Genomic DNA, 121,576 nt, shown 5'->3' on the forward strand with positions numbered 1-121,576 from the left:
CAGCATGTCCATTAGTGTGTATGATGGCATAGTAGGAGCAGCTCGGGGGCCAGAGTGAATTGAAGCAGCAGATGCCAAGGAGCCAGGGTCACAGCTTTCAGTCACTTATCTGGAGAAGAGCCCTCAGCTGCTCCACTGGGCTTTGTCTGCTGTGACAGCAAAGCACCAGGGGCTCTTTTGGAACATCTCTTGCCATCAAGTCTCATGCCAAGTGGCTCCAGCTCCAACGTCCTAAGATTATCAGTGTGATCCAAGTGGAGTAGTGGGGGTGGCAGTGAGATCTGCTTCAAACCAAACTGAAGCCTGAGCCAAACTAACATAAGCCACGTACTGGCATTTCCAGGTGCAATATCTGAATTTCTCTCTTATGAAAAGAGTTCTTCCTCTCCCCTAGAGCAGCTCTCCAGGAGCAGATGAAACTGTCTGCCTAGCCCACAGATCACATGGAAACCACAAGGAAGAGTCAGGAAGGAAATCCAGTCTTCCAGGGCACCACTCAACTGGGAGAAATATCTCCTGCTTGCAAGACGAAACTCTTCATTAAATCATCTGCTGCCATAGAGTAGCAGATGAGAGTGTTCACTGTGCAGACCTGGTTTCTCCAAAGGACACAGTCCATGCTGGATGTCCAAGAGGGGAGGCTCTTGCACTATACAAAGCTGCTAATTAAATGACATCTCTCAGTATATCCAAAGTGGAAGATGTACTACAGTAATCTGACTGCTGGTCTGGAGGAGCTTGTCTTTGCCACTTCATTGCCTTCCTATCGTCTGGGAAGTTCCATTAAAACCTTCTGCAGAATTAGACAAGTAAACTTGGTAACAAAAAATTCCATCACATGGAGTAGCATTAAACCCAGACAGAGCTGCAGGGACTAAATCCCATCTCTCACATCTACCATTTGAACTCAGGACACAGGGGACAGTAAGACTAGTCCAAGCAACAGGAGTGACGTGTGACAACATAAGCACTGTCCTCCATGATCAGACCAAAGGTCAAGCCAATTTATCATGTCTGACGATGAGGAGGATACTCAAGAAAGAGTAAAAGTCACATTATCCCCTTGTACTAACTAAGCTGCTGACAATTTGTCTCCCTGATCCAGGAGGCAGCTGGCTATTCATCTTTCTGCTTAAAAACCCTTGAAGGATTTCCCCTGGGTGAATTTGCCCAGCTCGTTTTCAAACTCACATGAACTGTAGCATCTGCAAATTGGCATTGGAAAATAGTTATGCAGCTTATGTAGGTGTTGTGTGAAGTCCTTTTTTTTTGTCTTGCTTTGAGCTCATGACCTCCAAGTTTCATTAGAAGTCTCCTGAAATTGCTGTCCTGAAGGAGACAGTGAATTTTTGCTGTACCTATCTGTTTCCCAGTTATTTTCCTTTTCATTCATGCACTACATTATTCTTTTTTAGTATGTCATACCTCAGTGTGATTTTCTTCACTCAACACCTGTAGAATAACAAAGATTAGGGTAATGGATGCTAAGCCCTGAAGAGGATGTGCTTTTTGTGACGCCAGATCATTCTGCATGAAGACTTAGAGCCCAGCACCTTTATCTCCTGTGCATCTGCAGCTTAACCTTCTCTTCAACTTTCCCCTCACTTTCCTCATTTTTCCTCACACTTTTCCCTCATGGTCCTCTGCCAATACCACCTGCAAAAAGTTCTCAGATGCTTCCAGGAGGCCCAGAAGTTGCTTCTACAGCTGCAAATAAAGACCTGCTTGGATGCAGCAGTCTCAGCCTGAAGTACATGTGATACAGGTAGACCCCAGCTATTTGACCCACCATTTGACTGGCCTCTTGCAGTCACTCCAAAAGCAAATATCTGGCTCAGGGGTACTACCTTATTTAAATTTTAGTTCCAGTTCCATAACATCAATGATCCTCTTCTGAAGAATTGGAAGCTTTGGCACTGGGTCAAAACATTTTAATGTGTCTCAGAAACAGCAGACTCACCTGCATCAAAACTTTAAACGAGTACTTACAGACAAACAGAGGCAAACTCTTAATGGAGAGAATTTTAGCCTTGTGCTTATCGTGTTGTAAATTGTAAACAAGCTCTTAAAATGGAAGGTGTTAGACAATCTTGGGCAGGTTTTCTGGTGGTCACAGGAATCTCATCAGCCTCTAACATAACCCAGGTATCTCTGCAATGAGTGTGGCAACAAGCATGACATGAGGTGGCAGAGACACATAGAGCAATTTGACTTAGGGATTCAGTGTGCTGACTAAACCCACAAGAATTTGAGCAGAGAAACATCCATAAGTAATGCAAAATTACCTAAGTCCATGAATGCTGGCACACGAATTATTGCTGGAAGCAAGATAAGATAGAATGCCCACAGCAAATCAACCTTTGGTTCCAGCCCATCCAAAATATAGTCTGACTGCTAGGCATTCAATCCCAGGCATTCAATGCCTATGACATGTTTTTGCCTCAAGAAGAATTTTGTGCAAATTCAATTAAAAGTTAATTATGTCCATAGCACTGTTGGGTCCCATAGAAGACAGAACATCTTCACTTCAGGTGCTTCTGCTCTCAGGGTGAAAAAAAGGCTTCCTGAAATGTTCCGAATGCTCATTTGTCAGACCAGATGGAGAAAGTGGCTTTTAGCTGACAGATGTCAAAGAAGGAATTAATTTTAGATTCTTCTAGCCCAGAGTATCCCCAAAGCAGATAGTCCATGGAAAGCTGGGGAGGAGGAAGGCTGAGTGAAGAGTGGTAGCTCCAACACTGCAGTGGACCATGAGTCCACTGCAACAGCCATACTCAACTGCTTGTCAAACAATGTTAAGACCTACTTGGGGCCAACAGCAGCTCCCACAATTATTTTCCCCAAATTGTATCCACTGTCAGTCACAAAACACATGACAACTGCCAAAGGGGCACTTTCTCGGATCTGGCTGGCTGATAGCAGGGTGGGAAGAATACACCCTTTTCACTCCCAGCAGCTGTTGAGCAGGGGACAAGTGAGAGGTGCTTTATTCGTCAGAGAAAACTGGCTGCAGAGACCCAGAAATAGCCATGGCACTGTGCCACAGGGTCTTTGCCATGGTGTTGCATCAATAGGCAGTTCTGCTGAGGCACTGTGCTCTGCAGTGGCTGAGTGTCACACCACGGACGCAGCCACCATGGGTGTGAGCTGACACCGTTTGTGGCTGGCTGGGTTCCCCCTCTCTGATAATGGGGTGTCTCTACAGGATTTCAGGATGAGTTGCTCTGTGTGTGTATGTGTGTGCACAGAGCTGCGTGCACGTTATTTACCTTTAAGCAGAAATTTTATTCATTGCAAAAGTAAGTGATCATAAAGGGAAAGAAAGAGAGGGACAGGCATAGGTAAACCAGGGTAGGAATATTAGGGACTATCAAGAAAACAATCATAGTTGTTAGCAGGGCATCCAAATGGAGAAAACTCTCTGCTTTCCATTCAGTGAACGTGTTGGTGCTCTAGCAATTTACAGGCTTGGCATTTTGTTTCAGATCTGGTTTAACTGAAAAGATCCAAGTCTACAAATGTTTAAAGGAAAAATGGCAGAAAATATTTCTTAAAATAACCATTAAACTCAAGGACAAAGATATGGACCCTGAGGCACAGAGCCAATGACAAAGTCTCTTTAAATAGATGTTAAAGAGGGAGAGGTTTGCTTACAAGAGGACACAGTGCCCTACAGAAGGAATTCTTGGCAGATCTCTTGTCATCCCCAGGCAAGCATGGAAATGTTTCAGGGGTAGTGGCCTTTGATGTCAGGGGAAAAGGAAACAATTTCCATATAGCCACAAACACAGAGAGCATGCACTATTCCAGCCAGGCCCTCTACAAGGAAAGAGGTACTGTACCCTTTTCATTGAAGGGGGTGTGCCAGGCCAGGAGGTGGTTGTCTGGCTTTAGCTCCCTGCAGCCCTCGATGGTGGCGGGGTCCGGCCGCCGGCCCGAGAGCTTCTCCACAGCATCCACGTAGCGCTTCACCAGCTCGCGGTACAGGTCCTCCAAACACCAGTAATCTGCCCAGAGCAGGGAAGAGAAGGTTGTTGTGTGAAGGCAGAGGAGCAAACAAACATGCAAGCAAGCTCACTGTGCGTTTGAGAAATATTCCTGTTTCCACTCCCAATATACTGAGTCATGCTTCTGGTGCCCCTGTCACATTTTTACACAACATGACAGCAGGCTGGAGGGACAATGGTCTTGACTCTCAGGTCTCATCTTTCTCTTCTTTTCTTTCCATGTTTAATTCCTTCACAGGCATGATGAAGCACTCTTTTAATCAACAGTAGCTGCTGAGGGCCTTTATTTAAGCTCTGTGGTGTGAAATCATTACAGAGGTGATCAACTGTCAGGTGACAGAGTGGCTGCCATGGGCTTTGGGTAAAGCCAGATGTGGCTGGCTCAGCCCCTGCCTTTACAGACATGAATCCAATTTAAAAATGAAAGTCTTTTTTTTTTTTGAAATTACCACATTACGGAATCACTTTAAGAGATATGTATGACTAGATAAAAACACAAATTGCAACTTCCTTTTTAAAATCTGTATGTTATATGTATTTTGTCTAAAATTTGTAGGTCTTTCATGCAGGGTTCCAAATATCTTATAATATCATGAACGGTGAGGTTTTTTAAAAAAAATACTGTAAAAATCAGTAAGAGTAGTAAATCTCAACTGCCTGAGGTGGTATCCAGCACATAAATTTCTCTCGGTAATAAGCTCACTAATAACATCTGTTTACAGATTGTTTTTACAAAGTCCTACAGTCTTGCCTAAGAAGGAACCTTCCCTCTGTTAAACATAGACTCTTCAGTATTGCTGCTTCTCTCGGCTGATGTTGTCTGTTGTTGGTCTTGAAGAATCCTGAAAACCTTCCACTGGCATCTATTACAGCTGTGCAATCAGTGGGAACAGAGGCCAAAGGGATTTATCCACTTATATATTTTCTGCATACTTAGAGAAACCCTATTTAATACTTGGTTACTTGCACAGGTTGAATGGCACAGCAGGGGAAGTTCTTCTAAAAATATCTTCATTTTGTCAGAGGTGGTGAATTCCGGAAATCCACAATTTAACTTAGGGGAAAGTTTGGAGTCCCAGAAGCAAGAGACATTCTGAAGTACCAGTTATGGAGGCAAGCAGAAAAGAAGATGAAGAGCAGAACAAAGATTCCTCTTGTTTCACGTGAAATAATACCCTACCAGTTACGCTAGCAATCCCACATAACATCCCTGAAGAAACAAGACACTTTCAAGCTGCCAGCTCTTTTCAGATTTAGGAGTCAGGTGTCACAGTTTATCCAGGTGGGAGCCAGGAGCAGGGTTTATTGCCTGGCAGCTCCTGCAGAAACCTTGTCCCCAGAGCACAGAGTGAGTCCCTGTGCTCCAGCACCTCTAGGCTGTTCAAGCCCACCATGGCTCCCCATGCCTGGAGCCAGATTGCTGTCTTAGACATCAATAGGACAGGTTCTTTCTTTAGAAATCAACTCATTTTTTTTTAACCCATGTGTGAGTAAGAGAGGAAAAGGACAACGCTTTTGTTGTTACAGAGGTAGTTTTCCTGCATTTGAGGATGCTGTCCTTGTTCCTCCTTATAGGACAGACTCCTCCTGGGAGCAGATGTTGTGTCTGTCCTTCATTGTCAGATCAGCCTTTCGGTCACGGCACAGGGTGGATTTGGGGAGCAGCAGCTCAGTGTGCAGCAGTGCCCACAGCCCAGGCTGCTTGTGGCCATGCCCCTCCTGGGCTGTTCTCCTGGGATGTTCTCCGTGCAGCTGCCAAAGCACTGGCCAAAATCCCTTCCCCAGGTGGGAACAGCCTTTGCCTCTCACACAAGCCTGCCCCTTGGCTGCTGCCTCAGCTCAGGCTGGGAGCTGTCCGAGGAGTGCCCCGACAATGACTGCAGGACTTCATGGCTTTGAGGGCAAGTTTCAAGTTTGTCCCAGCCTACAAATATCCTGCAACTGCAGGTGAGTGTCTGGGGAATGCTGTGGCCAGCAGGCAGCCAGCCAGGCAAACAGGGTGTGCAGGGAGCAGGGCAGGGAACGACAGATATTTGTATTGCTTATTTCCCTGCCCTTTTTTTTTTTAAATCTGTTTCCACAGCAGTAGGGGTAGGTCCCCAGGGCTGGTGGCAGATGCCTTCACCCTCACAGATGTTCACCTTCTTCAGCTTCACTCTGTTGATGAGGGTGATTTGGCCCCTAGGCTGGGCCATGAGCAAGCCATGGGGCTTTTTTGCATTCCCCATGTCAGGAGACCCTGCTGTGGGCAGGAGAGGTTCTTGTTTCCCTTGTGGGAAGCAGGAGAAGGACTTGTTTTATCCCACTCACCAATGCTGCTGTGAAATTAGGATTATTTTTTCTAAATTTCCCTACTCCATCTTGCTCTTTCCTCTCCAGCCCATGAAAGCACCTTTTTAAAATGCTTGTCTGACCAGGTGAAAGAAATGAGAGTGTAGGATAAACACAGTCAATGGAAAAAGTAGTTTAAACTTTTTTCTTTAGAGCAATTTACAGGCTGCTATACTTAAGAGAAGAATTATTGTTTTACTGTTGTTCTAACTGACTTGATTACCCAGAAGTTATGATTTTAGAGGGTTCAATAAGCAAGAAACATATGATACATATTTAATCATAGCCTATATTCAGAAATATGCTAGTCATCTTTTTTCTTGATAGGCTGACATCTTACTCTTATCTTTAGTGTATTAGCTACCCCTTAAACCATTGGTTAGCTTATAGCCAAGTATGAAGTGTCCTACACACTCTTCAACTGATCTCTACCTACTAAATTTAGAGCAGATTGGAAGCAGGCAGATAAAGGAGTGAAACACTAGCACAAAGGAAACCTCATTGATGTGAAGGATACTCTGCTACACTGGGAGCTTCTGCTACTCATAGTTACCCAGTGTTAAAAGTTTTCAGAAAAAACAGGAATGCTTTTTCAGAGATTTAAGAAAAATTGAATCATTCTGAAGAGGCAAAATATTTTTGAGAGGTCACTGTCTTCTGGTGCACTTTCTGTGCCAGATCTTGCCAGTCTCAGAAAGCTCCAGTTTGATGGGTAAGGTGTCAACACAAGCACTTCTCATCTTAAAAACACTACCCCCATCTCAAGAAAAAACAAATGTTCTTTCTCAAACCATTGTGATTTTAGAAGACATCTTAATAACTTCCACTCTTCTGGCAGATTTCATTATAAATACAGTGTGTTAGGATACTTTTTGGACTAAAGACATAGAGCTCTCCTTACTCCTTATAAAATAAATAGGTTTTTACAGATGCAACCCTTTGTTTGAGGGGCAGCAAAGAGGAGACAGCACTAGTGCTTTTAGCGTGAGAGAGGTACTAAGGTAACTCTACTCCAGCCTGGACACGAACATGTGAAAAATGCACTCAGAAGAATTCTTATCGGTTACAGAAGACTCTCTAGTGGCTATATTATTCCCTGATGTACTCCAGCATACAGATAATCTACTTGGCAATTAGTTTGTTATGCTGGACATGTGATATTTGTCTTTAACCAACTGTATATCTCTGGGGAAAATATAGGAAGAGCCTGTCCATGCTCTAGAAATCAAGATCCCCCAATCTGTGAGAGGGTCACAGGATTGTGCTTATGGAGCAGCCAAGCTAATGCACATTCTTATCCACAAAAGCAGCATTTCTGACACGCTTTCTCATGATCTCCCCAGCAATCAAGCTTATTCTAAGAAATGCAGCAGCTCCACAGCTCCTCTGCAGCCCGTGGCCGCTGTTCCCGCCGTACCTACCTGTGATGACAGCCTCAGCTGTAGCCATGTGCATGAGCGTGTTGTCACTTACTGGCCACTTGTCAGGAGACAGCACCAGGTTCTCGAGCCCTCCGATTTCCTTCAGCTCCTGCTGGATTTTTGCTCCTAAGGCATTGTTTTCGCGGGAGAAATTGCGATAACCGAGAGCATCCCCTACCCCAGCCAGAACAAGTGCAGCCTTAAATTTATCCATGCCCAAGGCACTTCCCACTTTCCTTTTGCCCGAGACAGCCACCGAATCTCAATCTTCCTTTGTTCCTTTGCCTTCTACTCAGCTCCCCCGACACTTTATATCAGCCATTGTGTCACACCAAGAGCTCTCTCTATAAGGCAAGGACTTCCTTTTCTGGCTCTGCAGATGCCATCTCTTGTCTGGGACCCGACAGAGAGGAAATATTTCATAACCCAGGGATTTTGCAGGGGCTTTGTTCAATGAAACTGTAAGAGCAGACCTGCAAAAGCCTCGTTTCTGCAACCCAGCTTAAAGCAAGCCTGGAGATCCTTAGCCCTACCCAGCCACAGTAACTCTACACCCAGAAAAACAGATGCCTCCACAGGGGTGCTCATTTATTCAACAACTTGTAAATTAATATTTCTCCTTCTGCCCATTTCTGATATGCTGAAGTCAGCCTCCTCTCAGGGACCAGTCAGAACTAAAGGCTATTATAAAAGCAGTCTTCCAGGCTCTGCACAATCTAGAAGGAGGGATTAAGCAGTAAGAAATCAGGTGAAATGCAGATAACCTCTCCCATTTCTAATTACACCCTATGGCGATATTTTGTTAACAGCTTTCTTGTTCTGTTCACCTAGTACAGGAATGTTCTGCTAATTCACTGCACCCCTGGATAAACACTGAGCAAAACAACAACTTCAATTCCATGCCTCTTACTCCCTGGCAAAGAGTGACTTTTTCCTAAAGCTGAGGTCAGTCCACACTTCGACTCTGGAAGGAAACTATTTTCAAAGATGTATTGAAGTGGCATCCTGTGAGTCTAATAAAATCCTAAAGACTCACAAATTACTACTGCATTACAGACAGAAATAGAAATGTAAGTATAAACATAGAGAGGTAAACAGAAAGCATTGATTGACTTGACTGTGATTTTGATAACTGATACCAGGGGAAAGGTCTTTGTTTTATTTGATCTTTCCCAGAGGGCAGTACTGGTTGCTATTCAGATGGAAAAGGCCAGCAATGTAAGGGATGCATCATCCTAGCACCCAAAACAACAAGTTAATAAGCAATAAGTTAATCACGGTCTGAGGTATTGACCTGTGTTGAAATACCTCTCTACTTAATGGATTTTCAGGACACACAGAAGCATTGCCATGCCTGCTCTACATTAGAAGAAATAAAGGGCCCAAATGGTGAAATAGCTTCTGTTAGTGCACTCCTGTTCTAAAGATGGGGATTGCTTAACAGAAGCGCTGAAAAGGACATTGAGAGTTTTCATTGCTAGAAAGTAACACTGCCGTGCTGAAAAAGCAAAAAAAAAATTTAGAAAAGGAAAAAAAGAGGACAATTATGCCTTAGGGACCAGAGGATACGCAGGGACAAGTATCAGTGGGGCATGGCCAGCCTGCTCTAGGGCTGGCTTGCCCCAGGTGGTGGATGCCAGCCCTGTGTGGGGCAGGGGGAACAGCCTCAAGTCCCACAACCAGGGCATTTACACAACACAGAGGTAATCTTAGAGCCACCCCTGCTCTGCAGGTTGCCTCATGCTCCACATGTCGGAAAACAAACACTAAAAATGGAAAACCAAGGCCAGGGCAGCTTACAGAACACACCAGGCAGAAGCACTGAGGTTGACATCTCTGTTACAGGTGCCTCCACCCCTCTGTGGCACACACCTGCTCTCTATCCCTGCATAGCATCACGGTTTGGAGGCACGTGGGCATTTGAACTTGCAAAGCAAGGACAGGAGGAATCACCTGCTGAGGCACTGTGGTGAGCTAGGAAGGGCCTCATCAGATGGAAGGTTCCTCCCTGAAATGGGCAAAGCTATTCTTAGTTTTCCATTTATCTTTTTCTTCCGAATGTGGCTGGCAGTTGCACTGCCCTTTTGCCTCCCATAGACTTTATTCTGTTGCAACACAACACACTCAGCTGCTCAGAACACAGCCCAAATTAGGTATAAGGCTGTAATAAAAACCCAGAGAAAATTTCAGAGGAGTTCTATTTTTCAACTCTGTAAAACAGAACATGCAGTGAAGACATTTTTATATAATATTTTAATTACACATGATCTCCTTTGGAAAATTTGGTGGTACTTCCAGCTACTGTGAGCTTTCTGAGCAGAAGTAGGCTAAACACACTAAACTACCCCTACTCCCCACAAAGGAGACAATTGTAAAATACACCTGTAAGTCTTAAACAGAAATAAAATACAGTAATTCCATGAAGATGGGTAACTACTCACAATAGGAAAAAAAGAGAAGACCTGAGCAGAGCTGGCAAAACTATTTGGTAAATCATATTAAAATGCATCTTTGGTGTGTTTTCATTAGTGTACATATGACACCTTTTAGATGGGGAGAATCCATAAAAAAAGGAATGGGAAGGCAGGACAGAGAAAAGGCTTGTCCGTGTTGGTACACACTGTTGTTTCAGCTCAACTGCCTTTGGAACCTGAGGAGAGAACATGAAAGCAGCCTGTGGCAAACGTGGCTCCTGTGCCTTCTCCAGCAGAGGGAAGTGCATGGGTGGGCTCCAGGCCCAGGACAGAGCCTGTGCAGGCTGCAGCTGCTAAGCTCTGCTCCGAACCAAGGACCTGGCAAATGGAGCTGGACTGACGCTGTGGCCACACAAACCCTTTTCAGGTTAAAAGAGGACTGCACCCCAAATGCTTCCACCATGACTGAGTGTGTGATCCTTTGCCATTCAAAGACACTTGGCAGAGAAATGCTCTTGATTCCAAGTTCACCCATCCAAAGGATGCAGAGCCATATCCAGGAAAAGTAAGGTTGATACCAGGTGGGTGCCAGACTTCTGTCAGAGCTGCATTTTTACAGCTCTTGGAGTGAAGGATTTTCCTTGAGCATCAGGATCATTCCTTTAAAACACATTCATTGAGATCCAGGAAAAAAAATAAACTGGTTTTACTCAATTCTTTAACAATGGAGATGAATTATTTCCATACAGCTTTACACCACTGCCTTGAAGGAAAAAAATCCTTTAACACCACTGGATGGAGTTCTTTACTGTCTTGACAGAAAGCTGAGGTCATGACATGAAACCTATAGGGTTTGCCAAAATAGAGTACTTAACTGCTGGGAAAAGGAGGCACAAAAACCCCCCATGGGAATTGGTCAAATATGTGCACAAACAAGAGGAAGTATCCCAATGCTCAATCAAAATGTGAATGCCCCTGAATTTCCCCAGCACTTCTCATGAAGAGGTGAACATTGCACCCACTCATCTAAAATAGAGTAGGTTCTGCATGTGGTTGTAGAGGCAGCTGCAGTTCAGGTCCCTCTGCTTTTAGTTTAGAACTAAAAAGTTAATTTTAGATGTGTCACCTAGTTCTACCTAGCACACTGCAGATAGCAAAAAAATTCAGAAAACATGTTTTGCTGAACAGGTTTATGGCTGTAAATACATGCACTTATTCTCTTTCAGAAGGGCTGTGCCTTTTGGTGAGTGAGATGCTGGCTGGCATCAGCTGAAGGAAGTCAGTGGTGCTGATACTGAAAAGAAGACAGGCTTGCCATGGTTCAGCTATCATTTGCAGCTTCACTGCAGACAAAACTTGTGCAACACCAAAGCAGCCCGTGGTTGGTGAAAGCACTGGAGAAGGATGGCAGATAAAGGACAACTTATTTATTTTGACTTGAACTTTCAGAAGATAATTAATGATAGGTGAATGCATAACTCTGAAGGTCTTTGCACAGATTTCTGAGTATCCTGCTTCTCCAACAGAGCTCAGATCCAGGACTGAGCACTTTCCTGCAATTACAGCTCCCACTGCCAGCACAAAGGAATGACACAAACTGGGGAGAGTCTGGTGACCAGCAGATACATGCAGTGAATACAGCACTGCAGCTAAACATGTCAAGCCTCTCAAAAGCTTAACGGCGAGGTGACACAGATGACCAAACCAAATATTTATTAAGGCCATGTAAAAATTAAGGAGTTACATCCTTACCCCATTCTGGCTGGTGGAGTAGTAACACAAGAACCAAATAAATGAACCAGAAAACAACAACAAGAAACTCCTACTAGACCAAGACTTCCAAAGCAGAAAACTGACAAGAACCATACAGACATCTCACATACTGACTTCAATCCTTTAACAGTCCATTTATTCCTTTTTCCAGTGCCAAAAAATATACACACATGTACAGCTTATTCAGCAGCAAATCTCCCAGGTGCATTGAATGAGCAGATGCCTGCAGGTTTGCTCTCCTTGGCATGACACACATGATAAATTACGTTTAAATTTAGAATTGGCAAGTACAAATCCTATGGCTCAGTTTCAAACCAAACAACTTGGCACCAAGTTTAAAAATACATACAGCATATCTGTGAAGTAATACTGTATGCACTGAACAACTTGAAGACATCTGTACCATTTAGGATTATAAATTGAGCAGCCTAGGTGTTACCACTGTATCAGCTTACTTAAAATGGAAGTCAGAGTACCCTGTAAAGTGAAACTGCAGACAACAGCAAATGATTAAAATATGTAAGAAACTTGTAAGGTGAAAGCAGTTTATTTGCATTTTTTATGACTGTTCAAGTGTGAAGGTGTTACTTCATACAGGAATGGAAAAATCACATGTGGTTTAAAACGGGTAGAGGAGCAGGAAGAAAAAAAGAAAAAGGAAAAGCATAGCAAACCTCAAAACCTGGCTCACAAAGATCAGCAACTATCTCTGGAGTATTTTGCCCAGTCTTCCACTGTCACCGATGAAGGATTCCCCCAGGAATGAGATTTAAGAGTGTGTGTGTGTATATATGTACACACACACACTGAATCCTTCCTTCTTGCTCTGATTAACAAGGAAAAAACCCTCAACCCACATGCATTTTTTATGCTCTATTTATTCTAAAAGGTAGAAGGTTCATCAGAATGATTTGATGGAGCTCTCATCATGAGCAAATGTTTCACAAGCTCTAGTGCTATGAAACTTCGTTTACATCACATAGCAACAAATTAAGCTACTTCTGATCAGTTATATTTTATCTATATATTTTAAATGGCAGCTGTGTGAGTAACAAGCATTCCATTGCTTCTGGCTAGGTAAATGCACTTGATGCTGTAAGATGTTACACATTCTGCAAAGCCTGTGGGACAGATACAGAAATGGCTTCTTTTGGGGAGGAGGCGTAGATAAATCAAAAGCAGTAAAAAGAGTATAACTGCTTCTAGCTCTCTGCTAACTTCTGTAGAATACTTGGAGTTACACAAATGCCATTCTAAAAGGATGCAGTCAGAAAGCAGCAGTTTGGCAGAGCCTCAGTGGGTAACTCTGCACAGGAGCTCCAGGCAGCAGCGGGCTCAGACGCTGACACCTGGTGGCTGCTTGGCCAGGGCTGACACTCACAAAAAGAGACAAATACTCATACCAAATCACTCAGGGCATTTGTAACTCCCTTACTAGGCTCTTACTAAGAGAAAAATCGTTAATTTGTTCCTCTTTTCCCTCATCTTGCTTTTTAAATGCCATGCACAACTGAAATTCTAGCAAGTGGAAGAACAAAGGCAGTCTGTATGCAGCATGTACACTTGTCCTTGCACATTGTGTTGACATAATGCTTATATGAAACTCTAAATATTAGAGTTTAAGAGATTATTGTAAGCTTTTATACCCTGGCAACTATAAAATAAAAGTCTGCTGTCATGCAACACTTCAACGATCCAAACAGATATAATTTATATAACTTAATGCACTATTTTCTCCAAAATTCTTGCATCTATTCAGCCTTAAATACAGAAAATATATTGATCATAACTGTACATACTCTCTAGCAACTCTTCATTTTAACAGATTTGTACAGTGGCTATGACAAACTCATTTTGATGAGGTAGCATTTGCAAGAGCCCTGTGTGAAGACACGCTGAATAGTTTCTGGTAAAACCTTTTTGTGCTCAGACATCAGCAGACACTGATGAGAAACAGAAGACTGACACCACTGTGCACATCATTATCAATGGCTGTCAAAAGGGGAGAAACAAGTGACTGAACAAATTCAGATTTGGTGAAAACTGATCCAACTTCACCAGCCTTGAGATCACTGAAACTGCATTAATTTGCTTTTTAATCCCCTTAAATATAATTGAATGCACAACACATTCATAGGCATGAACACTTGTGATCATTAATTTGAAGTCTCCTTATCCCTAACTATTTCTCCACCATGGAAGACAAGTAGTTAAGTCTTCAGGCTTACTCACATCTCTTTTCTGTGAGAAGTGCCAGGAAATGAATTTACAACTATGTTGCATTTAGCTAGAATTTATGATATGTTTCAAGCTACAAATAAAATCCATATTCCACCAGTTCATTATTAAAAATAAATAAAACACATAATTGGAGACTAACTGAATTATGATAACTAAACATGAATTATAAAAGCATCTTTGGTTGTTTAATGTCTGCTTTAAAATGGTTACTAAAAAAAGCTGGAGTTGCAACACAGCATAGAGCAGCAGCCTGTCTTCAGCAATGCTATTGTTACATGTCCAAGCACTTCAAGAAGAAAGATTAGGAAGTGAAATTCACTGGGAGAGAGCGAAAGGCTGGATGTAATCACTGTATACATCTAGGGTGTGAATATACAAATTTAACATTTTGGCAATAAGTTAAAAACAAAACAAAAACCATATGTTCATTTGTTTGGAGATTTTTTACATGTCTGTATTAAGACAGATCCACAGAACTAACTTTTATAAAAATACAACATACTGCATAAGTTTTATTTATGGATTTAATTTATATACCACAAATACTGCTTTTAATATAAGTACAATATAATACATTTTTATTTATGTAACTGCTGGTGTTCACTTTGGATTATGAACTGAATGGCATGCTGTGCTGTCAAAACTTTAATAAAATGGCCTCTAGTTAAACTTCTCCAAAGTATAAAATCATGCAAAATCTACATCCTATATGATACAACCAGTACAATAATTGAAGCCAATAGCCTACAAACAGCTTGGATCTTCTGAGTTTGTTCTTGAGGTGTCCACACACCCACCATCATTTTCTTTAGGCAGAAAGGAGGAATTGCAGTTTTGTCTGCAGAAAGTCATCATGACCACTGAAACCAGCACCAATGTGCAGTTATCAGCTCACAAATCTTCATTACCCACTGCAGTTCATTTAGTCCAGATGAACAAATCTGGGGTTAGGAAGTTTTATGTTTTCCTCCTGTGACTACTGGTCGTGCATATTCCACAAAATCATCTATTAGAACGGGCCAGGCTCCTATAGAGAAATCAAGCAATTGAGAAATTAGCCAACCATTACCAGCAGCAAACTGCTGTAGCCTACAAATACAAAATATTAGAAGCTCATCTTGACATTCCTGGCCTTGTCTTTAGCTTTAACAAGCACAGCATGATAAAATACTTGCAAAAAACCCCTAACTAATAAATTCCACATTTGAATCTCTTCTTTCAGCAATAGTTCTTAAGACAACCAAAACATATTTAAAACACAGAACTCCACACTACAGCTATAAACATTAGCTGAAAGCAAAACCACGGCATTCTTATTATAGCCATTCATATCTTAGGACTTATTTCTGCACACATTCCAAAACAGAATTAGTAACAGAGTAAACTGCATTTAGGGTAACAAAAATTTTGTGCAAAATGTTTCATTCAGAGGTCTATAGCAAAACACTTTCAAATAATGTGCTCTATCATGGTGTGACTGTATCTTTACCCCTGTTTTCAAATTACAGCAAACCAGTTAACCTTCTTATCACTACTATTTTGGCAATGACACTGTATTGGCAGCTGAAACTTTAAGGGTAAACAAATTAGGACACGAGGTAACAACATGTTCTCTTGTTCATTTATAGCAGTATTTCAATTCTGCTGTACCAATTTTTGAAGATATTCAGGTACTGCTTACCTTCTTCATCATAGTTGGACATATCATCTGCAATCATATTTCCAAAATCTAACAAAAGATTCCAAGTATCTTTTGGAATTGATCTTTTATGATGTTCCTGTACAGAGGAATAACAGTACTGTTCAGTCCAAACTACTTTCAAATTCCATAGCAGTATTTTATATTGACACATACAGAAATACCCCTTTTTCAAACATTTCTTCACCTTCTTTATCTTAAAAAAACAATAACAGAAAGAAATCCATCTGAAAGACTTCCTGCTTGCTTCTTTCTCAGGTTGAAATCTTTTAAAGTATTTCTTCTCAACTAAACGTTCAGGTCAAATATTTGTTCTAAAGTAACACACTTTAATACCAGGTCATAACTTGTAGATTTTTCTTCAGTTGCATCGATAGACCTGAATTTGGATGTCTGAAAATGTACTGAGGCAGTTAAAACATGAAATGGTTTCAGAAGCCCTCTTGATGAAACTGGTACATTATTCAATGATTCAAATAAATACACTGCCAAGAAATTTAGAAAAAAACTACAGAAAAATATTTCAAAAAGTGTACACCTTCCCTATTAAGCACTGGGGGACGAAAATACAGAAAGACTTTTGATTTCTCCTAAATTACAGATCAAAATATAAAATGAAGAAAATCAAGATAAATTATATATTATGCAACTTCATTTTTTGTAATTATATAGACATGGCAAATGTGGAAACACAGATGAGTGAATAGGGTCTTTTACAAGAATATTTTTGAATTTCTAAGGTTTAATTTATGCATCTTTACTTCACTGCCCACAGAATTGCACTGGTAATAAGGAAACTGTCAAGATCAGTTCACTACTATTAGCTAAAAAATTAATCAACCTAATTACTCGGGCAAGAAATTTTGTGGAAAACGGAAAGTCTCTTAGCATTAAATTCTGGTATGACTGATTTAAAAAGACTGAGTTTATGCATTAGTACTACAAAAGGCAGTGCATGGTAAACTACATGGTTGGTGATAATCACAGCTGTGATATTTTATCACTGAGAATCACAGCGGCACCAGATCCATCTACAATCATGGCTTCCTTTCATGCAGGAACTTTCCTAAGTAGGAGGGTACAGGAATAAGCAAGCAGAACACTTCATCACTTTGCTGCATCTTTTTGCATTCTTCTAAATTAGAAAGCCATAAAGAGAAGATTTGATTTGGCTTGATTTGAGACTATTTTATATCAGTTTTCAAAAAGGAAAAATCTCTTTTATCCCATCTTTTTGTTATTGGAAGCACACAGCCAACAAAAGCCAGACTACTGTGGAATAATATAGGCAATAAGGAATAAAGCACATACTTACCAACAAAAATTTATTCCAAAGATCTAAAAATTTAAACCTTCCTGACAAGACTAAATTCCAGTATGCAATTGCCATTTCAAGATCTGCAAGAGATAAAATAACACATAAATATTGCAGTACATTATAAGCAATAACCTCCTTCTGGTTAAACTATTAATGCTGCATCTAGGATATTATAATACAAATAAATAACATTCTTTCAAAAATCACCAAATTATAAGGAATTGTTTTCTACTCTCCCTGACCCAAAAGGTACAAGACAAGCAGTAACAGTACAGATTTTGTATTGAACCAAGTCAATAAAACTAAAATATTTGTCACCATCCACCACTGCCAGATTAAAGCTACTTTCAATATACAGAAACAGAACAATTAATGCTAAATCTCTCCGCAAATCAAAAAAAGAAAAATATACACACATGCACAAACATAGCGAATATTGACAGAAACAAACATTTAAATCCACAGATGTCAACGCCTCTTAATTTATCACATTTTGTACTCACTTGACTTTGAAGGGAATTTAAGGACATGAGGGGACGAAAAGAGTCATTTATCTGTGGTATTATCCCTTTCAGCAATAATTCTGGCATCATTCAGTGGACAAACACCTACACCCAGTACTGAAAATACAAGTCCAAGAAATCAGCCTTATTCTGCATCGTGACCAGTGATCTGAGAGCAGGGTTCAAGGAAGATGCAGCACTGCCACATGTTCCAGCAGAAAGGCAGAAGCAAGATTAGATGCAGCTTAAGGGTAGAAAGGATGTTTCCTTGAAGGCCTGTTTTCATCCTCAGCAGCTCACAATGCCTAATGGCTTTGGTGCCTGCACTAAGTACATGATCACTCCTGGGAAACCATAACATAAGGCACAGCCTTTCTGAAACCACAGAAACATTCCAGCTTGTGCTTTCAGTGTAAACAAAGTGTAAACAGAACATGAAGCTTAAGAGAAAGTACTGTGATAGCACACAAAATAGAAGCTCAGCCTGCACCTACTAGAAGAATGGTTTTTGAAATTGTACATATCACACTACAAACCAAAGGACACTGCCACCTGAAATCAAGCTTCACAACTGAAAGATATGTTCCAGATTTTAACACAGCCATGCCCCTAGAGTCCCTGTTTCAGATAGGGCTGGGCCCTGGATGAAGTGCAGCAGTTAAGATGCAGAGAAATGCAATATGCCTCTACCTATGGACACGGGGACTGTGCTGCCACTGTTTGTCCTACTATGATCAGTGCTCTTCAGTACAGAGCTTGGATTATACTCTAATAAACTTCCTTCAGCTCTTCCTGTCTATGCCACCACACTCATTTTTCACAAAAAATATGAGGAAGAGAGTAATTAATAGCATTACTTGCTGCTTAGATATGCAGATTATTATTCTTATCTGTTATCCCAAATTAAAAGCAAAAATAATGAAAAAGAAGAAAACTAATAGTTGCTGAACTCCACTGTGAAGTAACTGGCTTTGATCCCACTCACTCAGGCTTCTTTATGAAGACTCAATCTCTCCATGCAAACCTTGCAAATCTTTCATGTGACAACTTTAAGCAAAATGCACTTTGAAGAAATAACACCTTAATAGTTGAAAAGTTTATACTTCTGATGGAAATATTCCTTGGAAAAAGGAAGAAAGTACAGGCAGGGAAACAAAGATGATTAAAGGTACCACAAAAGAAGAGGTAAAAGGGAAAGAAGAGAGAACACTTCCTTGTTTTTTGTAAAAGTCAGTACTATGTTAAGATGATTATTGCAAAATTGTGTTTAGCACAATGCATGTGAAATACTGCCTTAAGATGACACTCGAGGGACACTGTGTACACATGTCTGCCAATGAATTCTCCTGCACAAAGACACAGAAGTTATTTGCTATCACATATGAAAAATGCAGATCCCACTGAGGATGCTGCTCTGTAGTGCATCACACAGGTCCACACTGGAGCTGCTCTTCCCAGTAGGCACATAGAGGAAAGGTCTCATTTCAGTAAGATTTGCTAAAGGTGGGGGGAAAAGTCCATCTTTCTCATCTGGCTCAGGTAATCCCACAAAGCCATTAACTAATACAAATGTTATTTGAACACAAGGACTAGATGGGACTATCACTTCTGGTAGTGAAAGTGCTAGTTTATGCAGCCTAAAAGTACATGAGCAAACTAGGCTTCAGGTTTGCCACAATCTCAGGGGATATGCCTACACTTCTGTTTGAAGACAATTCCCTGCCTAGGTTGAAAAATCTGGCATTGGAAAACAGAAAAAAAGGATTTTTCTGCTTTAAAGGGAAGACCTAGTTAGATAGTTCAGGTCTACATTAGCATGCTGACAGTAGTATCAATAAACAGTGCTGCTGTGGATCTGCTACAATTAGTGCTGCACTGATAGATACTGAAAAAAGAGAAAAGCCCTTATGCATTAGGGTTCTGCATTCCCACAGGAAGATGCTTTTACAAGGCAAGAATTCCTCAGGCAGTCTTAGGAATACCTTTTTCAATGCTATATAGATACAAAGGCATCATTACAATAAGAATCAAACTACAACTACAAAATATGCTGGGTTTTTTATACCAAAGTATATGCTACTCAATTATAGACCAATAACATAACCTTAATAAACAGAAGAAGACAGATGCATGGATCAATTTAAAAGAGACTTCATTGCTAACATCCATTTTCATATCCAAAGCATGAAATTGCTAAAAGGTTGAAGAACATCATAAAAATCCCATCATATACTGTACTACACATTATGTAGTTTGAGCTTTCCTTTCAACCCAAAAATATTTTTAGTATCAATATCTAGTGAGAGTTGTACATCATGCAGACCCTAAAACAATCAGCTTTTCTCAACCAGAAATATTATTTTGCATGCAACATGATCTATTCTCAAACATTAAAACCTCATTCTAAACTGGCTTTTAAAAAAAACCTTAGCCTCTTCTATCATGATTGAACAGAATAGTGGTACAAACAGCACAATTAATGCAGAAGGAGAAATACAGCCTGTGTCTACTTTTAAGATTTGAGTAAATCTTGTTAAGAAAGGAAAAAATGTATTAGATTGCTGCATGAAAAAAATTAGAATCAAATTAAGTTCTTCATGCTATGATTTTGGACCAGGCCAATGAAGTCACTGCACACTACAAATTAAGGAAGTGTGAAAACAAAAAGAGAAATAAGAGATAGCAAGGAATTGGCTGGAGAGCAGGATTTCTGAGGAACATGAAACGCAGCTGATTTACACTTGCTGTGCCAAACCCGCCCTCTGGGACTGCAGCACTCACTCGCCATCCTCTGCCAAACAGAGCTTTCCAGCTCTCAGCCTGCCCCACCAAGACCTGCTCATACACTTGTGCTTGAAATAGAGACAGTAGAATATTATCCCTAATTCATCTGAATTACTAATACAACTTTTCAACACTGTGTTGGAACTGATGCACAGGTAAGAACAATGGAAGCTGGTGTCAATCTGTCTCAACAACAGGACTACTATACCTGCCTGACCAACAAGCATCAAGTGAATACTTGCAAGATTCAGTGATATAATAAATTCCTTGTTTCTTCATTTCTGAATGATTTTTAAGTCTTCTTTGGCCTCGAAATTGCTAAGAACACAGACATAAGTATTAGTTTCTTCTTTCCTAATCAGCAAAATAACAAGAATATACCATGAGGATTAAATCTAAAACCACTTAACTGAATTGCCAAAAACTTAGAGCAAAATAGGCTGTAGTTGCAACTGGAAGCTCCCCCACAGAAGATAGACAGAAGGGGAAAGAACAAGTTGTGGGGGGGTGATACAAATACAGATCATGGCTAAAATCAGGATCTAGCTGAGCTGGATCAACTCACCCCTGCAAAGGCATCAGCAAGGAGCCTCCCAGTGCCCTGTGTTAGGGACAGACAATGCAGTGCCAGGCTCAAGCGCATGTGGTGGACAGGAGGAGTGGTAAAGCTCAGCACAGGCATTTCAGAGGAGCCCTGCAGGGTCTGGCTGTGTCTCAGCATCTGCCACACTGAAGCAGCCTGGTTCCATGCAGAACATTTCATGTTTATTGTTTATCACTTTAAGCAAAAAACAGATGAACTGCTTTGGAATGCAAGTTAGATTTAGGAGATGACTGTCAGAACATCAGTTTGAGTGCAACCTAATGAACCTGACTGTAGCCCATTCAAAAATCCTTTTGCCTCTCTGCAAATCTCTCCATGTACCATTCAGATAAACAACAGAAGACTTAAAGTTGACTGGATATTCATTTCCCAAACAAGGCCCAAACATGAGTAAAAGAATCAATGGGGCATTAGATGAAATGGCAGTTATGCCACACTTTTACTGATCAAAACACCTCTTCTATAAGTTTCCCTTAAACTGCTGGCATTTTCAACATGGAAAATGTGAACAAAAATAAGGCAAGAACCATACACATAAACCAAGGTCACTGGAACATCTAAAATACAGCATTTGCAGACCTCTTACAAAATAAATATAAAATTCATTTATAGACCTCACTAACTTCTTCCATGCACTCACTCCTACAAATTGCCTATCAATCTAATTCTTCATTGAAAGGGGAGGACATCTTGATAACTAGCTTGGGGGGAAGGCAGGAGTAAAATAAGAAAACAAAACAGAAAAAAAAATATCCTTCCCTAATGTCTAAAGATCTCTTCAAAGAATCTTGAGATACTGCTATGATAAAAGCCCAGCTGATGTTGCTTCAATTAAAAAGAGTACATTATACTCATCTGCTTATAGGAGAGGAAACCTCCTTGAAGTCCACATACCGGATGCAAAGATAGTCATTCTTCTGGTCTTGAGGTAATATCTGATTCAAGTCTGAATGCCCTCCTCATCTTTCATCTCTTGCTTGATCCCAGGAAACTGGCAGAGAGAAGGAAGCACAACCTTTTGAGCCAGCAAGCAGATGAAGGGATCACAAAGAAGTGATGAAGGACCCAATCGGCTTTTTGTTTCCATGTTGGAAGGTGAAGACCATGAAAGAATGCATTAAGCTCCTCCCTGGGGCTGAAACAAACTCTAACAAACTCCTGAGCATGCCTTTTTGGGGCTCAAAGGGAGATCCAGTAAGAGAATCAAAGCAAGCATCAGGTTCAAAAAACAAACAACCAAAAAAAAAGAGCTAAGGCCTTGTTTAGAAAGTGCCCTCAGAAATCTGAACTGCTCTGTAGACATGACAAAAGACCTATAATTCTATTCTTTAATACACTTACCAACAAGATCTAGGATACAAAATTTCACTCAGATTGCAGTAGAAAAGCTGAATCTTGGGAGTAGAATGCAAGATAAACCCCTCCGAATCTGCACTATGCAAAAATTTAAGATTTATTGCACTATATACAGTAGTAAGAACATGAGAAAGCAGATTAAAGACAGAATCCCAATTATCCATAATAATAACTTTTAAAGTCTCCTGGCAAACCAGATAACTTGATAAACTGCACCTTCAGAATAAAAGACAAAATGCAAATCAAGTTTAATATATCTAAATATTATGTACTCCAGGTCCAACACGCAGCCATTGAGATGGCACTGCTGTGCTGAAACTTGGCAGGTTTTTTTTTCCTTAATTCTGTCCACCACTTACAGAGTCACAGTTTTAACAGTTATAAGCATCCACCGTGTTCTTGGATAATGATCAAATCTATTCAGATGTATCTGAAAGACACTCGACAGTTGAGTGCTTAGTAACATTCATCAGAACATCATTTTCTGCTTCAAGATCATCATGGCAGATCCTTTGCACTGAGCTTTTGCCTCCTGCATCTCAAGATATCACCCTGGGGCACTGCTACTACTGTCACTTCTTTAAACAGCACGAGCCCAGGCTGGAGCATTCCACCTGGAAATACTGAGCTAACAAAAGTAAATGCAAATATTCAAGTTGGATGAGACCACAGCAACAACAGAAGCCCTGCAGATACAAGGAGAAGTAAAAATTCCCTACTGTCACCACATGATCTGTGGAAAAGAGACTCCTATAAAAGGCAGTCCTATTTCTAGGAATGAGTATCGGTGTACTGAATTCTGTGTCTATTTTAGGGCATGACAGAACAGATGTAACTTAGTTTATTGGAGAGGATTTCTTCCCATCTAATTAGATAATGGCAGAATTTCTTGCATTGGTTTTGAGGGGAAGTGGAGAAGAAGAAATTAAAAAGCAAGGAAAGACAAGCTAGTTCAAAAATAGATAAAACAGAACTACACACACACTCCTACTCTCCCAGACCACCTTCCTGGAGCAGAAACCCCTCTGAGTTATGAAGACAGCTGTGTCAGGTATCATCTAAATTCTTCTATCACCACAAACACTTCTAAGAAGGGCTTCTGTGCCTTTCCCTCCCCATCTTACAAATGGCAGCTGGTGTGATACAAGATACTGTGTCCTGCTGATAATAACTCCAGAAAGTCTGGGACACTCACAGATTTTTTCCAAGCTATGCTCCAAGCAAAAAAGATCCAATGAAAACTGACAGTTATTTCAGAAAAAACAAAAAAACTTTTAGAAATTCCACCTTCAAGCACTGCTGCCCAAAGTGAAGCCAGATACAGTGAAATTCACCTCAGTATGCTGAAGCAATCTCAAACTGCTTCCTACCATGTTTGAACCTTCACAGTGGTCAAAGAAGTTCTGGAAGAACCTCAGGCATTCCCTGCCAAACGGGGACAAAGTGACTCATCCCAGCGGGTCAGTCTTGCATCTAACACTGCCCAATACTTAAGTAACTCAGATGGTAACAAAGAAAACTTCTGTTAAATTTGCAACTTAGACAAAACCTGAAAAAAGTCTAACATGACAGAAGACAGGATTAGGATTCAAAATTATTCGGACAAATTGGAAAATCATGTGGAAGTAAGTAAGAAAGATTTCATTAAAGAGAAGTGCAAAGTCATATGCTAATGAGAGTAATCAACTGCAGAAATATCAGATCAGAAGGACCAGACACAACTGGGTACATTGCTGTGCTGCAGAAACCCAACAGTAAAACAGACTGCAAACTGCAGACAGCATCAAACTTCAGCAAACTCAAAAGGATGCAAAACAAGAAGTAAAATATCAAAGACATATGGAAGGTTATATGGCTTGTTTGGGTACTACATGACAAGAGAAAATTAGGTCAATTTGATTGCAAAGGAAATGAGTGTTGGAAGACAAAATTGCAGTATCAGAGAGCTAGGAGATAAAATTTACCAGGGTAGTTGGTTTTACTCAGTCCAGAGACTAAATGAAGACACATACACGATCACTAACTATGTAAGAAATTGTTACTCACTCTAACAAAATGTATGCTGCATATTTACTTTGGCTGGGTAAAGTATTAAACTGGAAAATTCAGAAGCAGAGATTTAACTTACATGCTAGAAAAAGAAAAAAAATTATTTCACAACAGGTTTAAGTAAACATGGACAAAGATGTATGAAACCTGCCATCAAAAATTTAAGATTGTATTTTGTGAAGGCAATGGCTCTCAGACTTGTTCAGCCACAGGACCAGTACAAATCTTAATACCTATTGAAACTGAAAAGGCAATTTAGTATATGCTGTAGCATACCACAGAGCATTTGGTTAGAAAAGAGTGTGCAAGAATTGGTTTTGTCTAACATAAGGAAATACACTATATAAGTATTTCTCTACCTTTTATATTTAAAAACCACCTGGCATATTAAAAAGGAACCCATAAATCACTACTTCCTGGTGTTTTTCAGAGGAGAGGGGACAATAAATAAAGTAATAATGCTTCATATCACTTCTTAAAACATCAGATACAGATTTTTAAAAAAAGTAATCTCAAACGATGGAGCAGAGAGCATGACTCATAACCAAAGCATTGCTGCTTGAACATTTTAAAGGTATTTCACTCATTTCTTAGGGTTTCAATATGCTAAGATAACAAACAAGAAAAAAACATTAAAAATAATAGTCAGTCTGCCTATCACAGACAAATTTCTGGTAAGCTCTAGTCTCAAGAGTTATTTCTTTGGAAAAAAAGATGCCCTAGTACTTAGCCTGAAGGACCCAACAGAAGGAGTTTAATTGCTAATAGAAACCCTTTATAAAAGAAAATGTAATCTGCTAAGAATATGAATTTCTTATTTGTCCTTGGCACTATGTCAAACTTGGTTAGTTCTTAAATAGGCACATTTATAGGTTATGTGCATTTCCAAGAATCAAACAATATTCTTTTAGCCTACAGATCATTCCCCTAACCAATGAGCACAATTACCAGACTTGGTGATTTAAGCTCCCAGCCAACTAAGAAAAAGCACTGAATACTTCAGACCCTAGAAAATCACATTAAAATATTCTGCAACTGAAATTTAGGAAAGAATTCCTGGATTATTTCCACTTCATTAGTTCAAACCATTCACATTTATCCTTTACTTGACATAAACTTACAGACCTCTCAGTCTCCTCCAAGTTACAATTCACCAGAAAGACTTTAAGGCAGCAGCTTGGGCAGGAGCTAGGCAGCATCCTGTACTGACTGAATGCCATCTGATGTGCACGTGGGGAAGAAGGAGAGGTGATCACTGGAAGATGACCTAGACAGAGCTAGGCACAGATTTCCACCAGCTCAGATGGTAACAAATCTAATTATTCATTGGTTTAACTATCTGGACTTAATCAAAGTGAAGGCTCCAAACTGAGTAGGACAGAACCAGACTTTGTACATGGCTGACATTAATTTCCACATCTCCTTGACAACAGGGCACAAAGTCATTGGGCACAAATACCAAACAACCCTGGAGACAGGGAGCAGAGATGGACAGTTTCTCATTCCAGGAGAATATATGAAGTATATCGAGAAGAGGATGCAAAATAAAAAAAACCCAAACAAACAAAAACAACCTAAACCTGTATTAAATGTAGCTGAAGCAGCTACAACTCTCAGCTCATACAAGCACCCCAGTAAAATAACTGGCGGGATTTTCTTCCTTGGTTACAACATACTGCTTCCTTCTGTGGCTATTACAAACACCTACCTGTAAATTTACTTTTTTCCTTCACCTCTTTGCTCCACTATGATGGATTATCCCTATAAAGATTCCAACTCCAAATCTATACAGTGCTAAATTTTATTTGGGTAAGGTATCACTGGCCTCTATCACTCAAAAATGTTACATTAGTCCATATGTTTGCTCAATAGTCTCTCTCTACTCAACCTGTGGATCCAAGAAATGGGGTGTATCTCCACTGAAGTAAGAAAAGCAGCATCTGCTTATATTACTTTACTATCTAGAATCATCTTAGCAAAATCAGAAAAAGTCTGATGAAAGGTGCCACCAACATACTGCCATGTAAGAACTAAGTAGTAGAAATTAAGAGACTCTACATATTATTGAAATTACTAAAATTCCTGAAAACTGAAATCAGCTACAGTACCCACCAACTCATTCCACAGTTTAAGTTTTACTTCAGTTTTTGCATTTCTTACTTTCTCCTGCTAATAGAGCAACTCTTAATGCAAGAAGGAACTTTGGAACTTTCTGGCAATAAAATATCTTTTTTACACAACAGAGAAGACAGACTTATAAATGAAAGGACCCCCAATACTGAATAAAAAGTAGTACTGGAAAACAAGTCAGTCTCCTCCTCATGTCAAATGAACACTACATTCAGTTCCAAATCTGGATTGTGCTGCCTCCCCTGATCCACTATTCATACAGACTTAGGTGAAAAGCTTTTGAAATATAAGTTCATGAGTGTCATGTTGGAATGACCCAATTAAAACAGGAAGCTATCTGTAATATTTCTTTAGGTATCCCATAGAGTCCAACTTCAGCTGTAACTGATTTACCTTTCCTGCAATTTGGAAGTACTAAGCTTTGTTAATAAAAACTAGCTAAGGGATAGAATCCTAACCAACCTCACAGAGGCACTACAAGGCTTCTTCATTTTTGTGTCAGTGAAAGTGACATGTGAGCCATGAGAAAGTGACAGATGAAATGAAAAATGGAAGTGCCGGAAAAAAAAAGAAGAAAAATACAAACTGGCTAAAAGTTGCCCATAGTTTATATATAAAGAAAAAAGATTACACCAGGAAAGACAATAGAGATTATTCAAAGTCAAGAATGTGGAACAGACACACCTGGTTGAGGAGTAAATTGATATTTTGCTCTCCTACCAGTTCTGGAGAAACACATTCATAAACTTTCCAAGTAACTTAGACACAGATTTAAAGTGGCTATGCTAAAAAAAGAAAAAACCCCAAACCCTAAAAAAATCCAACAAACCACTTCCTCTCACACAGAGCACAAACAACAGGGATGATGGTACAGTGCTATTCTATATACAAAACATCAATTCCTTCCTACACAGGATCTTCTGAAAGTGGACATAAATTTGAAGAGAGTGGACTTCATCTTACTGGGTTTTTTTCATCTATTCATAAACTAGATATTTTTGATTTGAAGACACAAATGGAATTTAAATGGTGTATCAGTTTTACTCCAGCAATACAAGGCATGGATTGGGATAAGGCTCCAACTTAATGAAGAATAACACTTTAATGCTATATAAACTATGTCTGTTTTTACTCACTAGTTTTAAACCAAGTTCATAACATTCTTTTTCTAAACTTTACATAAAAACTGAGCTAAAACTAAAGATTTTAAGGAGAACAGTAACTTTTGCCCAATTTTCTCCCTCTTCCTGGGCTGATACGGACATCTTGTTTCAGTAGTTCTTAACATACAGAACTCAATAGCTCAGTATTTAAAATAAATAAAGTTTGACAGGTCTCGAAGAACTGCAGGAACTTCATTGGACAAGAGGTGAGAAAACATCAATACTGGCAGAGAACCCCATTAAATTATCTGTACCAAGGGGATGTGAATAAGAGATTAAATGAAAGAAGATGGGAAAGAGAAGTCAGTGAAAGAAATCAATAAAGAGCTTACTATACAATTGCCAATGAGAATATTGTAGTACTGGAAACATTTGGAAGACTTGACTGACTGCAGACATCTTCTCTTTTTTTTCTACTTACCTAGACCTTTTTGTCCAGGATTTTTAGCAAAGTTAAAAGTAAACTGATAAAAATCTTTGAACTTTGCTGGATCCTTTAGCTCTTGTTCCAGCCTTGGCAATAGAGCTTTTAGCTTTTCTGTGGTATCACACCTGTTCAAAAGAGATTACATTATTTGCATATATTTAAAATTTCTTCCTACTTTCCCCCACCTTTTTATGGTTTAGTTTAAAAGAAAAACAAAACAGTGGTTAAGACAAAGATATTATCTTTGTGGATAGCATTCTGAAAAATATAAATGCTCATGTGCCTTTACTGAAGAATTTTAAGTGGAACACTGTATACAGGCTTCCATTAGGTACACAATGCAAACAGGATTCAGTGGTTTAACTTCTCTTCTATCTCTTGATGAATTTCTGAACAGATGCTGTTCTGTTCTTAAAGAACACCCAACCCTCACTGAACTCAGTTACTCCTTCCCCTGAGACAGATGCTGTAACACAAGTGTGAGGTTTTGCTTTAATCTAGCTAGACAATGCTTATTCCCTACTCTCCTGAATAAAGAGCTTCACACCACATTTTTTACAGTTCATCTTAACGTTTGAGGACTTTTCAACTAAATGAAGTAATATTTGCAGTCATTCTCTCCCCATCATAGAACAATTGAGAATAAAACTGAGGAATAAAATAAGTCCTGAATGATAGCCTGAAGGCTGGCAAACTATTGAACAGCCTGGCACAGGTAAGCTAAGACAGAATCAAGTTACTGAAATTCTAAGAGAAACACATCCCTGAATAACACCACCAAAGCATTTTCAGTGAAAACACCTGAGCTCAGAAGTCACACTTTTAAAAGGGAAAGTGTTTCTGCCACAACAAGGCATCAAATGAATATGCAAGGTTAACAAGGACAATACCAATATCTTGAATTGTACCTAGAAACTCAAAGTGAAGCAAAAGGGTTTTAAAAGAAGCAGTATCACAACTAACACTGTGTATTTGAAAGTTCCCCAGTTAAATGTTTGTATTTATTCTAAAGATTCAAGAAAAATTCCGTTAAAGGATGGGTAACTATAACAACATCCATAAAACACGAATGCAGTTTTAACTGTCTTGCATGGTACAGATAAAAATAAGTACCTTTCTGGTCTCCAGCAGTACCTGGCAGAGAAAAGAAAGAATTCTGCCAACAGTCTTCAACTGAGAAGCTCAGTTTGGGAGCTTCTTCTAGGGACTTGATCTAGACAATAAATATACTTTCTCATATGTATCCTACAGATGCTATGTGATCTAAGCCTCAGGGAATGTCTTTCCCTTTGACTGCTCACTTGTGTTCATTGCTAAAAACCACAGACACTGTGCCTCCAAGTATGTAACAAAATCATTCCAAATTCTCAGTAAGTGCTGTGGCAAGCAGGCACAGCCATATTATGCTCCTAAGAACAGCTGTTGCTCCAAGAACAGGTGGTTTAGCAAAAGCTTTTTAATCACTTCTATGAAAAAAAAAAATTACAAAAGCTGGCAACCTTTAATATAATAGCATGAGCACTTAATTTCTGACCGTGGTTAGAAAATCATAATTATTCTTGTAATTTCTACCCAAAGCTACCCAGTGGAAAAAATAAAGCAGTGAACATCCGATAGTATCAGAAGTTACTTCATCACAATTTCCTAAAAAGGAAAGCTTAAAAAGAAATCAATAACTGATGAAGTCAGTAACATCAGACTGCTACAATCTCTGCTCAAGAAACAACCACCACATTTCCTGTAAGTTTGTCTTAGAAATGCATTGATTAAGGTGCCATTCTAAGAATGAAATTGTTTATCTACAAAAAAAGAGGAATAAGAAATAAACTGTACTTATCCACCCATTTAATGCAATCTGTTGAAAAGAGGCATTTGATACCTCTAAATATTAGAAATGCTGCTCCTTTTGCAAGGAAAAGTTATACACAAAATATTTTATGATGATATATGCTTGGCTTTATTGGTAAGCAGAGACAACATTCAAAGTCTATTATCCAGAACAGCTCCATAACTCAGGAATTTTTTATCAGATACAGCACAGTTGGACCAATGGTTTCTTCTACCAGTATCCTCATTTTTATTTCAATTCCTCACAGATATTTTATGCAAACGAAGTATCTAGTATGAAAGAGAGGAAAGCAGAGGTGGTAAAATGGACAAAAAGAAAGATGGATCCATTTGTTGGTGGCAAGGGAAAGAATTAAAGGCTCTTTTCTGTTTTCCTATTTCCTTTCTGCTTCAACACTGACATTTTTTACCTTTCATACACCTCCAGTGAATTTCAGTTTTTAACAGCAGGAGGTCCAACTCAAATCCTTAACACAAATATGCATATGCTTACTATGAACTACATAAAAAGATACATGAATCATCTGCCTCCCTTGCTGTACAAGTAGAAATTGTTTTGCTTCCCCCCTGCTGTGGTCATTATGGCTTTGCAGTAAAGCATCAATTCAAGGAAGACAAGACACTACAGGCATTTTGCACCTGTTAAGCTTGGCACTAGCCCCAACAGCTTTTTAAAGCTTCACAAAATTTAAGTGAAAACGTTTTGAACAGAAACATGGTTTGGGCTCTACATTACAAACTATGCAGAAATGGATACTTACCCCAACTCTGTCATGCCATCAATAAATTCCTTTTTACTGAATTCACACTGTGTGGCTGCCCTGAATTTCCATGCCACAACCAGAACACTGATACTGGCTGGGTCCAGGCTTAAATCATCACAGAACTGCTGAATCCCATCAATGCCAATTTTATTTTCATCTTGTGGGTCTGCAGTTCAAAATACAAATAAGAGAATAATTATTTATGAAACATATTAACAAATTATCATCTGACAGCTCTAATGTGCTGCATAATACAGGTATTCATTTTTTCATAACCTTCACATGAAGTCTAGATATTTTTAAAAGAGAATTAATAAATAGATTAAGTATTCTGAAAACTTACAGAGAAATTGGTTTGCAATTTCTCCTGAACTTCCCTGCTGACATCAACTAAATAATTTTGTTTTCCCTCCACAATCCACTTTAAAAGATTTGAGTCAGAAGATGCTGCCTACATTTAGAAACAGTAAGGGTGATAAACACATCAAAATGTACAACATCTTTATATTGGTCAGTGTGCATTAAGCTTAAAAAAACCCCCCCAAACCAATCCAAAATCAAGTCCAACAAAAACACACCTACCACATTAGACCCTTGATTTTTTTCCCCTGATAGTGACATATGGGTATCCACTATAGCTACTTAAAGACCACATTCAAACATTTTGGGGGTTTAATTAAAAGTCAGGGAAATCACCAAAACATTGTTCAAGCAACGGCTTAGCATAACAGAGTCTTAAGCTAACTAATACAATTTAGTACAAGTGAAACAAAGTATTTCCCCAGTAGTACCTTTCTGAATGTTGATAGATGCCTTATAATAATTCTGTAACAAAATTCTCTCTCAAAAAGGCCTCCAAACAAACAACCCCCTGCACATAAACTTAGATAATTGGAGAAGAAAAAAACCAATTGAAAACAAAAGAAAATAAACTCAAACCTCTAGTTTGCAAAGCTTGAGACTTTACAAACCACAAAACAGTCTTTCCCAGCTTTTGAGAGGAAGACATTTCAATATCATAAGTCAGGCTATGTAAAAGAAGCATCTCTTGAGAAGATTTAATACTAACTTCTTAAATTGCTACCATTTTCAACCACGCCATTTTTAAGTCCTGATCCAAGAAGTTGATCAAAAAAAAAAGAAATCAAGCCCAGATGAATCCTTTAGAATTTTATTTTAATTCTTAAGCTAAGATCTCTTTTACTTTTCCAGCCACTACTACAGTGAAAGAAATTGCAAATTCCAGAAAGGAAGTTAATTTGGCAAACAGACTCACATTGATAAAACCAAGAATTACACCCATGGTATAATTCAGGGACCTTTGATCCCAAATAACAAGTAAATATATCTATTCAACTACTTCTAAGACATGTAAAACATTTATTGTGTATTTGGGGAGTAATTGAAGAACTGAAGGCAAGATGTGCATTCTCTTGAAATCAGTGGAAAAATTCTGGTGGATTTCAACAAGGACTTTTCATCCCTATCATATTTCACATCATCCAGGCAACTAGTAACAAAAATGCAATGGTTGTTTTGACAGTTGCTCAATAAACAGGTAGGAAAACAAAGAAAAAAAAGCACAGAAAAAGACATTTCAGATTTCAAGTATAGTGCACTATTCTATAGGCTTTGTAGAACAAAGGAATCCCTTACTGTTCAGGGGCCAGTGACTCAGTTTTAAGATTGATATGAATCAAGGTAAGGTGCTTAACTAAAACTTTTATAGACTTCTGTCAAATCTTGTGAAAGTTTTTAATGTTTACACCTTCAGTTTTTATATGCCAGAACTGTACAGGTGTGCTGCTAACTAAAACACTGACATAACCTGGCTAGACTTGCTTTCACCCAAGTCAAATGGTGCAGTTTGCCACTGCTAGAACTTTGTAAATAAGAAATACCATTTGTGACAATCTTCTTCATTTCAGATAGTCTTAACAGCATTTATGAATTTGAGTATTTTTGACTCAGCAACCTCCAAGACTGACATTCAAGGAGCAAACAAAAGATTCAGATGTATGCATATTGCTACATAGATAAAAAACATTCACATAGGCATATAAAAACCAAAACACGGTTCTCTGAGTTTTGTCTCTGGGTTTTTGTTTTCACAAAGAAATGCTATAGCATTTTAGCCTCTTTGTCCTTACATAATTCATTACCACACAATAATAAGTATTAAAGAATCCCTACACTTAGAACAGATTATGCAAAGAAAAAAAATGGTGGAAACGGTAACATAAAAAATGATGAAGTGTACACAAAGCATACCATATAGTTCAATTAGAAAAATTCATAAAATCATAGCTGGGTAGTGGTTAAGAGTTCATGTTTTCAAACATGAGATGTATGGATTTCAACAGGAGCTAGCAAAGATTCCAGCCTGCACTGCTCCAACACGAACAATGCACACTCATGTCAGATGGCCCCAGCTCAGCAAGCTGGATCACATACTTTATTATATTTAAATGCCTATTTTTTTTTTGTTGTTCTTTTTAACAATGGCATAAAATGAAACTTGGAAAAGAAACCACACTGCCTTTAATCCACTTTCCTGTGGTTTTCCCTCCAAACCTCTCTGAAAAGACATCACTCTTGCTGTAATATGCCAGTATGAAGGAATTAATCAAGGCTGTAGTACCTAGTTTTTGAGTTCTTATTTGACTGTTTTGTCACACTCCTAGCTGTAACATTATCTGAAACATTTTTGCTTTTCATGCATAGAAATATTACTGTCTCTGAACAGAACTAATTCCCCCAAATATTAGTGCAAGAACAATATGTGTTCTTTTGCCATGGAAAGACCATCATACACATTTAAGAGTGGCTACTGGCAAAAAATCATGTAAATTGCGCAATAAACTTTGCTACAGTGTTGACAGCTGGCACTTTTTCCCCACTGGAAGTTTAATTTCCTACTTTTAAAGTCTACAGATATCTCCATAGAATTTGTGTACTAATCATTAAAAACATTTGAAACCTTTCTTCACTCTTATCTTATTACTATAAACACAGTGAGAAGCAAAAGCTAGCAAGCTTTACTGAAAACTCCCCAAGAATGGTAGTGGGCAAAGCAGAAAAGGTTCTCACACAACATAATTTAGAAAAAAAAAACAAAACAAAATCCACAACAACAAAAACCCCAAGCTGACCAACCAAAAACTCACCAGAAAACGAAATCTTACCTTTGTATCGATTATATAATTGTTCTAATTTCTTCTTGTCTACTGAATTTTTCATGGATTCTTTGTAGTACAAGTCTGGATTCTGGAAGTAGTTGTCTGTTGCCACTTCTAGTTTCCATTCATTCTGTGTTAAGCAGTATATAGCAGTCCTTTCCCCAGCCTGGGTAAATGCCATAAACTGGCGCACCTTGTCCTTCTGGGACGATTTAAGTTTATGCTTTGGGATGCAAAAGAAGCAGGAAAGCCAATGAAGCTAATCCAGAAGTTTGTTTCAGCATTCTACTACTAATGCCTAGCTTTTAAAGGTTTTAGTTTTCTTGTTGATGACAACTTTCACTTCAGAATTACAGGAAGACAAAGCCTTGTTCTTCTGCAGTTAAATAGACAGGACTTTCTTCTGAAAATTGAAATGACAGCATCTATATATACATTTTTAGCAGCACATATTCTGTCAGTAACAAACTTGTATTTCTGCTTTATTGCTCACATATGCTGACGTTTTTTCTGTTCTGTAACAGCAGTAAACACAAGTTTCGTCATATTACAATATGGTTATCTTCTGAAAGATATGCCTAGTGGTTATAAAAAAGAGAAATTAAAAGGTGCAACTTACAGATTCTTAAATTCTGTGTAAGTCCACACATGGAGAAAAAAATACCCAAGAGTTTTCCTAATATTTTCTTAGCAACAATTAACAATGCAAAGCTTAATTAGTCATCAGCTGAAAAAGGCAGAATCATTTGTCACATAATTATGTTATAAAACACTGTCAACAGAAGACATAAGGCAAAAATAAAATAGATGAAATGGACACATTGGAGACTGCTGAATGTTACAATGAAACTATAAGATTGCTGTAAATGTGATCTAAAACTTTAGTGTGTTAGTAGTATAAATGTATTTTTTAAAGTTTAATTGAACAACAAAAAAGCCTATTGCAGTGGTCTACAGGAATTAATATGATGCTTCGCTCAATTAAAGCAACCACATGGAGACAATATCCCCAAACTTCTGGAACACCCAAGAGGTAGGAATGGGCATTTGATAGGGAGAAAATTTGCTAGTAACATATTTCAACATTATTCTTTACATGAAGTTGGAAGCAGAAGGAGATAGCTTAAGTCAAACTGTGTTTTTTATTATATTCTGTACTTTCCAATTTTGTTAAACCTTAACACATGTTCTGGGCCAACAGTTAAGCTGAGAAGTTTGTATGAATTCCCCACTACAGCTTAAATAGTCAGATACAATGGAAATTTTACATGTCTCTTTTAAGAGAACCGGATTCTGACCCAGTGAGGAGTAAACATGGGACCATCTTTCAGCTTACTTTTTATCTCTTGTCCCCACATGGACGTCTTGACTATAGATGGTCCTGAGACAAGAAACACATCATGTAAACAAGATAAGGATTTTGGTCTTTCCTACAGGAATTTTCAATCTAATATAAGAAGAAACATGCCAGGTGTCTTTTTACACAAGAAATGTGTACAATGGGAGGAAAACCGAGCAAAATATAACTACTATATACTTTGGTAAGTAAATAACTAATAATCCTTTGGCGGCAAGCTCCAGCCTGCCTCCAAATTTTCATGAAGGTCTAGCTAAGGGAGTCCCAGCACCTAGACCTTCCTCAGTTACATAAACTTCTTCTGGGCAACAAACTTAGCGATAATCACTTCAAAACAGAGGGCTCTGCCAACAACGCCAAAGCAAACCCCGCGTCCCCTTTCAAGCCCAGCTAACGGCAGGCATTTACGGATATTTTCCAGCGGAACGAAGCACTGAATTATTTGAAGCGATAAGAAGCACACAGGGCTCTCCAGCCCCCTGCCCTGCCACGTAGCACGGTTCGCACCGCTCACCCGCGGCCGGTGCCTGCGGCGGGAGCGGCCCCGCGCACCTTCCCGGCCCGGGGCGGCTCCGCAGCTCCGTGCCCGGCGTGACCCCGCGCTGAGGGCACCCGAACGCCGATGCGCACCCCGCACCCAGGCACAGCCCAGCCGCGCTTCTGGAGCCCTCTGCCAGCGCTAATGACACCGTACCGCACACCCCAGGGGAGCGCTGGAGCTGCTGCAGCGGCACCGGGAGAGCCCTTCCATCCCAAAACAGCCCCGGCCGGCCCCGCCACCGCGACCCAGCAAGGGACTTGTACCGCACCTCTCCCACCGCCTCCGGCCGCACCTGCCGCGTCCCGCGGCGGGGAAGGGGCCGGTGGGAGCGAGGGACTCGCAGCCCCGGTGACCTGCCCCGCCAGCCCAATCCCAAAAAAGGGAAAGGTACGCGCTGCGCCGGCTGCCTGCGCTCGAAATACCCGCGGCGGGGCCCGGCCCCCTCCCTTCCCCCGCCGCCCCCGGTGACCTTCCCCGCTCCCGGCCCGGCGGAGGAGGCGGCGGGAGAGCGACTCCGCTCGGGGGGTGCGCGCCCCCGTATCCCCGCGCCGCTCGTCCTCCCGCCTGGCGCCTCCCCGGGCAGGGCAACGGGACTCGGCGCGGCGGGAGGCGCGGGGGCGCTCGGCTCGCCGGCCCGGGGGGTGCCTGGAGATTGTTCGAGGCTCCCCCTCCGCGGTTTCGCCGCCTCCCCTCCCCCCCAGGCTCGCACAACCTACCATTTTATCACCGGCGCTCCCACCAACTTCACCGCCCGGCGCCGCCTCCCGCGCAGGCGCGCACCGGCCCGCCCGCGCCGCCTCCCGCCGGGGAGCGCTCCGGGCCCGGGCCGCAGAGGCGGAGCGCGGGGTCGCGGTGCGGAGCCCGCAGCGCTGCCGGGGGAGCGGCGGCGGCCGCGGCGCTGGGGCAGCTGCGGGGCCGCGGCTCCGACTACAACTCCCGGCGTGCGGCGAGAAGCCGCCGTGACGTTTCCCGCCGCGAGGCGGCGCTCGGAGCGCGGGTCCCGCCCAGCTGCGCTCCCAGGCGCCGCCCCGGCGCTCGAGCACCGGCGCGGGGCGAGGGGCGGCCGCAAGGACGGGGCTCCTCGGTGCCCTCCGCCCGCGGCCGCCGCCCACTGACACCCGTGCCCGCCGCCCCGCGATCCCGCCCTCCCCGCCCCGCCGCTGCGGGCCTTCCTCCGTCCCTCAGGTGAGCGTCGCTGCCGAAGCGCCGGGCGGGGCAGCCGCCTCTTTTCCCCCGTCCCTCCGCCGCCATGAGGGAGAGGGAGCCGGGCCGGTCGCCCCGCGCTCCGCTTATCTCCTTCTGTTCTCCCCTTGTGTCCCGGCCTGCCGCGGGGAGCGGCCCCGGAGCTGCCGCGGCGCTCAGGTGCGAGCGCACCGGGGCGGAGGTGCCCGGTGGGCACGGCCCCGGCCCCGGCCGGCCTGCGGCTCCCGGGAGGAGCTGGCACTGGGAAAGGGGCGAGGGGAGGCGAACCCACAGACGTTCCCGCAAGAGGGGTCTGGAGGCAGGGTCCGGCATTCCCAGCTTGATGAAATCTGGTGCTACAGTGTCGTGTTCAGGAAGGAAAGAGGGGGAAGATGAGCTGCAATCCAGCAGGAAGCAAACGCTGCTTAAATAAGGACTCTCCCTCTGATTTGATACTGACTGGCGGTGAATGGAGAGAGGAGTGTTAGTTTTTTTGCCTTAGTTTGGTTTTTTTGGGGATTTTTTGTGCTCAGCATCACATCGTTTATTTTGGTACGTGAGATCTTTATTCCCTTACGAGCTTTTGAGCTCTGCCCCAGGTGTCGCTCCCCGAAACAGTTTTAGCTAGCCAAGTAAAAAGCACGGAAACAAAATTGTCCCCATGTGTGAACCACAGTGCTAAGTTTGCACAGCGCAACAGAGAGTGAACTTTGCTGGTGTAAATCTCTGCTCAAAATTTAGTTATGTGGTTTGACATACCACATAAGACATGCAGTCTTTTACTCACCTTGGATATACACTGGGTGTTTTATTTGCCTTCTTTCTTGCAGAAATAGTTTGTAATATATATTTAGTAAAATCTCTGTCCCAAGCCTACTAAAGTGGAAGAGCATTAGTTTGTAGATATGAAGAAATATTTCCTTAAATTTCACTCTAGAACTTTGCCAGACTGTGAGGATTGTTATTTTCCTGATTCCTTAAAAGTAGTAAGCCCCAGCTTTATCGAAGTTCTAAAATGTTTGTACTTTATTATTTTATTGACATTATAGTGATGTAATATGCTTTTGCGACTTTGATTGCACTTTCTGTTCTTAATTTTAAATGTTTTAGCTCTTTGTGTTATTAAACCCTAGCCCACAGTCAGTGAATAGTAACTTAATACTTTGGCTTGCATTTCATGCACTGGAAAAAGAAATAAACCAACCCACAGACAAATTTTCTCATTTCTCTCTGAAACGGAGATGGGAGGGCTTTTAACAATTAAAGGCAGTCCATGACTGTGTTTGCCATGTTCCCTTGCCATGGAATCACAGAATGGCCTGGCTTGGAAGGGACTGTAAGGACCAATGGCTCCAAGCCCTCTGCCGTGGGCAGGGACATCTTCTACCAGGCCAGGCTGCTCCGAGCTCATTCCATGTGTTGGTGATGGCTGGCTTGGACTGCTACTGCCTTGTAGGAAAACAAGATTCTCTCTTAGGCAGCCTGCTTCCAGATGCCTGTGTCCATGTGCTGGTTGCTGATTAAGGCTGCTGGCCCAATGATCAAGACTAAATAATTTTTTAGGGAAATACCTGCTGTATTGATGATCTGTTAACATGTTGTGTGTGATGTGAGCCTTTAGAATACCAAGTACAAAATTTTATATATTATGTGTAACTTTGTGGCGTGAGGGGGTTTTTTGAGGGTTTTTATGTTTGTTTGGATTTTTAAAAGAAAATATAACTGTTATTTTGTGCAATAATGTCAGTAGTGTTCCTTCTAGGTTCTGATGGAAGGAAATTAATTTTTAAATTCTGTCCTGCTTGGTGTTAAAATTAAATGCAGCAGTTTAGGTATAGATCTTCAAGTAGTTCCTGGGAAATGAACTTATGAATGAATTGATTTAGTGTTTTTGTAATTTACTTTAAAATCTTGAAGATCCCTAATAGGTTTTGGAGTAAAGTACCTCAGGGCCCTCCAGCCTTTCAGGTGAAGGAGATTTTTGATCCAAACCAGTAGCACTCAGAAGTCCACGAAGTTTTGCTATTCTTTCTTCCACAATTATGATTTATAATGTAATCTGATTCAGTTAGGTTTTGTATTTTTATGTTTGTTGAATGTGTGTAGTTGAATTTGTTAATGCTTCTGAGACTTTATAAATAACAAATGATTATGATACAGTGTTTTAGGATAGGTTTTAGAAGAGACAGGAGATTTACTGACAGCTAAGAATAATGGGTTCTAGTGCTGGGTTGAAATGCAGCCTATCACATCATGGCCTGATATTTGTAAAGGCTTTTCTTTCATGTAAGAAGTGCAGATGAGTACCATGTGAAGTGACTAAGCTTTCCAGTCACTGCTTTTAAAACAAGATGCTATCTAGGAAATAGTCAAGGGAAAAACAAAAATCTGTTAGTAGCCTTGGACTGTTTCTTGGTTTTCATAAACGTTGAGTGAAGAAGACTATGTGTGTTCTGTTAAAGCTTGTGGTGCAGGCAGCAGTCTTGGATTTATTTTCTACATTTCTGTGATCTAACAGCCCAACATTACCATGTTTGATAACTGATTGGTACTGTCTTGCAGCCTGCTGTGCATCCTGGAGATGCAGAAACCATGTAGCAGAAAGCTTTGAGCAGCTGTGGATGATTACTTTCTCCCAAGAGGAATAAAAAGTGAAGGATGAAGGCTACTGGATTTATTTCCCTGTGGACGTTGGTTTCGCTGCCTTGTGGCCCGTTAGCCAGCCCTGCAGACCGTGAGGATGTGGTGAAACATGCCATCAAGCTGCACCGTGGGAAGGGGGCTGGCATCACTCAGAGGAAGCAGTGGGTGTTGGAGAGCTGCAGAAAACTCTCCGGTCTTCTTCGCCAAAAGAACGTTGTTCTCAACAAACTAAAAAATGCCATCAGAGCAGTTGAGAAGGATGCAGGACTGTCTGACGAAGAGAAACTTTTTCAGGTGCACACATTTGAAATCTTCCAAAAGGAGCTAAATGAAAGTGAAAACTCAGTCTTTCAGGCAATTCATGGCCTCCAGAGAGCTCTACAGGGTGACTACAAAGATGTTGTAAATATGAAAGAAAGCAGTAGACAGAGACTGGAGGCCTTGAGAGAAGCTGCAATTAAGGTTGGTTCCCATGTTTGTTACTAGAGGGTTCGTATTCTACTTGTGATTTTAACTTTATTATTGCACAGTTTCAGTCTATTTTAATAAAAAAGGGTATCTACATAAAATTTGCAATGTTTACTGTTTAATGAAGTATTTGTTTTCATTAGTAAATTTACAAGTAATTCTGGTATTGAGCTTAAAACTTACTGGCAGTCAATAGTTCATGTCTCAAAGCTAAGTGTAATCGTAAGACCTATGGCAAATATAATGTTAAAGGGAGAAGAATAAGAAGAGTGAATGAGTGCTCATAGCAGAGTTGCACTAGACAAGGCAGTCCCACTAGCTGAGTGGAAATAATGCCATCAAATGGTGAAATACTAACTGGTTTTTTCCATTTTAAATGAGAATTGCTCAATCAAAGTCCACAGTTAAAACAAAATGACTTGCTGCCTTTCATTTCCATATTTGTGTAGATATGAGTAAAATGGACGTGCAAAACAGTAGGTGATTAGATTTTTAAACTCAGTATTGCACTCCTAGCCTAAGAAGTGCAGGTTTGAAATGCAGTGCTTCCAAGAAAGAGTTAGCTGAAATAACTTTGGCAGGAGAAAACACAGATGAGTAACAGTTGAACACAGATACTTCATGGAAAGTTTGAGTTCCTGTGTCCCATTACGTTGAGCACAATCTGCCACTGTCTTCTGGACTTGGTGGTGCTCAGACTGTGTACTCAAAGTCTCCTATTGAGAGAAAATGCAATTTAATGTATTTGGTATTTCAATTGCTCTTGTCCTTTCTCTACTCCTCAACCTCTGGAGGAATGTATTAAGAATTTTATTTTCTGTCTTCCAAAAGAAGAGGCTGCCCTTGCACAAGGGAGCAAGAGAAGGAATAAAAATGTAATTGGCATTTAGCATTTGAGTTGTGAGAGTCTCTGAAGGGCATTTGTGCTAAGGAATGTGCAGCCCTTGACAGGTGAAGTTGGAAAGAAATTATGTGCAGTAAAGGTGTCCAGTGAATCGTGCCAAGATGGGCTGTTGGAAGCAGAAATTAGGATGTAAACTTGGCAGAGTGGAGTGATTCTGTGCAGTGGAAATGAAGACAGGATACAGCAAATTTGAATAGGAAATAAATAGGATCTAGATGTATACCAGTGAATTGCTTTATATGACTTGTGTGGTGATACTTTATGGTAGTGGCAGCCTCTGCTGCATGGAAATGTCATAGAAATTGTCATGAGCTTTGCTTGGTTTTCCACCTTTTTTCTTTCTCAGAGCTTGTAAAATAGCAGCAGTGAGACATTCCAGAACCTTCTCTCCCATTTACCTAATTCTTGGTAATGTTACTCTAAAATAATGAAGTCCATTTATCCTTGAACTTGAGAATGGTTCTTCTTCTACAAGGAAGCCTTTGTGTACAATTATGTGTTTTAGAGGTGTGTCCTGTCAAAAGTTTACTTTTGCTGAAGTGGATTGTGCAGGCTTTTTTTGTATTTTCAAAATATTTACTTGAGTGAGCAATCTTTTGCACCTTCCTTCTTATGCCATGCATGTGGTTATTTAAACAGAGTATTTGTGGTTCTAACCTTATAGTTGTTGTATAAAGAGAAGCAAAAGATAAAAATGGCGTGGGAAACATATGTTTTGGACTTGTTCTTAGTTCATAAGACACAGTAGGTCCATCTTTGTCCCAGTTTCATTTTAGTGTAATGATTGTTTTGTTGGTATACTCATAGAACATCTATTTTTTTAAACAGTGAATGAATGGAAAATACAAATAAATGTAGGAGGTGCTGGACTCTTCCCTTTATTATATTTCTATTGAGTAGAAATGCTTTGAAGACATTCGTGCTGGGATATGTATGTGTGTCTGTTGCATTTCTTGCTGCTTCTGTTGCTGTGAAAAGACGTAGTGGGATCATTCAGAGTGTAGGGCAGGGGGAAGTAAGAAAGAAGCACTGAAGATGAATTCTGCCTTCTTTTGCTCCAGGATCCTGTTTGGAAGTTAAGGAAAAAAACAACAAAATCTCACCTGTTTTTTAAATTAACTTCTAATTTCTTGGATGCCTTCTAATCAGATATGGGTGGAAAAAAATGACTTGCAAGTATTGCAAAGATGCAGCCTTTCCTGCATGTGCCTTTGTCTCTGAATACACAGTAGAGAGCAACAGCAACTCTGCATTCTGAATCAGCATTGCCCCAAAGTCTTGATCTTCATTTTGCTCATGTTTTCAGGTGTGCACAACATTAAGTACACAATCCTTATCTGTATTACTTTGCTTAAGAGGTTGCTTGTTATCCTCGTGATCAAGTGTCTCCAATCCCAGCCTGAGCTGCAGAGCAGTGTTTGTGCTGTGATGCACTTTAGCAGGTTGTTTGAATTAACTTTTTTATGGGCACCATTGCCTGTGCTTGTCCCAGTCTACTGCTATCATATTTGTCTCTTGGTGGAAACAGATGCCACTTTAATAGACTACAAAACCCTTCTTCTTCATTAATTGAAGGAACTTGCAGCTAAACTCTAATTTTTTCAAAGCTTTTCTACCTTGCTATTCAGGGAAAGTTAACTTCTTTGAAATTAGCCATTATTTTTTATGTAGTTTGCCTTTAGCTCTGTTCAGCCTGTTTGTCTTGGCCAACGGGAAGGACTGAGATGGGCTCCTTGCACCCAAAACCTCTTCCATTTTTGAGGGGAAAGAATTTAACCATCATCAATTTCACCTTGTGTTCTAAGCTGTTGCTGAATTAGCAGAGAACCTGCAGCTCATATGGGGGCTGTTTCTTACATCTTTTGAGCTGTGTCTGCTAGCAGAGAGCTGCAGATAGGAAGTGTTTTTCCTTGAGGCTGTATGAGAATGACTGTGTCTCCTACTTATGTGTTGCATAAGAACTGACTGTTGACATTGGGCCAAACACATTAATAGTTACATTCTTCCCAGCTCCAGTTATTTTGGGCTTTGGGTAACTTTCACCATGAGGATGTAACTATGATAGTTCTAAAAACCAGCAGCCACCAGTACTGTGGTTTCCTCACAACCAGAGGCATTCATCCGACTGTCAGGATTTCTGAAGGCTTTGGCTGCAGTTACTGGTTGTACTGAACATGTTCTTCTCTTGGCATCAAGGAATTGACTGAACTATGTGCATGTTCTTGTGGGTTCCAAGGGGAAAATGTCCATCTGCAAATGTGTGCAGGAGGAGACACTCCAGTTATTGAAGCATAGGTGTTTAGGACCATTTAATAAGCTCAGGTTATTGAAGATATCTCTGGGGGGTAGGCAGATAAAACACACAACCTATGGGAGATCTATGTTCTCTGATTTCTAACTGGGCATGGCAGGGGCAGGGCATCTGGAGACAGCAACTTGTGTTTTCTGTGAATTGAGTCAGGACTATAGATTGCATTTTTTTGCCTGTTTTTTATTTTTTCTTTTTAATAATATTGGCTCTTTAAAAGAGCAGAAGAAGGGTCTCTCTCATTCAGGTAGTCTCAGTATCCAGAATCTAACTGAAAGGAGCCCTGTCCTTGTGTGTGTTTTCATATAGCTGTTCTTTCAACAATCTTTAAAATAATAGAGGCTTGTAAAGGAAAGAATCTTTTTCCCCCAAAACCCTCAAGTTGTTCTCTGTCAATACACAAAGTATTCTGTTTGGTTACTCTCATGGTAACTATGTAAAAGTTGTTAGACCCAGCTGTTAGTAAATTAAGCTTTTTAGTTATCTTTTTGAACCTGAAACATCATAACTTTATCAGGGAAATTACTGAAATATTTTCACACCATGTCAAACCCTATCAGCATATTTTCTCTTTTTACTTCAGAAACCTAGTAATTTCAGAAGTTGTCACTGCAAGTTGATAAGAGACCCAAACTGAAATAGGGTGAAAAGTCACATGTTTTAATTCTGATTGGAAAAGTGCATTTTGGGAAACATGAACAGGAAGCTTGGCTAGAGTGGTTGGCTGCTCATCTCTACCTCTGCTCTTTTTTTCTTCCTGTTTCCACAGTTACTGTGATTTTTGAATACCATAAACAGACCTTTTCCTATGTTTATAAAAGGGCTTATAAAGTGAAGGTTCATTGTGCTTTACATCTGTTTGTTTGTTGTAGATAGTATAGCTATGCTTTCAGGGTATTATGCTTCACTTCAAAAGCATGAAGTTCTAAACTTTATTTGGCTCTGAATTGTTTCCTAGAGTTTCTCAAAGTAAATCCTTTCTTGTATTTTCTGGATCATAACCTTGGGGCAGGTCTGCTGTTTAATGTAATAGAAAAGGCTATTGGTGGATATTTTGTTTGGTTGTTTTGGTTTTTGCCCACTCACCCAATGAAAATTGGCACAAGAAAAATCAATCTTTAAATATCTTCATGATGTTTATATTGCTTTTGCGATTCCACTGATAAAATGTTTTGTGTCAAAAGAAGCACACATTTATGTCAAATGTTTTTTCTGCTCAAAGGCCTGCCAACACTTTATCTGTGTTGTAAAATTCAACAGGAAGAAATGGAATATGTTGAACTCCTAGCCGCAGAGAAACACCAGGTTGAAGCCCTTAAGAACATGCAGCACCAAAACAAAAGCCTGTCAATGCTTGATGAAATTCTGGAAGATGTCAGGAAGGCAGCTGATAGATTGGAAGAGGAAATAGAAGAGCATGCCTTTGATGACAACAAATCTGTAAGTGATGCTTTAGGCTTAGTAATTTCATTGGAGAGCATTTATTTATAGTTGATGTTTGCCCTGTGTGTTTCTCTTGTGTTATATAGTTGCTAGGATTTTAGTGATTGTTAAAGAGGGAGCAAACAGGAGTGATTTCTCCTTTTTGCTAGTGATTTCTGTGGTTTTGGTTTGAAGGTGCTCCCTGCAGCTGCCCCTTTGACAGGCCCAAGTGTGGTACATCTGAGCGATACAGCCCGTGCTAGATGTGACATCTCTGTGGTGGTGGGAGCTGTGATGGTTGGACTTGCAGGATATGGAGTTACCATGTTCACTTTTTAATTTTCTTGAGAAAGTTATGGCAGAGCAAGAATTGTTGCTGTTGGTTTTCACAGTCTGGGAGAAGATATATTTTTCAAAGGAAAGCCCTGAAATGTGTTTGTGATGTTACATTCTTCTACATCTGACTTCCTCTGTGTTTTGTACCTTGACCTACCTGCACTGATCCTTGTTTTTATGTTATGATGGGATAGTATCCTTCAGGTAAGGCTATATGTCTCTAGAACCAGGAATACGTCAGTTTATTCTAGTGTCCCATTTTTCCATCCTCAGATAGACTCCCCAGATTGGCCCTGTTTGCATAAACACGGGTTACAGTTTATTTGGCTTCTGCTCTTGGGATGTTTTTGTTGATTTCCAGGTTGACTCCCAAGGCGAGCATAGCTCTAGAGTTCTGCTGAGGAGGCACAACCAGTTTCTCTGCAGCAGAGAGCCAAGCCGTGTGTGGTTTTGTTCGGTATTTTTGTAGCTGAGCTCGATCCGAGAGGGAGCAGAAGCCGCATTTTCACTTGGTGCGCCGCGGATGGAGCGGCTGCGCTGGCGGCGGGAGCCGCGCCTGGCGGGGCCGGGCCGGGCCGGCGCAGCGCCCTCTGCTGTCCCGGCCGGCTGGAGCGGCCCCGCCGGAGCCGAGCGGGCACTCTCCTGCTCTGCTGCTGCTGCCTCCATCCCTGAAAAGAACCATCAAGTGCTGCCTGGCGGTCTATGTGCTTCTCCGTCATTGCAGGGAACGGTTTTATAAACTAAACAGTGGACTTTTACAATAGACAAGCTTTAATACAGTAATCAATATTCTGATAAAGACACAAGCTTCTATTAAAATATAGCCAAATAGTGAAGTGTAGCAGGTAAAAATAAAAAATTGAAAAAAATCTGCACTACAACCTGTGTTCAAGAATTACTGTTCTGAGAAATAAAATCCTGAAAATAACTAGGTAGAAATGGTTCTTATAATGTCTCCTTCAAATTTACAGGATAGTGACCTTTTCTTAACTTGGAATGCAGTCTTTAGTTCAGATTTTTGTGAACTGAATATCACTTTGTAACCTCCAACTGATTTTGTTCAGGGTAAAAAAGTGTTACTTTTAAAGACATCATGATAAAGAGATTGAAAGATTTTTAGAGAAGAAACCTGCAGTATTTTTAGTTGGTGTCAACAAGTTCTGTAGAAACTTCAAGCACAGCTAATAGCCATTCTGTTATTATGATATGCTTAATTTACTCCCCTTTTTTGTTTGTTCAATGATTTGTTTTCTTTTTTTTTAAAAGGTAAGAGGTGTAAACTTTGAAGCTGTTTTAAGGGTGGAAGAAGATGAAGCCAACTCCAAGAGAAATGCTTCAAAAAGAGAAGTAGAAGATGACTTAGGGCTTAGTATGCTTATTGATTCTCAGAACAATCAGTATATCCTTACTAAGCCCAGAGACTCAACCATTCCTCGTGCTGATCATCACTTCATAAAGGTAATAATTTTAGAGACATTCTTGTCATTCACTTTTGGATTTAGTCCCACAAGTTTGCAAATCAGTACTGCTTGGTTGGAGTGAGTTTAGTTTCAGCATTTGTCTGTCTGAAGTTACCCCAGCATTCATGACTCCCCCAGCTATGGTGATTCAGCCATGTCTTCCCTACTCTTAGGTTTGTCTTCACAAGACTGATCATGATGCCACTCTCTGTTTTTATTTGGCTTCTCTTGTTGCACCTTTGGGGCACTGTCCCTTCTCTCAGACTACAAAGTGTTAAAGCTACTGCTGTGCTTAGTAAGCCACTTGCATGTTGTCAGTAGAGAGAATTTATCTGGTTGTGCCTTGTGATGAAAAAAGGGATACTGAAAAATACATACACACACACACACGGGTAAAGGTTTGATTGTATTTGTGCCTTATATAGAGTAACTGGATTGGGGTTTTTGTTTTAATTATAAAACCCAAAACAATTCTGTTTCACCATGTTTAAATGCAAGGTATCATTCCAACCAGGAAATTGCCAACTTTCTATAATATATTTAAAATATTTATAAATTGATTTAAAGTCCCCCAATTACTTAAGGTCAGTACCTCATCTGCTTCACCTGAAAAACTGCTGTGCTTACACCTGCAACAGCACTGAGGTTAATTTGCAGAAGTTTTGTTTTCTTTTCACACAAAGTAGTCTACATTTAATTTTACAGTGCTATTTGTCTTTTGAAAGATAGTAGTCTTCAATTTCATCCCAAATTTATGTGTCCTTTATACTAATGCCTTTGTAAATCTTACCTTTTTAGGATATTGTGACAATAGGAATGTTGTCTTTGCCGTGTGGCTGGCTGTGCACAACAATAGGATTGCCAACCATGTTTGGATATATCATCTGTGGAGTACTCTTAGGACCCTCAGGACTAAATAGTATCAAGGTAAGTGTGCAAGTTAGTTCTTGACTGATTTAATTCATTGAAATCTTTAAAAGTAGTTTTAAAAGGATATGGTATTGCCAGCCTCAAATGTAATGAGAAAAAAATATTACTGAACCTTTACAAGAGGAGAGCTTCAAATTTTATGTCTTTGAATAATTTTGTTTTCAATTCTTTTTAAATTGTCATAAAATTATGACAAGTGTTGAAAGTGAAAACTGAAGGTTGTGTGTTGTGAAAGTTTTATGTCAGGTGGTTTGTTTTTTTGTTTCTTTTTGATTTTAATCATAAAACATCACAATTGGGAACCAAACTATTTAAATGACATAAAATATACAGAAACTTGCAAAAAGTCAGTGTTGACAATGGAGAAAGCATTTAAAACAAATAGTTCCCCAAGGAACATAGCTTGGCTTTCAGGAGAGTTATTTTGCACCTCTGAAGTGCTTTCATCCACCCTGGTCCCCCTGTTCCTTTCCCAGTCCCCTGCCCACATTCCTGAGCTCTTTTGAACCTTTTTAGCTCCATCACGTGTACCCTGATTAGTGGCTGCTGTGGAGCCGTGAGCTGCGGCTGGCTGGACACGTTTCCATTAAGGGCTCTGGTGTGCATTAACAGATTGTTTGGCCAGCAGGAAAAACAGAACACATGCAAGGCTGCACAGTAATGCCTGTTTAAGTTGCATGTGTCTGTTGCATTGATATCCATGAAACCACTTGGAACTTTCTGTCTTTGCAACATCTGCTCCCTACATGGATGGGCTTCTGTTGAGAATGATTGTTGAGCTCAAAAGCAGGGATTAGTAGAAATTGTAGGATTTTGTTGATCTTGTGTTGGAAGAGATGAAATAATCTCAACCTCTGTGCTGTACATAATTTCTGGGTTGAAAATGTCTGGAAAGTTTGATCACTTAGACTGAGAAACAAGTCTGTAAGCTTGGCATGAGAAAGAAACCCAACAACAAATTTTCAGGATACTTACATTGAAGAAGATTTTGTGGTCAGAACAGATATGAAAGAAGTTTCTTAATGACAGTTTAAGTGACTTGCCTTTTTCTTGTGAAGCTGTGATTATACATTATTCACCTGGATAATATTCTTGTTGACTGGGTCTCTTGTGTTTGGTCTCTTCTCCATTTCCTAAAAAAGTTGAATGCTTGAGAAGGCAGGCAGATTCTAATCTGGCAGAAAAGTTGGTTTCCATCCTCATTTCTGTAATTGATGATAAACTTTGTTTTCTTCTACACTGGCCCATAAATACATAGAAAAGAAATACTAGGATTTTAAAATATGATAGACTGTTCCAGTCAACTGCCTGAACACTTCAGGGCTGACCAAAAGTGAAAGCATATTTAAGGGCATAGTTAAGGGCATTGCCCAAATGCCTCTTAAACACTGGCAAGCTTGGGGCATCAATCAGCTCTTTAGGAAGCATGTTCCAGGGTTTCACCACCCTCTCAGAAAAGAAATGCTTCCTAATGTCCAGTCTGAACTTCTCCTGGGCAGCTTAGAACCATTTCCACTCATTCTGTCAGTGCATACCAGTTGAGAAGAGCTCAGCACCTCCCTGTCCAGCTCCGCTCCTCAGGAAGCTGTAGAGAGTGATGGGGTTGCCCCTCATCCTGCTTTTCTCCAAACTGGGCAAAGCCAGAGTCCTTAGCTGTTTTTCACAGGACATTCCTTCCAGCCTTCCACCAGCTTTGTCCTCTTCTGAATGCATTCAAGGGCCTTCACATCCTCCTTCCATGGTGGGGCCCAGAACTGCACAGAGTGCTCCAGGGGAGGCCACACCAACACTGAACACAGCAGGATAATTTTGGGTGACTGGTGATGCTCTGTTTGATGCACCCAAGAACAGGGTTTGCCCTCTGGTGTCTCACACTGAGCCTGCTGTCCACCAGCATCCCCCAGATCCCTCTCTGCAGGGCTGCTCTTCAGCCACTCCTCTCCTCATCTATACTTGTGCCTGGCATTACACCATCCCAGAGGGATCAGAATCTATTGAATTTATTTGTTAAATAGTTTCCTCCCATTAATAATTGCCTAATGCTGCAGTATATTTATATCCCTCTGCAAGGCATCTTGTCTCTCAAAAGAGTGAACAGCACCTCCCAGTCTGTTATCAGCAGCAAACTTGAGTGGTGTGTTCACCTCCTCTCTTCTGATCATTGATACATGTCTCTATCTATGGAACAGAACTGGCCTGAGAGCCCTGAGGGTTCACACCAGTTGCCAGCCAGAAATATCCCCATTTTTCTGTTGTGATGAAGAAGACCACCATTTTTCCTGCTGTTGGATCCTTCCCTCTGTAGCACAAAGGCTGCTTGGTAATTGTGCTGGTCTGAGAGATGGATGTGTGGAGCCTGTAGGATGGAGAACCACAGCAGCCACAGTCTGGCAGAAAGATTATACCAACAGACCAATAAAATAACTAGCAAGAAGTAGCTTGTGGAATGCAAGCCTTGGAGATTTAATAGTACATGCATAAAACACAGCATATTTTTTTCAATCAGCAAGAAAGCTTACTGTTAAGGAAACTTTCCAGTCTGACCATTCACAAGGCTCTCTGCCTTCATCTTCATGCCCTTGGTTATCCCAAAGGTTGGTAGTTCACTGACCCTTGTTGCAGGCTCCCACTGAGAGTTCAGTCTCCATCTCAGTCTGCAGCTTGCCAGCCAAGCCACCTGGATCAGATGTATTCCTCAGCACTTCCCAAAATCAATGCACCTGTGCACATTGGGTGACCAGCACTCTCCTGCCACATTACTGCCCAGTATCAGCCAGGTGATGGGAAAAATTGCACTATAAAAGTGCTCTGGGAACGTCTGATGTCATATGAACAGCAAGTGAACTACCTGTGGAAATGTAATGAGAATCAATTTGTTTTGTAGTGTACTTATAATTTTGTATTATAAGTTGACTGCTGTGCACTGATTTATTTTCTTCTTTTTTTCCTAAGTCTATTGTACAGGTGGAGACATTAGGAGAGTTTGGTGTATTCTTCACTCTCTTTCTGGTTGGTCTGGAATTTTCTCCTGAAAGATTAAGAAAGGTATTTTTTTAATAATATCCCTGCTGGGGATTTTTACAATATCCCTGGGATTTAATTGCTAATCACTGAAACTGCAGATTTCAGTTATATTTTAGATTTTTACACACTCCCTACACTACACTGCTGTAGCTTTATACATTTTTGAAAAGACAAATGTGACATTTGCTTCTACACTTTGGAAAGAACAGAATGCATTATTTATTCAGTGTCTCAAAAAAAATTGCATTTACTCCCTATTTTAGTAAAACAGTTTGATTACTGGAAAAATCTCTCACAGTTTGACAGTCCATCTCTGCTTTATTTTAACATGCACTAATGTGCAGTTGCTGTTATGGAGTGTCAGTGATGTTTGCCATTCCTGTTATAAAAAAATCTGAAAGTTTAAGTACTCCATACTGAATTGATGATACATAGTCTGCTGGCTAATAAACTAATTAAGCAAGTATGTTAACGCAGTCTGGAATATTAAATTATGTGGCCACCAGAATTCAGCAAAAACTACAAGTTTCTTTTGGTCCTAATTAAAAAAGTTATAAACCAGCTAGAATTTTAATAGTGGAAAGTATGGCTACAAATATGTGAAGACTGTATATATGTAAAGAATTACACTGTGTGATCTATTCCTAAACTGATGATTATGAGTTTGATAGTAGAAAAGCTTTAATCTAAATATGTTACAATTTATGACCATTTAGCTTAGTCTGTTATTTCTAGTCCATCTAAAATCCAAGATAAAAATCAGTAATTCAAGGGTTCCTAAACTGTAGTAGGTAAATTGCTGCTTCAGATTTGCTTCTGCACTGGTTTGGGGTGGGTTACTGGTATTGGTGACTGATTTTGCCACACCCATTTTTTCCTCATCTTAGAATCACATCCATTAACTGGTCTTTCATTTGATAATTTTAATGTATTTCAACCCATTCTGGACCATTTGGCCCTTCATTTGTTCATGAGCTAGGGGAAATTCACCTGATTTCTGTCAGGGAGTCTTTTGGGGTAGAATATCTACTCAGTGTTGTAAATTGGGAGTAGGTGATACAGTGTGACAATCCATTAATCTGTGCCTCAGTACTACAGCCCCAAATCACACATCTTTAATTGCTTATTTGCAATGAAAAACATTGTAACTTAGCAGTGAGAAAAGTGTCATAAGATCTTATTTTCTTCCCAAGGTATGGAAAATATCTTTGCAAGGACCCTGCTACATGACAGTTCTGATGATTGCCTTTGGTTTACTGTGGGGACATTTGCTCCAAATTAGACCAACACAGAGTGTCTTCATTTCCACTTGTTTGTCTTTGTCAAGCACACCACTGGTGTCCAGATTTCTTGCAGGTAGTGTTCGAGGAGATAAAGAAGGTAAATATGACTTTAAATATGGACTACTGTAGTATCTAATAAAATTTGAAAGTTTACTTTGTAATATTATAAGAGAAGCTGGTTAAAAAATGAAAACAGAACCCACTCTTAAGCCTGGTTTACAATCAATCATCCTTATTTAACACGGGCTAGTGTTGTGTGTATTCTTGCCAGGAGATGTACTTGGTGTGAACATAGCCAGTCCTCTTTGGGAAAAGACAGTGTAGTACAACCATTGTAGCACTCTCCATTGAGAACTCACTTTACTGAGTGTCTGTAGTCCTTGAACTTTCTAAGAGGTTACCAGATTAGCTCACTGTTACCTGTCATCAGGGCAGAAAGGTTAATTTAAAAAATTCACATCCTTCTTCAGGAAACAGAAACCAGCCCTGATGGTCTTTCATAGCTAACAGCTCTTCAAATAAGGACCTTCAAGGGCCATATTTCTAGCTTCTCAACTTCTAAATGTTTCCTTTTGAAAGTTTTGACATCATGCTTTCTTCCACTTGAATCTCCCTCATACAAATTGTGTTAAAGTACTCCTCACCCTCTAGAATATTCATTCTAATGCCAGAATTCAAGGTGTATATTTTGCACATGCTGGCTCAAATGTGTGTCTTCAGAATAAAGCCTGTATACTCTCAGTAGAGGAATTTCACTCAGTGTGTAACTAGTGTTTAACTGCTAAGCAAAGTCTATGTTTTTATTGTGTAACAGAAATTTCATATTAATATTTTGTTTGTATTTTAATATGTCTTTATAGATACATCTAAATTTACCTACTAATGGGGGAAAAAAAGTTTGTAAATTGCTTTGAATGACCTTCAGCCCATTAAGAGCTATATTTGGCTTCCATTTGATTAAGGCTTTTCTAGATTTGAGTGTTTGCAAGCATTCATAGTTTCTGATGACTGTTTCCATGACCACTTTGCTGGTGTGCAGGGGATATTGACTACAGCAGCGTACTGCTTGGCATGTTGGTGATGCAGGATGTGCAGCTTGGTTTATTTATAGCTGTCATGCCTACACTTATTCAAGCAGGAGTGAGCACATATTCCAGGTAAAAAAAACATTGTATGGATCTTCCCTCTACCCCTTGCAAATTAGTATGTAGATTGCCAATATGAATGTGAGAGCACTGCAGTTAATGTCAGTTCCATGGAATATAGGCACTCTGTTCAGTGAGATTTCCTTTACTGTTCCTGCTTGTTGTGAAGTAGAAACCTGTAGTAGTCATATGAAATTAGTTGTATGAAAATAATCTCTTTGCTCTAGCTGCTTTAATCCTGTGTGATAATTAAAATTTTGAGTGAAAAGTTTGTTAATGTAAAAGAACAAGTTAATTTCTTCACTCACTTCATTCCTGCAGGGCACCTTTTTGTCAAAGAGTAAGCAATAGTATTATTGTGCCTTACTTTTGGCTTACCTCTGAATAGGAGATTAGTCAATGAAAATCTTTCTGAGTCAACATGGAAGTAAGTTCTAGACTGTAAAAGAGGTTTCTGGGCACTCTGCAAATTTAGTCTTAATCTTGTTTACTAATGTATCTAAATACCTTCCTGATTTGAGCATTTATGGAATTAGGTATTTTCATTTACGGGGAACTGGTTGGGAGGTATGAGAGCACTTGAAAGAAACTTATTGTTTGTTCTTCTCTTCCAGCATTTTCAAGGAAATTCTGAGAATACTGATCCTGATTGGCCAAATTCTGTTTTCTCTGGCTGCTGTTTTTCTCCTCTGTCTTGTTATAAAGACTTATCTCATAGGACCGTATTACCGCAAGTTGCACACAGAAAGCAAAGGGAACAAGGAAATCCTCATTCTAGGGATAACTGCATTCACCTTCCTTATGTTAACGGTAATCTTCTGAATTGATAAAACATTTTTATACATGGGATAGTTTACTTCATCAGTGTCACAAAAGCCATCACACTTAGTGTTATTGCATATACATGGTAATTGTATAGACTCTGTAATTGTCTGGTTTTAAATTGTTTTAAAACAACCCCCAAATGTGCAGATGATTCCTGCATTATGGCACAGATGAGTAAGAAGAGATACAATTTGAATGTGAATCAGCTGAAATTCTGCTTTTTAGATCATGATAACTCAGATCATGAGTCCTAAACTGGCTTTTAAAACAGCCAGTTTAGAAATCATGATCTGAGTTTTAATTGTAGACTACTTCATGCATTTGAAAATAATTCAGGATGGGTTTTGAGATACTGATAATGACATTTGTGACATTTGTTCACAAATTTCTTCTCAATAGCAAATTCTCAACAGTGTTGTTACTGTAAAATAATCTTCTTTTTGTGTGAGAGACACATTTTGGGATGAAATTAAGAAAGTAGAGAATTCCTTAAGGTTTATGGATTTTGATTAACTGTATTGGGTGTAGTTAATTTTCCCCTGAATTCTCCTTTTTTGTTTCAATCTCATGTTTCAGCCTTCTGAAAACCTATACTGCTGGAGAGCAGAATGTGACAGTTGCTTGATAATGTTGTGGATTTCACACTCCATTATCCTGAACGTGCAGACTGTTACATCCTCTGAGAATAATTAAGCCAAAAAGTTCCTGTGCCTGTTTTTCTAGGGGTGTTAACTTAGTTACTACAGTCCAACAGGAAAACCTGACCTTCTTCAGGAAGAAGGTTAAAAAGAAGTTAGTGAGACCATTGCTTTAGTTAGTGACTTCTACTGTTTAAGTTGAAAATTCCATTGCTCTAAACAGCTATTCATATTTCAAATGTGTCCTCTAGTAAGAGAAGAAACAAAACTAGTTTCACCTTTTTACTTTTTAACAAGAAAACATTACACTTGTAGAACAACTTTAATAAAAAACAGCAAAGAAACCACTGAAGTTGTGTAAAATATTATGGTATCTAGCAGCAATTTTACTTTAATTAAAACCATGACCTTCATAGAATTGGGCTTTTTATATCCAAATTGCATTTCAAATACACAAGCAGTTTGTATATGTGACTTTACACAGTACATGTGCATACACACACGTGGTGCGTGGTGGGGGAGGATATATTTGGGTTTGTTGGATTTATACTGCAAATCCAGAAGGCTTCTTCAGCATTTTCAAAATTCTTTCCTTTTAAAGTTGATGAATAATTTATCAAAGGGAATGCTACAAAGGATACTGCAGGTAACCTCAGTGAACCAGTTGAGATGCTTGATATTCACTGACATTTATAAATTCATTATAGTAATGGTACAAGTTATAGTTTGAACACATAAGCTTAAAAAAATTAGAAAGTGAAAAAATGTTTGCTTGTTGAGTTGAATAGGTGAACAAACAAATCTTCTGGAAAACCAACTTAATTGGCATAGATGCTGTACTTTGTCAGGAATACAAACATAGGATGAGTGATTGCAATCTAAGCTAAAAGTGTTGCATATCTTTGGAAAGGTTAATTTAAAGTTTTTGGACACCAGGTAGGAAAACAATTAAACTCTCATGGATTCTGCTAAGATCATTCTCCTTGGAAAGCCAAGCCTACATATTGAAGGAGCTTGTGTAATTAATCTGCAAATACAAAATTTTCTGTACTGGTGTAATTCTAAAAAAGCTTTTGAAATGTAGGGGAGCGATAAGAGTGCCTATTTTAGCATCCTCAGCCAAAGACAACTCTGTGGCTCCATCTAGAAAATTTGAGTTGTGTTTTTAAATAAAATAATTTAACTCACTGTTTGGTAGGACACATTCTTTCCAACACACAGAAAAGAGACTAGGAATGATAAGGTGTTCCTGGCCCATGCATATAGTTACTTATTACATGCTTCAGTGTTGGCTGGGTTTCTGGGGTCCAGCTAAGCTTTTTCAGTATTTGGATTAATGTGTAACACCAGCACATGTAATGCTCATTATATATAAAGTTCATTTATTTTGCTTGTTCCTGTGTTTGAAAAATCTCAGATGATTAATTAAACAAGAATTGCCATTTCCCTGCTGATAAGGGCAAATTGTGTATGGGAGGAAAGAGGGGAGGTGAGACAGAAGAGGTTCCTGTACTGCAGTGTGAGTAAGCAATTTTCATGTAAGGATTATCATGTCAGTTAAGGAGCTTTGAGTATGGTTGTGCCTTTTGAGCATTTCTGAGCTTGAGTCACTTAGATAACACTGCAACTTGTTACACCTGCAGATATTTTAATAAGACTTGGAGCTTAATATACCCTTTCTGTTCCCAGTATTCTCAGAAATAATTGTACTTCCCCTCCCTTTTATCCTTCAACTAGCTAGGCAGATCAGGGCTGGGAGGTGGGGATTGTGTCAAGTGCCAATCCTGTAACAGTGTAGATGACACTGAGACAAAGTTGTGCATCTTTGAATCATGTACCTTGTCTTCAGTAACAAAGGTGCAGTAGATCATTATTGTTCTTTCAACAACTCATTTTCAAGCTTATTGATTGTTTTTTCATTTGTTTGTTTGTTTTAATTGGTGAACTCTTGTCCTGAATTGCAACATAAGGAACAAATCTAACTTAAAACATGACCATTCAGGATCAATGGCCAAACTGGTAGTTTTACCAGGTATTTACCAAGGTATTTACCAGGATGAGCTGAAGAATGTCAGCCTAAGGATTCAGTGCTGGAGTGTTGCTTTTTCATGTTCTATATGTACAGAAACATTACAAGGAAAATTGTTTTAAACACTGTCCTGATAAAGAAATGCTGTGGAAACCTGTGGAACAACAGTAGTCAGTTTTATTGTTTTTTAAAACTGAAATTGTGGAATGTTATAAGGGAAATGAAAAAATATAAAACCTGGGCTGACAAGAAGGACAGCAGTTACATTTACATGTTTATAGGACTGTGCATACATGTGGGGGAAAAGTGACTTCTAGTTTCACTGCCTGATGGTTGACCTGGGATGCTGGCAGCAAGTGGAGGCAAATTGCCAGTTTGCTTTATATACCAAAAAGAAAATACAGTGATGTTATTGCAGTACTTTACATATGAAAATGTACGAGGTTTTTCTGCACTGTCCAGTGGATATCATTACTTGTATTGGAATATTGTTCTTTGCTTGCCTGAAGTACTTCTCAATGGCTAGTAAACTGCTTATGGACTTTTTTCTATCAATTAAAAGAAGATTAAGGAAGAACTGTAATCTCAAATATTTTAGTTAATTATTTCATAAAACACAGTTGAGATAGATATTACAAGGTTCACTTAAAATTGTTTCAATTTCCATTACAGCTTCACTTTATTGAAATGCAACCTTAAAATTCCCTCTTTACTCTTCAGCAGATTTAAGTTACTGAAGCCTGAAATTTCCACCAAAATTTTATTTAATTTTACTGCCTTACCATATTCATTAAGCTTCTGTGATGATTAAAGAGTAGCTATAAGACAGACATCATTGGAGAATATAAGTAAAACAACTGCTGAACAGATGGTTGAGATTCACCCAGAACACGTTATAGCAGTAATGTTTATTTCTTTATTTATTGATGTGGTGGAACATTTGAACATAAAAATCCATTATTCTAGTGAAAGCAAACCAATCCTTTCTGAATTGGAATAAAATGGGACCCTCAAAGCTTAGTTGTGCTGAGAAAAACATGTGAATTGACAGAGTTTTTCATGTAATTTTGACTGAAAAAGCTTTCTGTGACATAGGAGTTGAGAAGAGGACAGTGCAAAGCCCAGGGATTAGCAATGGCTAAAGCCCTGTTGGTAAAGGTTGAACATTAGAAATGATGCAGAGAGGGAATACTACATGCTCAATACTCTGCAGGTTTTGCTTATGTAAAAAACTGCTGTGAATGCCTTCCTGCCAGTAAAACAAGTCCTCTCCAGTAAGTGCACATACATTATATATAATAAACCCTGATGCTACAGTCTAGTTGAGGAAATGTGTCCACTTGTAGATAATACTGTGGGACAACTGGCAACCAAGATGGGAATTGTAAAAGGAATTTCTGTACAAAGCTACATATAAAAGGTTGGACTTGATAATCTCAAAGGTCTTTTCCAACCTAGGTGATTCTGAAAATCTGAAGAACAAATTGGAGGACAGGAGGGAGTGTTAAGAAGATGATATAATTTTTGGTTCTTTTCTTGCTCTCTGATAGACTTTACACTTTTCTGTATGTAGAGTGACCTATGGATTTTGTAGAGCTGAGGTTGGGTAGTACCCAGAGACTGAACAAGAAACAGTAAAACTTGCCTATTTTTTTTACCAGGCCCTTGAGCTTATACTTGGCTTGCCATAAACTGAAGGAATGTAATTCAGTTTTTATGCTGTGGGAACAAATTCCCAGTTAGACATGCAGTTTGCTCCAGTTATGTCTGATGCTTTCTGAACAAACATGTTTCTTTCACACTCAAATTGCTCCTTGTTTGAAGAGTGATTCTCACAACAGTGCAGTGTCTTGCAATTCTGGTACAAGATATGCTGCATGTCTTCCTTTATGGTAACCTAATCCTGGCCAAGGGAATGTTTAAAATACTAGCTATAAAAGTTTTGATGTAGAGCTCTGTTGCAATTGATAGCACTTAAGTATGGGAAGATTATAGCTGAGTAGTAAAAATAATTCCAACTTTATTTGAATAGGCTGTATTGGATCTTAATCATCCAAAAGAGGCTGTGACTTTTAAAACAACTAATATATGATTGAGAAGAACTTAAATGTTTCCTATTCATAACTGTTTCCTTAATTTTATTCATCTCTTGGTGACTTTAAAGTCCTTCATGTATATATTGCCTTCTTCCCTCTTAAAATTTCAAATTGTACTAAAAAGCACTGAAAATCCTTTTGTTTTAAAATGAGAATTACATTACCTTGTTTGCTTTGCATGATCAGCAACTAATTATATTAGTTGACAGAACCAATTTATCACCTCAAATATCTTGGAATAAATTAGAGTGTTATCACAAATGCACTTTCAGACATTATTACTTCAGTGCACAAAGGTCTTGGGGTTATTTTTAGGTGCCATCTTATGCAGAGAGTGGAGACTCATTTATTGTGTCTTTTGCACTCCTCCATTGGAGGAGTGGAACCATTCAAGATACAATGAATGGTGTCCATAAATGTACTATACTCAGTCTAAATTAGAATAAAAATAAGTCATTGGTTTGAAATGTTCCATTAATATTAGTAATGTTGTCCTTTCTCAGCAAGATGACCATCTGCAGCTGTGTGATTTTGAAATAATTATTTTAAAATATACTTTATACCATACCATACATTAGAGGTGCAGTTTGCTTTTTTTTTGTGTTCCAAGCATTGCCTTAAGCAGTTGTTTTGTGTTTTGTTTAGTCTCTTTACATGTTTCATCTCTTCTTCTAGTACTGCATTAAAATATTAAAGAAGAATGAAGCAGTCTGAATTCTTTCAAGTAGTCATTTTGCTTCATTTCAGCAGTTTACTTTTTACACTTACATGAATCCTTATTCAGTAAAGCACGCAGGCACATTTGAATCAAATTTACAATAATAAAATGTAATTTATGCCAGGGACTTCTGCTAGATTGAGACTCTTCTCCCAAATATAAGCTTGGATTTTCTTTTTTCCCCTTGTTTGACAGCTGGAAAATACCTTGTTCTTACTACTTTATTTCACAGCCTCAATGTATTATGTAATCCTGACTCCAAAGCTGTCACAGGCTCTCTGACTTGTGAAATCAAATGCTGTCCATAAGGGTCACACAAAGCATTGCAATGTAGATTAAGAAATTTATTTTTGTTTTTGTGGGAAAGAAGGTAACATAAAGGGAGGAACTAGATTTGTGAGTCTTCAGTATAAAAACAATACTGCAGAACATTGAAATACACACACTGAATTCTCTTTGTTGTTGAACTTGCATAAAGACAGTAATTTTCTGCATTTGGTATAATGTAAAGTTTTATAGTTTCACTGTGAAATGGTATATAAAGTCACTCAGCAGTAGATTCTCTGTTATTCCTTAACAGATCACAGAGCTGTTGGATGTTTCAATGGAGCTGGGATGCTTCTTAGCTGGAGCTCTGATCTCTTCTCAGGGTCACATGGTTACTGAGGAGATTATGTGCTGTATTGAACCAATACGTGACTTTCTTGCCATCATTTTCTTTGCATCTATAGGTAACTTCCAAGAAATCTTACTTTACAATATTTGATACTTATATGTAATACTAAATAATGTTAAATCTATACTACATAAAATATATACAATATATATAATATATAAAAGCATTGCTTAAAATGTGGGTGAGAAAAAATGGTGTATGTAATGTGAGGGGAGAAGATAAATTTTATTTTGTTACAATACAGTTAATTGACCACAACATTGGTTTGCCTTTGCTACTACTTCTAAATGTTACATTCAGTTTCACAAGCCATTTCAGTGTTGTACTTCTAAGTCTTGGTTTAGTGTCAGTTTTTCAATGTTAATTCTGAAATCAACCTATTTAAAACATGTAACTAAATATATTAAGATTAAAAGGCCTTGGTTTGGTTGTTGATTTGTTGGGGTTCTTTTAAATGTTCTTTTGTCTTTCCAGCAGCTGTATATGTGTTTTATACTAAAATTGTAGTACTATTTGACTCAATTGATAGAGTAGATTTCAGAATTTTGTGACTTGGTTTTCTGTAGAAGCAGAATGTCATAATATCATAATTTTGTATAGCTTGTTTCTTTAGAAATTTAGTTGGGAGCGTGTGATCTGCATGTTCTCAATGCAGGGAAAAAATAATTGATAGAAGCTGTATCTCAGACACTACTTGAATACCAGCTGAAATGCAGCACTGAGGTATAAGAGGAGGGAGTAACTCATTATGCTTGATATCCAAAAGGAGTTAACTCAGAATACTTCCAGTAAATCAGTAACCTCCTTTGGAAGTGCTGCATTCTCCAGCTGTCTGTGCATGCCCCCATAGCCTTTGTCTGAAGGAAACTGGAACATGTTACTGAGGTGCTCAGCTACAGTGGGTGAGGAGACAGGCCCTGGGAAAGCTGTTCCCTGTGGATTGTACAGGAGGTGCATGTCCCTATGCTGGGGATATTGCAGTGGCTAAGAGGGGGTTTGGATGTGCCTGGTGCACCAATCCAACCTCCTTCAACCCATGTTTTACCCAGAAAGTCCTAGGGTTTGTTCTTGGATTTTTCAAGACCACCATTAGTTTTTCTTCTGCTGTTATTTTAAGTTTTTAATTGTTCTTTTTATCTCCATATATTTATTCAGATAACAATAAAGTCCCATCATCAGCATAATTTTAATGTTTTTCCTTATATACCTGTTTGCTACTCATTGTTTCATAGCAGGAGCTAAAACTGGTGGCTGTCAAAACAAAAATGAAATAGCTATGCTTGCCAGTCTTAATTTTATTTTCATTTTTTTAATCCAGCCCATGATAATAGTTATCTGGTGATAACTCAGATTACTTAGTAATAAATGTGTTTATTTTAATAACTTATTTTTTAATAACGGAAGGAAAGTGATGAGCTCTGATGAAACGTGGGCCCATATAACTGACAAGTTTGCATGAGTAATTGCTAAATGCTTACAGATGTAAGTTGTTTATGTGTTTCAGTAAAGATGGTGATGGAATGGATAATGTTATCAGGAATACAAACATGACAAGTGATTATAAGCCCAAAGTTAATTTTACAAGGGACTGAACAAAAATACTGTCCTACACTCTTGTGGCTTCATAAATTAAGACTAGAGATAAGACTTTACTAGAGTAAAAGAAAATAGCAAGACCTCAGTTGGCACACTAGCAGCACTCCATACAGCCTATATTGTGCTCTAAGGAAATCATTCTGCTACAGAATTTAAAAAAAATCTTTTTAACAAATTTTGCCATTATAATTGCAAGCAGGAGAGGAAAGAAAATTGCATAACAAATTGGTGTGATTTTAGAGAAAATGGGTACTATACCTGCCTCAGAAGAAAATTAGCTAGAAAAATCAGAAGAGCTATATCATAGGCATCTGACAAAATGTGATAATGCTTAGTTGTTTAAAAAAACCAACCAACCAACAACAAAAACCCCTCCAAAACTGACAAAAAAGAAGATGCAAACTCTAAACACATGCCACCCTCAAACAAAATCCTCTTCCTCCCCAAATAAAAATTAGCTGCTGCTCCCCCCTTTACTTTCAGTTACTTTTAAATTTTCTGCTTAACAGGAAATTCTGTGGCAAGGAGGTGGGTTTTAAATGCAGTGATGTGATGTTGCAAAGAAAACCTGAGTAGAACAAAAAGTATTCCCTAATTTTTCTTCTTACTAGATTTTTTTTAAGACTTCTTGCTTGCTTTTTATTTATATATGTACACATGGAAATTATATGTATATATAAATATATATTTACTGTGTGAAATTATGTACAAGCCACAAGGAAAGATTCTTCCCCCCTGCCTAAAGAGAAGTTGTTTGTTACTATATGCAGCAAGCACCTTATAGAGAGCAGAAACACTTGAGCTCAGGAGGAACACCACTGCAGAAGTATCAGTTCTGGTCCCTTTAGAATAAAGGCACAATTGGAAAAAATTATCTTAATTGAAAAGTGACTGTAAGTGTGTCATTTGGAAAAGTTCATTCCTGTTTTGCTTGTCTTAAATGCCTGCTTTTGTGTTCTTACTACAGAAATCCTTCTGGTGCCCTAAAGTTGAGCTGAGTATTACTTGTTCATGTAACATCCATAGCAGTGGACCTGCCCTTGACCTGTGCAATGGTGCTGCTTTAAATTTGCGCTTGGGTGCATTTGTGGGAGTAATGCACCTTTGCAGTTAGGCATTAACAGCTGCACTTGGAGTTGCTCTCTATCTGTACATTCATTTAGGCCTCTGGGTGCTCTTCAAGGTTCCTGGCACTCTTTATGTCACCTCCTGAGGTTAAAGAGTTTCTGTTAGTCTCTGTCCTTACTGATAGTTTTGAGAAAACATCGTGACCAATGCCTTAAAGCCACATTTTGGGCGCTTTCCTTCTCATTTCTGTTTTTGTACCTAGTGCACAGATCTTTACCCATACATCATTTAATTTTGTTTTGATTACTTTTTGGAAATATGGAAGGCATCTTTCATAGACTGTTTGAGTATAGAATTTGAAACTGTGCATCAAGACCCTCTCTGCCACTGGTGAGGTAACAGATTACTTCCACTGACTGACAAGTTGTGTGTTCTCAATGTGCTGAACAGGTGTAGTCACCTGCCAGGTTCCACGTTTCCCTTCCGAGTAACTCCTGTGATCTGTGTTGGACCTTGAATGCAAGGTGCTGAAAACCCTTTAACAGCTCAGTCTTTTTCTTCAGAAGATGGGTGATGCTGACACTGCCTGCACCACCACTGTCCAGAGCAAAATGCACACAAGGATTGTCTAATGAGCCTCTTTACTCTTGTGTTGAATCTGAGAAAATCAAAGGAGGATCCCAACTGGAACTGCATGCATCCATCCATCTCCTTATCCATCCAGCTCTAGTGCTTTGTTCTTCTGCATGGAACACAATGAAACTTGGAGGTTTCATGCTCTCTGAGCTGACAATAGAGTCAAAAGGACTTTTCCCTTTGGAGAAAGATTAAGAAGATTGGTTTTCTCCTCTGCTGCTTAGTGATCTAGCCAGGGCTGTAGTATTAATTGCATTTGCAGACTATGATCTTAGGTCTCTTAATAGACACAGCATCTCAATGCATAGCTAATTTGATTTTTCTGAGTGATGTCCTGTCTTGAGGATGTGTCAGAATTAATTCTACTGGCTCCAGTTGGACCCTCAGAGTTCTGATTTTTGTACTCTTGTTTGCCATCAAGGATCTTCAAGATTGCTTTTTTGGTGTTGGATCTAACCAGGATGTAGTCAAGACGTCTGGATCGTCACATGCTGTTTAGAAGCTATCCATCAGATTGGTGCAATCTGCCTAATGGAGGAAAGAAGGAGTTTACTTGTTAGGAAAAAAGTACTTTTTAAAAGACTGTGCAAAGTCTTGCCTGTAATTGTCCACAGAATACATACCAACTGCTGTGAGTGAGCCGTGCTTTTTGGCTTGACAGTGATGCACCCCAAGGCCTCTGTTCCAGCTCTTTGTGAGCACTGCTTGGAGCTGAAGGTCTGGTAGCTTGTGGCCAATTCTGTAAAAGTGTACCTAAGTGTTACCCTAGCTGTTGACTGCTGGCTAATCTGACATATGCTGATGACACTGCTGAAGTTTTTGAGTTATTTGAAGTGCTTCTTCCATGTTAAAAAATTATTTCAGAATTACTGGTGAGCTTAGTAGAAGTCTGATCAAAACCATTGCAATAATTTGCCGTCTTTCATGCACCTTCTGCCTATGAAATTAATCTTTCTGATGGTGTTTGTATTGTCAGGAAGGCGCCATGTGCTTGTTTAGAAGTCTGATAGCACTTCTGGCCTTATCCTGGGTTTTCATCTAGGAAAGGGGCAAAGGTCTGTACTGACCATAAAAATATCTTATGATGGGATTTATTTCCTTCAAAAAAATGTCTGGTTTCTGGCATGTTGATTTATCTGCTCAGAATAGCATATGTGACAGGTTTAGGCTTGTTTTCACCTTGGAGACACTGTTCTCCAAGGAATTGATATAGAAATCTGCTGGAGTTTGTGCTTCAGCTCTTTGGAATATGGCAATAATCTCCACACTGGGCAGCTGTTCAAATGGACTTCAGACTGCCTGTGTGCTCCAGAACTGAACACATATTAGTGATGAGAGCACTAGGCTTTATTTATAGCCTCTCTTGGAAACCTTCAGTTCTAGATCTGGCAGAATTGTCCCTCTTATCAAACATGCCATTGCTATGGGCTGTATTTCTCTGATTGCTTTTCATGTATTTTCTGGGGTCAGCCTAAAGGTGAAGGAGCATTGTGCACATGATATTGCAGTGAAGCTACTTCCACATGCATCTGTGCATATATGTGGATTTCTTTTTTTGGTGTGGTTTTCATCTCTTATTCTGCTGTCTCTCCTCTTACTTTGATAGTCTTTTGCATTTGCACTTCAGTAGTTGGAAGGAAATTAAGAAATAAAACCGGGTGTGTGCATGCTGACTGGGTGGCACTTCTGTAAAGATCTCTGATGTAATTGAAGAAGGTTTCTGTTGGCAATTGAATGTGCATGCAGACAAAACCCTGTGAAGTTACTGTAAAGGATGAGAACTCTTGGTTCTCTACAGATCATCTTGATCTGCAGCACAACAGAGAGGGAAAATTAGTGGAACCTTGTCCTGTGTTAAAATAAGAAGTTATTTACAGCATTGATTTACATGCCTTATGCTTTAGAAAGGCAAATTTTTGTCCTTCATCAGAAATAATTGGGTTGGAGAAATGCCAACTACTAAGAATTCGTCAGGAATATCACCATTATTTTGATTTCACTTTTTAGAAGGTTTTTATGAAAAAGGAACGAGCATCCAAAGATACACAGTTCTGTTTGCCTGCTGAAGTTCTGCATACTTCAGGAGATAAAACTGACTTAGTTGTAAGATTATTCCTTGGTGACTCTAGGACTTCTCCAACAAATAGTTCTTTTTCTTATGTTTAATATTTGCAGGATTTAGTTTTATGTTTCTGAGTTCTTTGTGGATCTTGTTACTTTTCTTTACATAATTGCCAAGTTAAAATGACCAAATATTGCAAAAAACCCCAAGACAATCCACTCCAACAAAAGAAACCCCATCAACATCATAGCAATGGGTTTTTCTATAATTCCTTAATTGTTAGACCATGCTCAAGGGTTTATGGCCTTACCTGATTCCAGTCTAAGTGACTTTTCAAGTTCAGGTGACTTTCAGAGTTTGGAAGTCAAGGTCGTAGAATGAAAACACTTTGGATTTCTGTTGTAGCTATAGTCTATGCACATACTGAGTATCATGTTCCTCCCACTGTGATACCATAAAACAAAGTTAAATGACCAGCAAAATGTTGGAATGACTGTGCATAACAATGGAATTCTTTTCTTGCAGGATTTTTATAGCTTTCATTAGATATTTTTTTCAGTTGAGATTTTGTATTGATGACTGGTGTAGAAGACAGAAAGCTTTAGAATTTAAAGTGCTCGTGCATCAGTCATATGCAACTTAATTCTGTTGGAAATATTGCCTGTGCTAAACCTCCCCAAAGAAAAGGGCTGGATATTGTGGGAAATGCTTTTGTGATCTACTAGATAGTTAGGGCTTTAGTGGTCAAGTGGTTGGTAGGTGAGTTAAGGCTTTTTGTTTGATTTGTTTTGAGAATACAGTCTTACAATTAAATATATTACTAACCCAGAAAATTACCATAGTAAGATATTGGCCTCAAACTGTGCAATGCTGTTTTCTTTCCTTCTAGGACTTCATGTTTTCCCCACTTTTGTAATATATGAACTCACAGTCCTGCTATTCCTTACATTGTCTGTCGTCATAATGAAGGTATTTTCTTTTACTCTTTTTAAAAACATTTTAATCTTCATTAATCTAAGTGATCTTTGTGCTGCATGCCCTAAAGACAATTTATGCAAGAACTGAACATTTGATAGAACAGAGAATATTACTGTAAATATATATTTGGAAGAATCTCACTGATTAGAATACAGTTTGATACAATATTCTCCCAGTATTTAAAAAGAAAATTATTTAATGTTAAATATAAATTGCACATGGCAAAGCATCTATTTCTCCATCCTGGGATTTGTGACAGTAATAACTGTGTTTTAGTAACAGTAATAAAAGTGTTTTATTATAGTGAGGAAGATGCTACTTTTTACTGTGCAATGTACATTTGTCTATTTTGACATTAATACTGAAGGCACACTTGGAAGTCCATTATTTTATGTTATGTTCAAAAATATTCTATTTGATTCTGTGTATCTTACAGAGATCATACGATTTTAATTATTACACTTCTTTATTTAAACAAACAAACAAAACAAACCCTCAGTAACTGAAAAAAAACCTGTTTTTAAAGTTTGTCTTGGCAGTGCTTGTCCTTTCTTTGATTCTTCCAAAGACCAGCCAATATATCAAGTGGATTGTCTCAGCAGGACTGGCACAAGTCAGTGAATTCTCTTTTGTTCTGGGAAGTAGAGCACGCAGAGCAGGGATCATATCTCGGGAGGTAAGCTGTTCTGTGGTTATTAACTTCATTTTTTGCACCTGAATAACTTACACTGTAATACAAAATCCCAGTATTTAAAACACCTACCCACTCCAATTTTGTGGCACCTCTGTTAAAAAAAGTAGAATCAACCCATACAAATGGATAATTGTATGTCCCTGACAGGGTTCTTAGTGCTGGTTCTCACTTATTTCATACTGTACCTTAGTATTTTAAATAACTTAGTTATAAATGCTTTACCTTAACTTCTTTCACTTACAACTTAACTATGTCAACAGTTGCAGATAGCACCCAAGTCATAAAGACTGAGAAGCCTTTGCTTTTAAAATCTTGATACAGCTATTGAAAGAGGTATAGGAGTGTACAATACAGAGAGACTACAGGATTTGAAGAAGGAAATACCAGTAAATAAGAACTGGAGAGCAGATATTGTGAAAATTGCCTTAACATTTAGACAAGCAAATACACTTGTAAACACTTTAACCTGAAAAGCTTGTTCATTTTAAATCCTCCACAGAAAAAATAACCAATGTTTTTGGTAGTCATGAAAGAAGTCCCCTGGGAAAGAAGCCTTAAACTAAGTTTTATACTGAACCTGTGAGAATGTTACTTTTTTTTTTTAAGATAATCTATTTATGAAATTATGTAAATTATGGCTATAGAGATACAGGAACTGGCCTCACTAGCTGCTTTATCCTCTGTGCTTCTGCTCACAAAAATGCTTTCCTGGTGCTCTGAGTTTTTCATTTTCATTGATCAAGTAAACTGAATAGTTTTGGAACCAATTCCAAATAAAGCACATGTGAAAAACTTACACAATGCTGTTCACTTGTAGGTCAAGGTGATTCACTTTGATGTTCACTCCTTCATATAATTAAGAGTTACAAATATTGCATGTTTGCATAGAGTTTCAAGATATCCGTATGTGATCACAGAACCAGTTTAGGGGCCCACCCACTGAGCTTGGAAGCTTTTAGACTTTCATTTTTTTCTGCTCTCACATGATTATCTAAGGTATAGGTTTGTATACCTCTGGAATTTCCTAAACTCATTCTTTTGCTTGAGACCTCAAAACTACTTCCTGCCACTTTTATCTAAGACTTATTCAAACTATGTAGTTAGGATCTCTTTTTTTTTCAGAAGATGTATGGTATGGCTTAAAGGGATTTATGCTTGCTTTTTTCTGTTGATGAGTGAGCTAGCAGTGAACTTTGCCATTATATCATTAAACTAGAATAGTTTAGAGTGGTGGTGGTAAGGTTTTTTATTTGTTTGATTGGTTGGGGGTCTTTTTGGTTTGGTTTGTTAGTTTAAGGATTTTCATTTTGCTTTTTAAATCAAGTGATAATTGGCCTTTGACTTTTTAACAAATACTTAATTTTCAAAATTGATCACTTCACATAAAAACAATTGTTTTTTTATAAGCTCATAATGATGTTTTTGCAATTGTATCTTCACACCAGGTAAACAGGTAATTAGATTATTTGAGCATGTATTGTTCACTTTTGTAGCAATATGCAAGTTGCTTAGGAAGACAGGTGAAGTCTCTTGAAAACATGGTCTAGAAGAGCCTAATCTCCTCAAACTTCTAGATACTTATTTGTACTGCCGTGTAACCAAGAGAAGTAATGGCTTTTATTTGCCTTTTGCAGGTCTATCTTCTTATACTGAGCGTGACTACTCTGAGCCTTTTACTTGCCCCTGCCCTGTGGAGAGCTGCAATAATGAAATGTGTTCCGAGACCTGAAAGACGCTCAAGTACTTGATCAAGATTTGCACAAATTGAAGGATATGTCCTCTTGCAAGGAAAACATCTTCATTGCTCATTGTATTTCTATGCACTCAGAAAACAAGACCTGTTGAGTAGTCAGTCCTCTTAATAAGCACTTGGTTATAAGCCTTATACTGACCTTAAAACAAAATTCAGTACTAAAAAGTAATTGCATAATATGAATTGCACACCTTTTACAAAATTTACTTTGATTGGAATCTACTAGAACATTTGTTTCTGATCCAATCTATTATTCAGAGCATAAATTATTTTTTTTAAATATAGTCTCATGCAAACTCTGTTTAATATTTTTTTGCCTGAATGTGCCTTTTAATTTTCATCCTGTTAATGCTGGTTCATCACCAGATTTTGTTCAAAAAGGAAAAAAAGATTATATATATATTATGGTGCCTATGGTATCTTCTTTCACTAAATGACTTAAGTCATTTTCACATTTATGATTTTAATATAGCAGTATAAAATTAACTACAAACCAAATTTCTGATGGTTAATAAAAGTGTGATCCTCTGCACAAGAAAAGGTTTAACTGTTTAGCAAACAGTTCTAAGCAGTTAATTACATATTCCAGTTCATGCAGCCAGTACTGCATGATATTTTATTTCAAATTGCAGCATATAATGTATTTTCTTATAGTGGTATATTTTGTGTTAGCTCTTGTATTTATTTACATATTTGACTAAAAATTGACAGTAAGAAAGGGCATAATTTATGTTTGCAGACTGACAGTTGTTACCCATTCTTGTTGCTAACTGCTGCTACAGTAATGGTTTACAGGGGTGTTTTCTTTTAAATAAAAAATAAATGTAGTAAAACTGGGAAGTGTAATTTCAATTAGATGTGGAAAAATAGTACTTCTGTAACATTGGAGGTTGGATCTTAGTTGACACTATTCTAGATTTGAAATTATTTTAAGTAAATTAACTTGCAGAAAACTGGAAATGGCAGACTGGATGTGTATTTGCAACCCCATGACCTTTTAAGTTACATTTACATTGAATAAATTGTTAGTCTCTTTAAAATACCATGATATTTTAGCAAACAGTGTTTTGAATGTGATCTTAAATGTGGTTTTTCTTTGAAATGTTGTATGTAGTGAGATAGGTCTTGTAAAAGCCCATTATTTAAGTGTCTCAGAGAAAGCTTACTCATAGACTGTAGTCTACTCTGTGACAAAGCATTTAAGAATCATCTTGAGGTTCATCTGCTAAAACCAATACTATTTAAGATACATTAACACTTCAGGTCAGTATTGCACTGTCATCTGAAATAACATTGATACCCACAAAATGGTTAGAAAAATGCATGCTATGAGGTTTAAATTGTCAATTAAAATGAAAGTTGTCCTCCAAGTAGCAACACAAAGCTTTGGATGGATCTTTGTGCTCTGTACCTTTTGGCCCTGTAGCAGCCTCAGTTTCTTCTGTGTTTTCTCTGACATCTGCTGGGCTTGTCCAGATGAAACTTGGATTACTCTGGAGTGTGTATGTGGTGGTGGGACAGGGTAGAGATCATAATATTTGAGTTCTTGCTTACTGGATTTGGGGCTTTCCCTCTAGGCACTAATGCTTCATAAAGATTGAAGGAATGTATGGCAAATCCACCTCCCCTTAAATGGTTTCAAAAGTTGTCACAAACCAGACAAATGCAGAACAAAGAGCTGCTCTATAAATACTTTTAAATAAAATTAATCTATAACAGAAAAGAAACTCAACTGATTTTTTGCTATATTTCAATATTTTTATTCAAAATAGAGGAGCAGTTCAGGTTTTATGGTTCCATTTAACAGTCTACTAGCTCAGACCTTTTACTCTTTTCCAGGTACCTCACTGAAATAATTTGTTTCTTAACTGTCCTATCCACTCTGTCCACTCACCTAGCTCTGTGTTTCTGCATGAAATACAAAATGCTTCATTTTGGCTTTGAAAGATGCTTATTTCACACATAGTTTGCCACCTGTTTCACAGGGAAAAATGTATGACAGGTCATGTTAGAGATCTCTGTATGGTTTCCATTATGTCACTTAGTTAGCCCTTGAAGCAATTATATGACGTATTGCAACTGTGATGAGTCAAACTTTTATCTAAATAAATTGCTGTGGGTAGTTGTAGTTCTCTAGAAAACTCTTTAAAAGTCAGGAAAGAGACTAGGAAATACTGATGGCTTGTGTCTCCTAAGAGAAATAAAATATTTTCCTTAATATCTTTTAAAAGATTTGGGTGAAAAGCTCATTAGGTACCATGTTCAAAAAAGGAAAGCAAGTGTCTAGATACATTACTAGTTGCCTCATCTCTCTCAGTCCTCTCCTAAATGAACTTTGTCATGGTTTAGGAATGGTATTCCCCAATTTAGTGCTCTCACCACCACTACCCTGTCAGTTGTGTTCCCTCTCCTCCCAGTTGGAAGCACTAAAGGCAAAGATTGTGGGTTGAGATAAGCACCATTTACTGGAAACAGCAATGAGATAAGAAAAACAGTAACAGCAACAATATTAATAACAAAATTGTACAAGGAGGAGCCCCAGACAACAACAGTTCCCCACCGGTTTTGTCCTGAAACTAAGAGAGGGAGCCCCTTTTCCCTGCCTCTGGCAGTGAGGTGGGATAGTTTATAATAACAAGGTAACACATGCCCGCAGCACTCCAGGTTCCACCTTCTCATGCCTACTGTGAAAAAGCTCTGTCCTGGCCAAAACCAGGACAACTTGGCTAGGCTAGATAAATAGGTTAGTGTGAGTACCAGTTTTCTGTGCCTCTTTGTTGACACAGATTTGGATTGCCTGGTTCAATATTAGATGTAAGTGCAAATTAGTAAACTTAACAGACATATGGTAAGTTTGTTTGCAATCAGACATTTGAGATTGCCTCATAGAAATCTGGAGGTATATTGAGATACTGTAAATATTTTGTGAAATGCAAATAATGGCTCCATGCATAATTCCATGTCCAAATGGGGTAGTCTCATGATATGATCTTAGGACAGAAACAACAGACCTTATTCGTGAATGATCACTCATTCCTGTATGAAAAATGGGGAGAATATTGCATAACCAGCCCACTTAGATATAATTGCAGCTTTTCAGAAACCTTATGCTTGTACTGTGGAATATTCTCTTTCTGTGTCAGGCAGATAAAATTAAAGCAGAGTTCCAGAAGCCCTGAAAGGAAAATCTACTGATTTGTCTTTTCTGGAAATTCTTGTTCCAGCTTGTTAGACAGTGGTTCTATCTCATTCATTAACTAATGATCAGTTAAATATCATTTTAATACAGAAAAGCTGATACAGAGCAGAAGCCTCATTAAGTGATGAGAAGATATTCCTATGGTCAAGCAGAACTTAGGGACATCTGCTCTATGCTTGAATTGCAACTCATTCAGCTAACCTATTTTGGGGTTGAGATTCAGGGGGTTTTTTTGAAGGGAGGGGTTTTATTTATTTTGTAGGTGGATTTAGCTGTGCTTATTTGGCATGGCTTTCTGAAAATTTGGGTTCTTGTGTGTTACCCCTTAATTGCTATCCTTGATAATTCTGTGACGATAAAGGAACCAAAGCAGTTTAAAAGCTGGCCGTGTGGGCTGTGCTTTGTGAGCCATTTCCCTGGCCCTGGGGTCAGATTGGTGTGTATGGACCCACAGCCACCCAACTTGTGGCTTATCATACAGAGCAGGTGGCTTCCGTTCGTCAGTAGGAAGGTATTTGTGGGAGCTGTGAGGTGGTTCCCTGAAATTGTGACTGATGTAGGTCTAGGATGGCTCAAGAATGTGGTGATGGTGGACAGAGTCCATGGCACTACATAGCTGTAAGAATTTATAATTCCTATCTTTCTCAAATATGAGGGAAAACATCCTCACAAAGTCTTGTACTTCACTTGTTTTATGATTGGACATCCTGAGCTTTGCAGGAAGGAAGATGTGGGGGTGCCTTGCATGACAGAATATTGCTGTACGATGATGCTTGATGGAGAGGGTGAGAAATCTAGTGTGGTCTTGCCTGTTGGAACGAACCCAGGAACAATCTAACCACAAAAGCACTCCTGGGGTTTGTCTAGGGAAGGAATCCATAGTTCTGCTCAGTAACCAGTCCTGGCAGTGTTCCAGCATGTGGGCAATGCCAAAGGTGGAGGAAACGGGATCCCTGAATGACAAGAGGCAAGCCACACTAACAGCGTTGCTATTTTGTGGGAAATGCAATAGCTTGTAAGGAGCAGCAAAGTATCAGACATCCTGTGTTGATGACCTGACTACGAGGGAGCCAACACAGCTGCTGCAGGGAGAAGGAAGAACACGGAGATGTCCTCAGAGCTCCGAGGTGTGCAGCCCACTCAACCCCTAAGGGCAGGAGGGCAAGGCGTGCCTCTACCTACTTCACTCAGCAGCCCGGGAGATTTGCTGCTTGGGTTCTCCCACCGCCTCTGCTGAGTGATTACCACTGCCGGCTTGGGATTCCCGACACTGAAGACAGTGGGACTGGGAAAACCTTCTGGCTGGAGACAACAAACTGGACAACGTTGTGACAAGAGTGACCTAGGGATAACTGATCCTGCCTTGTGGGAAAAACCTAGATGAGAGAGTAGTAAAATTTTCAGTTATGGTACCAAACTGAATTTCTTATTTCCTAGAATAGAGTGGAAATTTGAGAGTTGGGAGATAGTACCTCCCGACGAGGCCAGATGCTGACAAGGTGGTCAAGTGACATGAGGTCTTTAATTAAGTCATGAGTTTGCACAGATCACAGCGTTCAGATTGCATGGCTCCCTGTTCCTGGGCATTTCCTCTGGCATCTGTGGAAGCTTTCTGCCTGTAGACTCCATGACCTCTTGAGACAATTTCCTCGTGTCTGTCATGCACTCCTTCCACGCTGGTGCTGTTTAAAGTTATGATCTGTTCTGCTGTTCGTGAACCCTTAAAAGGGAGAGGTACTCCCCACAAAACTCTGAAGTGGAATAGCCTGCCACTACTACTATGACAAACGAAATCCTAAAGCTCCAAAAGTGTTGAAAATTTTTTCAGTGGTACAAACACTTCAAATTAGTGGTGAACAACCCTCGGCTGAAGGAAAAAAAACCCCACTACCCAAGAGTTGGGCGTGTTTGGGCAGTTAGTATGTATCAAAATAAATTCTAGCAAACTGGGACACTCCTTGTTTGTGCTTGTTCTGTTGACTCGCAAGTGTGTTTCCTACAGGAATTAATGTAAAACAAAAGAGCGGGAGGTGGGTGGGTAGGGACGTGAGATACACAGACGGTTTGAACCCTTAGGCACAATATATATGACCTGGAGGGTGGAGAGCGGCACTATCAACTGGAGATGTCTTTCAGGAAGCAATTTTTTTTCTGCAGCTGGTTTATGGGTTTTGTGTGTGAAAGTTTTTGCTGCTTTCTGAAAAGTTATAATGTTACAATCACAATTTCATTATCACCCTTCTTCGATGGCAAATGCCTTCAAGCTTAATCAAGGGGAATGAAGAAATGGGGTTATAACCTAGAGCAGCACGGGGGGGGGGAAAGGGGAAAGAGGGGGGCATTGTTAATAAAAAACTCCAAAGATTGCTATTTATCAGGAAAATGAACGTAGTGTTTCATTATTACTGTAAAGCACAACAATTCAACGTCTTTTAAAAAACAAGAAACCAAACAACAGAGATGTAAAAATGAATGCGAATCTCGTGGACTCGTGAAAAGCATCTCCTGCAGCACCCTGTCTGCTGCTGCAATGTAGCGGCTCTGCGGCGGTGTGTGCTATTCCCAACTAGCCTTCGTTCCCAGGAAGCAGCATGAATTTAGCGAAAGGACGAGCCTTTTACTTCCTGCTCCCCTCTTCGTTGCGTTATGAGCAACCTTGTACCGTGCAGAACTGTGTGTAGCTTCCTCCCTCCCCATCGAGCAGCCTTGCATCCACCCTGTGAGCCGCACGGCTCCGGAGCTTTCCTTGCTCTCCCGCAATTCCCCCTATTACGGCTCTGCCTTTGCAGCCCCCCCAGCAACGCTGCAGGTTTTGGGGTTGTTTTTATCCCCAAAATTTACAGGACAACGATGTAATTACATCACATAACCCTCGCTAACATGCTCTGTTCCTGCGGTTGTCATTGCTCGCAGAGGCTGCAGCGCCCCGAGGTGCTTTTTAGTTTTGGGCGCAAGGTTAAGAGCTGCAACCGCCCGAAGGAAAACTTTCGCTTGGATTACCACAAAATCCCTAATTTTAGCAACGATCGCTGCAAGCGAAACTTTGCTCGACTAACGGCCGGACAGAGCGCGATGAGGAAGCGCTGGCAGCAGGATGTTGTGGCAACGAAACCGCACGGCCCTGCCCGGCCGGGTCCCGCTCCGCGCCGGCAGCGCGGCCGCGCCCGCGGGCACCGCGCGGCACCGCGGGGCGGGCGGGGAGTCGGAAGAAGGCGCGAAAATCCCGCGCATGCTCCATGCCCGGCTCCCTCCGCGCCTTGGAGCGGCGGGCGGGCGGGCGGGTTGGCTTGGCCGCTCCGCGTGTGCCCGTGCGAGGCGCGCCGCGCCCGTGACGTCAGCGCGCAGCGTCAGGGGGACGCACAAAAGTGTAAGTTTCAATTTTTTTTTTTTTTTTAATTTTATTTTAAAAAAAGAAAAAAAAGAAGAGACGGGGGAAGAGTGGCGGGGTCGCGCGCGCAGGGTCCGTGGGAGGGTGGGGGGGCAGCGCTGCGCTCGCTCGTCCCCCCTCGTTTATCCGCATCGCCCCCATTCCCGCCGGCAGCCCCTCGGCGGCAGCGGCGCTGGGCAGGTGTGCGGGGCCGCGAAGTGCGGGGCCACGGCGTGCGGGGCCAGCCGGCCGGGAGCCCCGCGGGCTGGCAGGCTGGCGGCCGGCGGGGGCAGAGGCGCGCTGGGAAGTGACAGCCCGCCGGGGGAGACCCTCTTGCCCCGCCGCCTCTTCTGCCTGCACCCCCTCCCCCGGAGCGCGGGGGGGGAAGGCGGTCCCTGCCGGTGCCCTCTCCTCCCTCCCCGCTTCCCTCCCCTGTTCCCGGGCTGCCGATGTCGGTGTCCCGCCGCCTCCCCCCGCCCCTGCCCCCTCCCGCCAGGCCCGCGCAGCCGCCGCACATGTGCAGTCGGGCGCCTCCGCAGCGGCAGCAGCAGAAGCGGCGGCAGCAGCGCGGCGGCGGCGGGCGGGGGGTGCTCCCGCTCCGCGCTCCGGGTCCCTGTCTCGGGGCGGCGGCGGGGGATGGAGCCGGCTCTCTCTGCCTTCGGCCGCTCAGGTGCGGGCAGCCCGCGCCCGAGGATGGGAGCACCGGGGCTTGCGTGGGACGGCGGCGGGGGGCGCCGCCGGCGGCGGGTCGGGCGCGATGGGGATGGGGACGGCGCGGACCCGCACTCCGCCCGCCGCCCCTTCCCCCCGCGGCCGCCGGCGGTGCCGCCGGGCGCGTCCCCCCTTGCCCGCGCCCCCGCCGCCGCCGAGGCGATTAGCGCGGCCCCTCGCTGCCGGGGGGAGGCGGCGCGGGGCTCAGGGCTCTGCCCGGGCGGTGAGGCCCCGGTCGGGGGGCGCGGGCGGGCGCGGGGTGCCCGGGGCGCAGGGGCGGCCGCCGGTCTGTGGCGCCCGGTGCGGCCGCGGCCCGTCCGCCGGCGGGGAGGAGGAGGAGAAAAGCGGGGCTGGAAGGCCCCGGGGGGAGCTGCCCCTGGGGCCTACTTGTGCCTGCTGCTGGAAATGGGGGTGGGGAGGAGCAGGAGGCCGTGCTCGTGCCCGCGCTCGGTGCTGGAAGGGGCGCAGCTGGACAGGGACCGGCCTCGCGTGGGATCGGGCACGGGCGGGGGAAGGGCTCGCTCTGCCCGGGCACGGCTCTCCCCCGCCGTCGGGAAAGGAGTGCCCCCCGCACGTGAGCGTGGGGCTCCAGGGACGAAAAGGTGATGATGGGAAACTTTTCCCTTTTTAAAAACGTGGGTTTTTTTCAAAAAGAAACCTAAATTGTACTTGGTAGTATTCAATAATTTCAATTGTAAAAACTTTCCCTCCTTTCATTTTTTATAGCTGGTGCTGTCTTTGCTTTCTGCTTTCCAGAAAATAGTATTGTCCCTGTGTCCTGCAGCCATCAAGATTTTAAGACGACTGGTTTTTAGTCTTTGGTAACATGGCAAAAGATGTAAGTATATTTGCAGCACATACAACGTGGGAGCATAAAATGTTTTTATTAACAAAAGCAAATGGGGTCATGCTTTATAATAGCTGGCATTAATGAATATGTGGAACTTTATCTACGCTGTGCATCAAGCCTAGGCTGTTTTCCTGTAGACAGCGTAAACCAGCTTCAGATCTGCCGCCATTTTTTCAGTGATTAATCTTGAGAATTCCCTATGCTAATAACAGCACTTGGGCCGTTGTCATTATGTGCTTTCATATTGAACACTGAAAGAGCTTGGGTTTGGATTGGATTGGAAAAAACCCAGCACGTGTTGTTCAGATGGCAGGGGTGGATTGACTACCATTGTCAACTAACGTGTCCTTTCTTGAGTTCAGGAAGGCATCAGACATTTGAGGGAAGATGGTTCATTCTCCATATGCATGCATTGTTTATCTCTGTCTACCAAAAGATGCTCGTTAGAGTCTGTAAAAACCAGCTTTGGGAACTTTCTCCATAGATTTCCATTGCTGCTGTCGTTAAGGTTTGCAGCTTCGATTCTGTGACCTGCCTCAGGGAGCATGTTTGTTCTTCACCTCTTCCAGTACTCATTATAAAAACTCCAGTTTATTCTGCCTTTAAGATGTCAGTCATTGTTCATACCTAATATAATTGGGCTTTCATGTTTTCTTATTGAAAATAAGATAATATACTAGTCTGTATTCAAATTAGATCATATCTCCCCCCTTCAAAAAAACCCAAACCCCCTAAAAAACAACAGCATGCAAGCTAAAGAAAAGTGACACAGCTCACTGAATTAGACAGCAGGTTGCAGCCTGTGGAATATTGCAGCCCTCAAATAGCAGGGATTTCCATGAAAGAGTGATTGGTTTAAAAAATAATCCTGTAGGGAATTCTAGCAGTTCAGCTGAAAAACATCTTAATGTGTGGAGAAGCAACCAGACCTACGTAGTCACTGAAAGCTTGCCTGGAAGAGATAAGGGTGGCCAAGTACATGACAGATAGCAGAGTTCAGGGAATGATAGGCCATATAAGCGGGAAGAAAACGAAAGTGGAGTGTGTTAGACTAGGAGATGAAATTGAAACAGTTCAAAGTAATTGAGATACCAAAGTCTATTTGTTTAATATCAGCTTTTGGGAGAGAGATCAACTAAGAGTTGCTGGCATCTGGAAATGCAGATGAATGTCCTGCTAGATCTAAGTGAGAATGAGACATTTAAGAACAAACCTTATTTCTGAAAGATCTAGCTTATTCTAGGAAAGAGAGTAATTAAGGAAGAAAGGAAGGAATAACCAACCTCATAGTAAAATTAAGAAATGAGAGAAGGTGCTACAGATCCAAAAAGAAATTGCTTTTGATATATTTATTAAAGAAGTAATAAACTGAATTTGGAAAAATGAAAATCTAGGTCAGGTTTTAGGCAAAATTTTAAGTGTACTTGAGCACTGGAGCAGGGTAGCTAGAAAGGGTATGAAATCTTAACTGAATATTGTCTAACCTGTTCTTTAAAACATCTACATATACTTCAAACCTGCCTCAGGGAAGAAATATGAACTGCTTACCTTTTTGCAGACTGTACTCACCATTACATGACACCTAAAATGTATAGTGAGTGTTGGGAAGTTTTAAATTTCTAGGTCTGAATATGGGCCCTATGAATTGTGGTTTAATGCTATAACATAGAGATGTTAATTGGTATAACACTTATTTTAATTTTCAGAAGGGAAGAGATATATTTCCATATTTTTGTTCAAAGTCCAAGTTCTTTTTCAAGCAGAATAATGGAATTCAGCATGATACAGACAGTATCACTAAATTTCTGGGCACTGAGTCTCTGAAAACCTGTGTTGCTGTAAATTTAAACATTCTGATGTGAAAATATTGCTGTGATGAATGGGTTGTGGTTCTGCCATGTCACCCATCCAGTGCTCTGTCTGTGAGATGTAGTGGTGAAGAAGATGGCATAGTTGATGATTGCTCCTGCCCCTTCCTTCCCTTTTTCTCAGCAGAGCTGAGGTGGCCAAACTGTGGGAATGGCTGTGCTGCTACAGTCCTCAGTGTGGGCTTCAGGTGGCATTTCCATGGCCAGGCATGTTCAGAGTGCTCCAGCCTGGGAGTGCAGCTGAGGTGTGCATCCCTTATAAAGTATTAAAGAATTGCAAAAGTAGTGATCAGATAAGCTAGCAAAATAATGTTTATGAACTATATGGTCCAGGTCTCTAAATTCTGTGAAGTATTATTTTAAAATGTATCTCTCTAATGCTTTGCAGAGCATACAATCAAGAGAAAATAAGAAGCAAAACATTGATTTTAATTTTTTCATTTGTATTTTGGGGTTTTATGCAAAATACTTTGATTTCCTCAGCAGTAGTCAGGAAGCTGTGAGGTGGGGGGAAAAGGATTCATTCATACATAGCACCTTAATTAAGAGCCCGCAGGTGGAGTTTAAGTGCATAATCATAATGTTGTAGCTGGATAACTTGAAAACTGGTAATGTAAAAAGAAATACTGGCTTGTGAAGGTTAAAGTATCCATGGGTATATCAATTTATGTTTTGGGTAGGGTATCTGAAGTGCAGTAAAGATAAAGGACAAAAAAAAGAAGCACTTATTTTCCAGTGTGATCTGGTAATAGCAATAAGCACAGCCATTTTTGAGTTTATGAGCACCAGTAAAGCTAAGAAGCAGTTCTAACAGGATCAGGCAGATGTGGTATATCACATTCAATTCAGGACATCTTAGTTCCTAGAAAGACTTTACTGTTTGTGCAATTAAAAAAAAAAAAAAAAAAAAAAAGAAAAAATAGGTGTGGACAGGAGAACAGCAATTGCTGTATGTCAGGGACTTGGTTACCTTGAGAGTGGGATCATTGGTTTGCTTTTCAGAGTCTGGGTGACAAGTTGAGGTCAGTAGGTTTTGGTACAGTTTTACATTTGCACTGTGTGGGAAATTTCTTGGTCATTGCATATGGGCAGTCTCCAGAGACTCCATCTTAGGCAGAACTCCTCTTTCTGGTTAATCAGTGTTGCTCTGAGTTTGCCTCATCTCCTGTGAGCTCTTCCACTACTTACAAATGTGGCACCTTCCAGGCAGGAGCTGAAGGAGCCAGATGTGCAGCCAAGGTCCTCAGTCTGCTTGTTCTCCTTACTGGATTCATGGGGGGAAAGCAGTTCCCTGTGTGCAATGGTCACCTGTCCACCCTTGTCATGCCTGAAAGTAGCCAGGGTGCTGCTCTGAATGAAGTAAAAGGAATTACTGTAGCAAGAAAGCAAATTTGATACATTAATTTTTTTCCAGCTTCCACACTGCTTTCTGGCCACTTTTATATTCAGCTATAATCAGTTATATGCTGAGAATTATCTGTAAATTAAGATGTTAAATACTTTTTTTAGTAGTATTGGTTAACGTGCCTTCCACCATTAAAGGACCAGCTTCTGTAGAATGGCTGAAGATCCAACTTGTGGTGACCATGTTTCTCCCCTCAGTTACTTGACACTGCTGAACTGTTGGGGCCTCTCAAGGAGCCATAAGGAAAGAGAAACTTGTGGATCTTTTCTCCAAGACTCAGTGTTACATAGGAGAAAAAAAGCAGGAACAGCAGAGTTTATCTTCTGCCAAATTTCCGTACTCTTGATACAACCACTTGCAGGAACTGGATCTGTTATTGAGGATAGTCTAATGCATGGTGTTATAGTGAATATTGAAGAGAAAGGGGCTAGACAAAAGGAATGAGTATGGTTCCTTCTGTTCTCCAAAATTACGCTATCCGAATATATGTGTCATATTAATTAAATATTCTTATAGTTTTAATTAAATATTAATTAAATATTCTTATTATTTCTTAATTAAATATTCTTATTAATTAAATATTCTTATTAGTTGTGTAGTTTGTGATTGTTTCTGTTCACCATTACTGGATGGACTGCTTCAAGCTGTGTAAAAATAAATTGTGCACAGAGAACTTGAAGTTGGGAAAAAACATAGAAAAACTTTTGAAACCAACGTACCACTGTTAGCCTTCAGAATTTCTCACAGACTAAAATACCTTTCTTGAGAATTGTTCTTGAGTTACTGTTTCATAGGTAACTGACAGTGGTGTTGGCTTTGGAGCTGCCTATTCTAAAATTAGATTTTTTAATTTATTCTTAAAAATTATGTTCTACTGTCATCTTCTGCTTGAATTATTTTATGAGGAATTTTTCTCTTGATCCCTAGTTTGCATAAAAATTACTGTGTCTCTTTAGTTTTTATGGTACTTTCATGAATCTTACTGAGTAGTAGATATGGCAGATATATCCAGTTTTGCAAAGAAGGCCCTGTGAACATGTGGAAATATGAGGACACACCATAAAAAGTGCAAAAAGTTCATTACCTGATCTGACATTACTGTTTAAGAGATGTACAGATGTGGGAATGAATGCTGGTGGTTTACTTTAGTTAACTATTCAGTATACATTCAGGTATGTAGCTTAATCTAGTGAATTTATTTCACAGTATTACTAATATTTTGCTCAAAGACTATTTAGAAAAACCCACAGCAAACTGGTTTCTTCACATAATTTTACTAGTTAGGTTATTAGGGCTGCTGTTTTTGTGGAAAGTCAAAATCTGTGCTTTTGTATTAATTTTTTGCCAGAACACCACAGAAGTTGTACTTTTTAGTAACTTCCATGTGATGTTTCTACATCAGTCTTGAGCAAGTCTAAAAAAGTTAAGTTTGGGATGGATTGAAAACAAGAACCCAGTGGAAGTAGGCAAACCACTTTATTTTGGACCTTTTTTACATGATGCACTTTCAATCCCTAGAAAGTATTGAGAAATCTTCAGAACATTTTTCAGACTTTTCTTAAAATACCAGCATGCATTTTTCCTTTTATGTTTATTTTTGGGTTATGTACTGGAAATTTTGTTGAGGCGGACTAGAGAAGTTAAGTCTTTGAGGAATCTCAAGTGGTCATGCACCTTCTTTGATATCATTTTAGTTCAGTAGCTTGATCTACTTCTGTTTGCCTTTAGTGAGTTCTAACATGTCCAGAAGTTTGCAAACTAGTGATCAAATAATATTACGAAATTAGGTCATCTAAAAAGGCATCTCTGTTTGGGATTTTGAACGTTGCTAATTTTTTTAATTTGCCTTTTCAAAGAAGGCAAAAGGAAAGTGATCTTTAAGCTCTCTTTTATACATTCCAGGCATGCAGTCAGAGCTGTTGTTTTCCTATGTTGGTTTGTATTATAAAATCAGGAAATATCAGCTCAGAAGTTGCCTGTCACCTTGCCAATTTATTTATCTAAATGATGCATTTTCTTGTAGCCTGTAAGTGTTAAACTTTATTAACTGTATGTGCCAGTTAACGGTAGTGGCTTTATATAGGTATGTGCAGTATTTTACTTAATAACTACGCTATGATGGCAACAGGCTCAACAAAAATGCAGATTTTAGAAGTTAAGTTATGCTGGGAATCAGTTGTTTTAAGGTTTGCATTTGACTGAGTGATTATCTATTAATGGAGATTTATTATGGCTAATTAGGAGTGGGAAGAAGAATGGATCAACCTTTGCTAAATGTTGTCTGTATTGAAACAGTTCTCAGGTATAAGACAACTTGATTTTAAGGATGAACAGTGGTCCATGTTCCCCAGAAATGCTTCTGGCTTGTGTTACATTGCATTTGCTGAGGGTTCCAGTATTGCATTATTGGTTACACAGACTTGGTTGAAAGTTGCACCGTGGGCCACTCCAGCCTTGTAATACACTGATAAGGAGGTTGGTGAGGCAAATGGTTCTGGAAGGGTCCTGTGCAATGTTATTTGTTGATTTTGGCTGTGGTTCAGGTACTGATGGAGAAGCTGAAGTCTTGGTTTGGCTGCTCTTTTGGTCAAAAATAGAGTCCTTGCAGGGTGTAGTTGTGGAAGTGGCTGCTGCTGGTACCTCCACATGTGGTCATTTAGTCCAGGAGGATACTAATGATGATTTTATTTTCTTTTTAATTTATGTGGTAAAAGTGGAAAAGCAGTGCTTTGATGTCATACTCACTGCTAGGAGTCTCACATTCAATTCTGCTTCATTCTTACAGTTTCATGGTTAGTGCTGGGGACATCAGCTTTAAATTTTGCAAGGGTTGTTCACTTGAGCAATTGAATAACTGAGAAGCAACACCAACACCATGGAGTGACTTTTCACTCTTGGGGTGTTTTTGAACTGGTGGCTGCTTGGACAGGATCACCATTTGACTGGTCTTCTAAGTGAGTTCTTAATTTAATTTTTGCTGCATTTTGGACGTGTTGCTCTTGTCAGAAAGAAAAGCCAAGAAGCTAATGGTCTTGACATATTCTGCAATAAAGGAGACCTTGGGTGTCATTTTGTGTACTGCTCAGTGTCCAGCTCACTTGCAGTATCAGCAGAGCCTGTATCGACAATGTTTGACTGAGCTTCTCACCTGTATTTAGCTTTTTGCCCTCACAATTGTGTGGTATCCAGACCTTTGTTTTAGTGCTTTGGCTGTGCCTTGATAGTTGAGGTAAAATTCAAAAATATTCTTTGGAAAGCTCATTTCTATGGTGCAGCTCATTGCTGAGTGGTTGGCAGACACATTAATCTTGAAGATACTGCCATGATCTGAGGATGTGAATGTGATTATCTCTGTTCCAGAAAAAGGCTACTAAAACACAGTAAAACAACACATCTGAGAATTTTGAACAATCAAACTCCTGTAGCCCAACTTCAAATGTTTTTATGCAATTTATACAGTAAAGAATAGTTCTCACTGGCTTCATTTTCAAAATGAAATCCAAATGTTTTAAATTTAAGAACTTTTTACCCTTTTCTACAATATTCCTCTACTTAATATCTTGATTGCCCTTTAATTTTTGTAAAAAAAAAATGAAATTGATGTCTCATAATAATCTTTTGTAGTTGCATAATATTTAATTCCCAGAGCACGTTTGCTCTGGTCCCTGCATGAGATGAGAAACCAATGGGGAAAGTAGTTCATTATCATCTTCTTATAAATGACATTTGCATATGGATAGGGATGAAAGAATAAAGGTTGTTTAAGCAGTCTTAAAATAAGGTTGTTTATTTCTGATTATAAGCTTTATTCCAGTTCCACTTTGTAACTTTGCTTATTTTCTGTTGCTTCCTGATATTGAAATAAGGCAAACAAAAAAAGGAACCCTGCATTGTCAATAAAGTAGCCCATGGTAAAATGGCATGGCATGGAGCCTTTGGACATGTTGCCTTTAAAGTGACTGGGGATCATCATGGATGGAGTTAGTTGCAGTTTTGCACAAGATGGGTGGTTGTTTGCATTGGCTTTGCAAATGCCTGTAGACAGCAGAGGCATCATCCTGGTCATGGGATTGTGGAACTGTTATGGTTGGAAAAGACCTCCAAGATCAAGAAGTCCAACCATCAACCCAACAGCACCAAATGCCCTGACAGGCTCTGGGTGGAAATGCTTTTCTTTCACAATTCCTCCATTTTCTGATTCTGCTGTCTCTACTTCTTTCCTAATTTATTTTGAGCTTCTCTGTCCGAGTTCCAGCTTATTTCCCCTTTCAGCTGTAGTTTAGGTTGTGTTCATTTTCCCACTTCCCGTGTTCTTCCCTGCTTCTCACAGGATTTGATCTCATTGTTCCATTAAAGCTCTCTTAGGTTCTCATCAGTATTTTTGCCTGTACTTTTTCAGTGACTCACAGTTTCTCTACCTCAACTCCTAATTCTGCTATCTTCCATCTGATTTTCTAGCTCATTTTCTGTGTCTTTCCAGCCAGTCCCAAAATTGTCTCATTTTCAGACTGTCCCATTCTTACTCCCATTCTTTAACCATTTGTGTATCTTTGGCACCTGTATCTCTTTGTCAATCCCAGTCCTGTGCCTCCGTGCTCTATGGGTTTGATCTGCTGTTAACAACTGAAAATTTCTGTTCTGAGAATCAATCTTATAGCACATACCTCTATTTTCATGCATCTCTACCCTTTTTGCTCTTCTTTCAGCACTTTTTCAGGTAGTGTTCTTAAAATGGGCTCATGACTTAGGAGCAAGGTAGAGGGGGTATTTCTGTGGCACAAAAGCAGAAATACCATACTTATTTGAAGTATTGTGGGGCAGTGTGCCTCTTGGGTTAAATCTGATATACACAGCACATGTACTCGTTCAGTCTTGTTTTTGTCAGATAAACTTCTTGCTTTTATAGGTTCTTTGTCCTTTAGTCCAAATTCACCTTGCATATTTTCCTGTTTAGTTTAAAGGTTCAGTGAATAATTTGATGCCAGTTTTTATTAACAAATTGAATTGCAAGGCTGGAAAATTGTAGAAGAAATTATACTTTTGTTGTAAGGATGTTGATTTTCTAGTGCTTAACTTCAGAGACTGCAAATAGTAGCTTGTTAGTAAGATACTAAATTGTTCTCTTGTAATCTTTAGGGATTTTTTAATGACTGAAAATCTCTGCATCTTCAGAAAATTTTGTTTCAGTTTAACTTCAGTCCCAACAAAAAGATAGTTCCTAGTTTACTGGTTTTCAGGCTGAGGGCACTTGTAGTGCTTTTCAGTTTTCACTTGTAAACAAAACAGAAATAGACTTCTCAGTCCTTAGGACTGCAGATGATCTCATAGCAGGCTAAAGCTAACTTTAGTTGATTTTTTTATATGTTTAGCCCTTCAGTTAATTTCTTTTTCCTGGGAGCTCTGAACAATGAGCTGAGAGCAAACCTTGGTGATGGTTGGGATCTCCACTCCACCACGGCTTCTGCAGTTCAAATTACCAGATCTACTGATTTGTCCAGTGGGCTTCACCCTCCTGTCTTTTGCTCTGTGGGAAGATACCAAGTTATTGCAGCTTAGATGCTGTGTTGGATGTCAAGAGCTATTTTTTAAAATCATTGTTGGTTTTGTTGCAGTGTGTGAAGAATGAAGGCTGTATCTGTATCTGTTGCCTGTTTAGGATTTCAGGGGTTTCTTTTTGTAGCTGTAGAGAAGTAGACATAGCCAGCGTGTGTCTTCAAAGAGGAAAACTTTGCTGAATTGTGAAGCTGAATACATTTAATAAGCCTCCAAAATCAGATGTAAAGAGCATTATTAGTTCAAGCAGCCCCAGGATCACCATCAAAGGATGTAACGCATTTTGAGATTGAGGATCATGAGAAGATAAGAAGAAACTGTGGAATACAAAAAGAATACATAGGAAAATAGTAAAAATCCAAATATCTTGTTACAAGTAGCTTGATAAGGCCTAAAAACTAAGTGTATTTTCTCATCAGAAAATAGAATTTCCTTGATGTCTAAACTCTTCCTGACAGAAAGTTACCTTTCCATTGGGGAAAATCCAGTACTTTTTCCTGGGTGGGTGTTTTTGGGGGGGGAGGGTGTTCGTTTTGGGTTTTTTTTTTTTTTTTTTTTTTTTTTTGGTTCACTGTGAATCTGCAGCTATAATATATGCAATGTGAGCCCTAGTCATGTTTTCCTCTATTTTCTTTCTTTTGGGCGCTGTGCTACAGAGGTCCCAGGGGAGTAATCCTGGTGCTTCCTCCAAAATAACCTGGCTTGAAAAACAGGGAGAATGTCCTCAAAATGCATGCAGAGAGATCTTTTGTCTAGTGTTTCCATTTCAGAACAGAGACCCCAGAATTCTGTATGGGAAGGAAGTTTTGCTTTTCAGTTTTCTTTGACCAAAACTTGTCCCTTCAACCAGGGATAAGTTTTGCTCACCTTATAATTAAAAGTGTGTTCAGAAGTGTGAAGAACATACTGGGGCTGGAATAACGGAATTTTCACTAGAAATGAGTTTTCACTATGAATAATAGCAGCTGGGGGCTCTGTTTTGATGTGGGATTCATGTTTTCTTTCCCAATGGCTTTCTGGGGTCTTTCTGGGTATGTGCTTAAAAAGGAGTTGAGTATGTGCCATTTTAAGTGCTAGAGGTGAACCTTTACTAAGACAGTGGTAGAAAGGTGGTGGAACTGTAACCTCTGTATTGCTCATTAGTATTGCAGTCCCTGAGGAGATCCTGCTTGTTATCCAGTGATTGCTTTTCTCTAAATTTTCCCAAATTGTTTTCTTTTATTGATTAAGTGTGGTGTTTTTCCCTGAATGTTCTCCAGTTTTTCAGTGACTTTTGTACTTTCAGTCTCACAAAAGCATGGTATAGGGCATGTATCATTAACCCGAACCTTTGTAATGCTAGATTAAATTACATTTTTTGGAGTTACATATTGTTTTGGGTAATATTTTTTCACTGTATGTTTTAATTATGAAGAAGACTTGAAGATTATGAGCTTATTTGATACTATGATGTTGGTTCATTTCCTTCAAATGAATCAAAAAGATTCTACTGGAGACATTCTAATTTGAAATAAATAGAAAATGGAAGGAACCAATAAGTAGCTGATTACTGAATTGCCTAATATTTCAATTACTGAAATAGTGATTTGCATTAATACTTGAATTTGCTGTATATCACAGCTTAAATATTTGGTTTTGGAATATCACTGTAACTGACATGCACTTGGTGCAGGTTTGCTTTTGCATATTAAACCAATGAATGGATTTAATAATTGAAAATTATTAAATTCATATGCTTAAAAGAAAGACATTACAGATTAAAATAGCCATTTTCTTGGTGGTTTTCTGATCAAAACCACAATATATTAAATGCTTTTCCAGTCTCATTTATAATCATTATTTATTCTCATGGAAAGAAGAATTTGCAGGTATCCTGAGTACAAGCCTCTTTCTGCTGTGGAATACAAACTTAAGTACTGCATTGAAAGAAATATGACAATGAGACTGCACTTCCTGTGTGGTTTAACACTTCTGGTTTGAAATTTAGATAGAATGGGAGCATAAGGTAACACTTAGCCAAAAAATTTCCTTCATGTTTTCCCATGGAGTTCCAGTGTTCTGGAATGTCATGCTGCCGTATTAGCCCTAATAACGTCTCTGTACACAATTTTGGTCTCATATTGATGAGTATACCTTTGACTTTGGAGGTGTCTGATGTAGTCTGTTGCCTTTCTGAATTATGTGGTTGAGTGTGATAAAGAGTGAGCCTTGTAAAGAGTTCTGGTGCCTGGGAACAGGGAGGGAAAACCATCCTCTCTTCAAGTGGGTCTTAGAAATCCCTGCTGTGGGCAAGGAGGACAGGCAGTGTTCTGAAGCAACTGAGAAGTTGTGGCAGCCTCTCAAAAACGATGTTATTGTGTTACTTTTCAGGAGGGGGGAATGGAGGACAGAACTGCCACAGGTTTTTCATTCCATCCATCCCTTCTACTCTCTGCCCACTTACGGTTTCTCTGTGCGTGCAGGTCCTCATTGCTGCCGTGCCATTACAGGCCAGTGCTCTTTATGCCTTTATTCCAGCTTGTTTCCTCTGCTCCATCGTCTTCTCTCCCCATTCACTGAGGAGAGAAAGTTTCCTGGTTCTAAAGTTCTGTGTCTTTGGTAGGAAATCCTTGGTCTGAGATACCTGGATAACAGTGGCTCCACAGCATCACCTAGTGGCTTCCTTGTTTTCCCAAACTTCTCGCAGATCTCAAGTCGGGCTCTTCAGGTAGACTTGTTTGTAATGGAGAAGGTTTTGCTGCTTTGGCTGACAGCAAAGCCCTTGATCCTTGCTCAGGTATGTCAGGAAGCTTGTGTGTACCTGCAGTGCACAAAATGCAGCTCAGGACTTTTCAGCCTCTGGACTCCATATGCTACACTGTGGTTTAGTACAGGTATTGACTTCCTTGCTGTTGTTTCTAAATGGAAACAGTGTGTCCTGTGTTCATTAAGTTTTTTTTCAGAACTGTTCTGTCTGCAGGTACAAAGAAATTACTGCATCCTGTTCTCTATTCAATTAATAGTATTTTGAAAGTAATCACTACTGTGAGACTTCTCAAAGGATGGTGATGGCTTTGTAAGCCTTATGTCACCCTATAGCTTTTTTAATTTTAGAGGTTTGTATTCTGGTCTTTAAAAAAATAATAATTGAAAGGCTCAATATATTTCTTATTAATGATATTTTTCCTGATTAGAATGGCCCAGGCACTCTCCACTGCCTGTGCTGTTTTTGCTGTAATGTTTTTACCTTGTGTATTAGGTGAATAGTATCTACAGAGAGAAAGGAGTAGTTGCAGTTGTCTGTTAAAACAGTGCATACACACTGTAAGAGCTCAGGACACAAATAGCAAAGTTGGTGAGCACTTATTTTCTGCTTGTTCTAAAGAATGTGGCATTTATAAAATCAAGACCCTAAAATTTGACAGTACTATACTCCAAACAGCGGAGGTTTGTGACAAAATGAGAGTGGTAGAGGCCACTGGTAAGATACCTTTCATCTTTACCAATAAAAGGCTATCTGTGTTTGTAAAATTAATAAAAGTTGTTTCTTTAACAGGCTGGACTAATTGAAGCCAATGGAGAGCTTAAGGTGTTTATAGACCAAAACCTAAGTCCTGGAAAAGGTAAGATCACAATTCTTAGTAAGATTCTCCATTTCTTGATTTTTAGTTGTCATGCATTTTACTGGCTTTAAACTGCTCTCATGAATTTTACTGGCTTTAAACTGCTTTCTTAGCATAGCTTTTGTAAAGTTTTTCTCAAGTCATATAATCACTAAGCAAACTGTAGATTTGCTGTGGTTTATAATTGTCTTAAAACTACAGGTGCATTTCAGTGGTGGTTTGTCCTACATGTGATCTCCTTAGTGTAGCTTGTGTTGAAGTATAAAGACCAGGATGTTCTGAAGCATCTTTGGGGCACTGTGTGTTAGCAAATGAAAAAAAAATGCAGGGGGGTAGAAGTTTAAAATGGGTTATGACAGTTTTTATGATAGTGCATCCACTCTCCTGCAAGCTTATCTCAAAATATATTGTGAACAGAACTGTTTTGGTCTTGCAGATAATGCCTGTGCATGTATGATAATGTAATGCCATTAAGCAATTGAATAAAACACAAGATACAAATTTGAACTTGAATTTGATATGTGAGCTAAAGAACTGAAAGTACCTAAGCTTAGGAGGTGCAGTGTCCCAGTTAGCATGGCTGGGGGGAAAACCAGAAGGGACACTGAGTTCCAGGCCCCTGCAGTTCTGCACAGCTGTGTCATGTAACCCCTCCTGTAAACTGATCATGCTGCCTTTGAAGACTGCATTTCATGTTTTCTTACAGGAGGGCTGCTGCCAAAGTGAGACTGTAGAATTCTTATCCAATTCCAGTAAAGTATACTCTTGTCAGTTTATGCATTCTGCTGGTGACAATTGTTTATCAGGTTAATGATTTTCTTCAGCATTGCCTTCTCTTCATAAATAACAACTGAGTATCTTAACAGTCTTTACTAGTTTGACAGCCATCTAGCCACTGTTTCCCAGACTGCTCATCAGATGTGCTCTTTGTCCCCTCTGTTTTCCTTATTGTATCCTTTGGGCCTGTTTGATTGTTTTCATCAACTTTCTTGAATACAAGTGACTAAAACAATATGTGTGACTCTCAAGTGAAGTATCAGTCATTTTTGTGTGGAGAGATCAGTAATTTTTCTGTGCAGCATCATGTTTGGTTCATAGGCACCTCACAATATATTTTGGTGAAATGGCCATTTTCCTTTGTTGTTGCTTCCAAATAATAACAGTCTGCTTTATTCTTGTGTGTGACAGATGATGTCCTTTGATAGGCTGTATGAAGTAAGGTGAAATTTATATTACAGTTTATATTATTGTCTGTAAACATTACTGTTGACTGATCTACTGGTTTTTAAGCATTGTTGGAATACTCCAGTACTCCCAGATTAATCTGTAGTCCAGTTCAGGTGAACCCCTTTAGTATTACTGCTCTAGTATTTTGTATACCATTCCAGGAAACCATTTAGCTTCTGTCACCACCACTAGGTACAGCAGGTATTTTATTGGCATCTCCCTAGGCTCTGTCTTGGACATTTCCTTGTCTAAAATATACATTGCTTTGCAGAAGGGGGATATCCCACTAATCTGTCCTGTTCTGCATTTGGTGGAGGGGGCACTAAGAGTCAAGTAAAGACAGGTATTAACTGGCAGAGGTGTATTTCTGTAAACACAGTCACACCCCCCTGAGCTAGACAAGTGTGCAAGTAGGTACCTGATCCTTAGCAGCTGTACTGGGTGTCCTAACCCTGTGGGCAGTAACAGTGATTTTTTGCAGGGCACATACTTTAGGAGGGTACAGTTTACACCCACAGAGGTGTCTAGACCCTGTTGCAGTCAGTGGAGATCTAGTCATAACAGTGCAGTCTAGTCAGCAAGAACTGGAAATATGACTCTTCCATTATTATATAGATCTTCAAGTAGAACTGCTCAAATTGGAGGGCATTTTATTGCTTATAGAATTTTGTAAATAAATTCATGTTATTAAATAGTTTATTATAGCCCTGCACTTCGTCCAGTTTGAGAGTCAAGGTCTCTACTCTCAACGTATAACACAGGAAACTGAACTGTCCTCAGCCCATTTCTGCAGCTCATTGCTTTTAGGGGAGTTCTGTGAAGTTAACAGACAGTTACTAATTCTTAATATTGAGAAGAAACAGCTATTTCTCTTAGCTTCATCAGTTTGTGGGTCTTGTCTAGCTTGTCTGTGTTTCATGTGCAGGCTCTGTAGTTTTAATTTGAGCTCAAACTTGCAATTATTTGTCACTAAAGTACTCAGATATATATCAGGATTTATTCACTAAAGTAGTGCTTTTATCCTTTGCCACCTTTTTATAATTTTTAGGGGGTTTTGTGCAGTCTTTAAATGTTGATGTTGACAACTACACACAAAAGTACATCGCTCTCTCTAAAAGTAGCTGTCTGCACTGCATGCCATTATATCAACAAAGTGCTGTCCTCTGCTATTTCTTAAAATCTGTGCAAAATTTCTCTTAATTTCATGATGGAGAGGATTCAGTCTAGAACAAGCAGGAAGTAAGCTTTCCATAGGGTAGCAGAAGTGTATCTGGTACACTTTTTAAGGGGAGTTGAAGGTGGTTAGGGGAAAAATCTTTATGTTCTTATCTGGTGGTCAGCATTAAAAGGTGTTTTTGATATTTTTGTTTGTTTGTTTGGGTTTTTGTTTTGTTTTTTTCTTCATCTTCTCCTTTGGAATTGTATTTCTTTTAAGGAAAGAAATTTTGTATTTTTCTTTCTATTTCTTTTCTGGAAGCTGCAAGTCAATCACAAGAAGAGATTGAGAGTATATTGCATGATTGATATTGGTTGTGGGGTTGAATCTCCCTACTGTGTCAGATGAGGGGTTTGTTTAGCCCAATCTTCTGCCCTTGACAACAGTAATGGGGCAGGCTCTTGAGGGAGAATGCAGGAGCCTGGCTACTTTTTGAAGTTCATTCTTCTTATTGCTCCTACAGCTCTCAAAGTCATTGGATTAGTAATACCAGAGGGTGCATTCCATCATAGTTTTGGAAAAGTCCAACTTTGAAACTCAGTGAATTGAGAAGAAAATCCTACTTGTTGCCAGCCAGATGTGAAAGGAGGAGTTCAGCTGTCAGAGGAATAAAGGTTTTAGGGGGATGGTAGAGGACAAAAAATTACTTGTGTGCTGGGTCATAAGGACATGCTTGCAAAAACAGGGTTAAAGAGAAAGAGCAGAATATTGTTGGTGAGACAGTTCTATAACATTGTGGTCAGCAGTCTATAAGGGACGTGACTGAGTGGTATGTGACTATAAGGTATATGACTCAAGTAGGAGAGATAAGCGAAGATTGGCTCTTCTGGTCAAAACCAGTTATGATGCAAAAGTTCTCACAGCCTGAGCAGATTTGTTGCAATGCTTTCAAAATGGGCTGTGAATGAGCTGCTGTGAAATTTTAATCTGTACTGGCAGAAGTATGGTAACTGGATAAGTTCTTTTCAGACTTGAGTTTTGGTGGTAGCGTTATGTTGCTGTTGTTTCTTAGATGAATAATAAAGAGGGAACATCACCGTCTTGCTGAACAGTTATGCTGAACAACCTCTTGCTCAAAAAGTCCTAAAGATTTGGAATCAGATAGAGAGGGTATGTTACAGAATAATCTCTGCATGCAAGTCTTATCCATACACTCATTCCTGACTGTTCATTGATGCCTGCTGACAGAAACAGGGTACCAGTGTAGAAAACCTTTTTGCTTTAGCAAACGGGGACATGCTTCCAGTATCTCATGGAGAGACTGATCTCAGAAAAACTGGTCTCAGCCATGAACTCCAGATTAGGATTTGTGTTTTAAAGCAGAGACAGACTTTATTTGTTTGAAGAGGAGAAAACAGTGTATAAAAAACCCCAAACAAAAACACGACAAGCCCCAAAACCCCAAACAACAACCCCACAAAGGTTTGTTTATAATAAGTAATGGATGCAATTTTGAATAAATTAGTCATGCACATAAAATACCTTTCTAGAAAATGCTCTAAAAATGTATTGCTTCAAAACCATCTCTAGTGTGAAGTAAGAGGTATCAGCCTGTTTGTGGTAGAAATGAGACAGCAGCTTGTGTTTCCTCCAGTGCTTGTGCAAACTTCAGAAGAAGTTGCCTGTAAATTTGCCCATGTTTTCTAATACCCCTGTGCATTTCTATTACTGGAGTGTAACACTTCATATAGCCCTGAAAAAACAGTATTACTGTGAAAGGTTTGTTTTCCTTGGTAACCAGGAAGGTGGTTTCCAACTGGCTAATTAATTTTGAGAGTTAGCAAATACATATGGTTTGGAAGGAAAGAAAGAATTTTTAATAGGGGCTGAACTAGTATAACTTCCTTATGAGTTTGTGTTTTCTATTGGTTATTTGGCAATGAATTTTAGACACTTGGAAATTAAAGCTCTTAGTTTAAAAGTTACTTAGAAAGAAAAGTTGGATCTTCTCTTATGCCAGTAGGTGGCATTATTGGTATGTAACCAGAAAATGCTTGTAAGGTATGTCTCTAGCTCCTTTCACTGCTTACACTTTAAAAAAAGCATTCACAGTTTATAGCCTAATTATATTTACATTTCAGATTTGAAAAAGTCAAAGTCAAACATGTAACATTTTAAGGTGTGTTTAGACTCTTATTTCAACACTGCCTAACTATAAGATTGTTTTGTTCTTTTTATTTCTATGCTAAGAAACTTGCAGAGTAATGTTATTGTTACTTTTACTTGAAAATTCATACTCCTTGATTTTTAACAGTGACTGCAATTGTTCCTTTGGAATAGAACAAGAAATCAATTTCAGAACCCCATGAATTATGCTTCAGCAAACAGATGCTTGAAATCGGTTATAAAATCTATATTACTGCAGCTGAGGTAAATCCAATTAATACTGTCTAAAGTCAAGCTAAGGAAATAAAACTATTTCTGGAAGTAGAAATGGAATTTTGGAAAGTCTAAAAGTAGACCCCAGTTTATTTCAATACAGACTTGGAAAAACTGGTTTGTAATAGCTGAATTATTACTAGTCATATGTAAAGATGGTAAGAATCATGTAGGAGTCTGAGTTGTGAGTGAGTACTACACACTGGGAAACATGGATTTCAGTACAAAAGTGCAGAATTGCTGTGTAACACGATGGAATGGCTTGTTCAGTAAGTAGAGGTGCTTTTACTTGGCTTGGCACACAACTGGAGACAATAATTTCTGTGTTCTCACACAGAGACCCTTAAAAAGAATTCTGTATTTTCTGAAAATTAGCATATAACTAACTAATAAAATAACATGAAATATTTATGGTGTTCCTGACAGAGATGTTAGCAACAGGAGTGACATGTGGGGAATCAGCTCTCAGGATATTGTCATGTCTATTGTATGACAGAACTTAGTTTGTTAGAGACTGCATTACAAGGGAACTGAGTTGCCTTTCTGTTGACTGCTCTCTTTTTCTCAAGTAAAGAAAACATACAGGTAAATTACGTAAGAAAATGGTAGAGTATCTAGAATGAGTGGGATTTCTGCTCCTGTGGCAAGGAGTACTTCAGCCCATCCTCTCTATCCTGAACACCAAATTCAAAGTCACTACTGTTTCAAGAACTGGAGCAGTCAGTTTTTCAGGAGATCCACCTCACTGTCTGCAGAGGGCACTCATTTCTTTGATACTGTGTCTTTTTTCTGTGTCATTTTAGGATTTTTAAAATGTTCTTAATTAACTGCATCACCTGTCCTTTAAACTGTCAAATTCTGCAAAGGATTTCTTCTTTTTGGTAAAACTCTTTGGTTTTTTTTTATATGCCAGGAAAGGTTGAGTTAACCAGTGACCAAAGAGAGCACTTCCTTGTTTGTAGACAGATAATAACAGGTTTGTTAGAGTGCTACTTCTTTTCATCTGCAATTTTTTTATGTCATTACTCTGTGATTCCACCTGCATCATTATCTTGTATTTGGAGGTATTCTGGAACATCATACTGATGAAGTTCTACTTCCCTTTAGGTTTAATGATTGCTTATAAGTTACTAAAAGTAGTTTTCCAAACATTTGTGACACTGAGAATATAAGTAGTAGTAGTAGTAGTTATATCCTTCTATATACATTGGTTTTTTTCTGCTCTAAATGGCATTTTCCTGTGGTTCTCAAAGTCTTCAAGGGGGAAAAAACCGATATGTCAGTACTAGCAGTATTAATAATTTGTTTTGAAAAGGAAGAAGAGTTGATGCCAGTAAAATTGTTTACAAACTTGTGGTTTTAATTTTTACATGCTGTTATGTACACTGTATGTTGTCTACAAAATACAGGATTATAGGGATTGCAGTGATTCCTGAGTAACAGTAATTAAAGAATTAGTAGCAAGATTTGTTTGAGAAACTGAGCTGTCAGTCACTTGCAAATCTAAGTTGACAAAATTACTTCTGCTTGTATTTAACAAACAAAAACCTCCCACATATTATGAGCCTTTGAAAATGCAGATGAATATGACTAAAATGTTTGCATGTGAGGCAAATGAGAAAATAGAATGCACTTGGACAGAGACATTGAAAATATTCTCTTAAAAGTGTTGTTGTCTGTATAATTGAGCAGTTATACTCGTGATAGCTTTTATAAGTTGACTTTGCTTTGAACAGTGGTGCTTGTGTTACTATTCTTTCATTTACATTTATGTTTCCTTGCCAGTCAGTTTGTGCTGTACAGAAAGATGAACCTTGTAGTTTCTGATTAGAGCCAGGTTGGCTCAGTAGCACAAATTAACTCTGGCACAGCACTACAGGAAATGTTAGTGTAATTTAAAAATTCAAAGAAACATAGTGTGTGCTCTTTCCTTCCCATGGATGTTTTAGTTGCAAGGTAGCTATTTCTGTTCAGAAAATAAAATTATTAGTAACAGGAGGCTGGAAGCCATCTATTAAACCTTACCTTCAAAGCAGGATCAGCTTTGATGCACAGAGCCTTCAGTTCTTGAATTTTGCTGTGTATTACCCAGGAGTCTCCTATGCAGCCTGTTGCTGTGCACTGCCTTTGGCAATTTTCCTGGCTGGAATTTGCCATGTAACAACTTGTGACTGTTCCCTCTTTTCCTTTTGTTGTGTCCTCTGTCATCTCTATACTTCCCTTTAACAGTTGAAGGCAGTGATTTCTGCATATAACACCCCTTGCTCCTCTTTAACCTCTTCCAGAGGCTGAGTGCACCAGGCTCCCTGAGTGCATTCAGGGATATATTCCAATACCCAAGGCACACTGCTGTCTTCCTGCTGCACTCTCTCCTGTTTGCCAGTGCCTCTCTTGCACCTTGGGCCCTAAAACTGAGCAGAGTCATCCAGGGACAGTGTAAGGAGTGCTGAAAGAAAAGGAACAATCACTTATCCTTATATACTTCCAAATGCAGCCCAGGATGTGGTTAAGTCTTTGTGAGCATAGGGGAGCACCTCTGGGTCACACAGAGCTTATGGCCTGCCCAGGCCCCTGATGCTTTCCTGAGCATCTGCTCCTAACCACTGACCCCAGCCTCTGCTCTTGTCTTGACTGACACTAGCACAACATTTTTGTCTTTGTTGATTGCGTAACATTTTTTAATGAACAACATGATAACATAAAGAATTATTTTATTTTAAAACATACCAGAATAATTAAGTCTCTTGACTGAATGTGAAGATTAGAGGGTCTTATGGGAGTATTGTTCTTTATCAAGTTGTCCTACTGAAGTAATATTTGGAAGCTGTTGTAGGAAAAAACTCATAATGTGAATGGGTAGCACTCATTATAGAAAATTGTCTATTTTGTCTATCTGAAAGGAGCTAGCAATGGTGCTTCTATCCTTGTAACTCAGTATGTGTATAATTGATACAGTACCAGAAGGAAAGAGAGCAGCATAGCCTGCACTGATTTGTGAAGGGCTCAGGTAATGGCAGATGAGTAAGTCAGACTTCTGTGGCAGCCCAGAGCACCTAACAGAGAAGCAATATATGTGTGGACAGATGTGAGAGTGGCCTTCAACAGGGCTTTTCTAGAGGGAGGGGAAAAGGCAGGGTCTGCAGTTACTTCTTTTCAAAGTCATGCTTTGAAAGAGTCAACAACCATGTGGATAAGGATTATCTAATCAGAATTATGTCCTTGAATTTCTTAAAAATAATAAAAAAAATTGATTATCAAGGTCCTTAATCAGCCTGTTAAGCTAAGGTGTGATAGAATGGGATGGTCCTCCCATGGGTTAATAATTGGTGGTACAATGGGTATCTCAAGTGAGCTATTAGCACTGAAGAAAGGTCTTGAAGTCATCATAGGTTATATTAATGAAAATGTGGTATCAGTGTTCGGTGGGGAATTTTGAGAATTACTTGGAAAGGAGCAGGGAATAAAATAGTAAATGAGCTATAAATAGCATACTGCATTCCTTGGTAGTGGATGGATGCCTGGATCTGCAAAAGAAAGGGCAGGAGAACTAGAAAGCATGGGCAACAATGACCATGAGAAATAAGGGAGGATTGGTTAAAGCATGGTGCTCATAATGCCAGGCTTGGGGGTTTGATTCCTGTACAGGCCATTCACTGGATTATTGGAATTGATGATCCTTGTGAGTCCCTTCCAACTCAGACTATTCTGTGATTCTGAGATATCAAATAGTTGGGATGTCTTAACCTTGGAAAGCAGTCTTTTATACTGGAAATACAGTCTTCAGATTGCACAGAATTTTTTAAAGCAGTGAGGAGAAGTTAAAAAAAAAAACCTCCAGGAAGCTGAGAAGAAGCTACACAAGCACTACTAGGCAGGGTAGTTTATATTGATTTATTGTATTCCACAGAGAGGACGAACAAACAAATTCCAGTCATGATAGTGATGCGTGTACTTGGAGGGACAGGAAGGTATAACAGACATTACAAACTGGGTAGCTGCTGACTTTCTGAAAGAGCACTGGGAAGCTGGTTAGTAATGGAAGAAGGACATGCTGCTGCATCCTGTTTGGGAATAGATTGATCACTGAGAGTAAATTCTTACGTGAAGCTATCACTTTGACATGGTGTAATAATAGCAGCTGGGAAATATCAGCCTTCTGGAAAGCAAGGGCTTAAAGAAGATTTGAATTGTCCTCAGATTTCCTGTAGACTTCCTGAATGTGTAAAGAGGGATGCTTAAGGACCAGCTACAACCCTCCTGATACAACTCTTGTAAAAATGCTCATTTTATATATATATATATATAAAATATATACATAATATTGCTTCTGTATTGGACAGTCAAAGAAAAGAGAGGAATGAGAGTTGTACCAAGTCCTTCTGACCCCATTGGCATCTTCAAAAGTCATCTCATTGAAACAGCTGCTAAACCTGACAACCCCTTGACAATTGATTTGACAAAAAAAGTCTCCAGTATTTTAAGACTGGTTGGTTCATAATTTTCTTACTGTAGTCAATCTTTGTTGCTTTTTTCTTTGCTCCGTTTTGTTGTTGGTTGGGGAGTTTTTTGTTTGTTTTGAATAGGTGGGTTTGGGGTTCTTTCCTCTCAACTATATTGTGGAACATCAGTCTGCTAGTAGATACCTGGGTTATTATTTTTGTAGTTGATTTATCTTTTACATGGCTAAGACTTGCTTTACCTACCAGTGCTGATTGTGTATAGGTTATGAACAGGGAGAGAGAACAACCTTTCCTCCAGGGTCAGGCTGCTGAGTTGCATGTGTTTTTCTGAAATAATGGATTCTTGGGGTTGTTTGTTCTTTAATTCACTGCCTTCAGCTGTAGGGGGGAGACTTAGATGAAAGTTGGGAATGTTCTCTTGGAAAGGCCTGTTCCAGCTAAATTTTATCTCCTGCAGATCAACATGTTTCTGAAGGCTATGCCATATGCTGTGGCATTAGGCATGTTTGTCAGGTGGTACTGAAAATTATTTCAATAGCCACAAAGTGTAAGGGTAGAAAAAGAGAGGATTATGCTTATTGTTAAATGATGGTTGTCTCTATTACTCTGCTTTAAGAGAAAAATTGGAATACAAGGAATTAAAACATACTCATATTAAAGCAGTGACCTGTAAGGTTTCATAGAAGAAAGTCTGAGAGAACATACTGTGAATTTTAATTTCTTTTTATGCTTCAAATGTGTAAATGCTACATTTATATTGAGACTACATGTTTCAGGGCTAGTTTCCATTAATATGCATTGGTAGTATAGATGAGACTATTTGCTAAAATACAATGTGCTGACCTGAAGCTCTCTGCTTGTATTTGTTTTAGGGGTTGTTTCTCTATTGGCTGTTCATCCTTCTACAGTAAATACAATTGGAAAACAGCTCCTGCCAAAAACATTTGGACAGTCTAATGTCAACATTGCACAACAAGTGGTAAGGACACTTTGTGGGGTTTTTTTGGTTTCTTGGTTTGTGGGATGTGGGGTTTTTGGTTGTTGGGGTTTTTTTGTTTGTTTTGGGGTTTTTGTTTATGTATTTTGATTATTTGGTTAGTTATTTGTTTTTATTGCTTATCCTATTGTTTACATACACAGCAAATCTGAAGTAGCCTGGTAGTCTGTATCACTCATGATGGGCAGATAATCTAAGTTTGTTTCTAATTTTAGTAGACTTAGGTTAAAAAAAAAATGTATTGCGTAAAGAAGTTCAAAGGTGACTCACAAATGAATGTGAAGTTACCTCACTGTTCAGGTGGCTTTACGTTTTGTTAGTCTTGCCATTTAAAATCAATGTCTCTTTCAGATTCTGCTCTGAAATCTGGCATAGGGAAATGTAAATAAAGTCCATAAACATGTTTTTGCGGAAATTTGAGCTAGGTGGAATAAAATTGAAAGCATAACTAGATTTTAGTTCTTAATTCAAATATTGTTTTGCTGAAATACTTATTTTAAACTTTGTGTGAGATATATGAAATTAGATGTTCTAAGGAATCTTATAATAATGCAATAGATAATGCATAGGTTATAGTAATTCTTTCAGTAATCAAAATTAGAATTCAGTGATCTGAGTAGAATTAGTCTCAAATCTTCTGGAAAGCAACTGTAACATGTCAACATCTGAACTAGAGTGTCTTATATTTGGGGTTCTTCTTCATATGAAAGCAGTGGAGTAGATTTTGAATGTAGAGTGGATGTTAATCAGACTTCTCTGTCCCACTCTAGAAATGAACCTGTGAATTGGTGCACACTTCATTTCTTCCTTTCTAGAATTGAATATTTCAGGACTGTTCTGAGTGCAGTAGAGGTTCAGGGTTTGCTGCAGGGTTTTTTCTCCAGCTGTAATTATTTTCCTCCTCAACCCTGCCCCTGTTCTGGTTTGGCTTTCATCTTATTGCAGAGTGATACAAATTCTAGAGGTACAGTGGTGGGGCTGCTCGTGGAATTAGAAAGTCTGGGAATTGGAGAGTGGGACTTTCTGCAAGCAAGGTGTTAAAATATCTCTTGCAGTCTTCTGGCCATTCATCTAGGAAATAGAAACCAGTTTACAGCTTTCTTCAGGTCCCCATGTAATCTATTTACTTGAATAGCACATGGGTGGTTTTCACTCTTTGGAGACATTTGATGAGCCAGACACTTGGTATCAGAGCTGATAGTACTTTTTTTCATGGGGATAAAGTGAGCAGGTTCACCTGTGTCCTGTGCCAGCATTCCCCACCCTCATGCCATTTCCTACAATCCTAAGTTTTCTTTATGGAAAGCAGTAGAGGAGATTTGGCTTTGCATAAGAGACAGAAACATTGCAAGTACGGTACAATGCTCCTGAAAAGGCATACCTAAGATATTCTGGCTGTCAGAAGTGGATATGGGACACAGTCTCAAGCTGCATCAGGGAAATATAGGTTGGATATTAGGAAGAAGTTTTTCACAGAAAGAGTGATAAAATGTTGGAATGGCCTGCCTGGGGAGGTGGTGGAGTCACCATCCCTGGATGTGTTCAAAAAAAGACTGGATATGGCAGTTGGTGCCATGGTTTAGTTAAGGTGTTTAGGCCATGGGTTGGATTGAGGATCTTGAAGGTCTCTTCCAACCTAGTCTTTCTGTCATTCTGTGATATACCAAATTTATACATTAACTGCTCAGAGCTGTGGCATAATATAAAGATAATATTTAGGAAAAAATACAGCTGTTTGTCCTTCGAGATAGCTGAAATCCTACAGTCACTAGACTACCTTAGGCACCATCTATGTAACTTTCACACATGAAATGTTTCATTTTCAGTTATTGTATTTTACTCTTGTTGAGACTTAACTGTTGAAGATGGCTTGAGGAAGAAAAATTAAGTTTTGCTGCTCAGACAGAATGTATCTGCAGGAAAATATGGCAAGCTTGTGGATGGTTATGGGTTTAGGTTTGGTTGATGTTTTTTTCATTTACCTGATGTCAGGGATGCAGCCAGCTGTCTCCACTGGGAGGTCAATGTACCCCAAAAAAGTAGGTATATCTTTCTACAAAAGAGAATCTATAGGATATATTTTTCCCCCTAAATCCATATTTTCTAGAAAGTTACATTTTAAACAATTCAGAGATAAAATCATCACCTGCAGAAGTGGGTGTTTTGTTTAGCTAGTTTCAGAGATAGGAGGGCACAGTTCTATGTGCTGATGTATGTTATTATTACTTATGGTGAAATTATCACATCTTCAGGACAATTCACATGGAGGCTGGAAGACTGTGCTTAGCCAAGTGTGTGCTCTCAACATGTTTGCAGTGAAATGGGTTTGCCTAATTTGATGTCACTCACTGCAGTGATGAAAAAAGTTCACCCTTATTCTTTCTCGTGTCTAAGTTTTGACTTTAGTGATAGAGGCTGACACCAGGAGAGAGGGTTCTTGCAAAAGCTCTGCATTTTCTCTCTGGTTTTACTGATTTTCAGATTTTTTTACATGCGTATTTTAACTGTAATTTACTGCAGCATCCTTATACATAATTTGGTAGGGTAGGGGTTTTTTCCCTCCTTTTTCCCCCCCATTTTCCTTGGAGGGAGAGAGTGTGTGTGTGTTTGGATCATGTCTAAGTTAGTGCTGAACAGTGTTAAGAAATCCACCAAGCAAGAAAACCTGATTGAAGGAGGGTAAAATATAAATTCCCCTAACTCTTGGGGTGTGCACTAACTATATTAGCTGTAGTCAGTTTTTTATGTGTGTATAAATTAGATGCATCTAAGAGAAGTATGTAAAGTACTACTGTTTGGATAATGCATCATTTCAATTGTGTCACTTACAAATGTCTTGGAATTCTTACCATTTTCCACATGATTTTCCTTCACTGTAGGTTATCGGTACACCTCAGAGACCTTCAGCACAGAACACCATCCTGGTGGGAAGTCCACACACACCTAACACACATTTTGCATCACAGAACCAGACTGGAGATTCTTCACCTTGGTCTGCTGGGTGAGCAAAATGAAAGCTAGAAAGGATAAATAAAGTGTTGGAACTTTTGTTTTAAGTGTTGTGATAGTGTATGTGCTCCTCAGGCTAGTGGTGTGCAAAAGGCTTTTCCTTTTCATCAAGAGCACTTCACCACTGAAGTCTGCTGTACTAAAATAGGGAGTACTCACACCATGAGTGCCTCTTCATTTCTTGTAAAAGAATGCAGAATATTTTCTGTAAGCTCTGGTAGATATTCTGACATTACTAACTTTTAGATAATTTAGCTTCTAAAAGGACACAGGAATTTGTCTGACTTGATTTTGTGATTTCTCTTATGCTGCTGTATTTTCAGAAAAATATGGTGTATTTCTGATTGAACAAGGATATCCCAGAGTGCCACTTGAAATAAGAATGTAGTCCTTTTTGAGAAAAAGTATTAAATACAATGCATGCATTCTTTTGACGTGTTTTTTCACGCAAGCTTGTTTTTAAGGGCATCTTGTTAAATGTAGTTGCTTTAAGACTAAATTTATTATTGGCCTGTTACACATAAATAGATTTCTGCTTTGGAATTATACAGTGAAATGAGATGTAAGAACTGAGACTTCCCCTTGCTGAAACTAATTTTGTTGATACTTGTATTTTCCTTCTGGTTACAAGGATATTTTTATTTAAAAACTTCACAAAGCAGAAAACTTTGTTATACTGCTTGTATCTTGTAACTTTGAAGTCCTAATAGCAATTTCATATACTGTATAACTTCAAATCTGTGTTCTAGTAATAGTGTAATGTTTAGTGAGTTCAACCAATACCAGACTTTGTCTGTTCAGTCAGTATCAGTATCACATTGCATAGAAAATGCTCAATTTATGTGCTACTTTAAAATAAAATTTTTTTAAAAGGACAAAAAATTCTCTCCTCTGATTCAGTTTTCATGTTCTAGTATTTATCCCCTTATCTCTTCTTGTCTTGAAGTCTGGAAAGAATTCTGGCCAGGTTGGATAGAGCTTTGGGCAGCCTCACTGAGCTGAAGATACCCTGGCTCAGTGCAAGGGGGTTGGCCTTTAAAGATTGCTTCCAACCCAAACTATTCTATGATTTTGTGATTCTACTGAAGCTAGAAAAGTTGCCAAAATAATAAATTTATATTGTGTTTCAGCATCAAGATACTATAATTGTTTATAAATATTGTAAAATGTAGGGGGAAAAATGTAGGAGAGAAGGTTGGTAAGGGATAAGAAATGGAAGAAAAGGGAAGGCTTGGGTTTTTGACAGCAGTGTGCCTGTATTTGAAAAAGAGACATCAAATATTCCAAAGTTGAAATCTTCTTAAAATATATATTATACATATATTTAGGAAGCGGAACAAAAAAGGCGAGAAGAATGGCAAGGGTTTACGTCATTTCTCTATGAAGGTTTGTGAGAAGGTACAGAGAAAAGGAACCACCTCATACAATGAGGTGGCAGACGAGTTGGTTGCAGAATTCACTACCACTGATAATCACATTTCACCAAATGAATCAGTAAGTATATGGGAAGTCAATTACATGTGAACTGAATGGGGGAAGAGAAATTTCTCTTGAGATTTTTTCTGTTTTTCCTACTGCTAAATGAAACAGTTCAGATATTAACTGAGTTTACCCATTTGCTGTAATATGTTTATTTTCAAATATTTTTGACACAGGTATATTTTTGATTAATGCACTGTGTCTACAGCAGGCTTATGACCAGAAGAATATTAGACGACGTGTCTATGATGCCTTAAATGTCCTTATGGCCATGAACATTATCTCTAAGGAGAAAAAGGAAATCAAATGGATTGGTCTACCTACTAACTCGGCTCAGGAATGTCAGAATTTGGAGGTATGTGCATGTGGAACTTCACAATGGCTTTGTGTTTGAGTAAATGTTTACAGCTTTAATATGTTCTGATACAATGTGTGCCTATAATCTTCTGAGGTAGCAACATGGTCCCCTTTGGACTCTTTTTACTTTATTTTTAATATACTGAACACACACTCTTCAACTTCCAGATTGTTCAAATGTGTCTGTGTTTAATTCTTCTATGTCAAAAATACAGCTTTTAAAAGTATATGTGAAGTGGTTCTGAGTGGAAGGTAGTAAAAAATTCATGTGTATTTCCAACATTGCAACAGTGGTACTCGGGAGTTGGGAAGATTTGTTTTCTCCAGATGCCAAACAGACAGTAGATCTGTGATGATAGATGTTGCATGTAGGTCAGCACATATAGGTATCTCCATGCTGCAGGTCTTACATTTGGTGACAATTCTCTTAAGTATGTCAGACTTTCTTATTGCATGTCATGGGGAGGAAGTGAAATGCTTTATACTGAAAGAGATTCATGAATTCTGACAGGATTTTTTTACTGGCCTGAGATTTGCAGGATAATAAAGTTACTGAGGTTTCCTGGAGTAAATCCACTTCATCTGAATGGAATGAAATGTTGTATTTATTCTTAATAAGTCTAAACTCCTTCAACAGGACAAAAAATGTCAGTGAGAAGGTGCCAAAGTTAGGGGGAAAGTGGAACGAACAAAAGTGTTTGGGTGCCTTATCTACAAAGGAATGGTTCTAATTTTTGTTTGATATAGATAATTGATTTTTCTTTTTTTTTTTTTAGTTACTTTTGTGGCAGTGAGTTTCAGGTGCATGAGAAGCTTCTTATGACATATCTTTTGTTTGGTTTTGAACATCTTGATATGTTGATATCTGCTGAATAATTTTTTTAATTGGAAGTGATGATGAACTAGTCATTCCTTATTCGCTTTCTCCATCCTGTTCATTGTTGTATAGGGATCTCTCTCATGTTCTTCCCCATTATTTCATTCTCCTTTCAGTACAGTCCTAATTTATTCATTATTCTCTTGTGTAAAATCTGTTCTGTATCACTGATGATCCTGATTGCTCTTTCATGTACTTGTCTTGTCATAGAACCATCAGACCTACAGAATTCAAGATGTAAACATTCTGCTTCATAGAGTAATGTAGTGATAATTCCTGTTTGCTACTCTGTTTCTTGCCTAATTATTCAAGTTTTTGGCTGTCACAGTATAGTGAGCTGATGGATTTTGCAGATACTGCAATTTTAGATCTCTATTGAATGTCATTTTATTTCTAAAGTGTGCATGCGTTAGCTTGTTTTCTCACACATACCACACTATATTTACCAGAAATAATTCAAGTGATGTAATCACAAAATGGTGTAAGACACTTGGAGTTTGCTTTATGACAAACTCTTTTTACTATGCCAGGTAACCCAGCATTGCCAGCAGATTCTGTCACCTTGTCACCTTAATCTGATTGTTGTTAGAGTCACAGTCTGTCAGTTTAATCCCCATGGGAATCTCTGGGGAGCTTCACCCACTAAGAAAGCTGTGCATTTCCTAGCTTTTAGTCTCTTAGCTCTTTTGTTATTATTTAGTACATATTAAATACTGTGAGGTCTTAACCTTGGGCTCCATAGCAGCTTCCTGTCTTTAACCATCTTTGATGGATCTTCTCCAATACCTCCAATGTCAATAAACTCTACATAAATAGATCCTTTTTGTCTATCTTTGCCTCTTTGAGAGAATTCCAGTAACCCTTTGAGGCATAACTCAAACATTCTGTTTGCAAAGATGCTTTTATCTTCTTCACAGGTTGTTGTATTTTATTCCCCAGGGCTCTTAATTCTGCTTTTTGTTTGTGTCCATAGGTAGTACTGATGTGTCTTGATAGTTAAGTCTCTAAATTATGTGTACAACCTTAATGATTGATTGCTATATTTCCTACCTCCAGTGCTCTGGATTTGAAATGATTTTAAAGGGAGAAAATGTTGCATAAAATGCTACTTAAAACCAACAAACTGACCAGTCCTTTTTGTCTGTCTTAAGGTGGAGAAACAGAGAAGAATTGAAAGAATAAAGCAAAAACAGTCTCAGCTACAAGAACTCATTCTACAGGTACAGTCAAGGTACTCTTGTCTATAGGGCAAGGTAACTTATATCTGTATTCCTCTTGTTTTATCCCAGTCTGAGGGATGGGAACATCTAGGAAGGCTAGAGGTGAATTTCAGGATAAGGTGTATGCAGCTTTATTTAACATTGTAGTTTAGCTGGGACCATGCTTGGCCATTGCTGTTGGGGATGCCATCAACCTTCCATCAGTTATGATGAATTTATTTGGAGTTTCAAGTATGTTTAAACAGGATTTATGTTGATAGAAGTATTTCATACCATACCCTCTGAATTTTCCAGTTTGGTTCAGGAACTGAACTAGATACAGGCATCTAGAATTTTCTTCTGTGTTAGCATCCATAGATAAAATTATGTGACTGTACAAGTTGTCTGTCATGATGCTCTGCATTGTGCCTTGCTGGAGACTTGCTGCCACTGGTGTGGAAGTGGCTGGACCACTGTGAAACAGTGGCTGAACTCCCTCCCAGATTTCCCTTACTACACCTGGGGAAGCAGTAGTGTATTTCCCAAGTCACTGTGCTGCTGGTCCACAGAAATGTATTCCTGGGTAGCTGTGTTGCCTACACAGGGGGAATGAGAATCTCAGAATCTCAGACAGCTGCCTGATTTTTATCAATCTCTGTGTTGGCTTTGGATTTTGGTCTTAATTATTGTTTATTTCATTTGATTTTGTGACCAGAAAAATATTTTTCTTTGTTCAGTAGCTTACTGTATGATTTATTACTTGAGTTTCTCTGGTTTTTAATTATTCAAATTGCTAGTTTTTAAAATAGGAACATTCCATTGTAAAAAGCAATTTTGGTAAGATGTTAAAGTCACTAATCTTAAATGGGTAATGCCAGATACTCAAATCCCAAAAATTAACTTTTTGTATATAATTAATTTCAGTATTAACATTTTTTGGAGTGCAGCAGCTAGTAGGGAAGCGTAAATGGCGAGGAGATAGGATGCTATGGGAAAATTTATTTTATAAATTTATTATTTATTTATTGTTCTCTCTCCATTCTGCCAGGAATCTGTCCAAGGAGCTGTGCTGGTGTAGTTAGAATATGCTTTTTTTTCCTCAGTAAAGTTTTACTGGGTTGCCTTTTTTAATACTGTGATCTGTGACTCTTGTTGCATCTTAACATGCAGAAATATGGTAAACACTCTGTCCTTTTCTGCATTTACTTCTGCAATCATTGCTGGAATCCTTAGGAGTTTTGTTAACATGGTCCTAAAAGCTTTGTTCATGCTTTGATACCACTGTTGCTTTTTCTAGCAAATTGCCTTTAAGAACCTGGTGCAGCGGAACCGTCAGGCAGAGCAGCAGGCAAACCGACCTCCCCCCTCCAATTCTGTCATCCATCTGCCTTTTATCATTGTGAACACCAGCAAGAAGACAGTGATCGACTGCAGTATTTCAAATGACAAGTAAGCCAACCAAGTTTGCCATTTGGCCTTTGGTGGAGTTCTGAGTTTGTATAAATGTTCTTGTAGATTTGTTAAAGGTTAAATACAAACTTACTTTACTTGTGCCTTTTGTATATTGAGAACATGCACTTCAGACAGCTGTTTTATATATTCTTTTAATCAATAGACTAATTGATTCACATTTGGTAACTTATTTAAGACTTGCTATCTAGAGATACTAGGCATCTCTCTTGACGTTTTATGTCTTACTTAACCAAGAAGTATTTTCCTTTGTCTTTAACACCATGGAATGCAGCCAGTGGAATTGAAAATGGATTTCACTTTCAGAGCTGTTGTTCTCCATTTTTGCTTCAAAAAGCTGTATTTTTCATCAGCTAAATAAAAACTGAATGTAAACAGTCACAAGCAAATAGATAAATCTTGAAAATTGATTGCTTAATGTGATGTGTCACTAGCACACTTAACACTGTGTGTAAAGCTTTTGAAATGCTGCAGTTCCTGAAAATGGAAGGGTAGTGAAAGTTGTTGAAGTTAATTGAGATATTTTTTCCTCTCCAGGTTTGAATATCTATTTAATTTTGACAATACGTTTGAAATTCATGATGATATAGAAGTACTAAAACGAATGGGAATGGCTTGTGGGCTAGAATCTGGAAGCTGTTCAGCAGAGGACCTAAAAATTGCAAGGAGTTTGGTTCCTAAAGCTCTGCAACCATATGTGACAGGTTAGTTACACCAAAAAGAGTTGATTTTTTCCTCCTTAATATAGGACCCTAAGAAAACACATGAAAATACCCTAGATTGGATAATTTCCATTGATTTGTGGTAAAGATTTCTGCCAAGTTCTGAAATTTGTCTGCTTTTTAGTGTATCTTAGGGAGCAAATAATATAGTGATTCATAAAGAGTGGAGTGTTGCTCTTTGCAAAACATTTTGCATTAAGCCACACAAGTAGATCTTTGCAGTATGTAATTTTTTTAAGAGAACAGTATTTATGCTTGATTCACTTGCAAAGGCAAAAGGTAGTAAAGTGCAAGCATATGACGAATACTGAAATCATCTGTCTTGCTCACTTCAAAACAAATGGGTTTTTGAAATGTATTTTGAAATTTTATTGTTGCTTGCACTAGCCTTTTTTAGAATTATGCTGGTTTGGATATAGTACATAAATATGTTTTGTTGTTTGGGCTGCAAGACTCCTTTTCTGGACTTTAAAGGATGAAGCATTTCCACTGAATTAGATGGGTGTGTTTGGAAGGATTCCTGAGAAGCATGTTGTTTGTTTTACAGAAATGGCTCAGGGATCAATCAGCAGTGTATATGTCACATCTTCATCAGGTTCTGCATCAAACGGCACAAGATGTTCAGCCAGGTGAGATGAAATTTTCAATTCGTTTTTAAAATCTGTGGTCATCAAAGAGATTAGATATTAAATGCTTCATGAAGCAAGTTCTGTTTTCATTAAATAGGCTGTGGGTATGTGTTTTAAATTTATTCTCAGACATCACTTCTATGGTGATTCTTAGCAGTGTCATTAAGGAAATCCTTTCCTGTATACTGGAAACGTGTTAAGAGTGGTGTTATTCTTGTATGTGTTGTTTGTTTGTTTGTTTTTTTCTAGTTTAGAGTTTGTGACAAGAAAACAGATACTTCTCTAAAGATAGAGTATTGGAAAGATTAACCCTTGATCATTAGTGTCTAACTTAAAAAAATATTTTGACCTTTGGGTTTTAAACAGCAATCACAGAAGCTGTTAGCGTGATAAACCGTAACTAGTATGCAACTTTGTTACTCACTAGTTTCTTATTAGTGTATTAATCAAAAATATGTCCTTCTGTGAGCTCCACAAGGTTGTAAAATGAGTCAAATATTCAGCAGTTGGATTCTGTGATCTCTGAGGTCTTTTCTAACCTAATTGATTCTGTGATCATTGAAACGCTTGACATTCGTAACAAATGCTTAAATTAAGTTCTGCATGTTTTGTGCAAGGGAACTGAAGCTTGAGTGAGAATTCTGCCAAAATATCTTTAGAGATGCTGAACAGTACCTAAAATCTCTGTTTTGAGTAAGTTTCCTTCTGTGGTAATGAGCATAGGGTAGTGAAAAAGAGCACCATGTGTTTTTAAGACTTTGAAATTTGAATAGGCCACTGTTAGCCAGAGACCAATAGAGAACCAGAGGCTGACTGGGGTTCATTATCTTGGTGAGAGTACAAGAACTTCTAACATTTCCATTTCTTAGGAGTTTGTAAAAGGGCCGTGACAAATTATATTTAATTATAGGATATATATGAATATTCATGGCAATAGCAATGAACATTCATGGCAAGACAAGTTGTGCTGCCAAGGCAAATAAAGGCTGTACATTTATTTAACAAGGTCTCTAAAGAAAGTCTGCAGAAGTCTGAAAATGCTGCTACCAATACTTTCATCCCAGTTTGTTTGCCTTACTCAGTAGGATACTCGCGTTATGAAATCCAGTTGTTTTTATCTAAAAGAGAGGAGAATGGATTTTGGGTTTGTACTTTCAAAGTTTACAAAAACACAAGAATAATCTCTTTGTTTTGTTTTCTTTGCTTTTGAAACTGCTTTTGCAGATAATTATGGCAGACCTGTTGTGGGTCATCTGCCTACAGCTCACAGATATCTTAGTATCTTGCTGCTGAATAAGTGTGCAGAACAGCAGAAGTGCTTGCAGGTGTCTTACTGGATATGTTTTTCCTGTGAGTTTATAGGGTGTACCCTGGCAGTTTCATTCTGTGTGATTATTGACCATTGAATTGGCTCCATACAGCAGCAAGTGTGCATGATTGAATGTGTGCATTAGCTGGATCAGCATTTAAAAAATTACTAGCAAATATATTTTTGAAAGCAATTTTTAAATGATGAATGTCTTTCAAGGGAGATAGATAATTTTGTACTTTTGATACTTAGAAGGGAGATATTTTTGCAAATTTAAAACCCCATTTTGTCATGAATTTGTGGTCAAGTGCAAGAGTTTACCAAACTATTTAGAAAGTCAGCAATTAAATAGATTGACAAAGTAGCAATTGATAATGGAGGCAGGAATTTTCTGGCTCTATTAAAACAAAATACTGCACAATGAGAAGAAAAGTTTCAAATTAAAAATACAGCACGTGACAGTTTGCTAAGTATTATCAAGGAGTTAAGGAAAAGCTATTAATTTTCCAGGTCTTTGAATCAAGATTAGTGACTCTGAAAGACATGATTCACTTGCAAGCGTTCAGTGCTTTACAAAAATACTAAAGAGCTTGGCTTTGTAGCCTTAACACTAAATGTACTTTAGAAGAAACCTGGAAAACGTATTTATAAAGTGCCTGTGAGAAAGTTTAATTTTTATATTAAAAACTAAAGGAAGAAACCTAATAAAAACCACTTCAAAATTACTTGAGACTGTTTCACCTTTTGGAGACAGCTTGGACATACACTAAAGACAGTTTATAAAGTGGCAGTGGCAGATTCATTAAAGGAATGGACTAGATGTGGGAGAGATCGTGAAGCAATGGCGACTGGATTGTTTTTCTTTTTCAGTGACTTTTCCAATGGTGGAGATGGAATGTTGGCTACAAGTTCCAATGGATCTCAGTATAGTGGCTCCAGAGTTGAAACACCAGTTTCTTATGTTGGGGATGACGATGATGATGACGATGATTTTAATGAAAATGATGATGACGACTGATGCCCTTTGCTTGTAGACTATTTTTTTGTTAAAATTCAGCAGGCTTCAGGAATAAATTGTTCTAGGGAGAAGTGTCTCAAATTACTTTGCCCCATCCCCCAAGGAGAATATTGGTAAGCAGTTCTGAGTTTAGAAATTGCACCTCTGATAAGCAAACAAGGATTGTTTTATGTAGGATATTTTTAAATGTGGTGTGGATGTGTGTTTTTGATACCAGTGTGTTAATGCAGAGCCTTTATTTACTCTTGTTTTAGGGGTTTTTGGTTTGTTGGTTGTTTTTTGTTTGGGATTTCTTTTTTACTTGAAGGAAAAAGAATTTTGCCCCAAATGTTCTTTCAAAGTTTGCTAAAGAAAATGTAGACACATCATTGAGAAATAAAATACTATCCTTCTGTGGAAAATGAATACACTGAATGGCAATTTATTTGGAGTGTATTTTGATTATGCCACTTTTTGAGGGATAGTGAGCTAATGTAGTAGTGTTTTTTGTTAATCATGCAGTGTCCAAAGAACCAAACAAGAAAGATACGTCCTACTTTTTACATGTTAAATTCCAGGAATGTTGTTATGAACTTATTTTCCCTTAAATTATATCTAACATTATGATTCCATCAAGTTTATATACTTTTCACTGTATGTTGGGACATATGAATTACAAAGTTTTTGGCAAATGTTTACTGCCAGTTGGTGCAGCTATATAAAATGTCTTGAAGGTTTGGAATGATTTATTGCTTATGGTAAAATTTGCCTGATTTCTTACAGGCAGTCTTTGGAAACTTTTTATTATATAGTTGTTTACATACTTATAAGTCTATCATATAAAGACATGTACTGAAACAAATGTTTGTATTTGTTTCATAAGCATCTTCCTGTAATCTATTATAAAGTTGAAATTAAATATAGAGAATGTTTTAAGTTTTTTAACTCAAAATTTGTCAATCATTTTTAATAGTTCATTTTTATAAAAGGAATTTCAGGGCAGGTGGGGTAGTCTTTTTAAATTTATTCACAAACAATTAACTGCACAAATACTGTCAGCTGCCTATTCTAAGACAGTAGTCTTTTTATTGAAACACAAATAAACTTTTCTGTAATATTTTATGAAATATAAAGAGACTATAATTGTTTGACTTGTTTAACCTTGGCACTGTTAGTTTTTATTAATAAAACGCGCATGGGCATTTTTAACAAGCTCTGTGGTTTTTCTAATTCTAGGATTATTTTAGAACATTTCACTTCTCGTCACAAGACCTAGAATTAGCTGTCTTGGGATGCTGCATCTGTGCTACAGAGGGCCCAGAGTTTTTGCTTTGATTTAGTAATTTGCCCTTAGAGCTCTCGATAACTTGTGATGCAAAAGGCAATAACTTACCTGGTATATTCTCTTCTTTCACACCTCCTTATTTCATCACTGTTGCTCCTCGGCATGACAGGTCGATCTTAGTACTCCTATCTAGCTTCTGTTTAAAATCCCATGCCTAATGTCCTAACTTTCCGTCCCATATTCCTCAGTCCTAACTTTCTGTCATGTGTTCCTATGTCCTCCAAAAAGCTTTTAATCTACTTTTCATTTGCTTCCTTTTTAAACCATTCTGTCAGATCACATCCTCTGCTCTCACCTGTAAGAGGCTACTGAGCTGGCTCAGTCACTGCAGGCTACTGTCACAGGCAGGATTTGATACTTCCACAATGTCCAGAGAGTTCCTGCAAAGAATTAATAACTGTGCTGACTGTGGTAGGGGCTCCTGGATGCACTTAAACCCTGTGGTAAATGTGAAGTGTGTTTTTTTCTTGAAGGGATTATGCATAGACAAATCTGTGTGGGGATATGTGTTTTTAATATAGAACAGCTGATACGCACTGAAGGTTTCCAAATTGTATCAGACCTTGTAACATGAATGAATGAAACAAATTTCTTTGTGGGACTGGGGAAAATCTGGGGGAGAGGAGGCTAATTGGATGTTTGCTTCTCAGTGAAGAGGCAATTCTCTGCAGTGCTAATGCTAAACACAGAGTTCTTGTTGCAGGTGATACAGTTGATTCAAAGTGTCTTCAATGTTGAATGGCAATTCAGTTTGCAGAGGAACTTCAATTATTCCAGTTTGCCCTTGCATTCTCTAGTGTATGATCCAAGATATACCTGCAAGGAGTGAGTAGAGGGATGTTAGGGAAAAAAGGCTGAAAGAATCTGACAGTTTTCTTTTGGTTCTTATTGGTGGAATAGTCCTCAGATAAGATAAGGTCACGCTGGGAGTGAAAATGTGACAAAACATACATTTTTAAGATGTTACTTTTCTCTTTTATTTCTTTTGCTTGGTGATGAATCTGAAATGGAATTTGATAATTTAAAAGTTGGAGTGCTTTTGGGGAAATTATTTTTTGTTTCTGTTTGAACTTGATGATCTTAAAGATTTTCTTCTAAACAATTCTACAATTCTGTATAACCTTTGTTTTGGGAGAGCTTTCTAGTAAAGGCAGCAATCAATAACGAGGGAAAATCTATAGACTTTTTAAATAGTTGCTTGATTTGGAGCAGTCACTTGGTTACAGTGTTCTGGTGAAAGAGGAGAAAAAAGAAAGGCAAAAGAGACCAGTGGTGAGGGGCCAGGTTGAGATGAGGAAGGAAATGTGAAGAAATATGTGCAGGGAAGGGTAAAGAAAGAACAGATTGTAGCAGGGTCTTTGCAGAGGAACATAAAAGAGAAGAAGATATAAGTTGGAAAGAATGAGAAAATGAGAAGACTAGTCAAAGACTACAAAAAGGAGTAGTAGTAGAAACTTATTTTAGAAAAAGAAAGGTAGAGAGTATAAGTATTTAATAATGTCAGGCGTAGCATGAAAGGAACTGGAAGGTGAAAGATAACTTTAAACTGTATGGTTCTAATATCTGAAAAAAGTACATGTACAGATGGAAAATGAAGATTAAGAGCAGGAACAGAACATAACAGGAAATTGTGATAGGAAATTGTTGAGGAAATCACTGGGAGAAAATACTGTAAGGAGATAAAAACTGGAGTTTGGTTTAAGAAAGATTAAATGATGGTAAAGGGAATGAGACTTGTTTTATAAGGGCTCAGTTTGGGGTAAAATGTGGCAGGAAAGGAATGTACTTTTAATTCCTTTACTTAGCCAGCACTTTTTTGTGATATGAAGAAGAGGAAAAGAGGAAGAGTTGCCAAGTGTGTATTTATGCCTCTGAAATGATCCTGCAGATAAGTCCTGGGAGGAGTGTTCATCTTTTGCACTTTCTGAAGTGTTCCTGAGCTGTGAAAGACTGTCTGTTTTGGCATATGTAACAAGTTAAGGATTTCTCGATCTGTTTCACAAATAATTGCTTTGCTTTTCCCATAGGATTTTGTCTCAACCAAAGAGAAGCAGTTATGACTTCAGAAACTGATGGGTTTTGTTTTTTTACTTGAACCTTCCTCCAATTAAAGGTGGCAGCTGTTGCAGAGAAAAAAAAGTAAATGTAGCTGATAGAGTACTGACCCTTGACAGATGTCCATTTATTTATTTGAATTAAAAGATGAATATTTAATGACAGGACGTACTGTCGCAAATCTCCTTATTCCTTAATTAGTGAATACATAGGTTGTCAAATCTTCATATGAATGAGAAATCTGAAAATTGGATGCTGCTTTAATGTAGAAAGGGCAAAAGTTAAAAAAGATCCCAAAAAACCAACCAACATGATGTAACGCTACTGGAATGATCACCAGTACAAAGGACAGCATATCCAGTTTTTCCCCAATAGGTAATTGTTTACTGTTGGGATTTCCTTTCTCTTGTCTGCTTGTGAGAAGTGTAGTAGGCCATTTGTCTTTATGACTACATGACTTTATGACTACATGACTGTATGACTCCTTCTCAACCTTGTCTGCTTCCAGACACAAAGCTACTGTCACACACACTTTATTGTTGAAGCCTTAATTGTCATTCATTTACCAGGAAAAGCAAAGATGAGCCAGCACACTGAGAGCAGCATTTCCTGTTGTTATTTTCTCAATTTAGGATTTAAGATTTTTTCAGGGTTTTTTCCTGACCTTTGGTGTGCCCTTGAGCTTCCATGGATTCTGGTGGGTTACCCAAATGTTCATTGGGCTTCTGTATGAGGAGAGGCTGAGGGAGAGCAGCTTGTTCAGCCTGGAGAAGAGGCAGCCTCAGAGACCTAATGGCAGCCTTGCAGTGCTGCAGGAAGGGTTTTGCAAAGGTGGAGCCAGTGCACAGGGGTGTGTGAGGACAGGATGGGCAGACAACACACACAGGCTGAAATGGGAGAGTTTCCAGCTGAGTGTGAGGAACAGCCTGGGATGGTCAGGCTGTGGAACAGGCTGCCCTGAGAGGTTGTGCTGACTCGATCCTTAGGGTTTTCAAGACCAGACAGGAGAAAAGCCCTAAGCAATGGAGAGTCTGACCTCATGGCTGAGCATGCTTTGAGCAGAGACTGGACAGGAGACAACCTGAGACGCCTTCCAGCTTGAATTACCTAATGGATGCCATAACAGAGAGGGAAAGAAAAGAAAGAACATGTTAGAAAATGTCAGTGTTGGGAACAGACTAGCAAGTGGGTCATCTAGCTTGCCAGACTCATCAGAAAATTAATGGAAGCTCAGCTCATCTTCAGAAGCTGTCAAAAGGTACCAAACTGATGGAACAGGTGCTTAAATGTGCAGGTAGAAGTGAAGACTACTTCAAGATGAAGTTTCTAAGACTGATGCTGAGAGCAGAATGAGGAAGGGCAACAAGCAGCATTGCAGGGTGTTTCTGACTTCAGACATTGGTTACACTGAAAATTCCTGTCTGGCGTGATAGTTCTCACCTGGCACCATCTGCCTCTCACTCAGCTGGGACCTGCTGTCCTCACATTCAGTGAATGTCAGCACTTTGTGAAACAACAATTGGAGAAAATCATGATTATTGATGCACAGCTTAGCTGTGATAAAGGCAGAATGTCCTGATGTGGAAGAGAGCAAAGAAGAGAGGCTGGTGTTAATTGAAAGTCAACCCTGTAATACCATTACAAATGCTTTTCTTTGTTCTGCCATGACCTTTTGTTAAATTTTTTGATGTTTTCAACATGTTGAAAGCCAAACTTAAAATTAAAATTTCGATTTTATTTTATCAGATTGCTGTGTACACATCGTGGTACATTGCTATAAATTGTGCAGTTTCATCAGCCCTACCTGGTCAGAGCATCTGCATTGTAGCATGTTAAAAAGACAGCAAGGTTTCAGACTTCAGGCAAGTTCCTCTTCTTAATTCATGTAAACTTAAGAGAATTTATTAAAAATAAAGCAGAACAGTAAGCACATACTCTTAAAACTTTTAAGAGTATGTGCAGCTCCAGTAATTAAAGTTGCGCAACTTCTGATGCTGATTTTTAATGAACCTTGGAATATTTCTTACAAACCAAAATAATGCTAGTGCCAGTTTTTGAAGTGTGGAAAAGTAAAAAGTGTCAAAAATGTGAGGAAGTCCTGTCCAAATGTGTGTGGTCTAGACAGCTTGAGATCAGCCCTGAATCTTGCATGAGGAAAACTGTTGAAAGAAAGAGCTAGAAGAAAATTAGAAGCCTGGAAGATTAATTGTTAATGACAGAGTACAGAATGGATGTTATCAAATGAATATGGGAGGAGATTGCAAATGTTTAGCTGATTAGGGAAAAAAAGGCTATGCTTCAGCATATTTAAACCTTTTCATTTCATTGCATTCTGATTTTAAATATGTTTTACAATATCTCCAGATTGTATGTTAAGAGGTTATGAACTATTTACTGCTGAATCATTTTTGTGTCATCATTACTGACTGAACAGCTGCAGCAAGTAAGACTGTACTCCTGTTTAACAATTTCTTCAATAACCCAGAAGAAAATTTTAAAAGACTCTGAAGTATTTTTGTTAGAAAAGAAGTAAACAATGAAGAGGAGAGATTGATGTGAATTGTTTGGCAAGCAGGTCATGTCTAGAAATGTTGTGGTTAAACTCCACATCTTGTGAAGAAAGAATTCAAGGTACATTTACAGGAGGAAAGACCATGCTGGAAAAGTAGGATCCTAAAAATGACCCAGGGCGTCAGTGTAGATTATAATTCCACATGTGTCCTACACTGTTTTGTAAGGAACTAGCTAATCTGAATTTGGATGTGTAGGTAAAACTACAAATGGATTGGAAAATGGTGTTACATCCAGATGCATTCAGTGGGACCAGCAGTGAGCAGCTGCATACTTGTTAGCATCATCATTTCAAAAGGATGTTGGAAGAATCAGGAAATAATCAGGAAAAAAGCCCTTCCCCCAGTTATTTTATTCCTAAGGTCAAGATCTATTACTATGAGATTTAAGGAAGACTTATTTTGGCTTGTTTAATAAAAAGGGAGAAAATGCAGAAATTAGTGGATTTGTGTCAGGTCACACAAAAGATACCATTTTAACGGGCTCATCAATATCTGGGGGGATATTTAAGAACTGGAACTTAAAATCTGAGTAATTAAAATGAGTTACCTAGTTCATGATAGTAATAAACTGCTGGAACATATTTTTATTGGAATGATCACATTCCCATACTGGTAATAGTAGGACTGTTATAATAGTAATAAATATACACATTAATGAATGGTGTTATGCCAAGTGTTTCTCCAGAATTCAGTTCTTTCTCAGAGGTGTAGCAGGATCCTAAAAAGGAAATTTTCAGCCCAATTTATGCTCTTAAAATAATGAGAACTTTGGTGCATCCATTGTTATCACTCTGGTAAAAAAACATTGGAAGAAAAATGAAAAGTCTTCCCTTTGAGAAGAGTCTTTCTAATCAAATTGAAAAAAAGGGCACCTTTTCCTTCATGCACATATGTATTTTAATTTCAACATAATAATCTTGTTGGAGCTTGAGCTTTTGTGCCTGAAAGAAATGAAGCTTGTGAAGGGAGTTGAGGTGCACAGCAGAAAATACTTTCTGCAAGCATTATTGATGTAGCTGTTGCTTTACATCCAATTTCTGAAAGTAGCACATGGTTAGACAGCTTTATTTGTTGCAGAATCAATTTCTGCTTGACTTTTATTACAGGTAAGAGATTAAAAACAGCTCTGTGAAATGGTGGGAGGAATTCCCAAGTGCAGCAGCAATGACATCATACGAGACCATTAAGCAAAGACTCAATTATTAATATCTAGCTCTGAAAGGTAGAGGAGGCTTTGAACCTGCTGTAGTCTCATAGCCATAGCACAAAGTCCTTTAAGCATCAAGGTGCTTGTCTTCAGTGTTTTTCTCCACTCATTATTTTAATAACAGACATTAGGATTTTACACTTCAATAATTTACTACTGCCATGAATATTTATAAAAAGGAGGTGTGGAAAGTGCATCTCAAAGCAACTGCTGTGTTTCTTTTCACACTGATCTTCGAGCATTTTATTTAACACCTTTGGCAGATAAGTCTGGAAACTAAAACTTATTTGATATAAAAATTCATGGTGTTAATGTATTAGTTTCATGGCCTATTTTGCCTTCCCCGTGCCTTTTCTCCTGGCTAACCTTGCTGTTGCAAAGCTGGTAGGAAAAAATGGCACTGAGAGCCACTGTGTGGTCTCTGATATTGCCTTCCTGGCCCCTGCACTGCTCCAGAGGCATGGACTAACCACCCATCCCCTTCCCCATCCTAGCTGATCTGCATCTAACTAAACTCAGGAACTTACATTTGCTTGCAATTCATTCCTAAACCTGCTGCCTCAGTTTCCCGTGTAGCCTGATAAGGTTTTTTCCTCATTTATATTGTTTGGTCTAATCAAATACTGCTACTATTGCCGCTGAATTTATGTATAATCTGTGTATATGATTATATCTACATATACTTAGATACGCATATGTATATATTTATATATGTTTTTGAATGCATGTGTATCTCTCTCTCAGGGAACTGGACTCTTGCAGTGAAAATGCTCAAAAGACTGATAAAAGTGTCTGGTTTCAAATTTGAAAACAAAGCTTTTAAATTAATTCGTTAACACACTTTGTGCTAATGTTAGCTCCTGCACAGCAATAATTATTGCTGTGTGTATACAACTGTTAGTCTGTAACACTTGTCAGTCTCTAACACTAAATTAACCGTGACTGCACTGTAACTTGCAGCTGCTGCTGTTCAGCTGGCGCTGGTGGCCGAGGTCCTCCCAGTCTCTGGGTGAAGGTGATGAGGCTGGAGGGCTCTTAGGGAGAGGAAATTAATTTCCTCTCTTAATTTCTTCCCTCTCATTGCTGGTGTTTCCTGCTTCTTGGCCTCCTTCCCCTGGATTCAGCTGCTTTTTAGCTTGTTTAGCTGTTGCCAGTCATGCTTCTTGTGCTTTGGGCAGGATGCCCTGCCTGTTTTCCTTCCCATGTGCTTATTTTGGTCTGTATCTCATAACTTCTGTCATTTGTGTGCCTCCAAAGTGCAGCTGTGCTCACTAGATGACATGCTTGTACACAGTGTGGGGCTGTGCCTGCAGTAACTAGTATTACAAAATATTTGCATGATGGGCATTCTGCTATTTAAGTGTGCTTGCATTTGGGGTTTGGGCAGGCTAATATTAACTACACTTTTCTACTACAGCTAAACTAGCCACAAACCTTGCTCTTTGTTGTTTCATTTCCAATTTCAATAAAGAAAGGGAATGATCTCAGATGGCTGGAAGTTCAAGAAATGTTTAACTTCAGGATGGCAATCTTTGTACTTAGAGAACCAGATTTGGTGGATCTTTTTTTTGATGTCAGAATGCATCATCATTTGGACAACACAAGGACACTTCCCTTTCTCTGTTTATCCCATCACAGGACTGTGTGTGAAGCTGGTCTAGGCTGTTGTTCTGAAGCTGTGGTTTTACAGGCACACAATCCATAGGGAATTGTTCAGCATATTCCTGTGCTGTGGCTGTAGGGCTGACTGGACTGTGAGCTTGTGCCACTTCACTCACCAGCTCAGTGCAAGCTGTAGATACTAAAAACAGTCAAGCAGAGTCTGCCCTTGTTACAGCATCAAGGGAAGAGTTCCTGTTTTCTTAAAAATATTTAAATGTTCTGTTTGTAGACAACATTTAACCCATCTTGAACATGACTTACTATTTTGTTATCAAAAGTATTTTATTGTTTTCCATGTCATTTTGGAAAGATGCACAGGGGGAGACATGTGTTCCAGAAAGGATATAAAATTTATTTTCACTGTCTCTTGGAAGAAAGGCAAAGCTGCACTGTAAAAATTGAAACAGGAAAGGCCTGGGGGGAAAAAGTTTTTATATGAGGAAGCATTTTCTTACTGTTTTTGAAATGCAGAATTTTTCTAGGAAAGGCTCAAATATAATTTGTGGCTTTGGAGATGAAATATTCCCCTCCAACTGGATTCTGTCTACAAGCTGGCTGGCTGAACAGTGCTGTGGTACAGGAGGTGATCTGTTACATCTTGCTTTCTGAAATGTTCCAGGCAGTGAAGGTGTAAAATGATTTCTGCTCTTGAAGATTTTTGGTGTTTGTTTTTGGTTTGTTTGTTGTTTTTTTTTTTTTTATACGCAGTGTTTATTTTCTGGCTGGAGCATCCTGGACTTCAGGTAACGTAAACCTACTATACAGACCCAACAATGCTGTCTCTTTGTATTACATGTGATACAGTCAGACTTCTCAAAGTTTAGATTCATTTAAAGATTTAGTGTTATTTCAGCATCTTCCAGATTACTCCAAGTAACCCAAAATTTATCATTACAATACAGGGCTATTCTACTGGATAAAACAAATAAAACCATCACAAAAACAACAAACACTAAACAACAACAAAACACCAAACAAAAAAACCCCACAAATTACAGCCTCTAGTGAAATGCAGAGTTTCCTGGATGTAACTGGATGTTACAGCCTTACCAGTCATTTTTATTAGGTT

The 121,576-nt window shown here is 39.1% G+C and overlaps 4 protein-coding genes across 15 annotated transcripts in view; 2 read left to right on the forward strand and 2 right to left on the reverse strand.

Moving 5' to 3' along the window:
- Positions 1 to 7,973, reverse strand: part of ADPRHL1 (ADP-ribosylhydrolase like 1) — a 20,275-nt gene extending 12,302 nt beyond the window's left edge. The window contains exons 1-2 of the mRNA XM_064711652.1: positions 7,760 to 7,973; positions 3,843 to 4,007 (exon numbers count right to left, since the gene is read on the reverse strand). Coding sequence (XP_064567722.1) covers positions 3,843 to 4,007; positions 7,760 to 7,973 — 379 coding nt within the window. The remainder of the gene's footprint in view (positions 1 to 3,842; positions 4,008 to 7,759) is intronic.
- Positions 7,974 to 12,060: 4,087 nt separating this feature from the next.
- On the reverse strand, positions 12,061 to 36,817 carry DCUN1D2 (defective in cullin neddylation 1 domain containing 2). Of its 9 annotated transcripts, none has more exons than XM_064709664.1 (9): positions 36,626 to 36,817; positions 35,348 to 35,392; positions 34,631 to 34,738; positions 34,018 to 34,526; positions 30,830 to 30,998; positions 28,215 to 28,345; positions 17,202 to 17,284; positions 15,869 to 15,965; positions 12,061 to 15,214 (listed from the first exon to the last, which is right to left on the reverse strand). In XM_064709664.1, the coding sequence occupies exons 4-9, from the start codon at positions 34,190 to 34,192 to the stop codon at positions 15,135 to 15,137; spliced, it is 735 nt and encodes a 244-aa protein (XP_064565734.1). In that variant the 5' UTR covers positions 34,193 to 34,526; positions 34,631 to 34,738; positions 35,348 to 35,392; positions 36,626 to 36,817; the 3' UTR covers positions 12,061 to 15,134. The 9 variants fall into 9 exon arrangements, with proteins under 9 accessions (XP_064565734.1, XP_064565718.1, XP_064565761.1 ...); XM_064709648.1 differs by lacking the exon at positions 36,626 to 36,817 and adding an exon at positions 36,178 to 36,309; XM_064709691.1 differs by lacking the exon at positions 34,631 to 34,738 and having other exon boundaries at positions 34,018 to 34,234.
- A 27-nt stretch (positions 36,818 to 36,844) lies between these two features.
- On the forward strand, positions 36,845 to 71,964 carry TMCO3 (transmembrane and coiled-coil domains 3). Its single transcript, XM_064709619.1, has 13 exons — positions 36,845 to 37,094; positions 39,654 to 40,196; positions 44,675 to 44,854; positions 46,439 to 46,630; positions 47,431 to 47,559; positions 50,515 to 50,607; positions 51,780 to 51,966; positions 52,909 to 53,026; positions 53,629 to 53,824; positions 59,901 to 60,051; positions 66,248 to 66,327; positions 66,863 to 67,012; positions 68,665 to 71,964. Exons 2-13 carry the CDS (start codon positions 39,750 to 39,752, stop codon positions 68,776 to 68,778), a joined length of 2,037 nt encoding a protein of 678 aa, XP_064565689.1. The 5' UTR covers positions 36,845 to 37,094; positions 39,654 to 39,749; the 3' UTR covers positions 68,779 to 71,964.
- Positions 71,965 to 75,266: 3,302 nt separating this feature from the next.
- On the forward strand, positions 75,267 to 112,835 carry TFDP1 (transcription factor Dp-1). Of its 4 annotated transcripts, none has more exons than XM_064709725.1 (12): positions 75,267 to 75,349; positions 76,817 to 76,898; positions 89,272 to 89,338; positions 99,493 to 99,599; positions 102,497 to 102,618; positions 103,955 to 104,120; positions 104,314 to 104,460; positions 106,491 to 106,559; positions 107,836 to 107,987; positions 108,546 to 108,712; positions 109,278 to 109,359; positions 111,539 to 112,835. In XM_064709725.1, the coding sequence occupies exons 2-12, from the start codon at positions 76,887 to 76,889 to the stop codon at positions 111,684 to 111,686; spliced, it is 1,239 nt and encodes a 412-aa protein (XP_064565795.1). In that variant the 5' UTR covers positions 75,267 to 75,349; positions 76,817 to 76,886; the 3' UTR covers positions 111,687 to 112,835. The 4 variants fall into 4 exon arrangements, with proteins under 4 accessions (XP_064565795.1, XP_064565803.1, XP_064565786.1 ...); XM_064709733.1 differs by lacking the exon at positions 75,267 to 75,349 and adding an exon at positions 75,846 to 76,019 and having other exon boundaries at positions 76,787 to 76,898; XM_064709716.1 differs by lacking the exon at positions 75,267 to 75,349 and adding an exon at positions 75,846 to 76,019.
- The last annotated feature ends 8,741 nt before the right edge of the window (positions 112,836 to 121,576 follow it).

The sequence above is a fragment of the Zonotrichia leucophrys genome, chromosome 1 (assembly GCF_028769735.1).
Source record: "Zonotrichia leucophrys gambelii isolate GWCS_2022_RI chromosome 1, RI_Zleu_2.0, whole genome shotgun sequence".
In the NCBI taxonomy this organism is placed as follows: Eukaryota; Metazoa; Chordata; class Aves; order Passeriformes; family Passerellidae; genus Zonotrichia; species Zonotrichia leucophrys.

Excerpts from the sequence above, each read along its gene's own strand:
- DCUN1D2 (XM_064709630.1), bottom strand. Across the intron at positions 28,346-30,829 it reads GATGGCATGACAGAGTTGGG|GTGTGATACCACAGAAAAGC; the intron begins GTAAGTATCCAT and ends TCTTTTGAACAG. Across the intron at positions 15,215-15,868 it reads GTCCAACTATGATGAAGAAG|GAGCCTGGCCCGTTCTAATA; the intron begins GTAAGCAGTACC and ends ATTTCTCTATAG.
- TMCO3 (XM_064709619.1), top strand. The coding sequence starts at position 39,750 with ATGAAGGCTACTGGATTTATTTCCCTGTGGACGTTGGTTTCGCTGCCT. Across the intron at positions 44,855-46,438 it reads CCTTTGATGACAACAAATCT|GTAAGAGGTGTAAACTTTGA; the intron begins GTAAGTGATGCT and ends TTTTTTTAAAAG. Across the intron at positions 60,052-66,247 it reads CATTTTCTTTGCATCTATAG|GACTTCATGTTTTCCCCACT; the intron begins GTAACTTCCAAG and ends CTTTCCTTCTAG.
- TFDP1 (XM_064709725.1), top strand. Across the intron at positions 104,121-104,313 it reads ACATTTCACCAAATGAATCA|CAGGCTTATGACCAGAAGAA; the intron begins GTAAGTATATGG and ends CTGTGTCTACAG. Across the intron at positions 109,360-111,538 it reads GGCACAAGATGTTCAGCCAG|TGACTTTTCCAATGGTGGAG; the intron begins GTGAGATGAAAT and ends TTTCTTTTTCAG.